General features: G+C 49.5%; 1 long non-coding RNA gene across 2 annotated transcripts; it reads right to left on the reverse strand.

Moving 5' to 3' along the window:
* Window positions 1–32,536: 32,536 nt before the first annotated feature.
* LOC148500954 (uncharacterized) lies at window positions 32,537–103,549 on the reverse strand. Of its 2 annotated transcripts, XR_015870095.1 has the most exons (4): window positions 103,468–103,549; window positions 100,279–100,370; window positions 66,944–67,027; window positions 32,537–32,963 (listed from the first exon to the last, which is right to left on the reverse strand). It is a non-coding gene; the product is annotated as an uncharacterized LOC148500954 (long non-coding RNA). The 2 variants fall into 2 exon arrangements; XR_015870096.1 differs by lacking the exon at window positions 100,279–100,370 and having other exon boundaries at window positions 103,468–103,545.
* Window positions 103,550–144,179: the final 40,630 nt, after the last annotated feature.

The following is a 144,179-nucleotide window of genomic DNA, read 5'->3' on the forward strand; positions in this document are numbered from 1 at the left end:
TATGGAACACAGACAGGACAGACAGACACAGGGTATGAAACACAGGACAGGCAGACAGGGTATGGAACACAGACAGTACAGACAGACACAGGGTATGGAGCACAGACAGGATAGACAGACACGGTATGGAACACAGACAGGACAGACACGGAGTATGGAACACAGACAGGACAGACACACAGGGTATGTAGCACAGACAGGACAGACAGACACAGGGTATGGAGCACAGACAGGAAAGACAGACACAGGTATGGAACACCGACAGGACAGACACGCGGTATGGAACACAGACAGGACAGACAGAGACGGTATGGAACACAGACAGGACAGACAAGGGGTATGGAACACAGACAGGACAGACAGACACGGTATGGAACACAGGACAGACAGACACAGGGTATGGAGCACAGACTGGACAGACAGACACAGGGTATAGAGCACAGACAGGACAGACAGACACAGGGTATGGAACACAGACTGGACAGACACGGTATGGAACACAGACAGGAAAGAGAGACACAGGGTATGGAGCACACAGGACAGAGAGACACAGGGTATGGAGCACAGACAGGACTGACAGACACAGGGTATGGAACACAGGCAGGACAGACAGACACAGGGTATGGAACACAGACAGGACAGACAGACACAGGGTATGGAGAACAGACAGGGCAGACAGAAACAGGGTATGGAGCACAAACAGGACAGACAGACACGGTTTGGAACACAGACAGGACAGACACGGGGTATGGAACAGACAGGACAGACAGACACGGTATAGAACACAGACAGGACAGACAGACACAGGTTATGGAGCACAGACAGGACAGACAGACACAGGGTATGGAGCACAGACAGGACAGGCAGACACAGGGTATGGAGCACAGACAGGACAGACAGACACGGTATGGAACACAGACAGGACAGACACGGGGTATTGAACACAGACAGGACAGACAGACACGGTATGGAACACAGACAGGACAGACAGACACAGGGTATGGAGCACAGACAGACACAGGGTATGGAGCACAGACAGGACAGGCAGACACAGGGCATGGAGCACAGACAGGACAGGCAGACACGGTATGGAGCACAGACAGGACAGGCAGACACAGGGTATGGAACACAGACAGGACAGACAGACACTGGGTATGGAACACAGACAGGACAGACAGACAGGGTATGAAACACAGACAGGACAGGCAGACAGGGTATGGAGCACAGACAGACACAGGGTATGGAGCACAGACAGGATAGACAGACACGGTACGGAACACAGACAGGACAGACAAGGGGTATGGAACAGAGACAGGACAGACAGACACGGTATGGAACACAGGACAGACAGACACAGGGTATGGAGCACAGACTGGACAGACAGACACAGGGTATAGAGCACAGACAGGACAGACAAACACAGGGTATGGAACACAGACAGGACAGACACGGTATGGAACACAGACAGGACAGAAAGACACAGGGTATGGAGCACACAGGACAGAGAGACACAGGGTATGGAGAACAGACAGGACTGAAAGACACAGGGTATGGAACACAGACAGGACAGACAGACACAGGGTATGAAACACAGGACAGGCAGACAGGGTATGGAGCACAGACAGGACAGAGAGACACAGGGTATGGAGCACAGACAGGACTGACAGACACAGGGTATGGAACACAGACAGGACAGACAGACACAGGGTATGAAACACAGGACAGGCAGACAGGGTATGGAACACAGACAGTACAGACAGACACAGGGTATGGAGCACAGACAGGATAGACAGACACGGTATGGAACACAGACAGGACAGACACGGAGTATGGAACACAGACAGGACAGACACACAGGGTATGTAGCACAGACAGGACAGACAGACACAGGGTATGGAGCACAGACAGGAAAGACAGACACAGGTATGGAACACCGACAGGACAGACACGCGGTATGGAACACAGACAGGACAGACAGAGACGGTATGGAACACAGACAGGACAGACAAGGGGTATGGAACACAGACAGGACAGACAGACACGGTATGGAACACAGGACAGACAGACACAGGGTATGGAGCACAGACTGGACAGACAGACACAGGGTATAGAGCACAGACAGGACAGACAGACACAGGGTATGGAACACAGACTGGACAGACACGGTATGGAACACAGACAGGAAAGAGAGACACAGGGTATGGAGCACACAGGACAGAGAGACACAGGGTATGGAGCACAGACAGGACTGACAGACACAGGGTATGGAACACAGGCAGGACAGACAGACACAGGGTATGGAGCACAGACAGACACAGGGTATGGAGCACAGACAGGACAGGCAGACACAGGGTATGGAGCACAGACAGGACAGGCAGACACGGTATGGAGCACAGACAGGACAGAGAGACACAGGGTATGGAACGCAGACAGGACAGAGAGACACAAGGTATGGAACACAGACAGGACAGAGAGACATTGTATGGAACACAGACAGGACAGAGAGACACAGGGTATGGAGCACAGACAGGACAGAGAGACACGCTATGGAACAGACAGGACAGACAGACAGGGTATTGAACACAGAAAGGACAGACAGATACAGGGTATGGAACACAGACAGGACAGACAGACACGCTATGGAACACAGACAGGACAGACAGACACGCTATGGAACACAGACAGGACAGACCGACACAGGGTATGGAGCACAGACAGGACAGACAGACACGGTATGGAACACAGACAGGACAGACACGGGGTATGGAACACAGACAGGACAGACAGACACTATGGAACACAGACAGGACAGACAGACACAGGGTATGGAGCACAGACAGGACAGGCAGACAGGGTATGGAGAACAGACAGGACAGACAGACACAGGGTATGGAGCACAGACAGGATAGACAGACACGGTATGGAGCACAGACAGGACAGACACGGGGTATGGAACAGACAGGACAGACAGACACGGTATGGAACACAGACAGGACAGACACGGGGTATGGAACACAGACAGACACGGTATGGAACACAGACAGGACAGAAAGACAGGGTATAGAGCACAGACAGGATAGACAGACACAGGGTATGGAGCACAAACAGGACAGACAGACACAGGGTATGGAGCACAAACAGAACAGACAGATACGGTATGGAACACAGACAGGACAGACACGGGGTATGGAACACAGACAGGACAGACAGACACGGTATGGAACACAAACAGACACAGGGTATGGAACACAGACAGGACAGACAGACACAGGGTATGAAACACAGGACAGGCAGACAGGGTATGGAGCACAGACAGGACAGAGAGACACAGGGTATGGAGCACAGACAGGACTGAGAGACACAGGGTATGGAACACAGACAGGACAGACAGACACAGGGTATGAAACACAGGACAGGCAGACAGGGTATGGAGCACAGACAGTACAGACAGACACAGGGTATGGAGCACAGACAGGATAGACAGACACGGTATGGAACACAGACAGGACAGACACGGGGTATGGAACACAGACAGGACAGACACACAGGGTATGTAGCACAGACAGGACAGACAGACACAGGGTATGGAGCACAGACAGGAAAGACAGACACAGGTATGGAACACCGACAGGACAGACACGGGGTATGGAACACAGACAGGACAGACAGACACGGTATGGAACACAGACAGGACAGACAAGGGGTATGGAACACAGACAGGACAGACAGACACGGTATGGAACACAGGATAGACAGACACAGGGTATGGAGCACAGACTGGACAGACAGACACCGGGTATAGAGCACAGACAGGACAGACAGACACAGGGTATGGAACACAGACTGGACAGACACGGTATGGAACACAGACAGGACAGAGAGACACAGGGTATGGAGCACACAGGACAGAGAGACACAGGGTATGGAGCACAGACAGGACTGACAGACACAGGGTATGGAACACAGGCAGGACAGACAGACACAGGGTATGGAGCACAGACAGACACGGTATGGAGCACAGACAGGACAGGCAGACACGGTATGGAGCACAGACAGGACAGAGAGACACAGGGTATGGAACGCAGACAGGACAGAGAGACACAGGGTATGGAACACAGACAGGACAGAGAGACACGGTATGGAACACAGACTGGACAGAGAGACACAGGGTATGGAGCACAGACAGGACAGAGAGACACGCTATGGAACAGACAGGACAGACAGACAGGGTATTGAACACAGAAAGGACAGACAGATACAGGGTATGGAACACAGACGTTACAGACAGACACGCTATGGAACACAGACAGGACAGACCGACACAGGGTATGGAGCACAGACAGGACAGACAGACACGGTATGGAACACAGAAAGGACAGACACGGGGTATGGAACACAGACAGGACAGACAGACACTGTATGGAACACAGACAGGACAGACAGACACAGGGTATGGAGCACAGACAGGACAGGCAGACAGGGTATGGAGCACAGACAGGACAGACAGACACAGGGTATGGAGCACAGACAGGATAGACAGACACGGTATGGAGCACAGACAGGACAGACACGGGGTATGGAACAGACAGGACAGACAGACACGGTATGGAACACAGACAGGACAGACACAGGGTATGGAACACAGACAGACACGGTATGGAACACAGACAGGACAGAAAGACATGGTATAGAGCACAGACAGGATAGACAGACACAGGGTATGGAGCACAGACAGGACAGACAGACACAGGGTATGGAGCACAAACAGGACAGACAGATACGGTATGGAACACAGACAGGACAGACACGGGGTATGGAACACAGACAGGACAGACAGACACGGTATGGAACACAGACAGACACAGGGTATGGAGCACAGACAGGACAGACAGACACAGAGTATGGAGCACAGACAGGACAGACAGAAACAGGGTATGGAGTACAAACAGGACAGACAGACACTGTATGGAACACAGACAGGACTGACACGGGGTATGGAACAGACAGGACAGACAGACACGGTATGGAACACAGACAGGACAGACAGACACAGGTTATGGAGCACAGACAGGACAGACAGACACAGGGTATGGAGCACAGACAGGACAGGCAGACACAGGGTATGGAGCACAGACAGGACAGACAGACACGGTATGGAACACAGACAGGACAGACACGGGGTATTGAACACAGACAGGACAGACAGACACGGTATGGAACACAGACAGGACAGACAGACACAGGGTATGGAGCACAGACAGACACAGGGTATGGAGCACAGACAGGACAGGCAGACACAGGGTATAGAGCACAGACAGGACAGCCAGACACGGTATGGAGCACAGACAGGACAGGCAGACACAGGGTATGGAACACAGACAGGACAGACAGACAGGGTATGAAACACAGACTGGACAGGCAGACAGGGTATGGAGCACAGACAGACACAGGGTATGGAGCACAGACAGGAAAGACAGACACGGTATGGAACACAGACAGGACATGCAAGGGGTATGGAACACAGACAGGACAGACAGACACGGTATGGAACACAGGACAGACAGACACAGGGTATGGAGCACAGACTGGACAGCCAGACACAGGGTATGGAGCACAAACAGGACAGACAGATACGGTATGGAACACAGACAGGACAGACACGGGGTATGGAACACAGACAGGACAGACAGACACGGTATGGAACACAGACAGACACAGGGTATGGAGCACAGACAGGACAGACAGACACAGAGTATGGAGCACAGCCAGGACAGACAGAAACAGGGTATGGAGTACAAACAGGACAGACAGACACGGTATGGAACACAGACAGGACAGACACGGGGTATGGAACAGACAGGACAGACAGACACGGTATGGAACACAGACAGGACAGACAGACACAGGTTATGGAGCACAGACAGGACAGACAGACACGGTATGGAGCACAGACAGGACAGGCAGACACAGGATATGGAGCACAGACCGGACAGACAGACACGGTATGGAACACAGACAGGACAGACACTGGGTATGGAACACAGACAGGACAGACAGACACGGTATGGAACACAGACAGGACAGACAGACACAGGGTATGGAGCACAGACAGACACAGGGTATGGAGCACAGACAGGACAGGCAGACACAGGGTATGGAGCACAGACAGGACAGGCAGACACGGTATGGAGCACAGACAGGACAGGCAGACACAGGGTATGGAACACAGACAGGACAGACAGACACAGGGTATGGAAGACAGACAGGACAGGCAGACAGGGTATGGAGCACAGACAGACACAGGGTATGGAGCACAGACAGGATAGACAGACATGGTATGGAACACAGACAGGACAGACAAGGGGTATGGAACACAGACAGGACAGACAGACACGGTATGGAACACAGGACAGACAGACACAGGGTATGGAGCACAGACTGGACATACAGACACAGGGTATAGAGCACAGACAGGACAGACAAACACAGGGTTTGGAACACAGACAGGACAGACACGGTATGGAACACAGACAGGACAGAGAGACACAGGGTATGGAGCACAGACAGGACTGACAGACACAGGGTATGGAACACAGAAAGGACAGACAGACACAGGGTATGAAACACAGGACAGGCAGACAGGGTATGGAGCACAGACAGGACAGAGAGACACAGGGTATGGAGCACAGACAGGACTGACAGACACAGGGTATGGAACACAGACAGGACAGACAGACACAGGGTATGAAACACAGGACAGGCAGACAGGGTATGGAGCACAGACAGGACAGACAGACACAGGGTATGGAGCACAGACAGGAAAGACAGACACAGGTATGGAAAACAGACAGGACAGACACGAGGTATGGAACACAGACAGGACAGACAGAGACGGTATGGAACACAGACAGGACAGACAAGGGGTATGGAACACAGAAAGGACAGACAGACACGGTATGAAACACAGGACAGACAGACACAGTGTATGGAGCACAGACTGGACAGACAGACACAGGGTATAGAGCACAGACAGGACAGACAGACACAGGGTATGGAACACAGACAGGACAGACAGGGTATGGAACACAGACAGGACAGAGAGACACAGGGTATGGAGCACACAGGACAGAGAGACACAGGGTATGGAGCACAGACAGGACTGACAGACACAGGGTATGGAACACAGGCAGGACAGACTGACACAGGGTATGGAGCACAGACAGACACAGGGTATGGAGCACAGACAGGACAGGCAGACACAGGGTATGGAGCACAGACAGGACAGGCAGACAGGGTATGGAGCACAGACAGGACAGAGAGACACAGGGTATGGAACGCAGACAGGACAGAGAGACACAGGGTATGGAACACAGACAGGACAGAGAGACACGGTATGGAACACAGACAGGACAGAGAGACACAGGGTATGGAGCACAGACAGGACAGAGAGACACGCTATGGAACAGACAGCACAGACAGACAGGGTATTGAACACAGACAGGACAGACAGATACAGGGTATGGAACACAGACAGAACAGACAGACACGCTATGGAACACAGACAGAACAGACCGACACAGGGTATGGAGCACAGACAGGACAGACCGACACAGGGTATGGAACACAGACAGGACAGACCGACACAGGGTATGGAACACAGACAGGACAGACCGACACAGGGAATGGAACACAGAAAGGACAGACCGACACAGGGTATGGAACACGGACAGGACACACCGACACAGGGTATGGAACACGGACAGGACAGACCGACACAGGGTATGGAACACGGACAGGACAGACCGACACAGGGAATGGAACTCGGAAAGGACAGACCGACAAAGGGTTTGGAGCACAGACAGGACAGACAGACAAAGGGTATGGAGCACGGACAGGACAGACAGACACGGTATGGAACACGGACAGGACAGACAGACACACGGTATGGAGCACGGACAGGACAGACAGACACAGGGTATGGAACACGGACAGGACAGATAGACACAGGGTATGGAACACGGACATGACAGACAGACACAGGTTATGGAACACAGACAGGACAGATAGACACTGGGTATGGAACACAGACAGGACAGAACACAGACAGGACAGATAGACACAGGGTATGGAACACAGACAGGACAGACAGACACAGGATATGGAACACAGACAGGAAAGGCAGACACAGAGTATGGAAAACAGAAAGAACAGACACAGGGTATGGAACACAGACAGGACAGACAGACACAGGGTATGGAGGACAGACAAACACAGGGTATGGAACACAGACAGGACAGGCAGACACAGGGTATGGAACACAGAAAGGACTGGGAGACACAGGGTATGGAACACAGACAGGACACGCAGACACAGGGTATGGAACACAGACAGGACAGACAGACAGGGTATGGAGCACAGACAGGACAGACAGACACAGGGTATGGAGCACAGACAGGACTGACAGACACAGGGTATGGAACACAGACAGGACAGGCAGACACGGTATGGAACACAGACAGGACAGGCAGACACAGGGTATGGAACACAGTAAGGACAGACAGACAGACACAGGGTATGGAACACAGACAGGACAGACAGACACAGGGTATGGAACACAGACAGGACAGACAGACACAGGGTATGGAACACAGACAGGGCAGGCAGACACAGGGTATGGAACACAGACAGGACAGGCAGACACAGGGTATGGAAAACAGAAAGGACAGACACAGGGTATGGAACACAGACAGGACAGACAGACACAGGGTATGGAGGACAGACAAACACAGGGTATGGAACACAGACAGGACAGGCAGACACAGGGTATGGAACACAGAAAGGACAGGGAGACACAGGGTATGGAACACAGACAGGACACGCAGACACAGGATATGGAACACAGACAGGACAGACAGACAGGGTATGGAGCACAGACAGGACAGACAGACACAGGGTATGGAGCACAGACAGGACAGACAGACACAGGGTATGGAACACAGACAGGACAGACAGACACAGGGTATGGAACACAGACAGGACCGACAGACACAGGGTATGGAACACAGACTGGACCGGCAGACACGGTATGGAACACAGATTGGACAGGCAGACACGGTATGGAACACGGACAGGACAGACACAGGGTATGGAGCACGGACAGGACAGACAGACACGGTATGGAACACGGACAGGACAGACACAGGGTATGGAACACAGACAGACACAGGGTATGGAACACAGACAGACACAGGGTATGGAGCACAGACAGGACAGACAGACACAGAATATGGAGCACAGACAGGACAGACAGAAACAGGGTATGGAGTACAAACAGGACAGACAGACACGGTATGGAACACAGACAGGACAGACACGGGGTATGGAACAGACAGGACAGACAGACACAGGTTATGGAGCACAGACAGGACAGACAGACACAGGGTATGGAGCACAGACAGGACAGGCAGACACAGGGTATGGAGCACAGACAGGACAGACAGACACGGTATGGAACACAGACAGGACAGACACGGGGTATTGAACACAGACAGGACAGACAGACACGGTATGGAACACAGACAGGACATACAGACACAGGGTATGGAGCACAGACAGATACAGGGTATGGAGCACAGACAGGACAGGCAGACACAGGGTATGGAGCACAGACAGGACAGGCAGACACGGTATGGAGCACAGACAGACCAGGCAGACAAAGGGTATGGAACACAGACAGTCAGACAGACACAGGTTATGGAACACAGACAGGACAGACAGACAGGGTATGAAACACAGACAGGACAGGCAGACATTGTATGGAGCACAGACAGACACAGGGTATGGAGCACAGACAGGATAGACAGACACGGTATGGAACACAGACAGGACAGACAAGGGGTATGGAACACAGACAGGACAGACAGACACGGTATGGAACACAGGACAGACAGACACAGGGTATGGAGCACAGACTGGACAGACAGACACAGGGTATAGAGCACAGACAGGACAGACAAACACAGGGTATGGAACACAGACAGGACAGACAAGGTATGGAACACAGACAGGACAGAGAGACACAGGGTATGGAGCACACAGGACAGAGAGACACAGGGTATGGAGAACAGACAGGACTGACAGACACAGGGTATGGAACACAGACAGGACAGACAGACAGGGTATGAAACACAGGACAGGCAGACAGGGTATGGAGCACAGACAGGACAGAGAGGCACAGGGTATGGAGCACAGACAGGACTGACAGACACAGGGTATGGAACACAGACAGGACAGACAGACACAGGGTATGAAACACAGGACAGGCAGACAGGGTATGGAGCACAGACAGGACAGACAGACACAGGGTATGGAGCACAGACAGGACAGAGAGACACAGGGTATGGAACGCAGACAGGACAGAGAGACACAGGGTATGGAACGCAGACAGGACAGAGAGACACGGTATGGAACACAGACAGGACAGAGAGACACAGGGTATGGAGCACAGACAGGACAGAGAGACACGCTATGAAACAGACAGGACAGACAGACAGGGTATTGAACACAGAAAGGACAGACAGATACAGGGTATGGAACACAGACAGGACAGACAGACACGCTATGGAACACAGACAGGACAGACAGACACAGGGTATGGAAAACGGACAGGACAGACCGACACAGGGGATGGAACACGGACAGGACAGACCGACACAGGGTATGGAACACGGACAGGACAGACCGACACAGGGAATGGAACTCGGAAAGGACAGACCGACACAGGGTTTGGAGCACAGACAGGACAGACAGACAAAGGGTATGGAGCACGGACAGGACAGACAGACACGGTATAGAACACGGACAGGACAGACACAGGGTATGGAACACGGACAGGATAGACAGACACAGGGTATGGAGCACGGACAGGACAGACAGACACAGGGTATGGAACACGGACAGGACAGATAGACACAGGGTATGGAACACAGACAGGACAGACAGACATGGTATGGAACACAGACAGGACAGACAGACACAGGGTATGGAACACAGACTGGACAGATAGACACTGGGTATGGAACACAGACAGGACCGAACACAGACAGGACAGATAGACACAGGGTATGGAACACAGACACGACAGACAGACACAGGGTATGAAACACAGACAGGACAGACAGACACAGGGTATGAAACACAGACAGGACAGACAGACACAGGGTATGGAGCACAGACAGGACAGACAGACACAGGGTATGGAACACAGACAGAACAGACAGACACAGGGTATGGAACACAGACAGGGCAGGCAGGCACAGGGTATGGAACACAGACAGGACAGGCAGACACAGGGTATGGAAAACAGAAAGGACAGACACAGGGTATGGAACACAGACAGGACAGACAGACACAGGGTATGGAGGACAGACAAACACAGGGTATGGAACACAGACAGGACAGGCAGACACAGGGTATGGAACACAGAAAGGACAGGGAGACACAGGGTATGGAACCCAGACAGGACAGACAGACATGGTATGGAGCACAGACAGGACAGACAGACACAGGGTATGGAGCACAGACAGGACTGACAGACACGGTATGGAACACAGACAGGACAGGCAGACACGGTATGGAACACAGACAGGACAGGCAGACACGGTATGGAACACAGACAGGACAGACAGACACAGGGTATGGAACACAGACAGGACAGACAGACACAGGGTATGGAACACAGACAGGACAGACAGACACAGGGTATGGAACACAGACAGGGCAGGCAGACACAGGGTATGGAACACAAACAGGACTGGCAGACACAGGGTATGGAAAACAGAAAGGACAGACACAGGGTATGGAACACAGACAGGACAGACAGACACAGGGTATGAAACACAGACAGGACAGGCAGACAGGGTATGGAGCACAGACAGACACAGGGTATGGAGCACAGACAGGATAGACAGACACGGTATGGAACACAGACAGGACAGACAAGGGGTATGGAACACAGACAGGACAGACAGACACGGTATGGAACACAGGACAGACAGACACAGGGTATGTAGCACAGACTGGACAGACAGACACAGGGTATAGAGCACAGACAGGACAGACAAACACAGGGTATGGAACACAGACAGGACAGACACGGTATGGAACACAGACAGGACAGAGAGACACAGGGTATGGAGCACAGACAGGACTGACAGACACAGGGTATGGAACACAGAAAGGACAGACAGACACAGGGTATGAAACACAGGACAGGCAGACAGGGTATGGAGCACAGACAGGACAGAGAGACACAGGGTATAGAGCACAGACAGGACAGACAAACACAGGGTATGGAACACAGACAGGACAGACACGGTATGGAGCACAGACAGGACTGACAGACACAGGGTATGGAACACAGACAGGACAGACAGACACAGGGTATGAAACACAGGACAGACAGACAGGGTATGGAGCACAGACAGGACAGACAGGCACAGGGTATGGAGCACAGACAGGATAGACAGACACGGTATGGAACACAGACAGGACAGACACGGGGTATGGAACACGGACAGACAGACACGGTATGGAACACAGACAGGACAGACACACAGGGTATGGAGCACAGACAGATCAGACAGACACAGGGTATGGAGCACAGACAGGAAAGACAGACACAGGTATGGAACACAGACAGGACAGACACGGGGTATGGAACACAGACAGGACAGACAGACACGGTATGGAACACAGACAGGACAGACAAGGGGTATGGAACACAGAAAGGACAGACAGACACGGTATGGAACACAGGACAGACAGACACAGGGTATGGAGCACAGACTGGATAGACAGACACAGGGTATAGAGCACAGACAGGACAGACAGACACAGGGTATGGAACACAGACAGGACAGACACGGTATGGAACACAGACAGGACAGAGAGACACAGGGTATGGAGCACACAGGACAGAGAGACACAGGGTATGGAGCACAGACAGGACTGACAGACACAGGGTATGGAACACAGGCAGGACAGACAGACACAGGGTATGGAGCACAGACAGACACAGGGTATGGAGCACAGACAGGACAGGCAGACACAGGGTATGGAGCACAGACAGGACAGGCAGACACGGTATGGAGCACAGACAGGACAGAGAGACACAGGGTATGGAACGCAGACAGGACAGAGAGACACAGGGTATGGAACGCAGACAGGACAGAGAGACACGGTATGGAACACAGGCAGGACAGAGAGACACAGGGTATGGAGCACAGACAGGACAGAGAGACACGCTATGGAACAGACAGGACAGACAGACAGGGTATTAAACACAGAAAGGACAGACAGATACAGGGTATGGAACACAGACAGGACAGACAGACACGCTATGGAACACAGACAGGACAGACCGACACAGGGTATGGAGCACAGACAGGACAGACCGACACAGGGTATGGAACACAGACAGGACAGACCGACACAGGGTATGGAACACAGACAGGACAGACCGACACAGGGAATGGAACACAGAAAGGACAGACCAACACAGGGTATGGAACACGGACAGGACAGACCGACACAGGGTATGGAACACGGACAGGACAGACCGACACAGGGAATGGAACTCAGAAAGGACAGACCGACACAGGGTTTGGTGCACGGACAGGACAGACAGACAAAGGGTATGGAGCACGGACAGGACAGACAGACATGGTATGGAACACGGACAGGACAGACAGACACAGGGTATGGAGCACGGACAGGACAGACAGACACAGGGTATGGAACATGGACAGGACAGATAGACACAGGGTATGGAACACAGACAGGACAGACAGATATGGTATGGAACACAGACAGGACAGACAGACACAGGGTATGGAACACAGACAGGACAGATAGACACTGGGTATGGAACACAGACAGGACAGAACACAGACAGGACAGATAGACACAGGGTATGGAACACAGACAGGACAGACAGACACAGGGTATGAAACACAGACAGGACAGACAGACACAGGGTATGAAACACAGACAGGACAGACAGACAGACACAGGGTATGGAGCACAGACAGGACAGGCAGACACAGGGTATGGAACACAGACAGGACAGACAGACACAGGGTATGGAACACAGACAGGGCAGGCAGACACAGGGTATGGAACACAGACAGGACAGGCAGACACAGAGTATGGAAAACAGAAAGGACAGACACAGGGTATGGAACACAGACAGGACAGACAGACACAGGGTATGGAGGACAGACAAACACAGGGTATGGAACACAGACAGGACAGGCAGACACAGGGTATGGAACACAGAAAAGACAGGGAGACACAGGGTATGGAACACAGACAGGACACGCAGACACAGGGTATGGAACACAGACAGGACAGAAAGACAGGGTATGGAGCACAGACAGGACAGACAGACACAGGGTATGGAACACAGACAGGACAGGCAGACACGGTATGGAACACAGACAGGACAGGCAGACACGGTATGGAACACAGACAGGACAGACAGACACAGGGTATGGAACACAGACAGGACAGACAGACACAGGGTATGGAACACAGACAGGACCGACAGACACAGGGTATGGAACACAGACCGGACCGGCAGACACGGTATGGAACACAGATAGGACAGGCAGACACGGTATGGAACACGGACAGGACAGACACAGGGTATGGAGCATGGACAGGACAGACAGACACGGTATGGAACACGGACAGGACAAACACAGGGTATGGAACACAGACAGACACAGGGTATGGAACACAGACATACACAGGGTATGGAGCACAGACAGGACAGACAGACACAGAGTATGGAGCACAGACAGGACAGACAGAAACAGGGTATGGAGTACAAACAGGACTGACAGACACGGTATGGAACACAGACAGGACAGACACGGGGTATGGAACAGACAGGACAGACAGACACGGTATGGAACACAGACAGGACAGACAGACACAGGTTATGGAGCACAGACAGGACAGACAGACACAGGGTATGGAGCACAGACAGGACAGACAGACACAGGGTATGGAGCACAGACAGGACAGGCAGACACAGGGTATGGAGCACAGACAGGACAGACAGACACGGTATGGAACACAGACAGGACAGACACGGGGTATTGAACACAGACAGGACAGACAGACACGGTATGGAACACAGACAGGACATACAGACACAGGGTATGGAGCACAGACAGACACAGGGTATGGAGCACCGACAGGACAGGCAGACACAGGGTATGGAGCACAGACAGGACAGGCAGACACGGTATGGAGCACAGACAGGACAGGCAGACACAGGGTATGGAACACAGACAGGACAGGCAGACAGGGTATGGAGCACAGACAGACACAGGGTATGGAGCACAGACAGGATAGACAGACACGGTATGGAACACAGACAGGACAGACAAGGGGTATGGAACACAGACAGGACAGACAGACATGGTATGGAACACAGGACAGACAGACACAGGGTATGGAGCACAGACTGGACAGACAGACACAGGGTATAGAGCACAGACAGGACAGACAAACACAGGGTATGGAACACAGAAAAGGACAGACACGGTATGGAACACAGACAGGACAGAGAGACACAGGGTATGGAGCACACAGGACAGAGAGACACAGGGTATGGAGCACAGACAGGACTGACAGACACAGGGTATGGAACACAGACAGGACAGACAGACACAGGGTATGAAACACAGGACAGGCAGACAGGGTATGGAGCACAGACAGGACAGAGAGGCACAGGGTATGGAGCACAGACAGGACTGACAGACACAGGGTATGGAACACATACAGGACAGACAGACACAGGGTATGAAACACAGGACAGGCAGACAGGGTATGGAGCACAGACAGGACAGACAGACACAGGGTATGGAGCACAGACAGGACAGAGAGACACAGAGTATGGAACGCAGACAGGACAGAGAGACACAGGGTATGGAACACAGACAGGACAGAGAGACACGGTATGGAACACAGACAGGACAGAGAGACACGCTATGGAACAGACAGGACAGACAGACAGGGTATTGAACACAGAAAGGACAGACAGATACAGGGTATGGAACACAGACAGGACAGACAGACATGCTATGGAACACAGACAGGACAGACCGACACAGGGTATGGAACACAGACAGGACAGACCGACACAGGGTATGGAACACAGACAGGACAGACCGACACAGGGTATGGAACACAGACAGGACAGACCGACACAGGGAATGGAACACAGAAAGGACAGACCGACACAGGGTATGGAGCACAGACAGGACAGACCGACACAGGGTATGGAACACGGACAGGACAGACCGACACAGGGTATGGAACACGGACAGGACAGACCGACACAGGGTATGGAACACGGACAGGACACGGACAGGACAGACCGACACAGGGAATGGAACTCGGAAAGGACAGACCGACACAGGGTTTGGAGCACAGACAGGACAGACAGACAAAGGGTATGGAGCATGGACAGGACAGACAGACACGGTATGGAACACGGACAGGACAGACACAGGGTATGGAACACGGACAGGATAGGCAGACACAGGGTATGGAGCACAGACAGGACAGACAGACACAGGGTATGGAACACGGACAGGACAGATAGACACAGGGTATGGAACACAGACAGGACAGGCAGACATGGTATGGAACACAGACAGGACAGACAGACACAGGGTATGGAACACAGACTGGACAGATAGACACTGGGTATGGAACACAGACAGGACAGAACACAGACAGGAGAGATAGACACAGGGTATGGAACACAGACAGGACAGACAGACACAGGGTATGAAACACAGACAGGACAGACAGACACAGGGTATGAAACACAGACAGGACAGACAGACACAGGGTATGGAGCACAGACAGGACAGGCAGACACAGGGTATGGAACACAGACAGGACAGACAGACACAGGGTATGGAACACAGACAGGGCAGGCAGGCACAGGGTATGGAACACAGACAGGACAGGCAGACACAGGGTATGGAAAACAGAAAGGACAGACACAGGGTATGGAACACAGACAGGACAGACAGACACAGGGTATGGAGGACAGACAAACACAGGGTATGGAACACAGACAGGACAGGCAGACACAGGGTATGGAACACAGAAAGGACAGGGAGACACAGGGTATAGAACACAGACAGGACAGACAGACACAGGGTATGGAACACAGACAGGGCAGGCAGACACAGGGTATGGAACACAGACAGGACAGGCAGACACAGAGTATGGAAAACAGAAAGGACAGACACAGGGTATGGAACACAGACAGGACAGACAGACACAGGGTATGGAGGACAGACAAACACAGGGTATGGAACACAGACAGGACAGGCAGACACAGGGTATGGAACACAGAAAAGACAGGGAGACACAGGGTATGGAACACAGACAGGACACGCAGACACAGGGTATGGAACACAGACAGGACAGACAGACAGGGTATGGAGCACAGACAGGACAGACAGACACAGGGTATGGAACACAGACAGGACAGGCAGACACGGTATGGAACACAGACAGGACAGGCAGACACGGTATGGAACACAGACAGGACAGGCAGACACGGTATGGAACACAGACAGGACAGACAGACACAGGGTATGGAACACAGACAGGACAGACAGACACAGGGTATGGAACACAGACAGGACCGACAGACACAGGGTATGGAACACAGACCGGACCGGCAGACACGGTATGGAACACAGATAGGACAGGCAGACACGGTATGGAACACGGACAGGACAGACACAGGGTATGGAGCACGGACAGGACAGACAGACACGGTATGGAACACGGACAGGACAAACACAGGGTATGGAACACAGACAGACACAGGGTATGGAACACAGACATACACAGGGTATGGAGCACAGACAGGACAGACAGACACAGAGTATGGAGCACAGACAGGACAGACAGAAACAGGGTATGGAGTACAAACAGGACTGACAGACACGGTATGGAACACAGACAGGACAGACACGGGGTATGGAACAGACAGGACAGACAGACACGGTATGGAACACAGACAGGACAGACAGACACAGGTTATGGAGCACAGACAGGACAGACAGACACAGGGTATGGAGCACAGACAGGACAGACAGACACAGGGTATGGAGCACAGACAGGACAGGCAGACACAGGGTATGGAGCACAGACAGGACAGACAGACACGGTATGGAACACAGACAGGACAGACACGGGGTATTGAACACAGACAGGACAGACAGACACGGTATGGAACACAGACAGGACATACAGACACAGGGTATGGAGCACAGACAGACACAGGGTATGGAGCACCGACAGGACAGGCAGACACAGGGTATGGAGCACAGACAGGACAGGCAGACACGGTATGGAGCACAGACAGGACAGGCAGACACAGGGTATGGAACACAGACAGGACAGGCAGACAGGGTATGGAGCACAGACAGACACAGGGTATGGAGCACAGACAGGATAGACAGACACGGTATGGAACACAGACAGGACAGACAAGGGGTATGGAACACAGACAGGACAGACAGACACGGTATGGAACACAGGACAGACAGACACAGGGTATGGAGCACAGACTGGACAGACAGACACAGGGTATAGAGCACAGACAGGACAGACAAACACAGGGTATGGAACACAGACAGGACAGACACGGTATGGAACACAGACAGGACAGAGAGACACAGGGTATGGAGCACACAGGACAGAGAGACACAGGGTATGGAGCACAGACAGGACTGACAGACACAGGGTATGGAACACAGACAGGACAGACAGACACAGGGTATGAAACACAGGACAGGCAGACAGGGTATGGAGCACAGACAGGACAGAGAGGCACAGGGTATGGAGCACAGACAGGACTGACAGACACAGGGTATGGAACACATACAGGACAGACAGACACAGGGTATGAAACACAGGACAGGCAGACAGGGTATGGAGCACAGACAGGACAGACAGACACAGGGTATGGAGCACAGACAGGACAGAGAGACACAGGGTATGGAACGCAGACAGGACAGAGAGACACAGGGTATGGAACACAGACAGGACAGAGAGACACGGTATGGAACACAGACAGGACAGAGAGACACGCTATGGAACAGACAGGACAGACAGACAGGGTATTGAACACAGAAAGGACAGACAGATACAGGGTATGGAACACAGACAGGACAGACAGACATGCTATGGAACACAGACAGGACAGACCGACACAGGGTATGGAACACAGACAGGACAGACCGACACAGGGTATGGAACACAGACAGGACAGACCGACACAGGGTATGGAACACAGACAGGACAGACCGACACAGGGAATGGAACACAGAAAGGACAGACCGACACAGGGTATGGAGCACAGACAGGACAGACCGACACAGGGTATGGAACACGGACAGGACAGACCGACACAGGGTATGGAACACGGACAGGACAGACCGACACAGGGTATGGAACACAGACAGGACACGGACAGGACAGACCGACACAGGGAATGGAACTCGGATTGGACAGACCGACACAGGGTTTGGAGCACAGACAGGACAGACAGACAAAGGGTATGGAGCACGGACAGGACAGACAGACACGGTATGGAACACGGACAGGACAGACACAGGGTATGGAACACGGACAGGATAGGCAGACACAGGGTATGGAGCACAGACAGGACAGACAGACACAGGGTATGGAACACGGACAGGACAGATAGACACAGGGTATGGAACACAGACAGGACAGGCAGACATGGTATGGAACACAGACAGGACAGACAGACACAGGGTATGGAACACAGACTGGACAGATAGACACTGGGTATGGAACACAGACAGGACAGAACACAGACAGGAGAGATAGACACAGGGTATGGAACACAGACAGGACAGACAGACACAGGGTATGAAACACGGACAGGACAGACCGACACAGGGTATGGAACACGGACAGGACAGACCGACACAGGGTATGGAACACGGACAGGACACGGACAGGACAGACCGACACAGGGAATGGAACTCGGAAAGGAAAGACCGACACAGGGTTTGGAGCACAGACAGGACAGACAGACAAAGGGTATGGAGCACGGACAGGACAGACAGACACGGTATGGAACACGGACAGGACAGACACAGGGTATGGAACACAGACAGGATAGGCAGACACAGGGTATGGAGCACAGACAGGACAGACAGACACAGGGTATGGAACACGGACAGGACAGATAGACACAGGGTATGGAACACAGACAGGACAGGCAGACATGGTATGGAACACAGACAGGACAGACAGACACAGGGTATGGAACACAGACTGGACAGATAGACACTGGGTATGGAACACAGACAGGACAGAACACAGACAGGAGAGATAGACACAGGGTATGGAACACAGACAGGACAGACAGACACAGGGTATGAAACACAGACAGGACAGACAGACACAGGGTATGAAACACAGACAGGACAGACAGACACAGGGTATGGAACACAGACAGGACAGACAGACAGGGTATGGAGCACAGACAGGACAGACAGACACAGGGTATGGAGCACAGACAGGACTGACAGACACAGGGTATGGAACACAGACAGGACAGGCAGACACGGTATGGAACACAGACAGGACAGGCAGACACGGTATGGAACACAGACAGGACAGACAGACACAGGGTATGGAACACAGAAAGGACAGACAGACAGACACAGGGTATGGAGCACAGACAGTACAGACAGACACAGGGTATGGAACACAGACAGGACAGACAGACACAGGGTATGGAACACAGACAGGGCAGGCAGACACAGGGTATGGAACACAGACAGGACTGGCAGACACAGGGTATGGAAAACAGAAAGGACAGACACAGGGTATGGAACACAGACAGGACAGACAGACACAGGGTATGGAGGACAGACAAACACAGGGTATGGAACACAGACAGGACAGGCAGACACAGGGTATGGAACACAGAAAGGACAGGGAGACACAGGGTATGGAACACAGACAGGACACGCAGACACAGGGTATGGAACACAGACAGGACAGACAGACAGGGTATGGAGCACAGACAGGACAGACAGACACAGGGTATGGAGCACAGACAGGACAGACAGACACAGGGTATGGAACACAGACAGGACAGGCAGACACGGTATGGAACACAGACAGGACAGACAGACACGGTATAGAACACAGACAAGACAGACAGACACAGGGTATGGAACACAGAAAGGACAGACAGACACAGGGTATGGAACACAGACAGGACAGACAGACACAGGGTATGGAACACAGACAGGACCGACAGACACAGGCTATGGAACACAGACAGGACCGGCAGACACGGTATGGAACACAGACAGGACAGGCAGACACGGTATGGAACACCGACAGGACAGACACAGGGTATGGAGCACGGACAGGACAGACAGACACGGTATGGAAAACGGACAGGACAGACACAGGGTATGGAACACGGACAGGATAGACAGACACAGGGTATGGAGCACGGACAGGACAGACAGACACAGGGTATGGAACACAGACAGGACAGACAGACACAGGGTATGGAACACAGACAGGACAGATAGACACAGGGTATGGAACACAGACAGGACAGACAGATATGGTATGGAACACAGACAGGACAGACAGACTCAGGGTATGGAACACAGACAGGACAGATAGACACTGGGTATGGAACACAGACAGGACAGAACACAGACAGGACAGATAGACACAGGGTATGGAACACAGACAGGACAGACAGACACAGGGTATGAAACACAGATAGGATAGACAGACACAGGGTATGAAACACAGACAGGACAGACAGACACAGGGTATGGAGCACAGACAGGACAGGCAGACACGGGGTATGGAACACAGACAGGACAAACAGACACAGGGTATGGAACACAGACAGGGCAGGCAGACACACGGTATGGAACACAGACAGGACAGGCAGACACAGGGTATGGAACACAGAAAGGACAGGGAGACACAGGGTATGGAGGACAGACAAACACAGGGTATGGAACACAGACAGGACAGGCAGACACAGGGTATGGAACACAGAAAGGACAGGGAGACACAGGGTATGGAACACAGACAGGACACGCAGACACAGGGTATGGAACACAGACAGGACAGACAGACAGGGTATGGAGCACAGACAGGACAGACAGACACAGGGTATGGAGCACAGACAGGACAGACAGACACAGGGTATGGAACACAGACAGGACAGGCAGACACGGTATGGAACACAGACAGGACAGGCAGTCACGGTATGGAACACAGACAGGACAGACAGACAGACACAGGGTATGGAACACAGACAGTACAGACAGACACAGGGTATGGAACACAGAAAGGACAGACAGACAGACACAGGGTATGGAACACAGACAGTACAGACAGACACAGGGTATGGAACACAGACAGGACAGACAGACACAGGTTATGGAACACAGACAGGGTAGGCAGACACAGGGTATGGAACACAGACAGGACAGGCAGACACAGGGTATGGAAAACAGAAAGGACAGACACAGGGTATGGAACACAGACAGGACAGACAGACACAGGGTTTGGAGGACACACAAACACAGGGTATGGAACACAGACAGGACAGGCAGACACAGGGTATGGAACACAGACAGGACAGGCAGACACGGTATGGAACACAGACAGGACAGGCAGACACGGTATGGAACACAGACAGGACAGACAGACACAGGGTATGGAACACAGAAAGGACAGACAGACACAGGGTATGGAACACAGACAGGACAGACAGACACAGGGTATGGAACACAGACAGGACAGACAGACACAGGGTATGGAACACAGACAGGACCGGCAGACACGGTATGGAACACAGACAGGACAGGCAGACACAGGGTATGGAACACAGAAAGGACAGACAGACACAGGGTATGGAACACAGATAGGACAGACAGGGTATGGAGCACAGACAGGACAGACAGACACAGGGTATGGAACACAGATAGGACAGACAGACACAGGGTATGGAGTACAGACAGGACAGACAGACACAGGGTATGGAACACAGACAGGACAGACAAATACAGGGTATGAAACACAGACAGGACAGACAGACATGGTATGGAACACAGAAAGGACAGACAGACACAGGGTATGGAACACAGACAGGACAGACAGACACAGGGTATGGAACACAGATAGGACAGACAGACATGGTATGGAACACAGATATATGACAGACAGACAGACACAGGGTATGGAGCACAGATAGGACAGACAGACACAGGGTATGGAGTACAGACTGGACAGACAGACACAGGGTATGGAACACAGACAGGACAGACAGGGTTTGGAACACAGAAAGGACAGACAGACACAGGGTATGGAACACAGAAAGGACAGACAGACACAGGGTGTGGAGCACAGACGGTACAGACAGACAGGGTATGGAACACAGAAAGGAGAGACAGACACAGGGTATGGAACACAGAAAGGACAGACAGACACAGGGTATGGAACACAGACAGGACAGACAGACACAGGGTATGGAGCACAGACAGGACAGACCACCCACAGCTATAGCGAGCGGCCAGGAAGATGCTCGCGAAGGTCCAGACCATCACGACCATCAGGCTTGCGACGAGACCCATGTGGTAGGGTCTCATTTTCGCAAGCCCGAGAGTGCTTTTTAAAGTGATTGTGTTTTTGGGCTGTGGAACTGCACTTCCCAGCATGCCTTCCCTGAGAAAAAAACATGGCTTTTTAGCAATACTGTTGCAGGCCAGGGTGTGATATGTTGTAACATATTTTTAAAAATTAAAATCATGTTTGAAGAAGGATCAAAACATTTTTTCATTGATAATTACATTTTTTTTTTTTTATTTGGATTTTTTCACATTCCTAATCCATAATAAATAATAACAGTTTGCATAAAAGCATCATTACATATTGCATAACTTTTGGTAAAAAATTAAATTAATCAATTTTTGACGATTTTTAAAAATACATGATTTTCTGGACGAATTTGGTTTAGTATACCCATCACACAATGAAGATGTGGACACACTTGCAGATGTGGTTGAGAGTGAGCCTGTGCCGACACCAGATGTGCCTCCTCCACCTCCTACAAACTCATCACCTCGAAATGAGGCAGGCCCATCACATGGAACGATACAAAATCAAGGTAGACCTTGTGTGCCTTCCAGGGGCACTAACCAGATTTAAATTTTGGACATACATAAGGAAAGTTCTGGGTGAAATAAATTAAAAATCATCAATCGGAAGTTTATTTCTTTGCACCCGACTCCGGGAAGCGGAATTTACGGATCCGGGGGGAACGTCGCTTACCCTGCTGGGAGCTCGGTCCAGCCACAGCAGGGCATTGGTCCCCCTCACCTTCTCTTGGGCCAGTCAGATGTTCTTTCATCTCCCTGACATCTTGGCTTATGGACCTTAAATAGGATGTTTGCTCCAACATGCTGGCCTGGATAGCCTCCATGGCTGCTGCTTGCCTTAACACTGCCACCCCAGTGGCGGAACTCCCGGAGACAGTGAAGTCATTTGCCGCCGGGCGCCAGCCCTGAAGGGGGCACCTGGCTCCATTGTCCCTGGGAGCTGCATCGAGAAGGAGCGCCGCTGATCGGCGCTCCACCTCCATTGGCGTAACTACAGGGGGTGCGGTCGCACCCCCTGCACCCTCCATTTGCCGGGCGTCCGCTGAGTGTTTTACCATTGGGCGCCCGGCTACTATTCAAACCCCTGGCGGCAGCCAGAGGACGGAGCTCAGGAGTGAGCTCCGTCTTCCAGGTCCCGCAGTGCTGGGGGCAATTACAGGGGGCTCACTACTGGGTGAAACTACCGGGGGCTCACTACTGGAGGTACTGCATAGGGGGACCATTACTGGAGAGCACTACATAGGCGGGCACTGCATAGGGGGACCACTACTGGGGGCATTTTATAAAAGGAACTGCATAAGTGGGGCGGCGGCAACTGGGGCCGGCATAGGTGCTGGGGGAGTGGTACATTTTAGTTTGGGGGGGGGCACCAACATTTATCTTGCCTCCGGGCACCTGGGATGAAGTTACGCCACTGTGCCACCCTAAGCCCATCCATGACTTCGGTAAGGGTGGAGGATGGGGAAGGCACAATTGATGGAGCTTGTGCCGTCATCCCGTCCATTTCAACACTTTCAGCCATGTTACTTCCTAAAAAAATGAAGACAAATATTTTATTTTGTGAAACAAAAAAGTCAGAGAGACAGGTGTATGCAAATTATTACCTGACTCAGCATGTGGGTCATCTTGTGGAGGGTTTTGATAGTTGATGTTTGCCTCCTCCACTAACCTCCATTCTAAGGCCCCCACAAGTTGATGTTGCCTTTTGGTTAAAGCCAAGGTGCCAGGGAGACGACCTCCTGGCCCCTGAAAGTGTTTTCTCTGTAAATCCAGCTTCTTGTTTAGTTGGCTGCAAAGGTCACTCCACCTTTAGGACAAATTTGCATCATTAAATTTCCAACAAAAATTATCTGGTTATGAGTTATCTAGATATATTGACCATTTGGCAAATAATTATCATTTTTCATGGTAAACAAGAGTAAATGTTATAAAAAATTACGGTAGTAACCAAAAATGTAACATTCAAAGTAATAGATTTACTTTTTTTCTCATAAATCCTGGGGCCAATTTAGAGTAGTGCTTCCGATTAATGGCCCTCATTCAGAGCCGGACGCTCTGAGCAGAGCGCTCGTTCTGAATGAGGGCCGTCCTCCATAAAAATGGAGCGTCCTCCTGGACGCTCGTATAGCTGTGGGTCACCACGCACAGCTCATACGAGCGTGCAGGATGATGGTCGCAATGGTCTTGACCATCGCGACCATCGCCAGTGCGACCAGAACCTGTGGTCGGGGTTTTCGACCACAAGCCCTGGAGTGGTTTTGGCTCTATCAGAGCCAAAATCACTCCCACTGACATCACTAGTGATGTCAGTGGGGCCGGCTTCTGACGGTAGGCGTTCCCTTGGGAATGCCTCCGTCTGGGAGGCACGCCCACCAAAGGGGGCGTCCTGTCAATCAACATCGACAGCACGCCCCCTTTGATCAGACACAACGAGCGAAGGAAAGTCCTTCGCTCGTCGCGTCTGGCGCATGCGAACGGCGGAGCTCCCTCCGTCATGCGCATGCGCAGTGCACACCATCAACCCACTTGCGAGCGGACAGCCGCTTGCGAGTGGGTCTGAATGAGGCCCAATGATCTTTGATAATTTCACCCAGACTTTCCCTGTCTTTTTCTTAGAGATGTTATGTCCCAATTTAAATCTGGTTAGTGCCACCTGGATGAGTGTATCGGTTAGCAGACAAGGTTTATCTTGATCTGGTACCGTTCCATGTGATGGGCCAGCCACATTTGGAGGTGATGTGTTTGTATTTGCTGGAGGATCGTCCAGTGTGGCCTCAGGCTCAATTCTCTCAAACACATCTGGAAGAGTGTCCAATACTTCTATATCTGTTGCTATTCCCAAACCAAATTTGTCCAGAAAATCATGTATATCTACCATGCAGTCCTCCACATTGGCCTCCTGAGAATCCATGACTGCAAATGTTAACAAACCTGGCGTTGCTATTTATAGCAAAATGCGTATGCGGCAGCAGCGACTATGCGCCACTCCCACGCAATGAACAAGCTACCAACACACCCTTTAAAAACGCACGTCACAATTCCACACTTTAACAAAGAGCTGCGGAGGGTTGGGAGAGTACTACTGGCCGCCCAGGCACATCCTAGCTATGGAATGAGGTGAGTCACATGATGTATGATAGGTGTTGTGTTCTTATAGATGTATTAATACAACAAAAGTCTTGTGTTTATCCACCATTTTGGAATGGCCAACCAATCAGACTGCACTCTAGTTGATATAAAGTTCACACAGTGTAATATTTGTCATTGCCATCATAAGACCAGCCAGTTTCAGTAGGCGGGAGCTCCGCGTGCTTAACGCTGTAATGGACCGGCGCCTGGGGACCGTGGGCCCGCATGTGCCCAACAGCATTAAAATGCATGCGTACGCGGAAGTTCGGAGGAGGCTTCGCCATACGGGGTTTCCCCCGCGCTGTAGTGCAGCAGGAGCGGAGGTGGTCAGATCTCAGGAGGCGAACCCCGGGCCTCCTCGACCAACTGCGTTAGTAAGTTATGCGTTTTATTGGCATTGCGTCGTGTGCTTTGTGTTGTATATGCTTTTCTGTGTGTGTGTGTGTTTGTTTTATTCACTGAATTTTAAGGACTGTTTGTTTGTTTCTTTTTAAGGTTTGCATCCATTTTGGCTTTAATTTAAAATGGCTGCCAACAAGTTTATGTCATGTTTGAACTAATGTTTATGTGAATTTTTCACCACTTTTGCAGTCATTAGGTGTGTGTGTGTGTGTGTGTACTGGTGTCTCTGAATTTGTGTGTATGTGGCAATATTTGTCAAACAACATGGGTAATGACATTTCTTTGTTAAACTATCAGATGTCTGTCAATTTGATAGTCAGGCGACATTTTATGCATTGTCTGGGTATGTAATTCTCTGGCTATTGAATTTTGAAATTTCCACAAAAAAAGGCCACAACCATTTGTTCTGCTAAACCAGGTATATCTGAATATGATGGCTTAATAAACGTGTAATTCTGCAAACCCAGAGTCTGGATTTTGATGGTATTACCTGTAAAAAAAAGCACTGTTGTACTTTTAAAAAATCAAACAAATCAAAATGAGTGAAGCGTGGGCGTATTGGGCAGTGGGCACAGTGTCGACATGTGCAGAATGTTCACCTATGAAATGTCGACTTTCTGCATGGACCGGAGGGGGAGGGTTAGGGTTATGCTGTGGGAGGGGAGATTAGGGTTAGGCACTAGGTGGATGGTTAGAGGTTCTGATTAGATCTGCCGGAAGTCGTCATGACGTCACCGCCGGAACCAGGAAAGTCACCACTAGTGATGTTTTCCAGCAATTATATCATGTCGATAAGATAAATGTCAACATGGTCAGTAAATGTCGACATATCCTATCCCACCCCTTCGAAGGATGCGTTGGTCCAACGATGTGGTTGCTCATCGCTGTCAGGTCAATGGACCACACTCCCATTCAGCCATCATAGAGCACAGCTTTATGAATGGCGAATATGAGGCTGTTATAGCTTTTAATGAACTTCTATAACTCACTCAGAGCTCATAGTAATTCTGGTTAATACAGAGTATTTAAAGATAGGTGTATTGTACAGGTGACCTGGTAATAAAACAGCGAGCAGACACAATCCCGCATGGCATCCTCAGACCAGATATTTATAGCTGTCCATATATAACATTTGAAAGAACACTAGCCCCTACTAATGGGCTTGTCATGAGACTGGTGTGTCCCATAAATCTCCCATCCGCTGACCCTATATCCTGGCACCCTGGAGTATCACTAGAATGCAGGGAACAGCGTTAGGTGTTACCTATTACAGGACCCCCCGAGGACGGAGCACGATCAGAATTAAAAATAATCCACCTGCAGATTTGTAACTAATTAGCATCACTACTTACACATAGACATTAATCGCAACTCTCTACTGATTGTGTAATGTAGATCAAGAGGCTTAAGAGATGCAGGCAGATTGCTGTTCTGACTATTCCGTATACTATGACGATAACATTAGTAGAACTGGCTTTGACTGGGGGCTCTTAGCTGGGAAATAGGTGGGAATATTTGATAGATAGATATCTGTAATTTACGGCCATGTCAGGGTGATTTACGAACGTGCAACAAAATTTGACGCCACATGCTAATTACAGCACAAATTTACTCATTTTTTTTGTATGGATTTCTGGGAAACAAGATGGCCGCCTTTCTTGGGGTGCAATCACCTGATGGGAGGAGTTGGGCAGGTTGGGGGCGATCATTGCTTGGTGTGGATTGTTGCATGACGTCTCCATATTACATCTCCATATGCAAAATCAAAGGATGTTTGAATGAGGTACAGACAACTGCACCTACTCTCCCAGCATTTTGGGTGGGAGAGGGGGGCCTCTGGATTTTTGTGAAGTCCCTCAGACTCCTGGTAAAGTTAATCACCCTCCCATATCCAGCTCAACTTCTTTGTAAAATGAGCAGGACATGGGGCGTGATTATTAAGGTCATGTCATCTTAGCACTGTTCCCTCTCCGCAGACCTGATGGGCGGAGCCAGACAATGAGCTGCGCCTGGCCACACCTCCACGATGATCAGCTGCATCTCTCCTCTGGAACTCTCCCACAAGGGGAATTGGCAAAATGTTCCCCCGTGAAGTGGGCTTTCTGAAGGGGGGGGCTTGAGTGAATAGTGACATTGTGCATTTCCCTCACCTCCCACAATGACCTCCAGCTGGCACTACCCTGATTCAATAATAGGATATTTTGGCCAAAAACACATAGGATCCATCATAAATTCATGGATCTATGTATTTTGCCTTTGTGGCGGTGAAAAAACTGCACTTTTTGGTGATTTTATTTCTAGGGACACATCAGGGCTCGATATAAAAATCCATTATAAGTGCCGGCATCGGGCGGCACTTCAGGACTAATTGGATAGCCCCAGGGGATCCATTAGCATCCGAACAGTGGGCCTGATTCAGAGCCGCTCGTAAGCGGCCGCTCGTTCGCTCCGAGCGATGTTTGCCCAACTGCGCATGCGTACGGATCGTTATATGCATGCGCGAACCAGTCAGTGCGGCCGAAATTCGTTTGTTCGCTAAACAGCGAATGCCTGCTATTTTGAGTGACAGGAGGAGGCGTATGTGGGTGGTAACGGGAAGGTGCTTGAAAATGGGGAGTGGAGATCCGAACGCAGGCGTGCTTAAAGGTCAAAACGGGCGTTTTATGGGTGTGCATAATTAATACAGCAGCGTCATTGAGCACGTCACTGGGTTATTTTATAGCCAGAACTGCTCGCAAGATTGTGGTAGCAAAAACCAACCACAAGAATAGCGAGCAGTTTATACGCTGGTCGATGTACTCGATTAATCTAATAAATAGCGGACATGACGTAGGATGCGAGCGGCCAGGGGGCGTATTTATCCAAAAAACGACCGCAAGTTTTGTTCGCTCGTTCAGACCTAGAGGCGTGAACAGACCGCAAAGAACGAACGGTTCATTTGAATAGCCACCCCTATTTTCTGGACGAGCGATCGCTAATTGCGTCCGGCTCTGAATCAGGCCCCGTGTTTGGGGCCAGGGGCGTATCAACCCATTGGTCAGGTTGGCACTCGCCAGGGGCACCGACCAAAGGGGGGGTGCCGCCCGGCAGTGCCACCAGTAGCCAAGGGGTTGACAAGGCCCCCGGTCGCGTCAGGAGCTGGGATCAGATAAGTTGAATTTTTTTTTGTTCTTTGTGTGTGTGTAAGCCTGGCACGGGGGGGGGGGGCACTGAAATAGGGGGTGTCCGCTACTGGGGGCACTTTATGGGGGGGTGCCCGCTACTGGGGGCAATTTATGGGGGTGGCCACTACTGGGGGCACTGTATAGGAGTGGCCACTACTGGGGCAATTTAGGGGGGTGGCCACTACTGGGGGCACTGTATAGGGGGGTCTACAACTGGGGGCACTGTATAGGGGACTACTACTGGGGGCACTGTATAGGGGGGGACTACTACTGGGGACACTGTATAGGGGGGACTACTACTGGGTACTATTACTGGGGTCACTGTATGGGGAGGACTACTACTGGGTACTATTACTGGGGTCACTGTATGGGGGGGACTACTACTGGGGGCACTGTGTAGGGGGGACTACTACTGGGTACTATTACTGGGGGCAATTTATGGGGGTGGCCACTACTGAGAGCACTGTATAGGGGTGGCCACTACTGGGGGCAATTTATGGGGGTGGCCACTACTGGGGGCACTGTATAGGGGGGTCTACAACTGGGGGCACTGTATATGGGACTACTACTGGGGGCACTGTATAGGGGGGGCTACTACTGGGGGCAATGTATAGGGGGGACTACTACTGGGGACACTGTATAGGGGGGACTACTACTGGGTACTATTACTGGGGTCACTGTATGGGGGGACTACTACTGGGTACTATTACTGGGATCACTGTATGGGGGGGACTACTACTGGGGGCACTGTGTAGGGGGGACTACTACTGGGTACTATTACTGGGGGCACTGTATAGGGGGGACTACTACTGGGTACTATCACTGGGGGCACTGTATAGGGGGGACTACTACTGGGGGCAATGCAGCATAGGGGGGATTACTACTGGGGCACTTATAGGGGGGCTACTACTGGGGGCAATGCAGAATAGGGGGGATTACTACTGGTTGCACTGCATAAGGGGGGTAGGGGGGCGCCAGTACATTACATTGCCAGGGGCACTTGGATCCCTAGATACACCCCTGTTTGGGGCTAATTGGATTGCGCCGTTAGTCTTAGTCCGTGCTTCCTTTCTGCCACCATTAGATCATTTTTTTTTTTATTGAGATTTAAATAAAAGGCTGACCATTTAAATGCCACATCATTGCCTGTGTCGTTATTTTAGCTGTAGAATTTATTTGGTGAGTTGTGAACTGCAATTTTGGGTTTTCAATCAGACATATGCCGATAGGGAGTTTATTGCCTGTTATAGGCTGATTGGACAAAGCCGTGGCTCCAACAGAGGACAGATAAACTTTCCAGCTCTTGTTCCCTGCTACTGGGATTTTTAGAGACCGTGTTGAACAGATGTGGTGTGCCTATAGACACTCAGCCATGCACTGCAGTGCCTGCCATACACATTATTAAAGTTCACTGCATTACCAGAGCAGCACTTTTGATTTGTAATGTCATTTATGACTGCGGAAAAGCTATAAATTTGCTTCCTGTTTCTGTGCTCCCTCCATATGTTCGATCCTGCGGGAGTCCACCTGTAAAGGACTAATTCCTATTTCATTCGACATACATTTAACAATAGTTTCCCTGCTTGGTATCATATGACTGTTCTGTGTCACTTACACAAGAGTTATTGTGCTTTACAGGCAAAGTTTCAGGACATATCATGGATGAGATCGCAGCCTCTCCCCTGGTACAAATACCTTCACATACAGCCCAGTTGTGGGAAGAGGTCCGTAAATATCACATGTTTACCTCGTTGCCTTTTGCGTATATAGGGCCTCACTTAGGACTTGATTCTGGGTTGCAGGCAAGGCCGACGGCGGACGGATCTCGCGTCGGAGCCTGCGTACTCAACGTAGAGCAGTTATCGTCATGTTAATATTAAAATGAACCTCTATATACCCCTGCCTGTACCTTCTAAAATCCTTCCTATAAACCTCTAAGGATGACGCTAATTTGCGTACGCAGTCATACAATAAATAGAGACTCCAGACTCAGAACATGTGGTTCCGAAGCACAAAGTATTATTCAAGTAAAAGTACAGTCAGTTACTCGCTATGATCTGTGTACAATTTAGCGCAAAGGAATTATACAGACCCCAAGTACAGTATACATACACATGCGCCTCTGGACCAGATCCCGGCATTCAGAAAGAAAACCTCCGTCTATCAGCATTCAGCAAGAAGACTAAAGACCCAGTGTTTGAGCACACATGTTTATACCCCCCCAGAATAGACAGGACAATAGAGAAGTTTCTTGCTTATGCCATTGGTTCCCAGGGGAGAAGCATATGTTACAGTGCATTTAACAGGCTAGTTCAAATAGACTCGCCCAGCCTCTAACAACTGAGGGTCTTTTCCTTCCCGTCTCCCCATGCTGCATCCTAACAGTTGTTCCTAAAATATACATTTTGTTGCTTGTAGGCTCTGCGATCCATAACTCGAGAATGCATGATGCGATCTCCACACCGATAGTACCGGAATTCTGTAAAAAGAGTACGCATCAGTACAAGACCAAACACAACTTGTTTAGCATGTATAATACCTTAGTTATCAAATATCTTTATTTCTCAGCATTTAAACTAACTGAACCAACTTAAATCATACACTTTAAAGCTTATTAAACCTTATGTGTGAATATGTAATGTGTGAGTATTCGGGGTTTGATATAAAGACGTATTAATGTGTGTATGAAGATGGGTGCACTTTAGCAGTGTGACATGCTGAGCCAGATAGTTCCACATGCCCTCTGTCAGCAGGCCCCCACCTTTCCTGTGTTCAAAGGAAACTGTGATATCATCTCAAGCTGTGAAGTTGGGGCCATCCTGCCTGTGTGTGGGGCTAAGACCTGTTTAGGATTCAGACAAATCCAATTGTGTAGATCAATGCCTGGATTATATTACAATTGCCACAACTATACTTTGTCCGCATCCAGGGATTCCCAATTTGTATGTAAAAATACCCATTGTCTATTCTATTTACTTTTACTCAGGAAGCTTGTTCTTCCAGTTGCCCTTGGTAGATTAACATTGCCATCTGTTCTTAGCTCCTGAGTTGTAACTTAAAGTGACGCTGGTCACAAAATGGGGTCTTGCAGATTCTTGTTTCTAAAATGGAGTCTAGCTGCCATTTGCAAGATGGCGTCGCGCACGCTTCAATTTTAAACTGATCTGGTCTCAGCCAATAATCCAGTTTTGACAGTCAATTCAGTGTTATACGAATCTTAGTCTTATCTCCACTTGCAGCTGAGCGAGTGTAAACAGGGTGGTATCTGGATGGTTGCACATAGGATAAGTGTGCCATTGTCAGGACTGGGTGTGCTTGTGTTCCCGGACTGGAATTTAGGGTTGGAGTAGGAGGAGATGCAGTGTGCGGAAAGCTAAATTGTCTTCCTGCTCCTGGACTGAGATACTGGTAACACTGAGTAAGTACAAGGAAATACTGAAGGGGTACTTGAAGGCAGATACAATGAGACTGAGCCAAAGAAGCTAGGGGCTAGATGAGCAGCCAGTAAAGACCAGTGAAGTCTTGTCCTGGGACTGGTAGAACACTGAGGGGCCTATTCATTAAACCTAAAAATTCTCTGGAGATAATTAGCTTTAGAACTCGCATGGAGTTCTACCTAATTATAGGTGGAACTCATCATTCCACCTCTCCATAAGTATCTATTCCGAAAAGCTGTCATTTTTGTGATGACAGCTTTTCGGGAAATAGATACTTTTCCCTGCCTACACTACCTTATCGCGTCTGGAAACAGTGCTGCACATGCGCTGTTACATCTGTAAAGCCAGCGCATGCGCAGCACTGCCTACAGATGCGTTAGGTTTGTGTATCCCCCCACCCCTCTCCCCCCTCTGCTCACCTCCCCACCCCGACTTACCTGTCCACGCAGCAGCCTCCGGCTCCATCCTGCTGGTCTGTCATGTGGTTTCCCAGCAGATCACATGACAGATTAGAAAAAGAGAAAAAACTTTTTTTTTTTGTCTAAACTTTCTTGTGCTCTGCTGGGGAGCACACATGACAGACCAGCCTCCGGAGCCTGAGGACGGAGCAGAGCGCCGGAGGGACTCGTCGGGGGACCTGCACACGCGGATACAGGTAAGTTTCACCTGCTATTCGCCACCTCACAGTGGCGAATAGTAACTGCATCAAATTCCGAAAATTGATAATTTTCGGAATTTGATGAATACCACAATTTCCACATCCCCATACTAATGTACTAATGTACCCATACTAATGTACTAATATATGGGGAGTGTGGAAATTAACGCAGGGGAACTTAGCAAGGAGATATCTGTGATATCTCCTGTGCTAAGTGGCTACATGAATACCAAAATAACGTTATTTAAGGAAAATGTCCTTAAAAACGTTATTTTAGTGTTGATGAATAGGCCCCTAAGCTAGGATACGTATGAGGCCTGTTGTGATCTGTAGTATGGAGAACTGAGGGCCTGATTCAGACCCGTTCGCGAGCACATAGCGCTCGCAAGAGGGTCGATGGTCAGCCAGTGCGCACGCGTCCGCGAGCCCCGGAGCGAGTGAGAACTTCACTCGCTCCGGGGCTTGCTAGAAAACAGGGCGGCTGTCAGTGTTGATCGACAGCTCGCCCCGTTTTGTAGGCTTTGGACAAACGGAGGAACACCTGCCATTTGTGGGCGGCCCTACTGACATCATTCGCGATGTCAGTAGTGAACTTCCTGCTCTATTAGAGCAGGAAGTTCACTCTAGCTTGCGGGAACCGAGACCCTATAACAAGGGTTTTATCGCAAGCCCGATGGTCGTGATAATCGCGGCCATCGCCAGGCTGCTCACATAATCTGTGGGTGGTCACCCACAGCTATGTGAGCGGCCTGGAGGCTGATTTTTTTTTTTTTTTTAAATCCGTCCTGATTCAGAGCGAGCGCTTGCAAATAGCAAGCTCCTCTGAATCAGGCCCTGAGTCTTTGGAATTGGGTTACGGATGGAATCCAGGAGTGCTGAGAACCAGGCTGGAACTGACAACTTAGCTGATACTGGTAGAACAGCACACTGGACTGGAACCAGTGGAACTGATGCTGGACACCGGGCTGCCCTGGGGCCATGCACAGGTAAAATAAATAAAATTAAAATAAAGTTAACCCCCATTTTATCATTTTCAATTGAGCAAAAAAAGACTGGAGTATAACACAGAATCGAAAACACTCAAAAAAGTCACAAATCACACACAGCCATATGTCCAGCATGGGAAATGCTTAGTATTTGTTGACGTATTAATGAAAAATAAACATGAATGACTAGTAAAATAAAATAAGAAAGAGGTTATCCTAATCTAGATACCAATTATCCTGTTATTGGTGGGACTGATTGTCGCACCCTAAAATGGGTATAACCCAGTGGCTCCCAAACTGGATACCGTGGGACACATGCAAGGGTGCCACAGGTTGGTGGTCTAGGACAAAATCAAATTATTTATGGTCATTGTGATAGACAAAACCAGTGCTGGAGGGTTCCAATCATAAAATATGTGGACAAACAGAAGCGCAGCCCTTATCCACCACCTGATAACTGACCCGTATCATGACAGGTAAGTACATTTTACTTCATTTAATATTTTTTGCTTATTTTTGTTACAGCCTAGGGCTTACATTGTAGGCCACGTTGATTCAAGAAAGTGGGTGTTGCGTGGGTAGAGGTACTGCAACGAGATTTAGGAGGATTATAGGTAGGGATGTGCGCCAACCCTGTGTTTTGGTTTTGGATCTGTATCTCCTTCAAGGTTTTGGATCTGGATTTGGTTTTGCAAACCACCCTCAAGTGTTTTGGTTTTGGATCTGGATTTCTTAAATAAAAAATAGATAAAAAGTTTTATAAACACACTTATAGGTAGGGATGTGCGCCAACCCTGTGTTTTGGTTTTGGATCTGTATCTCCTTCAAGGTTTTGGATCTGGATTTGGTTTTGCAAACCACCCTCAAGTGTTTTGGTTTTGGATCTGGATTTCTTAAATAAAAAATAGATAAAAAGTTTTATAAACAGCTAAATCATGTAATTTATGCAATCCAAAACCCAAAAATTCGGATGTAAAAATCCGAATTCCGAACCTCAAAAAAGATCAGAACCACGACCCGGATTTACCCGGATCTCTTCAGGAGATTAGAACCGCGACTCAGATTTACCCAGATTCATGAAATTCAGGTGTATTCAATTTTCTGGAGAACCGAACGGCACATCTCTAATTATAAGAAGCCTTATGTTTGCCCTGATTTAGCTTTCTACGATTGTTTTAAAGTATGTTACCTAAGTATACCCAGCGGTATATACCGTATGTACAGTATAATAGAACTTTGATTACAAATGCATAAATGACTGAATACTTTGTGTTTGGAGCCCCGCCCACTTCCTACCTCGCCTCCGTACCTCCCAGTAGCAAAGTACAAAGAGGCCAATATACAATAGGCAGACTATGAAGAAAAGAAAATCTATCAATCTATATTTATTACTATTTACTATACAAGTATTTTATCTCTCCAATCTCCATATTCACAGACTACATATAGAACTCTACAATCTATATTTACTTATTATTACTATATAACTCGGCGATCTCTATTTCTTTTTCTTTTTTTTTTCCAAAATGTTTTTATTTGCGTTTTTCAAACATTTTCATTTTACATATAATAACATTTAGATATTGATACAGTAATGTATTTGTTGTAATACAGAGTATATACATTTCTTTGTATATTTGTTGTCAAACATAATATATTGATTTTATATAAAAATAAAGCAAGAAATATTAATTTAATTGAATTAGCATATAAATTATTATTGATCAGAGATTGTCATAATAAAAAGAAGTAAAAAGAAAGAGAAAAAGTGAAAAAGAGGAGAAAAAAAGGGGGGGGGGAGGGGAGGGGGAAGGGTCATCTGTAGTTCCTCTGCACCACCTGCAGGCTGATATTTCAACTAAGTTGAATAGGAGGGTCTAGCTGAAATATTCTAGTTTTGTACCATAAAGTCATTTGAAAACAGTTATGTATCTGTTGTTTAATTGATGTATTTAAAGTGTCAATAAAGGATTCAAAAACTTCAAAAAATCTTTCTATTCGTTGTTCTTTGTGTAATCATGTTTCCAATCTCTATTTCTGTACATAACCTTATGCTGCAATCTATGTAACAATGCAATCTGATACCTTCGACACTACTCTGTACCTGTATTGTGTAGTTTCAGACGCTGTGTATTTGATGTGCCTTTAATATAGCAAAAAATTAATTAGGGCTCACTAAAGGGGTAATGCCACCTTTCTGCATTTAATAAACAGCGTTAATCTAAGATTACCGCTGTTTTTACAGCATTGCTCTCGCCATCTTTTAGATGGGGAGAGCGACGTAGTCCCCATTGCCGGCAATGGAGACCCGGCTGTACTTTTACGGATTCAGCGAAGCCTTCCAGGCACGGCCAGGTCACCGCGTCATGCACGTGCGAAGACGGACCGTCGTGCATGCGCATAACACCGGAGCCCCGTTGCTTAGCAGCCCAGCGGAGGACCTCGCAGAGGACAAGGACCTCGCCGGAGGGGTAAGTATTAATAGATACTAGTGGCATTTTTGTTTGTATCACAGTGACCTAATCCCAACAGCCGGCTTCCCGACTGTCATATCCCGGCAAGGGTCTAAAGACAGGCCCAGCATCCCGATCGAAGGGACGCAGAGCGCAGATAGCCATGGGGGGGAGGGTTAGGTTTAGGGTTCCCGGGGGGGGGCTTAGGGTTAGGCCCCCCCCCGGGGGACTAGGTCTAGGCAGCGGGGAAGGGGGAATTAGGGTTAGGCACTGTGGGGGAAGGTTAGGGTTAGGCACAACAGACGGAGGGTTAGGGGGTAGAAATAGGTTAGTATATACTTACCTTTAACGATCAGGATTTCATCATCTGCCGGGATGCCGCTGTCGGGATTCCAACCGCCGGGCATGGGTCCGGCGGTAAATCATACCGATTCCCAGGTGACACCATTCACATTTAAAATAAAAGTATACAGCGGTGATTTGCTAGAGGTCAGGAATAAGAAATGCGTCGCTTACTCCCCACCCACTCAGAGAACCCAAGTGACCCTTTAAGTCTTTAGTCTCTTGTTTTCAGGTTTCAGATATGATAGAGGAGACAAAGTCCGTGGGTGAGAGGGATACAAAGGTGGGGATAAAGATTTCTATAAAACATAAAATTGCACTATGGAAACGAGAGTTATCGAATAATTAAGCCAAGATTGAAATAACAAAAAAAGTTTTGAAGTTTGAGACCATCACCTAATAATCTGCCGTCATCTCATTGTCGTCTTACAGGTGTATTGTACTTTGTAAGAAGCTGTAATACATTAATTTTAAAGCTGCACACATAAATTCCCTAAAATAACCACTGTATCCAATCACAATGCTATGAAATATTGTATCAGCGTGGAAGGAAAATGTGTCCACAGGACCATTGCAAATGGGGCAATTTAAAAAATCAATACGACCCCATAGTGCCCAGCTGTAAGTCACTCTATCAAAAACAGGATAGATGGAAAACCGCAACACAATCGATGTAACATTCCTACCTTTACGCTACTGCAAATTTATTCTGGGAAAGTGCAACTTAAGCTGTTTGTAAAAAGGGCAATGGTAGTGGATCTGGGGCATTTCTACAGATAGAGCAAGTTATTGCACCCACTATTGCACCAATATGCATAAAGGATCGTTAATATGGCTTAAAAGGGGTAGAGTGAGAGCTCAGCGCAATTCACCCTACAAAACCACTTGCAGGTCTCGTCCAATGGAATGCATTCAACGGAACATACTTTCATCTTCTACTTCTGCAGAAAAGAGGATTTCTAGGAATAAATTCACTATGGGATGAAAGGACAACAAGTAAAACTTCACACAAGACAAACATCAGGCATCTATTCGGCCAATTTCCCATTTTGCCACTGCAAAACGGTATACAATCGGGAAACCGGCTGCCTTAATACCGACAGCCGGCTTCCCGACTGTCATATCCCTGCGAGGGTGAAATGCCGGGCGTCTATGTGGAAGGCTGTGCTGGGATCACGTGTTTGATCCCAGCATCAGCCGAGGTGCAGGGGCAGGCAGGAGGGATGTGTCCTCTGCGGGACACATCCGTTGCCGGCGCTGGGACAGTAATGTCCCTAGCGTCGGTGCAGATACCGCGGGCACCTGGTGAAGGGACCGCCTGGTCCCTTTCACCAGTGCCGGCGGTACTGTGGCGCCGGGAGAAGCTTGGCTCCGGGCGCAAGCTCAGCGGAGCTTGGCGCCCGGCAGCCAAGAAGCGGCGGGTAGCCGGCGCTGGGAGAGAGTACTTGCTCCCAGCGCCGGTCAGGCGTTGGGCGCGGCGGGCGTTTGGCTCTGGCCGCGAGCCAAATCTGGCTCGCGGGCCAGCAGCCAATCAGAGGCGGACGCGACGAGCCAATCGCGGCTCACCGCGTCATAGCCCCGCCCACTCGCGCCGTCTTGTATTAGACGGCGCAGAGCGGGAAAAGTGAGTTCGGCGGCGGAGAGGGAGGAGAGAAGACCTCCCGAAGAGTGGAAGATCGGCGCGGCAACAGGGGCGGCGGCCGCGGAAGAGGCCAGAAGACGCCGCTGTCAAGAGAGAAGACAGGCGGCGCCGGCTGGAGGAAGAGAAGAAGAGGCGGTGCCGCTGGCCAGGACGGGCCAGCGGCAGAAGAATGCGGCTGAGGACCGGTGAGGTCCTCTTCCAACGTAGCAGGTAGGCCCTCCGTGAGGCCCACCATATACCCCCTCCCTAGACCGCCAGGATTGTCGGGCGTTAGGCCCGTGGAGCGTTGTCGGGCACTAGGCCCGTAGGTAATTAGGCGGGCACAAGGCCCGGGCACTATAGTGGGCATTAGGCCCTATAAAAGGATTGGCCCGTTATAAGGTGTGAGTGGCCTGGGTACTAGGCCCAGGCCACTAAATGATCGAGTAGGCGGGCACTAGGCCCGTGGCCATAAATCAGGCGTAGGCCTGTACCCATACAGGAGGGCACTAGGCCCTATATCTGAGCCCCAATAAAAGTGGTCTGGACATTAGGCCCAGGCCACTACCAGAGCCCACCGTTAGGCAGGCCACTAGGCCTGAGCTGCAAAATAGAGCGGGACTCTTGGCAGTAGGCCCAAGTCCCTTGAGTACCCCGCAGTAGGCAGGCATAAGCCCTGAGCCGCTGGTAAGACCCTGGGCCCATTAGGTAGCCCCCGCATAGATGATTAGAGGTGTGAGCAGTGGTGGAGAGCTGTACGGCTTCCACCCATGAGGTAGTGGTTTCCCCAGTCACCGAGAAGAGGAGCTGGCCAGCTCTGCAGAGGTAGCAGATATTTAAAGGGACAGCACTGTGTTTTGCTCTTGTGTATTTAGTCTGTGTTTGGTGTTCCGTGCAGGGCAAATGTTTAGTTTTTGTTATATCTGTCGCACTACACACACTGTAGGTTGAGGGTGATGCCGTTTTAGTATGTGTAGTTGCTTGACATAGGTTTAGGCCCTGCACGGCTGTGTTGTGTATCTCCTTACAGGGACCTGTAGGTGAGTGAGCGGACGAAGAGCAAGAGTGGACACGGTGAGGAATATCTGTGTGTACTGTCTCTCCCTGTTTGTCACTATCTATCTCATTCCTTCTGGGCGGACGGTGAACCTTGCAACCCGGTGCAAGGACGGATCTTCACCTGGTGCGTGAGTACCGATAGGTGAAAATTCGGGATCTGAGGCCAAAAGTGCCAATGATGATCTTCACTTAAAACCTGATTTTATCCCCCGGTTCAGTAGGGCGCGTCGGTCGACGTGAGGAAGGATGGTACTCACCTTTTCTCCTTCCCCCTAGGTCATCGTGTCTGTGTTCTATTCGGAGGCTCCAGGACCGTCTGCTCAACACACGGCCTGAAGGTGAGAGGGTGCGACGCAAGGTAAGTAACAGACGTACACCTGCACGGCAGCAGGCATTGCACCGCACCCGCCCCTCACATCTACATGTAGACGCCTGACATTTCACCGACGCTAGGGAGACCGGCGCCCAGCATCCCGATCGAAGGGATGCCGGGTGCCGCGAGCAGACAGCCACAGGGGGGAAAGTGAGGTTTAGGTCACCCGGGGGGGACTTAGGGTTAGGCACCCCCCCAGTGGACTTAGGTTTAGGCAGCAGGGAAGGGGGGTTAGGGTTAGGCACTTGGGGGGAGGTTAGGGTTAGGCACCCCTAAGGAGGGTTAGGGGGCTAGGTTAGGTTAGTTTATACTTACCTTAGCGACGATCGGGATTTCCAGCACTGTCGGGCTTCCGCTGCCGGGAACTCTGCTTTTGTCAGCCTGGCGCTGCCGGGAACCATGCGGCCGGCGGTATTTCATACCGATTCCTGCAAAACCCCAAAGCCTTTGGCACCAATTTTTTTTGATGACTCCTCACAAACCACCAGTAACACAACACATTTTAAGCAGCATAATCAGTAAATAAAAGTCTACAAATGGAGAGAAAGACACTATGTACAAAACAAAGAACTAGAGGAGGAACTAAAATTAACCAAAATCGAGAAACACATAAAAGAAGGGTATTTTCAACCTTGGTTACTTCCTTCTGCAAACTCCACACATATCACTATTTAATAAAGGATTGCAGTTCACCTTCAATGGCACATTACATGAATTCAATACTTACATTGACCTCAATAAAATAAAATTAATTCTTAAAAAACATTTTTTGTTCATTTGAGTTATAAACAAAGTCAATCTAAACAGAAAAGAAAACAAATATTAGCCATTGAAAATCCAAGAACAGTTGTGTTCTATTACCCTAAATCCGTAAACACCTAACCGACCTTATCCAGAATTATGCTGCTTCCAACCTGTCTGGGTACACTGACAAATTCCTATAGCTAGTTTTAAAACAAGCCAGATAAGTACAAGACACAACTCAAGTTCTGAGTCTACTAATTCCAGTAGATTGGAAGGATATATTCATACTAGTAATTTATCATGTCAAATCATTACACACATGAACTGACCATCAATAAGGATGTACACGTCTACCACTTCCTACATACCATTATTTAATCAGACACATATAAATGACATATTTTAATGCCTCCACTCTCACACCATTTTTTTTTTCTGATTTATAACCAAGTACAAGGGACAGCCATGGGGCCAAACCTCACACCTAGCTATGTAAACCTATATATGGCCAAGTTGGAAGGGAGCAAAGTCTAACAAATCAACAGCAGACATTTCTCTGGCAATAGAAAAAAAAGGGGATTTTCCCTGCAGCACACTGCAGCAAAAACAAAAATACTTGAATCCTACATGATAATAGAAATTCAGAGGTATTGGTTTACATACATTTGCAAATATATGAATAAGCGCTGGGCCAAACGTCAAGGCTCCTCTATACCAGCGTCCCTAACATTATGGGGTTCACGTCCGAGACGCAGGGAACCCCAAAAGAATCCAGCCAAGGACCATCCCCAGGGCATCACACGAATAATGGAAAAAAGGGTGAAAGTGAAGTGTAAAGTATAGTTGTGAAAAGATAAATCAATAAGTGTTAATGGTAAGGGGTTAAAATGACATAAATAATAGACAAACAAATAGAAAGGTGATAAAAAAATATCTATGTGAATTAAGTGGTGATGCCCTGAAAAAAGGCCCCGCCAGAGCAACTTTGGGGGCCCCACGCCCAAACGCTCACCCCAAAATAATTGTTGCTACCTAATAGTAGCACCCACTCTGGGTAATATAATTACAAATTAATGTACTGCATAATAACAGTACATGTATAAGCTGAGAGCAGACTCACCTAGAAGGTACCCCAGAAACCTCCTAATGGCACTATTCAGACCAACACATCCTCCCAATGCTGGCTCCTTTCATGCCTCACAAAACTGCAAACAAAGAGTATGGTGGTCGCTCACATCAACTTAATGACATTGCACAGGTGCTCGTAAAGGGTGAACCCCATAATGTTAGGGACGCTGGTATAGAGGAGCCTTGACGTTTGGCCCAGCGCTTATTCATATATTTGCAAATGTATGTAAACCAATACCTCTGAATTTCTATTATCATGTAGGATTCAAGTATTTTTGTTTTTGCTGCAGTGTGCTGGAGGGAAAATCCCCTTTTTTTTCTGTAACTCAGTGTAAACCCCACCCTTTACGAGCACCTGTGCAATGTCATTAAGTTGATGTGAGCGACCACCATACTCTTTGTTTGCAGTTTTGTGAGGCATGAAAGGAGCCAGCATTGGGAGGATGTGTTGGTCTGAATAGTGCCATTAGGAGGTTTCTGGGGTACCTTCTAGGTGAGTCTGCTCTCAGCTTATACATGTACTGTTATTATGCAGTACATTAATTTGTAATTATATGACCCAGAGTGGGTGCTACTATTAGGTAGCAACAATTATTTTGGGGTGAGCGTTTGGGCGTGGGGCCCCCAAGGTTGCTCTGGCGGGGCCTTTTTTCAGGGCATCACCACTTAATTCACATAGATATTTTTTTATCACCTTTCTATTTGTTTGTCTATTATTTATGTCATTTTAACCCCTTACCATTAACACTTATTGATTTATCTTTACACAACTATACTTTACACTTCACTTTCACCCTTTTTTCCATTATTCGTGTGATGCCCTGGGGATGGTCCTTGGCTGGATTCTTTTGGGGTTCCCTGCGTCTCGGACGGGAACCCCATAATGTTAGGGACGCAGGTATAGAGGAGCCTTGACGTTTGGCCCAGCGCTTATTCATATATTTGCAAATGTATGTAAACCAATACCTCTGAATTTCTATTATCATGTAGGATTCAAGTATTTTTGTTTTTGCTGCAGTGTGCTGGAGGGAAAATCCCCTTTTTTTTCTGTAACTCAGTGTAAACCCCACCCTTTACGAGCACCTGTGCAATGTCATTAAGTTGATGTGAGTGACCACCATACTTTTTGTTTGTATTTCTCTGGCAATATCAGTTCATTTGGGAAGGTCCAGCTAAAAACTTACTAGACTTTATCAATGACATCAACAGGAATCCTAAATGTAAAAATCACTGCAAACATAAACAAAGACAAAGTCATATTCTTAGATCTTCAAATAACCATAACAACACCGACATGTATTGTAAACCTGTAAACCTGTATTGTAAACCTCTACATTACAATGACCCAAACTGGCTATACAACATTTTAGGTGAACCATTCAAAAGACTAAAAATTAATTGCACTAACCAGTATACTTACACGTAAAAAGACACCTTAAACAAAGTACAACATACTGTACATAAGGACAAAATATAATCTTGCAGGACCTAAAACATCCCAATATCCTTTTCATCGCTAAATATACAAACTCATAAAAATTATTACAAAAAATAGATAACATCAGCCTATACTTCAGTATAGAAAATTCACCGAATTTCCAAAATAATCTAGTTGCAAGATAACCTTTTTTCATAAAAGCCCACATGTGGCTATGCAAATGGAATTACAGTTTATTTCAAAATAACACTCAAACAATGAAATTAGTAATTGCTATAAAAAAAATACATAAGATAAATAATCATTGGTGCGACAGACAGAGTCAACTAGATGTTGGAATATCCATGTTGTCATCAATGCATAGGACAAAAAACTAGAATATCAGGGCTCATCAGATACATAGGGCTCTATTTACTACAATCCGCATATTGAATGCAGATTGTAGTGTGATATTAACGACTGAATTCAGGCAATATCACAGGGATTTACTACAAATCCATTGCAGGGACAGAGCTTGCGATAAAGCTCTGTCCCTGTGAATCCCATCTGCACACTAGTTACGGTATTTTCGGAAAAATTACCGTGACAAAGTGCCCGCGCATGCACCGACCGGCCGTCGCTGCTACCCCCCTGGTGCTAAGCCCCACCCCCCACAATCGCAGACCACCCGCAAACCCCCCTCCCTTAATTACACTTACCTGCATGATCCGGGCCTCCGGTGATGTCCTCCGGTCAGGTGATATCCCATACTGCACTGGGACCCGATCACCTGATGACCGGGCTGCAGTGCAGTATGGGAGACCAGCTGACCGGAGGGAGAACATCACCAGAGCCCCGACCACCGGTCCCTGGGGTCAGGTAAGTTAATTTTTTTTTTTACAATTTTTTTTTTTTTTTTTTACAGTAATCAGCTTGCAGTCTGTTTAGACCACACAGCTGATTACTGGGGCCGACTCCCAGCTCTGCTCTCCCCGTTACAGCAGAGCAGGAGTCCAGTAACCGGGGGAGACCCTGGATAACGCCACCTCCAGGTGGCGTTATTATCACAGGGCGTCCCTTGGTATTTTTTTCCCATTTTATTTTTAGTAACTCTGGTCGGATCACATTTGCCGTTACAATTATGGGAAATGCGATCTGATTACTAAAAATAAGTGATACTTAGGGGTTGGAGTAGAATTTTACGAATTCTACTCCAATTGCCCTGTAATAACTATAGGTGATACTAAAATAATGTGAAAAGGGTGTGAGAACACCCTTTTTCACTTTATTTTAGTCAAAATAATGTTAATAAATAGAGCCCATAATCACATATAACATTAAAATATTTCAATAGTCCTTAACAAAGACACAGGAGAACTCTTTACAGAACATACATTTTGGTGAAGGGGCAACTTGGACGAAATACTGTTGATAAGTCCTACTGGTGTAGAAAAAAAGGGGCATACACACAAGACGATATATTTGAACGATATGAACGATAACAATATCATTCAGAGATGTGGCAGGATGACTTCACTGAAAGATATCTATCATAAATATCTTTCAGTGTGTACACCCAATATCATTTGTCCTGCACTACAGAAAGTTCAAGGGAAATCGTTCAGCGATATCGTTGATGCAGTACATTGTTCTGTACATACACGGCTTAAGAGGTTCGCCCGCAGGGGTTGGGTACAGGATGCCGGCGCTCGGGATCCTGGCCATCAGAATCCTGATGCTGGCATACCGACAGGGTTAGGATATCGACACCTGTTGGTAAGTATCCTAACTTTACCCCTAAGCCTCCCTCCCCACACGCTAAACCTAATCTCCACCCCAGTGCCTAAACCTAACCCTCCTCCCTAGTACCTAACCCTCTCTTCCTAGTGCCTAACCCTCCCCTAGTACCTAACCCTCCCCCTAGTGTCTAACCCTCTCTCCCTAGTGCCTAACTCTCTCTTCCTAGTGCCTAACCCTCCCCCTAGTGTCTAACCCTCTCTCCCTAGTGCCTAACTCTCTCTTCCTGGTGCCTAACTCTCTCTTCCTAGTGCCTAATCCTCCCCCTAGTGCCTAACCCTCTCTTCCTAATGCCTAACCCTCCCCCTAGTGTCTAACCCTCTCTCCCTAGTGCCTAACTCTCTCTCCCTAGTGCCTAACCCTCCCCCTAGTGCCTAACTCTCTCTCCCTAGTGCCTAACTCTCTTCCTAGTGCCTAACCCTCCCCCTAGTGCCTAACCCTCTCTTCCTAATGCCTAACCCTCCCCCTAGTGTCTAACCCTCTCTCCCTAGTGCCTAAATCTCTCTTTATAGTGCATAATCCTCCCCCTAGTGCCTAGACTTAACCCTCTCTCCTTAGTGCCTAACCCTCTCCCTAGTTCTTAACTCTGTCTCCCTAGTGCCTAACCCTCTCTCCCTAGTTCCTAACCCTCTCTCCCTAGTGCCTAACCCTCTCTCCCTAGTTCCTAACTCTCCCTAGTGCTTAACCCTCTCTCACTAGTGCCTAACCCTCTCTTCCTAGTTCCTAACCCTCTCTCCCTAGTTCCTAACCCTCTCTCCCTAGTGCCTAACCCTTTCTCCCTAGTTCCTAACTCTCTCTCCCTAGTGCCTAACCCTCTCTCCCTAGTGCCTAACTCTCTCTCCCTAGTGCCTAACCCTCTCTCCCTAGTGCCTAACCCTCTCTCCCTAGTTCCTAACTCTCTCTCCCTAGTGCCTAACCCTCTCTCCCTAGTTCCTAGCCCTCTCTCCCTAGAGCCTAACCCTCTCTCCCTAGTTCCTAACTCTCTCTCCCTAGTGCCTAACCCTTTCTCCCTAGTGCTTAACCCTCTCTCCCTAGTCCCTAACTCTCTCTCCCTAGTGCCTAACCCTCTCTCCCTAGTGCCTAACCCTCTCTCACTAGTGCCTAACCCTCTCTCCCTAGTTCCTAACTCTCTCTCCCTAGTGCCTAACCCTCTCTACCTAGTTCCTAACCCTCTCTCCTTAGTGCCTAACCCTCCCCCTAGTGCCTAACCCTCTCTTCCTAGTGCCTAACCCTCTCTCCCTAGTTCCTAACTCTCTCCCTAGTGCCTAACCCTCTCTCCCTAGTTCCTAACTCTCTCTCCCTAGTGCCTAACCCTCTCTCCCTAGTTCCTAACTCTCTCTCCCTAGTGCCTAACCATTTCTCCCTAGTGCCTAACCCTCTCTCCCTAGTTCCTAACTCTCTCTCCCTAGTGCCTAACCCTCTCTCCCTAGTTCCTAACCCTCTCTCACTAGTGCCTAACCCTCTCTCCCTAGTTCCTAACTCTCTCTCCCTAGTGCCTAACCCTCTCTACCTAGGCACTAGTGGGCTCGCGCATGCTCAGTAAGGGATTGTGGCAGCCAAAGTAAAGGTGGAGATAAAGGTGTCTACTTGGCTTCAACACAGGAGCAGGAGATAGCACTGGAACCCATTACTCTCTAACAAATACATCGTGAGTAGAGGCAAGATGGATTTATACAAATTGAAGAACTACCACTACAGGGATTAAATGTTGATTTGATCAAGGTTAATTTCAAACATTTTAATGTAAGCACAAAACAGGGAGACTAACAATTCACCCTGTACATCTCTACTTCCTCCAATATATACACATATATTCCAAATAGTGAGGGTCCTGTGCATGAGATCACCTCACTTCTACTAGATGGTGAGATACGGTAACTGCAAAACTATGCTCAGTACTATATCGGGAACAGGAACACTCACCAGAGTGACAGGAAATGTTTATATATTCTTTAAAAAAGTAGTCGGGGAGTCATGGGTTCCTCTGCAGCGTGAGGTGGGGGTCACAGGAGAATATTTGTTTTCAATAATCAGTTACCCTACACTCAGATTGGGTATGAAATACAGACGGCTTAAAATCCGCCGGTTCAAATCCCGACCCTGGAAGCCGGACAGATCAAAATCCCGATGCTGGCTGGTAAGTATACAGTATTTAACTCTTCCCTCCCATCTTTGTGCCTCGCTCCTTACCAAGCGCTCACAAGCGGGTCGATGGTGAGGCCCTGCGCCCGCGCAGCAGCCGCAGTGCGCGTGCGCTAGCCCCGGAGCGTGTGACAAATTCGCTCGCTCCGGAGCTCGCTACAAAAGGAAAGGCTGTCGATGTTGATCGATAGCTTGCCCCGTTTTGTAGGCGGGGAGGGGTGGTGGCCGGACTGAAGGAACACCTGCCATTTGTAGGCGGCCCTACTGCCATCAGCAGTGATGTCAGTAGGTAGCTTCCTGGTCTGTTAGAGCAGGACGCTACCTGGGGCTTGCGAGAGACAAGACCCGACCCTAAGGGTCTCGTCACAAGCTATGGGTGGTCACCCACAGCTTAGCGAGCGGCCAGGAGGCCGGATTTTAAAGAAGAAGCGGCCGCCCTCAAGCAGAGCGAGCGCTCGCATTTTGCGAGCGGCTCTGAATGAGGTCCTCTGTCCCCAGCAGTGGAAGCCATTGGGGTGTATGTGTGTGGAGACGGGATGGGACTCAGACTCCCATTTTGCATGATGGAGCTGGGATAGGCAGAATGCACACAATATGACAGCTGCAGGACTAGAAATGACATTTGGGATAGGCAGCCATGAATATGGGACAGGTGACAAGACCAGCTGAGGTTTGTTTTTTTCCTAGAGACTCTTGAGCCCCTTAGAGCTGGGTTACACTTGCGACTTTCATTGGGAAATAGATGCAATCAGACAGACGGCAGTCTCATGGCCCCTACTGTCAGCTTTGAGCTAGAACCTTGTTACATGCAGTATCCCAATTCAAACAAATGGAAGTCTCTTATTGCACAGTTGCTTCACAGGATTTTGCCTGAAGACATTGGAAGACAAGGAAAGTCTGGCCATGCTTTTCTTATGTGATTCATGGAATGCCAGTGGCCCTGATTCAGAGCCGCTCGCTCTGAAACAGTGCCGGGCTATTTTTTTTTTTTAACGGCCTCCTGGCCGGTCGCATAGCTGTGGGTGACCACCCACAGCTATAGCGAGCGGCCAGGAAGATGGTGGCGATGGTCAAGACCATCGCAACCATCGGGCTTGCGACGAGACCCTTGTGGTAGGGTCTCGTTGCCGCAAGCCCCAGAGAGATTTCGGCTTTAACAGAGCCGAAATCTCTCCCATTGACATCACTCGTGATGTCAGTGGGGCCGCCCCCAAACGGAGGCATTCACATGGGAACACCTCCGTTTGGGCAGCCACTCCCCCGGACCGCCCACCAAAGGGGGCGAGCTGTCACTCAACATCGACAGCTCGCCCCCTTTGTTGCGAGACCCGGAGTGACGGAGTGCCCGTCGCTATCCGGGTCTCACGCATGCGCACGACAGAGCCGGCTCCGTCGCGCGCATGCGCACTGGCCCACCATCGACCCGCTTGCGACCGGGTCTGAATCAGGCCCAGTGTTCCCAACCTGAGGCTGCCAGCTCTCACCAGATACATATAAACAGGGCCGGATTAATAATGGGGCGGGTGGAGCTACAGCTCCAGGCCCACCTTGAAAATAGGCCCACAGCATCCCCTGCAGTGCAGACAGTGTTGATAGGAAAAAAAAAAATTACCTGTCAAGACTGTCTGCGCTGCACTTGAAGGATCCGGAGCACCGATCATTCACCGTCCCCCCTCCCCACATCGTCCTTCCGAAGCTCCACCCCAGACCGTCTGAACTCTGAAGCTCCGTCCCATGGCCATGCATGCAGTCTCTGCATGCAGTCCGAAGCCCCGCCCCCATGCCGATGAAGCCCCGCCCCCATGTAGTGCTAAAGCGTCCCTGTGTGTTCCCTAGAAGCTCTGGTCCCAGGGTCATCCCCCAGTGCCCCTATCTGCCTCCCTCAGCAACTGAGTTCTGGGCACAGACATGATGAGAAAAGTCAGCCCTGCAGGTGGAGCGCAGAGGCTGAGCTGCTGCCACCACCAGCCATAAGAAAAAACCAGCATGCATGCACAACCAAAGTACCTTCCCACAGGTTGGTGTGTAAAGTCTGGCACCTATGTATGTGTGTAGTTGTGTATGTATGTATGTGTGTGTGTATATATATATATATATATATATATATATATAAAATATACTGTATACGTGTGTGTATGTGTACTGTATGTATTAGTTTGTGTGTATATATATATATATACACAGTATATATGTGTGTGTATTTGCATATATATATATATATATATATATATATATATACACACACTGCATATGTGTGTATGTATGTATGTATGTGTGTGTATATGATTATGTATGCATTGCTTGTCCGTAATAACAGGGTGACTCAAAATTTTGGAAACCTAATAAAGGACCATTTTAAATTTATTTGAAAACAACTTGAATGCTTCCTGTTTTTATCTATCTATCCATGTATGTGTGTGTGTCTATATATCTATATATATATATCTATATCTATATATATCTATATCAATATATGGGGATGTAGTCGGCATCCCGGCGTGCGGGATGCCGACGGTCTTAATACTGGCGCCGAAAACCCAAAAGGTGGGGATCCCGGCACCAGTATCCCGACCGTCGGCATCCCAAAGGTAAGTATTGGTGTGCAGTGGGAGGGTTAGGCACTAGGGGGAGGGTTAGGGTTAGGCCCCGGGGAGGGTTAGGATTAGGGTGCGGGGAGGGGGAGGTTAGGTTTAGGCACCGGGGAGGGTGGGTTAGGGTAAGGGATAGAAAACTACTCACTGTTAGCTTTTATGGGTATTGGGATTCTGGCTGTCGGGGTGCTGCTGTCGGTATTCTGACCAGCGGCATGCCGACAGCCAGGATATCATACCCAACACTATGTATGTGTTGGATATGATATCCCGGCTGTTATAATATATATATATATATATATATATACACACCCACACAAAGATCAGTGAAGGGTGGTAATGATCAATAATCATCACTTTTCAGAGGTGTCGCAGACCGTGGACGGCAGCTGTGTCAGCCTCCTAAATCAGCTCTGCTGCACTACAGCACAGCCGCAGGCCCAATGTGTCTGTTGTGACACACTGGCTGCGGTACAAACAGTATGGAGGGAGGCGGGAGTGAAGCATAGTTAGGCGGAGACAGGGCTTTGCTGCATTATACAGATCTGCCAGCAGCTAGCTATCTGATTTAACCCATTTCAGGGACCATAGTGTATGCAGGGGCGCCGAGAGGGGGGGGAGCGGGTACAGTTTACCCGCGCCCGGGCTTCCAAAGGGGCCCGGCAGGGGCCCGGGTCTGGCGCCGCCCCCCCTCACTTCCTCCCTCCCTACCTGTGCTGGGCTGCAGCGGGAGATTGCTTGCAGCTGCTAAGTAGCAGCCACAGCAATCTCCTATGCCTGAAGGGGGGAGCGATCACACTGATCGCGCCCCCCACTGGCTTTGCGCCGGGCTGAGGGGCTCACAGCGCCCCCTCCCTGGCACGCGCGCTGCAAAACACTATTTTTTTGCAAGGGGGCGTGGCCACGCCTTCTGAGATTAGGCCACACCCCCTCTTTACCGGGACCCGGCGTGGCTCTCTACGCCCCTGAGTGTATGGCTATGATGTCCTCTGTATTTTGTGGTGGTCGTTGGTGTGCTCTGTATTATATGGCACTCATGGCAGTGTTCTTTGTAGTGTATGGTGGTCGCTTGGATGCTTAGGGGAATATCCAATTAGCCGCGGGGTTTCACCCGCGTTTAATTGCCGGGCAAAAGTCCCGCGACGCTGGGATTAGCTATTCAATGAAATAGCTTTTTCCCCTCGTCATTAAAACGGGAGTCAAGCGTGAGAACACACTGATTCCGTGAGAACTGTGGAATCAGTGTGTTATACCCTCTCGCACGAGCCCGAATAGGCCGGCTTCACATGGATTTTACCTCGTAGCTACATGAGGTGCGAGGTAAAGTCTGACAGCGAGGACTCGCGTACCAGATCTAGGGGACACCCGCGTGTGGAATCCCCACTAATTGAATCCCGACCAACGCAATAATTAGCCGCGGGTGATACCCCACGGCTAATTGGATATGCCCCTTAGTGTATTATATGATGGGCAATGATGCACTGTATTATATGGCACTCACCGCGATGCTCTCTGTATTATATGGTGGTCTACTGTAATGCTCTGTATTATATGGTGGTCACTGTAATGCTCTGTATTATATGGCACTCACCGCGATGCTCTCTGTATTATATGGTGGTCTACTGTAATGCTCTGTATTATATGGTGGTCACTGTAATGCTCTGTATTATATGGCACTCACCGCGATGCTCTCTGTATTATATGGTGGTCTACTGTAATTCTCTGTATTATATGGTGGTCACTGTGATGCTCTGTATTATATGGCTGTCACTGTGATAGTCTTTGTAACAGAGGCCATGAATTATGAGTTATGACCGATCTGTGTGTAGTTTATATGTCCCCCATTTTCGTTTGTATGGGTTTCGGCCCAGCACTTGTCACCCCCTGCAGCGGCACACAATAGGCCCTTCCTAAATTTCAGCTCCAGGCCCATGTGGACCTTAATCTGGCACTGCATATAAATGGGAGGTACACCAGAAACAATACTATGGGGAAGAGTTATTAATGCTTGGAGAAAGGAAGTGGAGAGAGATAAAGTACCAAGCAATCAGTTCCTAACTGTCATTTTTGAAACACAGGGCCTGATTCAGAGCCGGACGCTATTTGCGCTGGCTCGTTCAGAAAAAGGGGCCGGATATTTAAATTGAGCGCTCTCTCTTTGCGGTCTGTTGACGCCTCTATGTCTGAGCGAGTGAACGAAACATGCGCTCACTATATTGTAAAGATGCCCCCTGGCCGCTCGCATCATACGTCATCTCCGCTATTTATTAGATTAATAGAGTACATCGAAAGGCGTCTGAACTGCTCGCAGTGCTTGTGGTAGGATTTTCCTACCGCAATCATGCGAACAGTTCAGGCTAAGAGACAACCAAGTGACGTGGCCGATGACGCTGCTTTGTTAATTATGTACACCCTTAAAACGCCCTTTTTGACCATTTGGCACGCCTGCGTTCGGATCACCACTCCCCGTTTTCAAGCACCTTCCCCTGTTACCACCCAGAAACGCCTCATCCTGTCACTCAAATTAGCAGGCACTCGCTATTTTGCGAGCGCTCGATTTCCGACCGCACTGACTGGTTGGCGCATGCGCATTACGACCCATACGCATGCACAGTTGAGCGAACATCGCTCGGAGCGAACGAGCGGCCGCTTACGAGCGGCTCTGAATCAGGCCCACAGTTTGTAAAGTGACATTTAGGAGCTGATTGGTTTGTACTTTATCTCTCTCCAAGGCTTGATACAGCTCTGCCTAAAGGTGCATACACACGTAACGATTTTGTAACCAACGATTTTCGTACAGATCATCTGTCAGATTTTCCCTTGAAAAAGTGAACGATTTTTGAAGTGTAATGAACGATTTTTACAATGATGAAAATGTTCCTTCCCGTAATGAAAATCGTTATGTTGGACAATCTGAAATGGACGATGAACTACAAACGGGAGCGCGCTTGAATGATTTTCGGTCATCTTTATAACTCAGAAACTGAACGATCTTTTGAACAATAACGACGTTGTTAACGACAAATTGTTAAAAAAATCGTTACGTGTGTATGCACCTAAAGTCTTTTTGTTACAAGCCCCTCGCACCCGGCAGCCCGAAAGAAGGGAGAATCACAGGCAGGAGGATCTGTTCAGTGGAAAGAAGTGTGCAGCTTGCACCTGTATCTATTTAACAATCAATGATGTCAATGAAATGTATAAATATAGTCTGTAATTAAAGGTCAATGGGGAATAAGGCAGTTTAGATCTGTATGCAGGTTACGTTCTATATACAGTGTGATATAGTCGGGGTAGGGGGTCCCTCTCCTGGGGTAAATGGACACTTCCTTACACACAGCAGCCAGGAAACAGCACACCAGTCCAGGGTCTTCGTGCAAGCAGGTCGGAACCAGTTTTATTGTGCAATATAAACAACAAAATGAACAAAACATAAAAATAAATCCTAGCCCGTCTGGGCACTAGCTAGACAGGTTATTCCCTCTCTACAAGTGGCAGGGCCTACTTCCTTACCACAAACACAGCACTTCCAAATAACACAGGGCCTGATTCAGAGCTGCTCGCTCTGACAGAGCACATGCTCTGAATCAGGGCCGGGCATTTTTTTTTTGGATCGGCCTGATTCAGAGCTGCTCGCTCTGACAGAGCGCTCGCTCTGAATCAGGGCGTTTTTTTTTGTGCGGCCTCCTAGCCGCTCGCTTAGCTGTGGGTGACCACCCACAGCTATTGCGAGCGGCCATTATGATGGTCGCGATGGTCAAGACCATCACGACCATCAGGCTTGTGATGAGACCCTTGTGGTAGGGTCTCGTGGCTGCAATCCCCAGTGAGATTTCGGCTCTAACAGAGCCGAAATCTCTCCACTGACATCACTTGTGATGTCAGTGGGGCCGCCCCCAAACGGCAGGCGTTCTCATGGGAACGCCTCCGTTTGGTCAGCCACCCCCCAGCCCATCCAGGAAAGGGGGCGAGCTGTCACTCAACATCGACAGCTCGCACCCTTTGTTGCGAGACCCGGAGCGATGGATTGCACGTCGCTAGCCGGGTCTCACGCATGTGCACGACGGAGCCGGCTCCATTGTGCGCATGCGCTGTGGGCCACCATCGACCCGGTTGCTCTTGCGACCGGGTCTGAATCAGGCCAACAGTGTCTCTGAACAAACCTCAGTCTCTGTTCTCCCCCAGGGTATGTGAGACACTGAACCAAAACCTAACACAGCTTATCTGAGCCACTTCCAGGTGCAACTACTAATCAGCCTGCTCTCAGACTGAAAGGCCCAACACCTGGAATGGCCTGTGGCTGGAGCCCTCCCTTCTCTTCTCACATCCACATCCCTAGGACCCATTATCCGGCTTTTATCAAAAGCCGACACTTCTGATCTGTTTGGCATAACAGACTTTTCCTGGGGTTTTTAAAACGCATATGATAGGAATCTGGGACACACATATATGCCATAGCAGACTTCTCCAGTGCTTCTATCACACAGTTATGTCACTATAATATGAATCTCAGTGTAAGTAATGCACATTTATATACTTTTTTTTTAGCATCATTTATTAGTTTGACTGATTTTACAGTAATGCAAGAAACAAATAAGGGAGTGGGGATGGAATGGGAGTGGTAGGATGGGGAAGGTGATTTAGGAGGCAGGATAGGAAAATATATTACATTATATTAAATTACTATACAATCCAAATTGTAGTTATGGAAATTTACTTCTAGAAGCCTACAGAGACACAGGGCCTGATTCATGTCTGTAAGGAACTGCATGAATGCTGTGTCATTAAATTTCAACTGCAATAGGAGGTGTCTGTAGGAGATAGGCCTCCTGAAAGACGCCATCGGGTTTACATACAAATATGAATCAGGCCCACAATCGGAGATTGGCCCCCCCTCAGCGTCCGTCATAGTTCTTCGGGCAATGGCACCCTCTGACCGGGCCTGTGCAATGGCAGTTACTGCAGTAATCCATGTGGCAGCGGCACTCCATGGGTGCCCCATCTTGAATTTGCTACCTCCTGCGCACTCATTGGGAGGTCTATTTAATCCATTCAGAACATTTCCTGGTTCTGTATTATTGCAGTGTCTCTCCAGCTCCAGTTTGCACCATTATACTGCTCTTGCAGTGTCTCTCCAGTTTGCTGCATTATACTGCCCTTGCAGTGTCTCTCCAGTTTGCACCATTATACTGCCCCTGCAGTGTCTCTCCAGTTTGCACCATTATACTTCCCTTGCAGTGTCTCTCCAGTTTGCTGCATTATACTGCCCTTGCAGTGTCTCTCCAGTTTGCACCATTATACTGCCCCTGCAGTGTCTCTCCAGTTTGCACCATTATACTGCCCTTGCAGTGTCTCTCCAGTTTGTGGCATTATACTGCCAGTGCAGTGTTTCTCCAGTTTGCGGCATTATACTGCCCCTGCAGTGTCTCTTCAGTTTGCACCATTATACTTCCCTTGCAGTGTCTCTCCAGTTTGCTGCATTATACTGCCCTTGCAGTGTCTCTCCAGTTTGCACCATTATACTGCCCCTGCAGTGTCTCTCCAGTTTGCACCATTATACTGCCCTTGCAGTGTCTCTCCAGTTTGCAGCATTATACTGCCCTTGCAGTGTTTCTCCAGTTTGCGGCATTATACTGCCCCTGCAGTGTCTCTCCATTTTTCAGCATTATACTGCCTCGGCAGTGTTTCTCCAGTTTGCAGCATTATACTGCCTTTGCAGTGTCTCTCCAGTTTGCACCATTATACTGCCCCTGCAGTGTCTCTCCAGTTTGCACCATTATACTGCCCTTGCAGTGTCTCTCCAGTTTGTGGCATTATACTGCCAGTGCAGTGTTTCTCCAGTTTGTGGCATTATACTGCCCTTGCAGTGTCTCTCCATTTTTCAGCATTATACTGCCTCGGCAGTGTTTCTCCAGTTTGCAGCATTATACTGCCCCTGCAGTGTCTCTCCATTTTTCAGCATTATACTGCCTCGGCAGTGTTTCTCCAGTTTGCGGCATTATACTGCCCCTGCAGTGTCTCTCCAGTTTGCAGCATTATACTGCCCCTGCAGTGTCTCTCCAGTTTGCAGCATTATACTGCCCCTGCAGTGTCTCTCCAGTTTGCAGCATTATACTTCCCCCGAAGTGTCTCTCCATTTTTCAGCATTATACTGCCTCGGCAGTGTTTCTCCAGTTTGCAGCATTATACTGCCCCTGCAGTGTCTCTCCAGTTTGCAGCATTATACTGCCCCTGCATTGTCTCTCCAGTTTGCGGCATTATACTGCCTCGGCAGTGTCTCTCCAGATTGCGGTACTATACTGCCCCTGCAGTGTCTCTCCAGTTTGCAGCATTATACTTCCCCCGCAGTGTCTATCCAGTTTGCGGCATTATACTGTCCCTGCAGTGTCTCTCCAGTTTTGCAGTGTCTCTCCAGTTTGCAGCATTATACTGCCCCTGCAGTGTCTCTCCAGTTTGCAGCATTATACTTCCCCCGAAGTGTCTCTCCATTTTTCAGCATTATACTGCCTCGGCAGTGTTTCTCCAGTTTGCAGCATTATACTGCCCCTGCAGTGTCTCTCCAGTTTGCAGCATTATACTGCCCCTGCAGTGTCTCTCCAGTTTGCGGCATTATACTGCCTCGGTAGTGTCTCTCCAGATTGCGGTACTATACTGCCCCTGCAGTGTCTCTCCAGTTTGCAGCATTATACTTCCCCCGCAGTGTCTATCCAGTTTGCGGCATTATACTGTCCCTGCAGTGTCTCTCCAGTTTTCAGCATTATACTGCCCTTGCAGTGTCTCTCCAGTTTGCAGCCTCAATCCCCTTGGATAAGGAAGCATGAATCATTCTTGCTGTCCCAGTCCCTTGTCATGTTCTACAACTGGGTGGGTGACTGTGAAACGAGAGAACCTGGTCAGCAGGGTGGGCAGATTACAGACAGGGCTTCAGGCTCTAGAGTATGGTAAACAGATACAGTAGGCCCATAGATATTGCCTACAACTCTACAGTTGAGATATTAAGGCTCCACTTGCAATAGACCAAATGTATTATTTTGCTGGGATTCTGTATCAAATCATTTTCCTTGGTATATGTAGCTGCTGGTTGGTTTACAGATAAATTATTAATGCTGCCCATGTAGGGGCCACCTGCTCTGTGGATTGGTTAGTAGCCTTACAGAAGGCTGATTCTATGGGCCTGATTCAGAGCGGGACGCAATTAGCGTTCGCTCGTCCTGAAAATAGGGATGGCTATTCAAATGAACCGTTCGCTGTTTGCGGTCTGTGACGCCTCTAGGTCTGAACGAGCGAACAAAACTGGCAGTCGTTTTTTGGGAAACTATGCCCCCTGGCCGCTCGCATCCTACATCATGTCCGCTATTTATTAGATTAATCGAGTACATCGACCAGGGTATGAACTGCTCGCTATTCTTGGGGTTGGTTTTTGCTACCACAATTTTGCGAGCAGTTCTGGCTATAAAATAACCCAGTGACGTGGTCAATGACGCTGTTGTTTTAATTATGCACACCCATAAAACGCCCGTTTTGACCTTTAAGCACGCCTGCGATCGGATCTCCACTCCCCGTTTTCAAGCACCTTCCCCTGTTACCACCCACATACGCCTCATTCTGTCACTCAAATTATCAGGCATTCGCTATTTTGCGAGCACATGAATTTCGACCGCACTGACTGGTTCACGCATGCGTATAACGATCCGTACGCATGCGCAGTTGGGCAAACATCGCTCGGAGCGAACGAGCGGCCGCTTACGAGTGGCTCTGAATCAGGCCCAATATTTGTATGTAGAGATCTTGGCCGTTTCTAGGGGTAGATGAGCTGTGCAATCGCACGGGGTACCCCGCCCCCAACCCCTGCTGGCTAGGACCGGGAGGACTACACTAACCTCCTGAGTTTCACCTCCCCTGCTGCCTCTACTCGCACAGCGTGACGTGACAACATCATGTCGCACGCAAGCACACTCTGAGAGCAGAGGACCGGTTACAGCTAGATCCCCTTCTGTAGATGCACCCTGACGTCATCAGTTACTGTCCAACATCATTCCCTACCATCCACGTGGCCATAGTGGGGGGAATATAATCTTGTGGCGAGCCACCGAGCCCGAAGTGTAGCGAGCTTAGTGATCCTGTGTGGGGACAACTTTCTTCTTTTGGTGGACAGTATGGGCAGAAAACTTCACTTCCGCCCTCACTTACGTCACTTTCAGGTACAAAATCCGAAGGGGAAATATACCTTACCGCAGAGGACCAACACGCTGCACAAAAGAGCCTAAGAAGAAGCTCAGAGGAAGGGACTGGAAGCACACGGAGCAGCACTGTAGGAAGAGAAGCCAAGCAGCAAGAAAGCAAGCAGGAGGAGGTAAGTGTGCATTGCGCTGGTGGCTGGGGAGACAGAGGATGATGCAGAGAGACATGGGGAGTCTGGCTGATTGACAAACAGGAAGAGGTTGGCTGATTGACACACAGCGATAGGCTGGTTGATTGACACAGGGGGAGGCTGAGGGGGTGGCTGAGGGGCACAGGGGAGGGATTGAGGCTGAGAGACACAGGAGACTAGAAAGACAGGAGGCTTGAGTGATGGGACAGGGGGCAGGAAGGTGGAGAGATGGGGCAGGAGGCTGTAAAGAAAGGAGGCTGGAGAGACACAAGGGGCAGGAGGCAAGAGGGGATACAGGGGGCAGTAAATTCCTACATAAACAGGCATCTTCTGGACCATGTGATCTCCTACATGAATAGTGAATACCGACTGAAGACACTGACTGCACGGGGAGGGTCAGTTTCCTCAGAGGTGTGATTATATGTGCTGCAGCCAGGTGAGGTTCATTATATAATAATTACTGGGGGATGGCTGGAGGGACACTAGGGGCTGGCTGGATTTCCTGCTAGACCACACCCCTTGCTGTGAGGCCACACCCCTATTTTGGTGCGCACAAGAATATTATTGATCTTGTAAATTCCCGTGGGGAGGAGGGGGGAGGCATTTTGACTGTCTAGAAACCGCCCTGGTACAGAGGAGGCTTTTGTGATCCTTATTTGTGGTCGGTGGGCTCTTGCAAGGTTGACCTTGCTCTGTGACATCTGCCACAGGAATGCCAATGTCCTGCATTAACACGGTGGATAAGCCTAGGAGCATAGATCTCTTCAGAGGCAGCTAGGGTCCCCAACTTGAGGCAGTTGAAGGGAGCTTGAACAAAAATCATGATAGACATGTCGACATCTGCTGCTTGTAAGGGCAATAGGTTCCTGCGCAGCTCCACCTTTATTCTTCAGTTACTTATACAAATAGAACAACAGAATATACACCAAGAAAACATTATAATATTGTAACACAACAAAAAGGACTTTAGTCTCTCATACCCCTTTTCCACTAGCCCCAAAATCCAGAGTTATTGCACGTAAGCGCGCATCAACTTGGGATTTTTGTCAGTGGAAATGGGCCAACCTGGGTCCAGTGTCCTGGGAATCCAAACCTGATAGCTTGCAGGGTTTTACCCGGTAAGGACCCGGCTAGGGTTCAGTGGAAACAGGTAAACCTACAAGCGCCACCAGAAGGGTTCCACTGCATGTCAGTGACGTTTCTCCCATAGTACCGAGCGGGAGGACAGAGGAGTGGGCAGCATCGGGCAAGGCAGGAACCGGGATTCAGGTAAGTGACTGGGGGCACTGCATAGGGGGAAATACTACTGGGGACACTGCATATGGGGGGACCACTACTGGGGGGCACTGTATAAGGGGCACTATTGGGGGCACTGTATCAGGGGCACTGCATAGGGGAGACTGTATAATGGGCACTACTGGGGGCACTGTATCAGTGGCACTGCAAAAGGGGGACCACTACTGGGGACACTGCATAGGGGGGATTGTATAAGGGGCACTTCTGGGGGCACTGTTACAAAGGGCTCTACTGGGGGCACAAGTACATGGGGCACTGCTACTGGGGACATTGCATAAGGAGCACTACTACAGTGGGCTTTGCAAGAGGGGCACTACTACTGGGGGCATTAAGGTGCATATGGAATGGAAAGGAATATTCCCAGAGTGACGAGAAACGGGGGTTGTCATGTTGACATGCCCCCATTTTCAGTGTCCAGACCCCTTGTGGCATGTGGCTATGCCCACTTTTCGGCACGCGCAGATGGGGAGGGGCTCCGTTTTTCATCTTGCCCTGGGCTCCAAATACACTAGTTATGCCACTGTCCCGGAACAACTCGGGTAGGCGCCACAGTGTGAAAGGGGCTGTCCCGGTTCTGAACCAGTTTGGAACCATGTCCCTGTTTCAGAGCCGCTCGCTGCCGCTGCCCACTCACAGGGATTGTGGCCATTATTTTTGTTTTTTGTTCTCCGGCTGCTCGCAAAGCTGTGGGAGACCTCCCACAGCTTGTGCGAGTGGCCTGGAGACCATCACGATAATCGCGACCATCAGCCTTGCGACGAGACCCTACGGTAGGGTCTAGGCTGCCGCAAGGCCGAGTGGACTCCCTGCTCTAACAGAGCAGGAAGGCCACTACTGACATCAGTAGTGATGTCAGTAAGACCTCCCTACAAACGCCAGGCGTTCCTAAGGGAACGCCTGCGTTTGTCCAGCCACCCCCCCTACCCGCCCACAAAACGGGGCTAGCTGTCACTCACCATCGACAGCCGCCCCATCTTGTTGCGAGCCCCGTAGCGACTGAACTTCAGTCACTCGGTGGGGCTTGCGCACGCCATTCGCGGCGCATGTGCAGTGCATAAACATCGGGCTGCTTGCGAGCGGCTCTGAATCAGGGCCCACGTTCCAAATCCCGAGTCAGACTCGAGACAAATGTAAAAGAGGTATTAGTCATTTGCAAACCATGCAGACGCTCTAGTGACTGCTTGTATACAGAATCTGGGGTTATTACCTGGGGAGAATTCAGGGTGCTGTAAAACTGGTTAAAGCAATTGATTGTATTCTGAGATATTTAAAAAAATCGATGTGAAGTCCTGCCGAGATCAGTGATGTAATAAGTGGAAGAAAATTTGCCTGTGCTGAAGGTGCAATCCAATGTAATATTTGCAACAGTAAAATGGACAAATGTTTCCCTAGGGACCACCCATGACTTATCCATGTGGACTTCGCAATAAAGTGCGCAGTTCTGTGTCTGCAACATGCTCGCTAATCATCAGAATGCTCTTAATTGCTATTACAAAACATATGAAAAGAAAAGATGGCTGTAGAATTCAGTGAAGCCAACACTTTAGTGACTTTCGGGGTGGACACTCTCAGCAATGTGGCATCATCCGGCAGCATGAAAATAAAAACGGAAATGATTTCATTAACGTACATTTTTCTTAGCGTTAAGCCTATTTTAATGAGCCTACACTCTTACTGCAAAGCGAACCAGCGGTGCGACAAAAACTATACCAGCAAGCACAGGGTTATAGCTTCCTCCATCATCTCCATACCAGACTTGTATATTTATGTGACTATTGTTAGTAATCGCTAATTGGGTTTGATTAGCTCCGTCATTAATATTCTGTCCATAATTTAACATGCTTCAATAAAATACCATAAAGTTGTATAGTGATTAGATTTCAGGAATATGTGTTTTGCAATTAAGTTGCTCTTGATTTTGATATGCAGATTAGGAAATGGTGGTCTCATTTAAGGGGAAAAAAATTGCCCTTATTAACTCTGCAGCATACTCTGAAGATTAGTGGAAAAAAAACACATTTTCCTTTCTGTATGTGCTAGTTAAATGTATTTCAATCAAGTCTATGTGGGCAAATCAGATGTGATTAGTTTAAGTTCACAGTCATCCTATCTAAATGAATAATGTGTCACCTAACATTGCAAAAATGTGATTAATAGTTTATCAGTTAATTAAAAATGATGTTTCGGGGATTTTTTTTTTCTTTCCTATTTTGCTTTTTTATAGAGAATTGCAATGTAGGTATTATACGTGTTAATCATAAATGCTAATTTATTTTTCTGCTTAAATTATTTTATTTTTTTTGCTGTGCATCCAAGGAATTAGAATTTATATATTTTAGTAGTTTGATCTGTGAGGTTAAAATAGATTATATTTTCAGGGATGGAGTTTTTTTTTTCTTTTAAAAACATGCTAATTTATTAATAATATATAAATATTTTTTTTTTTATTATTTTTTTATTTTTTTATTAATACTGCTTTTTAGACCTAAATTCCGGGTCTGACTCGGAGGTTGGAACAGGGTTCCAATCCGGCTCAGACCCGGAATTTCCCCGGCGTCGACCCAGGATATTCCTGAGCCGGAGCCATTCACACCGGAGCCGGGTCTGCAGAGACCCGGCTTCTCTGGCGTTGAAGTGGCCGCTCGGAGATGACGTCATCTCCAAGCGCCACTGAAGCCGGCCAATCGGCAGGCATGCGGCACAATCCAGGTCACCGTGGCCCGGATCGCGCCGTCTACACTGCAGGGTTTCACGGGATATTCCTGCGTTTAACCCTGCAAATTACCTTCCCCCTTTTACACCAAGGAGCTACCCGGGTTAACCCTACAATAACTCGGGTTTTAGCTCTGGTGTAAAAGAGGTATAACTATATATACATGTAATTTGCCATGTAAAACATATGTAGATACTAGATAGTAGTGCTTAGAGCTCATTTGTACAAACGTATGACTCTCCCGACGGTCAGGTTTGGATAAGGTCAGACCGGAGCAATTTGCTACAAAAATACGGATCTCTGGGTCGCAAAGGTCTCAAACTCCAGGAACTGTTTTGACTTTCTGGAGCTGATCCTGAGTCACACACCACACAGAAAATGGCTGTAATTGTGGGCACCGGCGGAAGCCCGATTTACCGTTTTATGCCAATGCGATATTTTGTAGGGCTAATGCGGGGGTTTGTGCATCTGCAAGCGTAAACCCACCAGCGCCGCAACCGTCAGTATTTTAGTATCAGCACTTGCACCAGCCCCATGGCAGGGGCAAGTGATCGGCCATACAGTCTTCCCTTCCCTGTACGCACCACTCGAATAGCACTGAGATTTAGATACGTGCCACAACACTACCACAAGACAGGGTGGTTCTGTGCCCGCTCTTTGCTGCCTCCCAAAACGGACAATATAACGGAAAGACGGATCCTCCAAGTTCCAAGTGACTCAAAATAGGATGTGTCCATGTGCCAATTTGCAGCTGCGCACTTGCGTTCTTGTACAGAGATCCGTTAAATGGAATTCATTATGAAAGTAATGCATCGTCTAATTCAGAGGTTCTCAAACTCGGTCCTCAGGACCCCACACAGGTCACGTTTTCCAGGTCACCCAGCAGGTGCACAGGTGTAGTCATTACTCACTGACATATTTTAAAAGATCCACAGGTGGAGCTAATTATTTCTAGAGATGAGCGGTTCGGATTCTGTGGAATCCGAACCGCTCCGAACATTGGGGATCCGAGTCCACCCGAACCCTGTTCGGGTGTTCACCGCCTGACTCGGATCCCCGTTCGGGGCCGAACGGCGGCCGTCTGAGGCCGGATTCTCACTAGAGAATCCGACATCAGGTCTCCTCGCGTGTAGGGCAGAGCGCAGTGATAGCGCTCTGCCCTACACAGACACAGACACACAGCCGCCAGCGGCAGCTGTGTGTTTGTTACAGCAGCCAATGAGAGTCACACAGACTCTCATTGGCTGCTGCACGGAGGGAGCCGGCTGGAGCTCACACATGAGCTCCGTCTTCCGGCTCCCTCCTCAGCGTGTGACAGAGCGGACGGCGCGGGAGCGGGGATACAGGTAAGTTTTATTTTTTTTATTTTTTTACTTGTCAAAGGTCCGGGGGCGCTACTGGGGGGGGGGGTCTGCACTACTGGGGGGGTCTGCTACTGGGGGGGGGGCTATACTACTGGGGGGGCCATACTACAGAGGGGCCTGCTACTGGGGGGGCTATACTACTGGGGGGGGGTCTGCACTACTGGGGGGGGTCTGCTACTGGGGGAGGCAATACTACTGGGGGGGCCATACTACAGAGGGGCCTGCTACTGGGGGGGGCTATACTACTGGGGGGGGTCTGCTACTGGGGGGGCCATACTACTGGGGGGGATCTGCACTATTGGGGGGCCATACTACAGAGGGGCCTGCTACTGGGGGGGGCTATACTACTGGGGGGGTCTGCACTACTGGGGGGGGTCTGCTACTGGGCAGGGCTATACTACTGGGGGGGCCATACTACAGAGGGGCCTGCTACTGGGGGGGCTATACTACTGGGGGGGGTCTGCTACTGGGGGGGCCATACTACTGAGGGGCCTGCTACTGGGGGGGCCATACTACTGGGGGGGCCTACTACAGGGGGGGCCATACTACAGGGGGGGGGCCATACTACAGGGGGGGCTACTACTGGAGCAGCCTACTACTGGGGGGGCCTGCTACTGGGGCAGCCTACTACTGGGGGAGCCATACTACTGGGGGGGCATACTACTGGGTGGCATGCTAATGGGGGGCATACTACTGGGGGGGCCTGCTAATGGGGGACATACTACTGGGGGGGCCTGCTAATGGGGGGCATACTACTGGGGAGCATTCAACTGGGGGCACTGCATAGTGGACCGTACTACTAAGGGGACTGCATAGGGGGCACCACTGCTGGGGGACATTGTGTAAGGGACACCGCTACTGTGGGCATTGTGTAAAAGGGTCACTACTGTGGGCATTGTGTAAAAGGGGCACTACTGTGTGTCGTAACATAAATAAGAGACACTACTTTATGGTGTAATGTGAATCAGGCCCTATGTGCGGTGTAATGCTAATAAGATTGTGCACTGTGACTCCTAGGGCCGTAGCCCACTTTGTAAACAAGTACTGTGACTCTGCTGGCCGTACCCCACTGGGTGGGTGCACTACTTTTCATTTCTGCCACTGCTGTGTGGCAATGTGTCATAGATGTGCTTTATACTGTGGTGTCTGTGTCGTTGTGCCGCTGCTTTGTCGCTTAGTAACCAGTCAGCTCACTGCAACCTTTGGCCAATAATGTTGAAAACAATATTATAAGCTGTGATATGGTCTAAATTGACTGGAAATTAATGTTATTGAGGTTAATAATACTCTAGGAAGAAAAAAAAGACCAATTTATGTGATTTTAGCTTTTTTTGTCAATTTTTGTAAAAAAATCCAAATCCAAATCCAAATCCAAAGCCAGTCACCGCAGTTTGGCAAATCCAAATCCAAATCCAAAACCGGACGACGAATTAGAACCAAATCCAAATCCAAATCCGGCAAAAATGGTCCGGCGCACATCCCTAATTATTTCACTTGTGATTCTGTGAGGAGACCTGGAAAAAATGCACTGTTTGGGGTCCTGAGGACCGAGTTTGAGAACCTGTGGTCTAATTTATCTGTACTGCAGTCTATACATATGCTAAGAGCCAATGACATCACAGAGGTATATTAGGGGCACATGTAATGAAGTCTGCCATTTTGAGGGTTTTAAAATGCAATAGAAACCAGTGAGGGCGGGCGAGACAGGTCCCCCCCTCTCTGACAAAGTGTAGCCTCATTGGAGATTTCAGTTCTGGAATAACAATTGAAGCTACGCAATCGGGGAGGTTGCGAAATTTCCTGAAATGTTCTCATAAATGTGTGTTTTATTGATATTTACTTAATTGGAAGAGTTTATTTATATATATATATATATATACCACATTTACTAAAAGTTATTTAAATACAATTTAAATACAAAGGTGTCAGTTGTGATATCAATAGATCCCATTTTAAAGATGGCAGCGTACCTGAGTTTGCCGTCTGTGTGGCACATCATCACTTCTGTTACGGCAGAGCGGACTGAATGCAGGCAGCAGACTCGTTCACCCAAGCTACAGAAAGGGCATATATTAGCCATCATTTTATGTAAATATCAATTCTATTACTGGATTGACCTTCAGTCACATCACATTTGAAGCCCAAACTTGAGTAAGTACAACGCAGTTGCCCCAGCTGAAGTCTCTCCCTTTTAACCTCACATTTTGATAATATATGTTAATCCGCCCATGAGAATGTTGTGATAATTGTAGGATCTCTTTCTCCTGAACGGGCGAAGCTCAGATGGAGGTTTCGCCACATGCGCCAGTCTGCGTCTGACAATTGTTAAAGACCTCACCACATACAGATAAAGATTAAGGGTAGTGTTAGCATTTACACAAATAATCTGAGATTACTGAATATTGAGCAGCGTCATGTAAAGAATATTCTCGGAGCATTGTCTGGAAATTAGCAGGTGCCAGTGTCACAGTAAGATCCGGGTGGTGTATTTTGGTCGACAGACATCACCACTTGTGTGAATCGCAGCTGACCGCCAACTATCATTCTGCCAGCCTGGAAATCCCACCCTGGTGACAATTTCATTAGTGCATTTATCCATATTCCTGATAATGATCTGATCATTTTTGCTGAGTTTAGGAGAAATCCAGCAGAATAAACCATGAAACAGCTTGGATGCATAAACTTTCTTCCCTATGAAAATGCATTGACCAGGAGTTCCAAGGGGACCCTAGTGCCAAGAAGCCACGCCCCCAAGATGGTACGTGCAGCTTCCACAGTTGTTCCCCTGCACTGAACGCGGCTACCGGAACGGGCATGAAATACCGCCGGTTCGTTCGATTCCCGTCAGCGGCAGCCCGACAGGAGCAGAGTGCGACGCAGCGGAAGCCCGACAGCGCTGGAAATCCCGATCGTGGCAAGGTAAGTATCCACTAACCTAACCCCCCTAACCCTAACCCTCCCTAGGGGTGCCTAACCCTAACTTCCCCCCAAGTGCCTAACCCTAACCACCCCCTTCCCCGCTACCTAAGCCTAAGTCCCCCGGGGGGTGCCTAACCCTAACCCTCGCTCCCCCTAGCCTAACCCTAACCCTCCCGGGGGGGGTACCTAACCATAAGTCCCCCCCGGGAGCCCTAAACCTGACCCTCCCCCCCGCGGCTTTCCCCACTACGATCGTGATGCCGGGCGTCGGGGAAATGCAGGGCGTCTACATCTAGACGCCCGGCATTTCACCCTTGCCGGGATAAGACAGTCGGGAAGCCGGCTGCCGGTATATAGGCAGTCGGTTTCCCGATTGCTTCCCCGGCTAACACCCCCCCTAGTACTGCGCTGGCCGACCTCTTGGCAGTCCTGGTGATAATAACGCCACAATCTTCCTGCCGCAGGGTTATAGGAGCTTCTTATTACACTAATCTTCACTCGGGGGTATCTATAATGGGTGGCAGCGTGTGCGGGGCACACGGGCCCGAGTCCAGGGGGGCCCCACACCGCACACCCTGCACCCATAGTATTACTTACCTCTCCGGAGACCCACATCGGCGGGGGTCCGGCGCTATAAAAACGACTGAAAAGTGGCCGCCACTGCCATTTTCCCGTCGTTTGCGCATGCGCAGAACAGGAAAATGGCCGCCGCAATTTTCCTGGTGGCCTCTGCATACTCTATAGACTCTGGGTGCACTCTAGTGCTCAGAGTCTATAACTCCGGCGCTGACCGCGCACAGCTCAGTGCGCTGCCGGCCACCGGGGAGAGAAAGGAGGGGGCCCGTGTCGGAGACTGCACACGGGTCCCCTCCTCTCTAGAAACGCCCCTGCCTTCACTGTAATGTATAAATCATTGCCGGGCCGCATGCAGCCTTCCTAGACGTCACCTGGTGCGCCCAAACTCCAGATTTGTTTATTATAGCTTATAACACTTGTTTAAAATGCCTGCTGATATATTATAGTCAGGTGTTTCCTTTATTAAAATTATACTTTTCATTTATGTGCTGCAATTTGAAGGTTAGAGGGCCGCACAATGTGGCCCCTGAAGTGTATCAGGTTGCCTATCACTGATTAATATGCTCTGATTGGCTAGATGATGGTCTAGCCCCTCCTACTTCCGCTGCGCACCTCTTTGTTGTTGGCTGCGATGTGCCTTGCAGAACAACACATGGCGGACATCGCGTTGAACTTAACTGCCGCCTGTGTGCTGCTGTGAATCATCTGGCTGGCCGCAGATTCTTCTAAACGTTACTATATATGCGGAAAAATAAAATGCGTCTACATAAAAACCGCAAAGTAAGAATAAAAAAACACAGCAGAGCGCAAAAAAAAATAAGGCACCCATCCGTCCCTTATTATCAACTTTAATTCTGGGCGCTTCTTCTGATGAGTAAAACGGAAAAGGCGCATTTTAAAAAAAAAGAAAAAAAGAAAAAAACACCTGCGTGGAAATAATCCGTTTACTCCTTCTGCAATTTGTTTTTCTGCTCATTTGTCTTTCTTTACAGACTTCGCCTCTAATTGCACGCTAGACACAATTTTTAATCTCACGTTGACAAAATGAGAAGATTTTGTTTTTGTCACTCAAAATCTAATCAGTTCAAATGTTATTTACAAAGAACAGACACAATGCATCAACCAGGTATTGTGATACAATTTGTATTATTTTCAGGTTCTGGAGTGATAATACTACATTAGGTTTTTAATAACCTTGGACGGTGCAGCATTAACCAACCATATCCTGTTCACAAACATTAATAATTTCTCTCTTCGTGTCTGGGAAGCAAAGCTCTGCAGAGGCTGCGCGGTCTGTCCGCACTTACATAGAAAGATTATGGTGAAAACATTGTCTTTCAGAGCTGTACGTTTTATTAGGTAGGGATTAGAAGGGTAATGAAGGTAATTCAAATACGTTTTGAAATGGATAAGTTAGAAAATGATGTTTAGAATTTTATTTTACAAGTTCGCCAAGCGCACGACCCCAATCTCCCGTCCTGCGTGACGCATTTTTGCAGGACTTACAATTGCTTATCAATTTGGAGGCCGTGACCAGCCCTGATTAGGGGCAGTTGCCTGCTTTCCAGGAATTTCTGGAAGACTCACAAACTTTGGGGGTTTCTCCCAGATCCTGTGAAATGCGTGGGGCACAAGACTTGATGACATGATTCATTATGAATTGCATCATCGAGACCCCTCCCCCAGCAATGCAGGGGAAGGGAGGGGCTGTTATAATGGCTACACCCCCCCTTTACCGTGATAGGACCACTCCCTTGGACCACCTGTGGAACGGTGGATAATAGTTGGTATTTTACATTTAGTATTCAGCTCAATAACACGCAGCCTTTGATATATCAATGTGTCGAATGTAGATTTGGACCTATAATAGTCTTGTGGCTCCTTATTCCCAGACAGTTGGACAGAGGGAGGGGAGGAATAAGATGAGTATGGAAAGGGGGTGCAGCATGCCCTGGGGGGACGTTTAGGAGGCATATTGTTCGCTGGTGTAAAAATGATGCAGATGATACTAGCTGTACTACATAACCGCTTCTGATTGGCTGTTTACTTATTGATGATTATATCAAGTTGCGTCCATCTATTCCCATCACTTACAGACACTATTCTCCTATGTACATAGGCAAATGCAGGGGGGGGGGTTTCCGTATGCCTTGAAACCCCCCTCCCCAGTAAACACCATGATCACAATAGAAATAGTAATATAATAGAATTTTACTAGTGCTGCATGTTCTTCTCAGTATCACAAATGAAATAATTAGCACCACCTGTGGATCGTTTAACATGTATCAGCCAGTATTAAATAACCTGTGCACCAACTAGGAGATCTGGAAAACATGCACTGTTAGGGATGCACTGCTATAGAGCCCAATATGTACATATATGTCCAGGGTAATGCTAGGTTCTTCTGCTGCTCCTCCAGGCTCCCGGACATGCTCCAATAGTCTGGAATGGTGCCCACATCTAAAATAAAAACATTCAGCTCAGGCAGGATGGCCCTACTGCTGCATTTAATAGCTTACTGTGATCGCTGGTCCTCTATATGCTGGGATTATGACACATAATACACTTTGTATGGCGTATATTAAAGCTGGTTAAGTACTAAGGGGTCTATTTACTAAGCAGTGTTAGGAGACAGAGTGAAAAGTGATAAGAAAGTGATAAGGTGCCAGCCAATCAGCTTCCAACTGTCATTTTTCAAACACAGCATGTGAGATGACAGTTGGGAGCTGATTGGCTGGCACCTTATCACTTTCTTATCACTTTTCACTCTGTCTCCTAACACTGCTTAGTAAATAGACCCCTAATTATGCCCTCTTCATGGACTGGCCAAATCCTGCATTTGCCACTGATGTATATGATGCTAATTAGACTAAACTGTGCACGAAAATTGCAATGAAATTCTGACATTTATTGCAAACACTGCATTGTAAGGGGTACATTTACTAAGAATCTTGTTTGACTTCCCAACGTAATCGATGGACATCACCGGAATGTTTTACGATCAAAAACCCAAATTTAATAATCAGTGTATTTGACTATTTACATGTGATGGTTATACTCAGGGATTCCTGCCGTCTGTGAGATCAGTAGATTTCCCCCTTTTCAATAGACTCTGCTGACAAATCAAAGCATGAATCCGCTGGCAGTCGGCAGCGGATTCCAAGCACTGCACAGGTCAGTATAATATGTGCATGCTTTGGTGTTTAAAGATTTAAATAAAGACTAAAGAGTGCATTTATTTATTTAAAAAGTGCGTGGGGTCCCCTCCCAAACGCACAACCAGCCCCAGACCTCTCAGCCTGGTCTAGTACTGGAATATTGGGGGGAAAAAAGCGTGGAGTTTCCCCGATTTACCAGTAACTAGCAGCGGACTGAAACAGCAGGTGGGCTTACACTATAGCAGGGCTGAGAATCCTCGGAAGGTGAGGGCTCCAAAGCTAAAATGGGGACCCCCATCTTGCGGATCAACTAGCCCAAGGCTGAAAGCACAGGACTCTTCCTTGCACCCCTGAAGGCGGTGGATGTGGGAAGAATGGTGTAAAAGATTTAATATTGTACTTTACAGTGGAACTACAGGTCCCAGCAAGCCTGTCTCGGCATCCCGGCACTTGGAGAACCAGAAGTGCCAACCCACCCGGACAAAAAGGGCCAGCTGGCACCTATCGTTCCACTGTAAAAAAAATATTACAAAAACCATGGGGGACACACACCGAATGTTGAAACACGTTATTACACACACTGACACTCACACTTCATACTTACCTACACCTTGGATGGGGATCAGAGAGTACTTTCCTACGGTGTGAGCCTCCGCACTGTGGGAGGCCTTGTTACCATGGGTGTATCTATCATTTGTGCAGGTGCTGTGTACACTCTGCTCCCATTCCAAATACTTACCTCTCAGTTGGTATTACTGGTAATAGGGCACAAGAGCCACGTTTCTGGATATCTGCCCAAGTGCACTGCAGAAAGCACTGTGAAAATGGCACCCACTTTATTTTTTCTCAGAGACAAGTGCATGCACAGTAGCAGGGCCGGCTCTAGGGGTGTTCGACCAGTGCAGTCGCACAAGGGCGCCACCCCTAGAGGGCGGCACCCTTCCCCAGCATCCCGATTTCAGCCGGAGTGGCCCGCGGGTGGTCTAATTGGGAGGTTGGGGACCCCCACCGCCGCAGCTGTGCGGCGGTGCCGGACCCCCGGAGTGTGAATGGATGCCGCGCGCATGCGCGCGGCATCCATTCACTGACGGAAGAGGGCTGGGGGAAGCCCAGCCAGTGACGGATTGCTGGGCTTTACCCCCAGCCTGACGTTATTTGGGGGCGCGCGATGAGAGGGCGCCCATTCACTGACGGAAGAGGGCTGGGGGAAGCCCAGCCAGTGACGGATTGCTGGGCTTTACCCCCAGCCTGACGTTATTTGGGGCGCGCGCGATGAGAGGGCGCCATGTGAAGGGCCAGCACAGGGTGCTCTGACCCCTGGAGCCGGCCCTGCACAGTAGAATCTGGCAAGTGCTAGAATCTACTGTGGAAATCAGCGGGTGAGAGAGGGGGGCGCTTCCTGCCCGGAGGATGCACACAGGCCACTCCCTCTATTGAACCTAAACTCCTAGTTACTCCTCCTCTGCGCTCCTGGGCTCCTAGGCATGCCCAGGCACTTTGCACCCACTGCACCCCCATCTGTGCCCTCCAAACTCTAATGGTGCATACACACGGTCAGATAAAAATAACGATATAAATGATAATGATATAGTTTATATCGTTCTTTTTTTTAACCCCTCAAAAGACCAAACGATGGACGATATCGTCCATCGCCTGTGCATCATACTTACCTACATTGCTGGGCAGCTTTCCGGGAGCAGCAGGAGGGGACCTGCTGCAATCCTCTTCGGGGGGCGGGGCCAGACGATAGACGACATTAGGCCCCGCCCCCTTTACAGTAAACCCCCGCGATTGGCGGGTCCGTGAGGAGGGGGCGTGGCTAAATGACGCAATTTGCCTAATTTAGCCCCGCCCCTTCCCGACGGACCCGATAATTTCAGGTAAAATCTCCTCATCCTGCCCACTTCACTAGGAAGTGGGCGGGATGCGGGAGATATGCCTACTCTTCCAGGATCGCGGGGAGTTACCCGAAAAATCGTGAGCCTCCCGCGATTCCCGGGAGAGTAGGCATGTATGCGGTGCATGCAGGCCAACCTGGTCGATATCGACCAGGTTAGCCTGTTTGCTATAGGGACCCGCGATCATCAAATCACAGGTAGTTACGTCGTTTGTGGGTTGGTGCATGTTACTGGATGTTTGATATCGAACATCCAGGACGATCAGACAATGATATCTGATTGTTGTCTGATCGTCCCGTATGTACGAGCCATTATACAACCTGTTTCTCAGGAACAAAGGGAACCCCCACAATGTGAGAGCACATCTGCTATTCAGCAGGAACAAACATGCTATTTTGTATTTGAGAAAGTTGCCTGTATAATATCCCTTTAAGACCACTCTCCGCACTCCCCTCCTCTGTGCTGCAGAGCTCCGTTATTACTAAGCAATGCTCTCTTGGTCCATGTTTAATGTGCCATTTATGCATTTAAAATGGGGACGCGGGACAGTAAAAATGACACATGCAGCAAATTAACGTGCTCATTTTATGATGAAATGTCCCACTGTAGCTGTTTGGATCTGTGACCCTAGGCGGGAACCTCGGTGGGGCGCACAGCATTACTGAGGGAAAACAACGGCTCGCAGGCTATATTTTGCATTTTTCCAATTAAAATTTTGGTTGGAAAATAACAGCAGCATTATCATAATCAATGAGTGGCTGGGACACCACATTACCTCTGATTACACTGGGGCACAAGCCTCCATTATCTGATTGTGTAACTCATGTACACTTTCTGCACAATTACAGCACATGCACTGTGGACATGTACAGATAGTATAGGTAGGCAGGGTCTCCGCTATATTTTACAGTTATTGAAGAGTGATCGCCAAATTTACAACCCACAGACTGCAATCCACAATCTGCTGGAAAGATTTGTAGAACAAATAAAGGACATTACTGTATATACAGCAGGAAGTTTGTTATATATAGATATATATAAATATACATAATATATAGATCCACCACGGCCATAACTGTGTGGAGTTTGTATATTCTCCTTGTGCTTGCGTGGGTTTCCTTCGGGTGCTCCGGTTTCCTCCCACACTCCTAAAATATACTGATAGGTTAATTGACTCCCAACACAAATTAATCCTAGTGTGTGTGCATGTGATAGGGAATATAGATTGTAAGCTCCACTGGGGCAGGGACTGATGTGAATGGCCAAATATTCTCTGTAAAGCGCTGCGGAATATGTGTGCGCTATATAAAATAACTGGTAATAAATAATAATAGATATATATATTTATATATCTCTCTCTCTATATACATATATTGTGATAGAAGCACTGGAGAAGTATGGAATGGCTTCTATATCTGTCCCATGTCTTTTAAAACTCCCAGGAGAAGTCTGTTGGACAAAGCAGACTAGAAATATCGGCTTTTGTGAAAAGCCGGAATGGGTCCTGGGGGTGTGGCTGTGAGGAGAGGGAGGGCTCCATCCACAGGCCACTCTGGGTGTTGGGCCTTTCAGCCTGGTAGCAGGTCATTAGGCCTTGCACCTGGAAATGGCTGTGATAGGCTAGGTTTGGTTGTGGCTGAGTGTCTCATACCTGGGAGAGCAGGCCCGCAGGTTAGCTTGCTCTAAGATATTGGACCTCATTCAGAGTCGGTCGTAAGCGGCCGCTCGGTCGTATGCATCCGATGTTTCCAAACCAGCATGTGTACGGTTAGTTGTGCGCATGTGCGTACGAGACCTTGCGATCCAAAATCCTGTCGATCGTACGGCTTACGAGCAGTAAGTGGCTTCCAAAAGTTGATTGACATGAAAGGCCGTTTGTGGGTGGTGACGGGGGTGGTGGTCTGAAAACGCAGGCGTTCCTCACCGATTTCAGGGCGTTTTAGGGGCGTACATAAATTACCTGCTACGACCGACATAGAAGGCCGGAAGTAGTAAAACGTCACTCTGCGAGCAGGTTAGAGGCCTGGCTGATCGTACAGCTTAAGGTTGGGTACGTGCTCTCTCAAGCAGAGAGCAGAGTACAATCGATACTATTGAATGTTACTGATGTTCGGAGTGATGTTTCTATTTTGAGCCACACAATGCAAGCAGCTAATAATCGTTTGTTGTAGCTAATAACACTGCTAATTGGCTTGTAATTGGTTCAGCTGCGTTTGCATTAGCGAATAATAAGAATAAATAAATTTCAGGGGGATGGCTTATTCTATGCGGTATTTTGGTAATTTTTGGAGTAATTTGCACACAACACAAGCGGCCGCAACCATCAGAAGAAAATGAACAAACAGCGACTGACTGACTGACTCGATCGCTAGCTGCTATCACTCGTTAGCTAGAGGAGGTGCATTGTTCACGTATGGGCGTCACTTTGGTTACGACCGACCGGCCGTGCGATCGCTTCATTTTTCAGTTTTGCGGTCGTTAGGCTACGACCGAGCGGCCGCTTACGACAGACTCTGAATGAGGTCTACTGTTTGCTACAAAACTAGAAGAACATGGACTTATTTAGTGTTCTGCTAGTGAGGGAACTTACTGGCTGTCACACCTCCCCCTCTTCCCCAGCCCCTCTGTCTGTCACACCTCCCCCTATTCCCAAGCCCATCTGTCTGTCACACCGCCCCCTCTTCCCCAGCCTCTATGTCTGTCACACCTCGCCCTCTTCCCCAGCCCCTGTGTCTGTCACACCTCCCCCTCTTCCCCAGCCTCTATGTCTGTCACACCCCCCCTCTTCCCCAGCCCCTGTGTCTGTCTCAACTCCCCTCTTCCCCAGCCCCTGTGTCTGTCACACCTCCCCCTCTTCCCCAGCCCCTGTGTCTTTCACACCTACCCCTCTTCCCCAGCCCCTGTGTCTTTCACACCTACCCCTTTTCCCAGCCCCTGTGTCTGTCACACCTCCCCCTCTTCCCCAGCCCCTGTCTGTCACATCCCCCCTCTTCCCCAGCCCCTCTGTCTGTCACACCTCCCCCTCTTCCCCAGCCCCTGTGTCTGTCACACCTCCCCCTCTTCCCCAGCCTCTGTCTGTCACACCTCCCCCTCTTTCCCTGCCCCTCTGTCTCACACCTCCCCCTCTTCCCCAGCCTCTATGTCTATCATACCTCTCCCTCTTCCCCAGCCTCTATGTCTGTCACACCTCCCCCTCTTCCCCAGCCTCTATGTCTGTCACACCTCCCCCTCTTCCCCAGCCTCTATGTCTGTCACACATCCCCCTCTTTCCCAGCCCGTATCTGTCACACCTCCCCCTCTTCCCCAGCCTCGGTGTCTGTCACACCTCCCCCTCTTCCCCAGCCTCTATGTCTGTCACACCTCTCCCTCTTTTCCAGCCCCTGTATATGTCTGTCACACCTCCCCCTCTTCCCCAGCCCCCCTGTCTGTCACATCTCCCCCTCTTCCCCAGCCTCTATGTCTGTCACATCTCCCCCTCTTTCCCATCCTCTATGTCTGTCACACCTCCCCCTCTTCCCCAGCCTCTGTCTGTCACACCTCCCCCTCTTTCCCATCCTCTATGTCTGTCACACCTCCCCCTCTTCCCCAGCCTCTGTCTGTCACACCTCCCCCTCTTCCCCAGCCCCTCTGTGTCTGTCACACCTCCCCCTCTTCTGCAGCCCCTGTGTCTGTCACACCTCCCCCTCTTCTGCAGCCCCTGTGTCTGTCACACCTCCCCCTCTTCAACAGCCTCTATGTCTGTCACACCTCCCCCTCTTCCCCAGCCCCTGTGTCTATCACACCTCCCCCTCTTCCCCAGCCCCTGTGTCTGTCACACCCCCCCTCTTCCCCAGCCCCTCTGTCTGTCACACCTCCCCCTCTTCCCCAGCCCCTCTGTCTGTCACACCTCCCCCTATTCCCCAGCCCATCTGTCTGTCACACCTCCCCCTCTTTCCCAGCCCCTCTGTCTGTCACACCTCCCCCTCTTCCCCAACCCCTGTGTCTGTCACATGCCCCCCTCTTCACCAGCCCATGTCAGTCAAATCCCCCTCTTCCCCAGCCCCTGTGTCTGTCACATCTCCCCCTCTTCCCCAGCCCCCATGTCTGTCACACACCCCCCTCTTCCCCAGCCCCTGTGTCTGTCATACCTCCCCCTCTTCCCCAGCCCCTGTGTCTGTCACCCCTCCCCCTCTTCCCCAGCCCCTGTGTCTGTCACACCTCCCCCTCTTCCCCAGCCCCCTGTGTCTGTCACACCTCCCCCTCTTCCCCAGCCCCTGTGTCTGACACACCTCCCCCTCTTCTCCAGCCCCTGTGTCTGACACACCTCCCCCTCTTCTCCAGCCCCTGTGTCTGTCACACCTCCCCCTTTTCCCCAGCCTCTGTGTCTGTCACACCTCCCCCTCTTCCCCAGCCCCTGTGTCTGACACACCTCCCCCTCTTCTCCAGCCCCTGTGTCTGTCATACCTCCCCCTCTTCCCCAGCCTCTGTGTCTGTCACACCTCCGCCTCTTCCCCAGCCTGTATGTCTGTCACACCTCCCCCTCTTCCCCAGCTCCTGTGTCTGTCACACCTCCCCCTCTTCCCCAGCCCCCTGTGTCTGTCACACACCCCCCTCTTCCCCAGCCCCTGTGTCTGTCACACCTCCCCCTATTCCCCAGCCTCTGTGTCTGTCACCCCCTTCATCTGCAGCTCCCCACCACTCACCCCGTGACTCTCTTAACCAGCCCAGGCCCCGGCCAACACTTACCTGCTGCACTGCCTGTGTTCCTCAGTCTTTCCTGGTGGGCGGTTTAAACGCGGCAGCTCCTTGCTGATTCAGTGGCGTGACATCACGACGTCATGCACACTGCACCGACCAGGCCTCCTTGTCACTGCCGGGACTTGGGAAGATCTAGCCGCAATCGTCGTGCCGGGCATGCCACAGTAGGTGGCAGAGGGACACGTGAACTGGGCTCCCGAAATTCCTGAGTGTTCGGGGCCCTTCGGAATCTAAAGGCGCATATCCACTACACAATTAAAATGAACGATTGAATGATAACGACATTGTTATTGTTCAATAATCGTGCAGTAATTATGCCGGTAACGACCAGCGGTGCGTATTCCCACTGGTCATTGCTAGAACATGCAGGCCAACCTGACGATATCGTCAGGTTATGTATGTTCGGGGTTGAGGAAAGGTGTCTGCACTGAACGACATATTGTTCATTGTGGGCACATTATCCAGAGCACAGTATGATGAACGATTGCACGATTATGATGTTGTAATCGTACAGTCGTTCTACACTCGTGTAGTGGATATGCGCCGTAAGGGCACGGTACAAGTGTCCCCTATGTACTTACCCTGTCACCGGGCCTGGACTCATGAACGCCCAGCCCAAACCCCTGGACCTAGAAACCCCAAGTGCTGCCAAACATCACTGGCAGTTGGTGTGGCTCCCATATTTGTATAGTGAGGGAAGGGAATGTTTTACTACGCAGGTGAGGGAGGGGAATGTTTTTAATTCACAACTCATATATCAATCAAGAACAATTCACCCTAAACGTGACAGGAATTATCCAGCCAAAGCGGTACATATGACTGGGTGTTCCCAACGGCCGTAATCCTTCCTAGATGAGTGTGGTCTTGAAAGACAAAGAGCAGAAACCGCCAACGAGTTTAGCTTGAACCAAATTACCTCAGGGGGCAGCAAAGACACATGTCCCCTGGGCCCTGCGCCTTGTGCGACTGCACCAGACTAACACCACTCGTTACGGCCATCAAATTTTGGGCCTCACTAAGAAAGGGGGCGTGGCATGTTGGGGGTGCGGCTTCACTTTTTTTTTTTTTTTCAGTCAGCCCCGAGCACCCGGGCAGGACAGTGTTCAGGCACTTTGTACCCACCCCTTTTAGATTCCCTGGTCATGCCTAAAATCAGATGGGACCAGAACCCACAGTCTTCTAGCTATCAAAATTTGATACTTACCTATAGTTCGGACTGTTGGTTAGTGACCGAAATGGGTTTGGCCTGCCCAAAATTGGGTGTGATCTTTTTTTCCGCAATGAGAGTGGTGAGGGCAGGTCACATGGGGTTTGGGAGGATCTGAGATCTGGGCATGGTCTAAATTCTCTATATGAATAATTAGCAGGAGTCCCATATATCATTGGGATTGATGCTCTTCTGTCCCTTCTTTTTGCACTCTTCTTAAATAACTGAGGACCTCATTCAGAGTCGGTCGTAAGCGGCCGCTCGGTCGTACCCAGCGACGTTCGCAAAACAGCGCATGTGTAAGTTTCGCAATGCGCAAACTAGCTGTTGCGATCGGAAATTTCTCTCTCCTTCAACTCAGCCAGGTCGCTAGTTTGAGTGACAGGATGAGGCGTTTGTGGGTGGTAACAGGGGAAGGTACTTGTGAACGGGGGAGTGGAGATCCGAACGCAGGCGTGCCTGACTATGCAAACTGCGTTTTATGGGAGTGCATAATTAACTAAGTAGTGTCATGGCACTGACTTGATCGCAGTGCTTAAGAGAGGGTATAAAATATATAAAATAATATGCACGTCATCCGTTTATTTTAGGGGTGAGCGGGTTCGGATTTCTGAAATCCGAACCCCCCCGAGCACCCCCGATCCGAGTCCGATCTGAGTCAGGCTCGATTTTTCCCGCCTGACTCGGATCTGAAATCGAGGCAAAACGTCATCATCCCGCCTTCCGAGTCTCGCGGGATTTGGATCCTATATAAGGTACCCGCGTCGGCGCCATTTTCTCACTCGGCTGTGGACAGTGAAGAGGGAGGGTGGGAGTTAGGGCTGGCAGGGCTGTGTAGTGTAGTGTAGTGTAGTGCTGCTGTTGTCCACTACTTCAAAGTCCATAGGGGCTGGCTGTGTTGTGCTGTGCTGCTGTTGTTAATAGGGGCTGTTTCCACTACTTCAAAGTCCATAGGGGCTGGCTGGACCGTGTTGTGCAGTCAGTTCTCCATAGGGGCTGTGTCCACTCCAAAGTCCTGTGCAGTGTCCCAGTCCTAAAGGGGTGCTGTAGTGTTGTCCAGGGGGTGCTCTGTCCATCAGGGGTGCTCCCCCCAAGTGCTAAAAAAATAATATATTTTCTGTGTTTGTGAATTGTGTGCGCAGTAGCCGCACGTGCATCAACAAAGTAGTGCCAAGCGTGCGCCTGTGTCATAAGTAAAGGGCCGGCTGGCTTGACCGTTAAAGGGTGCTGTAACCCCCAAAGTACACTCCAGTCCAAACCAAAAAAAAAATAATTTTCTGTGTTTGTGAATTGTGTGCACAGTAGCCGCACGTGCATCAACAAAGTAGTGCCAAGCGTGCGCCTGTGTCATAAGTAAAGGGCCGGCTGGCTTGACCGTTAAAGGGTGCTGTAACCCCGAAAGTACACTCCAGTCCAAACCAAAAAAAAATTATTTTCTGTGTTTGTGAATTGTGTGCGCAGTAGCCGCACGTGCATCAACAAAGTAGTGCCAAGCGTGCGCCTGTGTCATAAGTAAAGGGCCGGCTGGCTTGACCGTTAAAGGGTGCTGTAACCCCCAAAGTACACTCCAGTCCAAACCAAAAAAAAAATTATTTTCTGTGTTTGTGAATTGTGTGCGCAGTAGCCGCACGTGCATCAACAAAGTAGTGCCAAGCGTGCGCCTGTGTCATAAGTAAAGGGCCGGCTGGCTTGACCGTTAAAGGGTGCTGTAACCCCCAAAGTACACTCCAGTCCAAACCAAAAAAATATATATTTTCTGTGTTTGTGAATTGTGTGCACTGTGGCTGCACGTGCATCAACAAAGTAGTGCCAAGCGTGCGCCTGTGTCATAAGTAAAGGGCCGGCTGGCTTGACCGTTAAAGGGTGCTGTAACCCCCAAAGTACACTCCAGTCCAAACCAAAAAAAAAATAATTTTCTGTGTTTGTGAATTGTGTGCACAGTAGCCGCACGTGCATCAACAAAGTAGTGCCAAGCGTGCGCCTGTGTCATAAGTAAAGGGCCGGCTGGCTTGACCGTTAAAGGGTGCTGTAACCCCGAAAGTACACTCCAGTCCAAACCAAAAAAAAATTATTTTCTGTGTTTGTGAATTGTGTGCGCAGTAGCCGCACGTGCATCAACAAAGTAGTGCCAAGCGTGCGCCTGTGTCATAAGTAAAGGGCCGGCTGGCTTGACCGTTAAAGGGTGCTGTAACCCCCAAAGTACACTCCAGTCCAAACCAAAAAAAAAATTATTTTCTGTGTTTGTGAATTGTGTGCGCAGTAGCCGCACGTGCATCAACAAAGTAGTGCCAAGCGTGCGCCTGTGTCATAAGTAAAGGGCCGGCTGGCTTGACCGTTAAAGGGTGCTGTAACCCCCAAAGTACACTCCAGTCCAAACCAAAAAAATATATATTTTCTGTGTTTGTGAATTGTGTGCACTGTGGCTGCACGTGCATCAACAAAGGAGCAGCGCCAAGCGTGCGCCTGTGTCCCATAAGTAAAGAGCTGGCTGGCTCATTTCTTAAAGGGTGGTGTAACCCACAAAGTGCACTACTCTCCAGCAAAAATAAAAAAATATTTTCTGTGTTTGTGTGCGCTTTAGCCGCACGTATATATATCAATATAACATAAATGGAGGACCAAACTTTCTCCGATAAAAATAAAATAGGGAAAGATCAAGAACCACTTCCTCCTAGTGCTGTTGCTGCTGCTGGGAGTTGTTCATCATCCCAGAGAGGAAGTAGGAACATCACTACTTTTACTAAACAATTGACCCTCCAACAGTCCCAAGCGATGAGGATGAAGTACGACAGCAGTCATCCTGAAGCAAAACTGAGGCCTTGACTGCTATGTTGGTGTTAGATGTGCGTCCGGTATACGCCATTAGTGCAGTGGGATTTAGACAATTGATGGAGGTAGTGTGTCCCCGGTTCCAAATCCCGTCTAGATTCCACCTGCATCCTCAAAGCAGCAGCGACAAGCGTGCGTCTGTCTGTTAAAGGGTGGTGACACCCTCAAAGTGTGCTACACAAACAATAAAAATATTGTTCTTTTTTTTCTGTCTTTGTGAAATGTGTGGGCTGTAGCCGCACCTGCATCCTTAAAGCAGCAGCGACAAGCGTGCGTCTGTCTGTTAAAGGGTGGTGACACCCTCAAAGTGTGCTACACAAGCACTAAAAATATTGTTCTTTTTTTTCCGTCTTTGTGAAATGTGTGGGCTGTAGCCGCACCTGCATCCTTACAGCAGCAGCGACAAGCGTGCGTCTGTCTGTTAAAGGGTGGTGACACCCTCAAAGTGTGCTACACAAACAATAAAAATATTGTTCTTTTTTTTCTGTCTTTGTGAAATGTGTGGACTGTAGCCGCACCTGCATCCTTAAAGGAGCAGCGACAAGCGTGCATCTGTCTGTTAAAGGGTGGTGACACCCTCAAAGTGTGCTACACAAACAATAAAAATATTCTTCTTTTTTCTGTCTTTGTGAATTGTGTGGGCTGTAACCGCACTTGCACCCTCAAAGCAGCAGCGACAAGCGTGCGTCTGTCTGTTAAAGGGTGGTCTAACTCTCAAAGTGCTCCAAAAAATAAAAAACTATTTTTTTAATGTGTTTGTGACTTGTGTGCGATGTAGCCACACTTGCATCCTCAAAGCAGCAGCGACAAGCGTGTGTCTGTCTGTTAAAGGGTGGTGACACCCTCAAAGTGTGCTACACAAACAATAAAAATATTCTTCTTTTTTCTGTCTTTGTGAATTGTGTGGGCTGTAGCCGCACTTGCATCCTCAAAGCAGCAGCGACAAGCGTGCGTCTGTCTGTTAAAGGGTGGTGACACCCTCAAAGTGTGCTACACAAACAATAAAAATATTCTTCTTCTTTTTTCTGTCTTTGTGAATTGTGTGGGCTGTAGCCGCACTTGCATCCTCAAAGCAGCAGCGACCAGCGTGCGTCTGTCTGTTAAAGGGTGGTGTAACCCTCAAAGTGCGCTCCACAAACAATAAAAATATTCTTCTTTTTTTTTCTGTCTTTTTGAATTGTGTGGGCTGTAGCCGCACTTGCATCCTCAAAGCAGCAGCGACAAGCGTGCGTCTGTCTGTTAAAGGATTACATCGGTGACAGCATCCAAGTAGGCATGTCAGACAGTCCGTACCTGTACTGGCAGGAAAAAGAAGCAATTTGGAGGTCCCTGTACAAACTGGCTCTATTTTACCTGAGTTGCCCCCCCTCCAGTGTGTACTCCGAAAGAGTGTTTAGTGCAGCCGGGAACCTTGTCAGCGAAAGGCGTAGGAGGTTGCTTCCACAAAATGTGGAGAAGATGATGTTCATAAAATGAATTATCAACTCTTCCAGGGAGACCAGCCTCCAGAATGTACAGAGGGACCTGTGGTTGTGGATTCCAGCGGGCCGAATTAATACTCTGTGAGGATGAGGATGTACACACTGAAGAGGGTGAGGAATCGGTGGATGAGGAGGATGAGGACGACATCTTGCCTCCGTAGAGCCAGTTTGTGCAGGGACAGATTAATTGCTTGTTTTGTGGGGGCCCAAACGAACCAATCATTTCAGCCACAGTTGTGTGGCAGACCCTGGCGCTGAAATGATTGGTTTGTTAAAGTGTGCATGTCCTGTTTATACAATATAAGGGTGGGAGGGAGGGCCCAAGGACAATTCCATCTTGCACCTCTTTTTTTTCTTTGCATTATTTACAGTTTGGGGCCTAGTTTTTCAAACTGCCATCCTGTCTGCCACTGCAGTATCACTCCTAGATGGGCCACGTGTTTGTGCCACCCACTCGTGTCGCTTAGCATAGTCATCCAGCTACCTCGGTGCAACCTTTTGGACATAAAAACACTATTGTGAGGTGTGAGGTGTTCAGAATAGACTGGAAATGAGTGGAAATTAAGGTTATTGAGGTTAATAATAGCATAGGAGCAGAAAAACCTACAAATTCTGTGATTTTAGCTGTTTTTATGCTTTTTTTAAAAAAAATACAGATCCAAAACACAAAACCCAGAACCCAAAACACGGAAGGGTGGTTTTGGCAAAACCAATCCAGATCCAAAACACGAAGAAAGATCCAGATCCAAAACCAAAACACGAAAAGTGGCCGGTGCACACCCCTAGTTTATTTGCGGTTTTTGTATATGTGTTTTTGTCAGCTGTGTTTCATGATCTTTTGTATCCAAAGTTTTTCCAAGGAAACTGCTGCGAGGATAAACTGTGTCATATTATAAAACAATTTGTCCTTCTTTAGCCATTTAAAAGGTTGGAGAGTTTGTATAGTGGTCGCAGATGCATGTGCCCAGAAAAGTACAATTGCTGGCAGTCTGCGCCTCTCTTACGGTTTCTTGCTGGGGGCGAGAGTGGGTGAGTTGAAGAGCAATACATCGGCAAGCAAAAAACAAGTCATGGCCATTTGTAATTACTCTCAGAGGGGCTGATTCAGCTCGGACGCAGATCAGGTTTGTAAGCCGATTCCCGATGATCGGGGAGTGATGATGTTTTCCTGACCTCTTTCCAGCATCTGCGCTGGCTGGCTTCCGTGACCTTAGGGCATACCTGCCGGCTTTCAGCTCCCTACTTCCGGGAGGGAGCTGTCAGGCTTCCATGGCGGGACGTGTCACGGCAGAAAGAGGGCGTGGCACTATGATGATGCAGCATTGGGGGTGGAGCATGGGAGCGACAGTGCAATTGCGCCATTGTGGCCCTGCCCCTCTTTACAATGTCGTTAATTAACGGCATTGTGAAGCAGGGGGCGGGGTCACAATGATGCCGATTCAGCATGAATTGCCTTACCCCCCCTTCCCTGCACTGCGGGGGTTTCTATTGTTAATGCGGGGATTAGGGTGGGTCGGCAGCCCCGGGAGGCTTGTCTGCCTTTCCGGGGGGCCGGGAGTGGCACCTGATTTTCACGAGGCTCCCGGTCGAATCGATAGGGTAGGCAAGTACGCCTTAGGGGGTCACTTAGCCGGCCGATGGCATCGCAGATAATCCGATGTTGCATTTTTTAACGCAATTTGATGCATGCAGGAGGCATGATGCCCTCTGTCGCATTGCCATATTAGAGTTATCGCAGCTGCTACACAGAGCACATGGCTATTGGTGATTTGTTATGTGGAGATAATGCATGCTTGCCGACAATCAGCTCCAGCCTACCGGGAGGGAGCTGATTGTCGGGTAACAGCGGGGGGGCGGGTGCGGTCATTGGGGGCGGAGCCGGGGGCAGGCCAGCCAGTTGGTGGTACATTCGGGGTGGAGCCGCACGATCGCGTCATCGTGGCTCCGCCCCTCTTCACAATGACGTTATTTTCGGCAGTGTGAAGCAGGGGCCGTGGCCGCGATGACGCGATTCAGCGCGAATCGCATCACCGGCTCCCCCGCTGCGGAGGTTTCTAATCTTTTCAGGGTGGAGGACGGGAGGGTCAGAGGCTTCCGGGCCGGGAGCGGCACCCGAAAATCGGGAGGCTCCCGGCCAAATCGGGAGGGTAGGCAAGCCTGAGATAATGGCCCTCATTCAGAGTCGATCGCAAGAAGCGATCGCTCACTCTGAATACCACCCACAGCTTAGCTTGCGATCAGGGTGATGGTCGCGATGGTCATCACCATCGCGACCATCGGGACCTACGAGCAGACCCTAAGGTTGGGTCTGAGCTCTCGTAAGCCCCTGGGAACTTCCTGCTCTGTTTGAGTAGGAAGTTCCCCACTGACATCATCAATGATGTCAATGGGGCCGCCCCCAAACGGCAAGCGTTCCGACTGGAACGCCTCCGTTTGGCCGGGCACGCCCCCGGCCCGCCCAGCAAGCGGGGCGAGCTGTCACTCAACATCGACAGCTCGCCCCGTCTGCTACGAGACCCCTATCGATGGAGCGCCCGTCGCTAACCGGGTCTCGCGCATGCGCACGATGGAGCCGACTCCGTCGTGCGCATGCTCTGTGGAGACCATCGACCTGGTTGCGAGCGCATCAGCGCTTGCGACCGGGTCTGAATGAGACCCAATGTGAGCTCCAAGCTCCGACATTAAAGGTTTTACACCGAGCCAGACTCCTAGTATCCATTAGAATAAAAAAAAAAATAGACTGTGTATAATCGGTACGGAATAATTCAAGACCAGAGGGGAATTAGAGGCACTGGTGGAAATATAAGTATGCTCTTGAATTAATGAAATGAAAGTAATCTTGATTGGCCTCATTTGCTGTAGTTCAAAAGCTGCCCATCACTGCAAGGACTGTAATGAGGGATCAGCGGGCAGCTCTGGCTATAAAAGGTCTCTGTACTTACCTAAAACACCCCGAGTCAAGTGTTTCCCCTTGTCTTGGAGTAGCCGTGCAGCCGAGGAAGAGGGGGGCTTGTCAGGCTGGACAGGCCGTTATTAGAGGCTGCGCTCAGGCAGACGGATGCACTGGAACTGAAAGCAGAAAAAAGTGCTCAAGTTCCTGTCTGCTTTCACCGTGTGTGGAGGAGAACACCCACAACGACCCCCCTCCATCTAGGCGGAAAGGACCAGGTCATTGTTTCTGTGCCAATGTTACGTATATATCCCCCATGCACTAGGCCTAAGCACCTCCGATCCCATATTCATGCTGTGGCTGATGCCTCCATCCTCTCCCGGCCCCCATATTTTTTCTGTAACAAGGGCGCATTCTGCCCCCATCAGTTTAAAAATTTGGCTCCTGTGCCCCACACCGCCCGCTCCCTACTGTCATTCCTTGTTCTACACTCTACACAAGCATACCTCCCAACATGAGGACCTCATTCAAAGTCAGTCGTAAGCGGCCGCTCGGTCGTATGCATCCGATGTTTACAAACCACGCATGCATACGGTTAGTTGTGCGCAAGTGCGTATGAGACCTTGCGATCCAAAATGCTGTCGATCGTACGGCTTACGAGCAGGAAGTGGCTTCCGAGAGTTGATTGACATGAAAGGCCGTTTGTGGGTGGTGACGGGGGTGGTGGTCTGAAAACGCAGGCGTTCCTCACCGTTTTCAGGGCGTTTTAGGGGCGTACATAAATTACCTGCTACGACCGACATAGAAGGCCGGAAGTAGTAAAACGTCACTCTGCGAGCAGGTTAGAGGCCTGGCTGATCGTACAGCTTAAGGTTGGGTACGTGCTCTCTCAAGCCCCAGAGTATAATCGATACTATCGAAAGTTACTGATGTTAGGATTGATGTTTCTATTTTCAGCCACACAATGGGCCTGATTCAGAGCCGCTCGTAAGCGGCCGCTCGTTCGTTCCGACCGATGTTCGCACAACTGCGCATGCGTACGGATTTTAATACGCATGCGCGAACCACTCAGTGCGGCCAAAAATCGTGTGCTCGCTAAATAGCGAATGCCTGCTAATTTGAGTGACAGGATGAGGCGTTTGTGGGTGGTAACAGGGGAAGGTGCTTGAAAACGGGGAGTGGAGATCCGATCGCGGGCGTGCTTAAAGGTCAAAACGGGCGTTTTATGGGTGTGCATAATTAATAAAGCAGTGTCATCAACCACGTCACTTGGTTGTTTTATAGTCAGAACTACTCGCAAAATAGCAGTAGGAAAAACCAACCACAAGAATAGCGAGCAGTTCATAGGCCATCCGATGTACTCGATTAATCTAATAAATAGCGGACATGACGTATGATGCGAGCGGCCAGGGGGCTTTTTTTTCAAAATTACGTTCGCATATTTTGTTCACTCGTTCAGACATAAAGGCATGAACAGACCGCAAAGAGCGAACGGTTAATTTAAATAGCCAGCCCCTTTTTCTGGACGAGCGAGCGCAAATAGCGTCCGGCTCTGAATCAGGCCCAATGCAAGCAGCTAATAATCGTTTGTTGTAGCTAATAACACTGCTAATCGGCATGTAATTGATTCAGTTGCGTTTGCATTAGCGAATAATAAGAATAAATAAATATCAGGGCGATGGCTTATTCTATGCGTTTTTTTGGTAATTTTTGGAGTAATTTGCACCCAACACAAGTGGCCGCAGCCATCAGAAGAAAATTAACATACAGCGACTGACAACGACTGACTCGATCGCTAGCTGCTATCACTCGTTAGCTAGAGGAGGTGCATTGTTCACGTATGGGCGTCACTTTGGTTACGACCGACCGGCCGTGCGATCGCTTCCTTTTCAGTTTTGCGGTCGTTCGGCGTACGACCGAGTGGCCGCTTACGACGGACTCTGAATGAGGTCCACAGTGCTCTGGTCCTGGACTTCCCTGGTAAGAGGCGGGGCTGCAGCGCAGTTCAAAATTCAAATAGGGGAGTCACACCAACTGTCATTTCACACTCTGCCAAACATCACTGGCTGGGACTCACTGGCAGTTGGTGTGACTCCCCTATTTGAATCTTGGACTGTGCTGTAGCCCCGCCTCTGGAGCCTCCACCAATCATAAATTACCAGGGAAGTCCAGGACCAGAGCATTGTGTCCCTCCTGGAGAGGGTCATGTTGGGAGGTACCAGGGACATGACGCGGGACTCATCACCAAGCTCCGCCCATTACAGTGAACGAAGTCTCTGGTGTGTCGTCAGCAGGGTTTACTGAGGTGGGTGGGGCTTGGTGATGTGTCCGCTCCGACTACTTGATGATGTGAATAGCGTCATAAAGCCCTGCCCACCTGAATGTCTCCTACCATGGTATGCACACCTCCAGGAAGTGAAGTACATTTACTGTATCATGATAAAAGATTAATATTTTAACCCCCCCCCCCAAAACTGCCCCAGCTGGAGTGCCTCACGTGGCACACGCCTGGTCTAGGTCATGAGATAACTTCGAAGACAAAAGCGTGGGAATTACAGGTTCCCGAAATACCCCTATACCAGACATATGGATTTAAATGAGATGTTCCAATTGTTTTATTTTTTGTTTTTTCTAAGCACGTGGAAAAAGAAAATACTGGGCCCGATTCATCAAGGAACGCAGTTGCTAATAAGCACGCAATCGGACGATAGTTGCGTACTGCGCAATGGTATGCATCGCAGTGCGCAAACTGGCTATTGCGATCGGGACTGCGATCACCGCGGCTATGCAGACCTGTCGCAGAGTGATTGACAGGAAGTGACGTTTGCGGGTGGTGACTGGGGGGGGGTGGGTCGGGTGAACGCAGGCGTGCCAGTGCGTTTCAACACCGTTGCAGGGGCGTGCATAAATTATCCACTGCGATGCCATATGCAGCCTCATAGCATGCGTGGCGGTTAGCAATTCCTGAGTAAGGTCTGACCTTGTGTAAGTGTGCGTGAGGCTGCCATGGTACTCCATTGTACAGATGGTTTCGCAGTCTTGCTAAACATTGCGGATGTGTGTAAGGTAAGGGGGCGTCCTTATGTTGTGCTGAGAGGGAATAGCGATCGCAATGAATTAGCATACTATCGCAGTTGAACTGTGTGCGCAATCGCTATTGCATACCTAGTTGCGTACGGTAGTGAATTATGCCCAGTATTAACATGAACAGATTTAAAATTAAATGTATAATACATTTATTTCATTTCATCACTAATTCATATTTTTTTAAGCTTTTGATCAAATTACGTTTGCAATTAAAATAATACTACAGAATGTTTTCCTGTCCCTTTGTTTTTCCCACCTATATATGTAACAACTGGCTTATCCTGGTAGAGAGATCAGCCTGTTCCATCTCTGTAGGTCAGATCACATAACTCTACATGGATACGACCGACAAACAGTGAGGATCTTTTTGTGGCTGTCAGATTATTATACCCGTCCAGTACCTCCCTATTACCCTGTATACAGTATGTAAGTGCAGGGCTTGGACAATACCATTATAATTTTTTACACTTCAATAAGGACAACAATACCCACAAGATGGCAGTAGAATGATTAGAATTTAGAAACTGTTAAAGTCATACAGAAAAACAATAGACGATGGTAACACAACACGCTGTATTTTCTCCTAATAATAATTTTCAGCATCACACAGGAACCTTGGTGTGAAGCCGATTTCGCTCGTTGCCTGTGGTCCCCATAGCTGTTACCGTTCTGGCCATTTTTTGGGAGAGAATAATTGAACTGTTACTCATTTGGGGCTGAAGAAGGTGGACGTGGAATACTCATGGGGTAGGGGGTTTGGACTGTGCCCGCTTACCCAACGCATTGTTCCTATGGTCCCAGTGTTGGCACGATAGTGAAAGCAGATGAGATGCGTAAGAGAGACAATGGCGCGATACGCATAACGTCAGTGGGACCGGAGCAGTATTTACCGTTTAAGAAACCTGTCGTGTTTTATGGACGACGCTGTTTAGGGGTAACAGAAACAGATGTATATTTATTTGGCTTAAATTATTTTCTGTCGCTGCTGTTCCTTTTCCAAACACCTACATTTGCCATATATACCGGCTCCAAAACTAGCAGGGAAGATAATTAAGAAGTGGGCAGCCGGGATCTGACCATGTCACTTACCGATACGCCCAGACCTATCCAGGTTTTGCCAATACCATGCCACTGGAACATTGGGCCCTGCCCTCTCCAGTGCCGCAATATCTAGTGACCTCATCCTAACCCCCCCCTGCAGCCTAACCACCTTTCCTGCAGCCTAACCCTCCCCCCGCAGCCCAACCCACCTTTCCCGCAGCCTAACCCTCCCCCCCGCAGCCTAACCCACCTTTCACGCAGCCTAACCCTAACCCTCCCCCATCGCAGCCTAACCCACCTTTCCCGCAGCCTAACCCTAACCCTCCCCCCTCGCAGCCTAACCCACCTTTCCCGCAGCCTAACCCTAACCCTCCCCCCTCGCAGCCTAACCCACCTTTCCCGCAGCCTAACCCTAACCCTCCCCCCCCGCAGCCTAACCCACCTTTCCCGCAGCCTAACCCTCCCCCCCGCAGCCTAACCCACCTTTCCCACAGCCTAACCCTAACCCTCCCCCCCCGCAGCCTAACCCACCTTTCTACTTCAGGGTCCATAGGGTATCCACAGGATACCTTGGGTATAGGTGTGACGTCAGTCGCAGGGCACCAAAGAGTTAAGCTTTCAGCCTCCCAGGATGCACTAGGTCCCCCTCCTATACCCCGCCCCCGGGCCAAGGCACCTCAGTTTAGTTTGGTGCCCGGCCGGAGTCGGGTGCACCTGTTGGAGTGGGGGCTAGAAGAGCCCCTGAAGCTTTTTCTTCATGCAGCTGTGGCTGCACATCTGGATGAACAGCATGGACAGTCAGTCCTGACGTCCATGCTGTCTTCCCTACACCCCGCCGGTACCAGAACGCCGGTACTGATCCGGGGATGCTGGTGGGCGTCTGGGGTCACAGCTAGCGGTGACCCCAGATGCTCCGGACCATGGCCGGATTCAAGGGGGACAGAGGTAAGCAGCGGGGTCCCGCGGTGGGTCCCCGCTGATCACATGGTCCTAAGTCCCCAGGCAGGGGGCTCCCTGGGGACTGGCTGCAGCGTGGAGCCAGGCGACCAACCTGCGCTTCCACTACCCCCTGGGACAGCGGACCGCAGCAGAGTGGTAGCGCTGCGGCGTCCCAGGGGTTAAATGCATGCCAGGGGAGCGCGCCTTCCCTGTCTCACAGCCGGCGCCTCCCCCGCTGCACACAGCCCTCTCTGCACTGTGCTGACTGGTCCTGTGTCAGCGCTCCTCCCCCAGGCCAGCTTCTCTCTGCTCCTCGGCGGCCATCTTCTCTGCAACGCATGGTGAACGCTGCTGGAAGTCTGGAAGGAAGCATCGTGGTCTGGGTCCCCCCGCATACCTCTCCTCCGCTGTGGCTCAGGTCTGTGTATGCAGCGCTGTGTCCTACCAGGCCCTGTGTCTGTGTAGTTGAGTGATCAGCGCTGTTAGTGCAGGAATTGTTATTTCTCTGCATTGTATGTGACTGTGCTAGCGCTGCCTGTAACTTTTCTTCTCTAAACTGTCAGCTTTATTACTGTCCCTGTTCTTTCTGCTAAAGCCCTTGCGGTGCGGTGCTGCAGGGTGGTCTCTCGCCTATTTAATACTTAATTGGTGAGAGAGGTCACATACGTGGTGCCATCATGTCTGAAAGTGATTTTCCCCTCCGGCTACAGTGTACCACGTGCAAAGTACCGTTAGCGGAGGGGGAGGGTAGCGCGGAGGGCCTTTGCCGGCAGTGTTTGTCCATGGCGCGGCCTATTACGGTTACAGCACCGGTACAGGAGCCGCCCTGGGCTTGTTTCGCTCAGGCGTTAACAGCTTTAGTGGGCCAGTTAGCTCCGCAGCCCGCGTTTACTCCGATGGGTTTGTCCCAGCAGTCTGTGGTGTCGTCACCCATGCAGGGGTTCCCACGACAATTGGTGGTACCCCACAGTCTCCCTATTTCCCCGCTCCCGGGTTCTCAGGAGCCAGCGTGGGTTAACTCCCTGACGAGTTCTGTACAGCACTTGTCGGATGTGTTGCAAGGGGAGTCTGTGATGCGGCCTCATAAAAGGCCGGTGGCGTCTCTGTCCGCTCCTTATGAGGATGACGAAGGGACGTCTGATGATGGGGAGATTCTGGATCCTTACGATCAGGAACCTTTCCATACTAAGGACGCTGATGCTAAGTCCAAAGTATATATTCCTGGACTTATTCGGGCGGTCCGCACAGCCTTGGTGATTGAGGACGAAGTTCCCCCAGCGGCTAAATCTAAGTATGCCTTTTTCAAAGATGTGAAGGGCGATGCCACAGTCTTTCCTCTTTCGGGTCAGTTGGTGGACCATTTAGAGGAGGCGTGGAAACAACCTGGCAAAAGATACCAGCCGCAGAGACGCCTGGCGGTGGCTTATCCGTTCGCGGATAATTATTTTGCTAAGTGTGAATCCCCTCCACAGGTGGATTCTCACGTGACCCGTCTTGTCCGTAGTGCCACATTGCCGATGCCATCCATGTCCTCCCTTAGGGATGCTACGGACCGCAAGGTAGAAATCTGCCTGAAGTCCGCTTATTCCCTTGCAGGGGGGGCAGCACGGCCGGCTATGGCCATTTGCTGGGTTGCCAGAGCGATGGAGCGCTGGGCGGATTCATTAGAGGCTTCTTTTGAATCCGACTGTCCGGCCGAACAGGCGGAGTTGATTGGCAATCTCCGTGATTCGGCCACCTACATCAACGAGGCGGCTCTAGACATTAGTACTCTGGTGTCTAGAATTTCTTCAGCAGCGGTAGCTGCTCGTCGCACCTTGTGGCTGCGATCCTGGAAGGCGGACGCAGATCCAAGAAAGGTCTGGAAGCGTTGCCGTTTACCGGAGAAGTTCTCTTCGGTCCGGATCTGGATAAGATTGTGGCCACGCTGGCGGCAGCCAAATCTGCTTGTCTCCCGTCGGCCGCTGCTCCTTCTGGTTCTGGACCATCGTCCTTTCGGTCATCTAGGGCCCAGGGCAGGCCCAAACCACAGTCGTTTCCTCGACAGGCTGGCCCTAAGAAATCGGTCAAGCCCCGGAAACAGGCATGGAGTACCAGACGTCCGGCCCCCAAGCCAGATGACAAGCCTGCGGCCTGACGGTCCGGGTCTCCCCTTGGGGGATCCCAGGGTGGGAGGCCGCCTGCTGCAGTTCTCCCGGTGTTGGTCGTTCACTACGACAGACACTCCTTCCGGCACAGACCCCCGGCTCGATTCTTCACCACGGGTCTACCATCAGACCGGAACAAGGCTACGGAGCTGCGGAAGGTATTGCACACTATGCTCCAGGCTGGAGTTATAGTGCCTGTTCCATTCTCCCAGAGGGGCCAGGGTTTCTATTCAAATCTATTTTTGGTACAGAAACCCAATGGGTCATATCGTCCGATTCTCAACCTCAAAGCACTCAACAAGTCTTTGCGGGTCCCGAAGTTTCGGATGGAGACCCTACGGTCCATCATTCTGGCGCTGGAACCTGGGGACTACATGGTGTCATTGGACATACAGGACGCTATGGCGGTCATGGCGGCTTCTCTGCGGCTGCAAGGAGTCCGCATGTTGCCGTACTTGGACGACCTGTTATTGGTGGCAGGATCTCCAGAGCTCCTGTTACACCACTTGGACCTGACCATTGCACTGCTGCAACGGCACGGCTGGCTAATCAACTGGCAGAAGTCCACTCTAATCCCGTCTCGGAGGATTCTGCATCTTGGAGCCTTATTGGACTCGGGACAGCAAAGGATCTTCGTGACGGAGGACAAGATCTCTGCTTTACAGTCAAGGGTGCGCAGTTGTCTGCACAGCCGCCGGGTGTCCTTACACTCGGCGATGAGGTTACTGGGCTCCATGGTGTCGGTGTTCGACATGGTGGAATACGCCCAGTTTCACTCCTGACCTCTGCAGCACCTGATCCTGTCCAAGTGGAACGGGCTGCCTCAGTCTCTGAATTCCAGACGATTGTGCTCACCCCGGAGGTTCGCCTGTCCCTTGCGTGGTGGTTAAAGACGACCCACCTCAACAAGGGACGTCCGTTCTGGGTTCCAAATTGGGTCCTGTTGACAACGGACGCCAGTCTTCGGGGCTGGGGAGCAGTTTCGGGTCCACACTTGTTCCAGGGCAGGTGGACACCGACAGAAGCGGAGCTTCCAATAAATATCTTGGAACTCCGTGCGGTCTTCAATGCTCTCCTGCAGGCACAGCGGTTTCTCCAGGGTCACCCGGTGCAGGTCCAGTCGGACAATGCTACCACCGTGGCCTACATAAACAGGCAAGGAGGAACTCGCAGTCGGGCGGCTCTCGTAGAGGTCTCTCGGATCCTGGTTTGGGCGGAGCGCAATCTTCCGGCCATATCAGCGGTCTTCATCCCGGGAGTGCTAAATTGGGAGGCGGACTTTCTAAGTCGCCACGACGTTCATCCAGGGGAATGGTCCCTGCACCCGGACGTTTTTCAACTACTGGTGGACAGGTGGGGTCTTCCAGAAATCGACCTCATGGCGTCCCGGCACAACAACAAGTTGCCGGTGTACGGGTCTCGCACAAGAGACGAAGGGGCGTCTCTGGTGGATGCTCTGTCCGTCCGGTGGACGTTCCGGTTCGCATACCTGTTCCCTCCGGTCTCCCTTCTTCCACGGGTAATCCGGAAATTCAAACAGGAAGGAGGGACGCTCCTGTTGATAGCTCCCGCGTGACCCAGACGGCACTGGTTCTCAGACCTTCAGGGTCTGTCCGTGGACAGTCCTCTGCGGTTGCCGCTACGACCGGACCTTCTGTCTCAGGGTCCTTGTCTTCACCCGGACCTGACTCGGCTGTCTTTGGCGGCGTGGCTGTTGAGACGGCCATGCTGAGGTCCTGGGGGTTTTCCAGCTCTGTGGTGCGTACCATGTTACGAGCTCGGAAACCGTCTTCCGCGAGGATATATCATCGCGTGTGGCATACGTTCTTCCAGTGGTGTCGACCGAGAGGTTATGCACCGCGGGAGTTTCGTCTGTCTCGGATTCTCGCCTTCCTGCAAGCGGGACTAGATCATGGGCTTCGCCTTGCTTCTTTGAAGGTACAGGTTTCGGCCCTATCTGTCTGGTTTCACCGTAGGATTGCTACAATCCCGGATGTGCGCACCTTTATGCAAGGTGTTCTCCGTATTCAGCCGCCCTTTGTTCCACCTGTGGCGCCTTGGGATTTGGCTGTGGTCCTGAGGGCTCTCCAAGGACCGCCGTTTGAACCACTGGGCTCAGTGGATATTAAATGGCTAACAGCTAAGACTGTTTTCCTTCTGGCCGTTGCTTCAGCCAGACGTGTTTCTGAGTTAGGGGCTCTTTCTTGTAGACCCCCTTTCTTGGTTTTTCATGGGAACAGGGCAGTGCTCCGCACTCGGCCCGAGTTTCTTCCCAAAGTTGTTTCCCAGTTTCATGTTAACGAGGAAATAGTTGTTCCGGCCTTTAACTCACCGGGTCTTTCCGTGGGTGAGGCCTCTTTGGATGTTGTGCGGGCCTTAAGGACTTATGTTGACCGCACTTCTTTGTTTAGGAAGTCGGACGCTTTGTTGTCCTCTATGGCTTCTGTAAAAAGGGTTGGCCTGCTTCAAAGCAAACTTTGGCAGCCTGGATCCGTATGGCTATTTCTGAAGCTTATCTTCATGAAGGCCTACCGGTCCCTCCTTCTCTGAAGGCTCATTCCACTAGGTCTGTGGGTCCTTCGTGGGCAGCTCGACGTGGTGCCTCGGCAGTTCAGATCTGCAAGGCTGCTACGTGGTCTTCTGTCCATACCTTCGTGAGGTATTACAGGTTTGACACCTTCGCCTCTCAGGATGCTTCCTTCGGGCGGCGGATTCTCCTTTCTGCACAGGAGCGTCCCCACCCTTAAAGGATACTGCTTTGGGACATCCCCAAGGTATCCTGTGGATACCCTATGGACCCTGAAGTAGAAAATATGAGATATGGTAAGAACTTACCCTTGTTATCTCTATTTCTACGAAGTCCATAGGGTTCCACAGGACTCCCGCCCTGTCGCACCTGTGCTGCAGATGGGCTTTGCTCTGGTCACCGGTTTTCCGTCTCCCTCTGGTGAGAATGTGATTCTTGTATGTGTCCAGATCTTTGTTCTCTCTCTTCCTTCTCCTCCTCCGGCCTATGGCTTGGTAACTAACTGAGGTGCCTTGGCCCGGGGGCGGGGTATAGGAGGGGGACCTAGTGCATCCTGGGAGGCTGAAAGCTTAACTCTTTGGTGCCCTGCGACTGACGTCACACCTATACCCAAGGTATCCTGTGGAACCCTATGGACTTCGTAGAAATAGAGATAACAAGGGTAAGTTCTTACCATATCTCATATTTTCCTGCAGCCTAACCCTAACCCACCTTTCCCGCAGCCTAACCCTCCCCCCCGGCAGCCTAACCCACCTTTCCCGCAGCCTAACCCTATCCCCCCCCTGCAGCCTAACCCACCTTTCCCGCAGCCTAACCCTCCCCCCCACAGCCTAACCCACCTTTCCCGCAGCCTAACCCTCCCCTCCCACAGCCTAACCCACCTTTCCCACAGCCTAACCCTAACCCTCCCCCCCGCAGCCTAACCCACCTTTCCCGCAGCCTAACCCTAACCCTCCCCCCCGGCAGCCTAACCCACCTTTCCCGCAGCCTAACCCTATCCCCCCCCTGCAGCCTAACCCACCTTTCCCGCAGCCTAACCCTCCCCCCCACAGCCTAACCCACCTTTCCCGCAGCCTAACCCTCCCCTCCCACAGCCTAACCCACCTTTCCCACAGCCTAACCCTAACCCTCCCCCCCGCAGCCTAACCCACCTTTCCCGCAGCCTAACCCTCCCCCCCGCAGCCTAACCCACCTTTCCCGCAGCCTAACCCTAACACTCCCCCCCGCAGCCTAACCCACCTTTCCTGCAGCCTAACCCTCCCCCCCACAGCCTAACCCACCTTTCCCACAGCCTAACCCTCCCCCCTCGCAGCCTAACCCACCTTTCCCACAGTCTAACCCTCCCCCCCGCAGCCTAACCCACCTTTCCCACAGCCTAACCCTCCGCCCCGCAGCCTAACCCACCTTTCCCGCAGCCTAACCCTCCCCCCCGCAGCCTAATCCACCTGTCCCACAGCCTAACCCTCCCCCCCCGCAGCCTAACCCACCTTTCCCACAGCCTAACCCTCCCCTCCGCAGCCTAACCCACCTTTCCCGCAGCCTAACCCTAACCCACCTTTCCCGCAGCCTAACCCTAACCCTCCCCCCCGCGGCCTAACCCACCTTTCCCACAGCCTAACCCTCCCCCCCGCAGCCTAACCCACCTATCCCGCAGCCTAACCCTAACCCCCCCCGCAGCCTAACCCACCTTTCCCGCAGCCTAACCCTAACCCTCCCCCCTGCAGCCTAACCCACCTTTCCCGCAGCCTAACCCTCCCTGTCACGCTTGGCGCTGGGGGAGAGGAAACTCTGGGTCCGGGTTGCGGGAGGAAACGAAGGCGAGGGGCCTGGATATATGTTCTCCTCATCCACAGCTCTCGAGTGTTGACGAGACCTGGGCAATGGTGTGGAGTCTAACCCACAGGATGGTGTTTGCCAGTGACCCCTCCAATCGGGATTTGGGCTTAGCTGCACCCTGTGAGCAGGTCGTGGTCCTTTGACCAGGTACCCGAGCTCAGTGGGAATTGGAGACACAAATAACCGTGGCCCTAATAAGAGATGCCTAAGGTTTAAGGCACTGTGGAGTGATCCACAAACAACGTAAAGAAGTCTGGCAATACTGTAGCACAAAGTTCACTAGTGACACGTTTAACACACAGGCAGATATGGTAATTCACTGTTGTATGAAGTTCACTAGAGGCTCGTATAGCACACAGGCAGCTGGTAATTAACTGTTGCACCTGGTTCACTAGAGACTTGTTTAGCACACAGGCAGATGGTAATACACTGTTGCAAGAAGTTCACTAGAGACACGTTTAGCACACAGGCAGATGGTAACTCACTGTTGCAAGAAGTTCACTAGAGACACGTTTAGCACACAGGCAGATGGTAACTCACTGTTGCAAGAAGTTCACTAGAGACACGTTTAGCACACAGGCAGATGGTAACTCACTGTTGCACAGGGATCACAGTAACGTCTTGGCACACAGGCAGAGATGGAACACACTGTAGAGGAAATAGAACGCCAGGAACCTGGACCGGAACTCAACTAGGGACTAGGAGACAACCGTTGTTCAGGCAGTTTGCAGAAAGGTGGAAGCAGGCTATATACCCCACAGAACCCTTTGATAGGTGCACAGCGATCAGCTGACGCTCACCTATCCCAGGCCAGAAGTACAGTCACATGGGCCGACTGACATGGCGGCGCCCATGCCGGGAACCCCGAGACCAGACACCGGACCGCCCGCAGTCCCCTACGCACGGGGAGAATGCTCAGCGTCCTCTCAGCCGCCGCACCAGCTGCCCGACCGCCTGGGAGATCAAAGGAAGCCGGCGAGGAGGTAAGGCTGCGCTGATCCCCGGCAGAGCCCTGACACTCCCCCCCCGCAGCCTAACCCACCTTTCCCACAGCCTAACCCTAACCCTCCCCCCCGCAGCCTAACCCATCTTTACCGCAGCCTAACCCTAACCCTCCCCCCCCGCAGCCTAACCCACCCCCCCTCGCAGCCTAACCCACCTTTCCCGCAGCCTAACCCTAACCCTCCCCCCTGCAGCCTAACCCACCTTTCCCGCAGCCTAACCCTCCCCCCCACAGCCTAACCCACCTTTCCCGCAGCCTAACCCTAACCCTCCCCCCCCCGCAGCCTAACCCACCTTTCCCGCAGCCTAACCCTCCCCCCGCAGCCTAACCCACCTTTCCCGCAGCCTAACCCTAACCCCCCTGCAGCCTAACCCACCTTTCCCGCAGCCTAACCCTAACCCCCCCACAGCCTAACCCACCTTTCCCGCAGCCTAACCCTAACCCTCCCCCCCCGCAGCCTAACCCACCTTTCCCGCAGCCTAACCCACCTTTCCCGCAGCCTAACCCTAACCCTCCCCCCCACAGCCTAACCCACCTTTCCCGCAGCCTAACTCTAACCCTCCCCCACCCCGCAGCCTAACCCACCTTTCCCGCAGCCTAACCCTAACCCTCCCCCACCCCGCAGCCTAACCCTAACCCTCCCCCACCCCGAAGCCTAACCCACCTTTCCCGCAGCCTAACCCTCCCCCACCCCGCAGCCTAACCCAACTTTCCCGCAGCCTAACCCTCCCCCACCCCGCAGCCTAACCCACCTTTCCCGCAGCCTAACCCTCCCCCCCACAGCCTAACCCACCGTTCCCGCATGCCTAACCCTAACCCCCCCCGCAGCCTAACCCACCTTTCCCGCAGCATAACCCTCCCCCCCGCAGCCTAACCCACCTTTCCCGCAGCTTAACCTTAAACCTCACCTCCCGCAGCCTAACCCTGACCCTCCCCCCTGCAGCCTAACCCTGACCCTCCCCCCTGCAGCCTATCCCTAACCCTCCCCCTAGTGCCTAACCATCACCCTTCCCCTAACCCTAATGCTTACCTTTGGGATGTCTGGATTCAGGATTTTGACTGCTGTCAGCGCCAATATTCTGAGCGCCGGCCTCCCGCCCTCCAGGATGGTGCCTACATCTCCTATAGGAATGCACCCATTTAACAAAATTACAATTTATTACACTAGTGTTGTGAATTTCATGTTATTTTATTTTTTTAAAACATGTCAAACTTAACCTTCATGACCCTATTTATTATTGCCGTTAGTAGACCCCTTACAAGGCCTCCAGGATACAGTATTTCTCTTGACCATCGCATCAGCGTTTCTTACGGAGGAACCCGATTACTCACACAGGAGAATCCATTTCATTTGCTATTAGGGATTCCTGTTACAGCAGCATCTGCGGTTCACTAGTCATTGGGCGCAGTGAATCGCAGGTGTTCCGCTCACTGCTAGTTATCAGGAGGCAGATTAAAACCAGGTCAGCCGCACTTTCACTTGGGGACCTTCTGCTGTCTCGTTAATGATCTTATAATCTCTAAACAAGGCTGACAACTCTATTAGCGGAAATGTTAATGTCTCTGGCTGTGACAGTGAGTGCAGTAGGCGACAGCGGGGGCTCCAGGCATATAAATCCCCCCGCAGGCTTACCCTTCTGTTGATTAAAGCTCTACAGATAGAACAATTATTCCATAAGGGAATTAGGCTGTCCTCTGAGTACACGGCTGCCTCCGCTCCTAGTACACCAGCACTGGCCAGTATTCCATGCACTGTACATAAATGCCTCTAGACCACTCTTTCCCAAACTCGGTCCTCAAAGGTCCCTAACAGTCCTGGGAGCTCATTCAGACCCGCTCGCAAGATGCGATCGCTCGCTGCAAAAAGGGGCCGGATATTTAAATTAAACACTCACACTGCGTCGCGTAAGGACGCCCGCTATGTTTTAGCGAGCTACAGCAAAGTGCGCTCGCAAATGTCTGAAGACGCCCCCTTGCCACTCGCGACACACGTCATCTCTGGGAAATGAAGGATTAATCGGGACCATCGAGAGCCATCAGAGCTGCTCGCAGCCCTTGGGGTTGCTTTAGCCTGCCGCAAGCACAGCGATCAGCGCTGGCTGAAATACATGCAGGTGACGTGTACAATGACGATATTTTGCTAATTATGCATACCCTTTAAAATGCGTTTTGGCGTCCAGACACGCCTGCGTTCGCACATCCACTCCCCTGTTCACAAGCACCTTCCCCTGTTACCTCCCACAAACGGCGCAATCTGTCACTCAAAGCAGTGACCTGATAGTGGCTTACGAGCTACCAAAATCAGATTGCAACGAATGGGTTGCGCACGCGCACTGCGAATTATACGCATGCGCAGATGGACGAAAATCGCTCAGAGCAAGCGATCGCGTCTTAGCGAGCGGAATCTGAATCAGGTCCCTGGTTTTCAGGACATGCATGCCTGAGCACAGGTGACTTGATCAGTACCTCAGTCATATGTATTTATAAATCTGTGATCAAGGCAGCATGGATAGCCTTAAAGCCTGGACTGTATTGGAGCTTTGAGGATGGAGCTTGGGAAACACTGCTCTAGACAACATTTTAATGCTGATTCACACTATGGCCCGTATTCAGGGCCTGATTCAGAGCCGCTTGCTCTGAATCAGGGCCGGGCTCTTTTTTTTTGGGGAGCGGCCTCCTGGCCGCTCGCATAGCTGTGGGTAACCACCCACAGCTATAGCGAGCGGCCATGATGATGGTCACGATGGTCAAGACCATCGCGACCATCGGGCTTGCGACGAGACCCTTGTGGTAGGGTCTCGTGGCCGCAAGCCCCAGAGAGCTTTCGGCTCAAATAGAGCCGGAAGCTCTCCATTGACATCACTTGTGATGTCAGTGGGGCCGCCCCCAAACGGCAGGCGTTCTCATGGGAATGCCTCCGTTTGGGCAGCCACCCCCCCGGCCCGCCCACCAAAGGGGACGAGCCGTCACTCAACATCGACAGATCGCCCCCCTTGGTGCGAGACCCGGAGCGACGGATTGCCCGTCGCTAGCCGGGTCTCGCGCATGCGCACGACGTAGCCGGCTCTGTCGTGCGCATGCGCTGTGGGCCACCATCGACCCGGTGGCGAGCACTCAGCGCTTGCGACCGGTCTGAATCAGGCCCTCAGTTTGAAGTGAAAAGCCGAGATCCGCAAAAAAGTATCGCCTATTGCGACTTTTCGCCAGTCAGAACTTATCTCCGTATTCAATTACAAATACTTTGCGCGCACGCACATTTTAAATGTGGAGAAACCGCTCAGAACCCTTGGGACAGCCCCCCAAAGGATACCTGCGTAAAAAAAAAACTTAAAAGTGAGGAACACCTCTAAAAAATAGTGTGAATTTGGGGGCGAAAAAGTACAAAGTGGGGGTACAAACATAAAAAGTAGCGAAATAGACTTTTTGGGGGTCTGCAAGTATGGGGGAGGTGTTTTTTTGATTGCAGGTGCTTGCTTCAGGTGTGTGTTTTAAAACTTTACTTTAGTGACTTTAAACCATGCTTGCACCCATTTTCAAGTACCCCAAATTTGCCAGTACTACTTATTTTCTCCCAAAAAACTGCTTAATGCTATTCTTCACCACTTGTGCAAAGACACTAATTAGAAGCAAATTACACAACTTACAGTAAGTACCCCAAATAGCTTTATTAGGGCTATTCGGGCACATCTATATTGATCCCCAATGTTACTGCATCTTTTTGGGGGTGACAGGCTGGTTTCCCCAATTCTGTCAGCACTTTTCGCCTGTTTCACATTCGCAGGGACGCGCTTTCACGTCTTTTGGAATTGAATACGGCAAATAGCGGGGACGCACACGACAAGTTTCCGCGGCTAGGTGAAAAGTCCGGCAGGCGAAACTTTATCATGTACGCGAAACTAATTGAATACCGCCCTATATATTAATACAGATCTATTTCAGTTTGCTTGCATAAAGCAACAAAGCATAGGAACTGCAATGGGGTTTGTTACTACACGTACAGTTAAATAAAAGTCTAGGTGCGTTTATATTTTAGGTACTAGGTAAGCCCTCCCCCCCCTCCACCCCCGCCAAGTGGCAGAATCACTGGTGGCCCTATGTCGGAGACCCCACCAGTACCCGAATAATTCACATCTGGGCACGACACCCTTGAGAAATGTAAATAATAACTCAAGTGAGTACTAATAAATGTAACAAAACATAAAAATTCCATTGTACTGACTGTGGATGAACGGCCTGATGGATCTGCAGGGATCTTCGCCCGCTGTAACAGTTAGGAGCTGCCATACTTTCACCTGTTATTGCTCGTCCTGTTTGAAACAAAAAGTTCAGGGAGGAGGGGCGCTGACAGCTGTTTGGGGATTGGCTAACCGGTGTACCAACAATATGTACCATTCTGTTTATAGCAATCAATTCATTGCACTCCACCAAAACTGGAAAATGGAGATTTCTGTGGCGTTCTTCTTTCACATAAAGACAGATCCCAAGCCGCATTATCTGATCATTGCTCTATTTACACTTGGAAAGGAGCGGGGATTCATTCCCCAAATAACATGTCTTTATATAGAAAAGAGAAGTAACAGATTAAGAGCCGCTCGCAAAAAGCGAGCGCTCGCTCGGAATGAGGGTCGGCCGCTTTTGCTTTGAAAGGCGGCCTCCTGGCTGCTCGTTAAGCTGTGGGTTACCACCCACAGCTTTAGCGAGTGACCAGGTGATGGTGGCGATGGTCGAGATCATCGCGACCATCGGGGCTTGCGACGAGACCCTTGGGGTAGGGTCTCGTCTGCCGCAAGCCCCAGGTAGCATCCTGCTCTAACAGAGCAGGAAGCTACCTACTGACCTCACTGCCTCCGTTTGTCCGGCCACCACCCTCACCCCGCCTACAAAACAGGGCAAGCTGTCGATCAACATCGACAGCCAGCCCGTTTGTAGCGAGCCCCGGAGCGAGTGAATTTGTCACTCGCCCCGGGGCTTGCGCACGCGCAGTGCGAGCGCTGCGCATGCACAGGCCCTCACCATCGACCTACTTGCGAGTGCATAGCGTGGTCTGAATGAGGGCCTAAGATCACCACATTCTCAAATATAATACTAAGGGCCTAATTTACTACGGATCGCAATGCTGCGTACTCACTCAGTTCAACCGCGATAGCAAGCGAAACCACTGCGATCGCAATGCAATCTCAGCACCACATAAGGACGCCCACTTTACCATACGCACATCCGTAATGCTTAGCAGAATAGCGAAACATCACTTCCTGTCAATCACCTCTGTGATGGGTCCGCGAAGTAACTGCGATCGCAGATCCGATTGCAGTGCCCGGTTCGCGCACGGCACTGCGATGCATACGCATGCTCAGTGCGTAACAATCGCCCAATTGCGTGCGTATTAGCAACTGCGTTCCTTGCTGAATCAGGCCCTATATTTTAACACACGCCACAACCGTTAAAGGCGCAGTACAGCACCGCAAATACAACATAAGGAATACAATTGTAAAGTCGAGGTGATAAATGACTATAGCGCACAAAGCCCCCTGCAAAGGCAGAAGGTAGCATGAAATGAACGCAAAGGTCACATTGCGGAGGTTACAATGTGGAACTTACACCTTCCACGCGTCTATCAGCAAACAGAATTGTACTTATTGCTGCATAAAATTAAATACTCTGCATTCCTGAGTCAGGTATCTGGTGGGCATCTCCCACTATTACCAGCCTTACATGGCGCAAAGAAGCCTGCCACTACCAGTCACATATGCATTCACCATCCCGGCGACCTGGATGCCGATGCTCTTATTACCGGTGCCGAAATCCTGACGCCGGTCAGAAGCCCGTCGCCGGCATCCCGACCACCGGGATACCGAAGGTAAGTATCGGGGTGATAGGTGTAGGATTAGGCACTAGAGGTAGAGTTAGGGGGGAGGGTCAGAGTTAGGCACTAAGGGGGAAGGGTTAGGCACTAAGGGGGAGGTTAGGGTTTGGCACTAAATGGGGAGGTTAGGGTTAGGCACTTAGGGGAGGTGAGGGATAGGCACTTAGGGGAGGTGAGGGTTAGGCACTTAGGGGGGGTTAGGGTTAGGCATTAAGGGGGGAGGGTTAGAGTTAGGAACTAAGGGAGGGGGGAGGGTTAGAGTTAGGTACTAAGGGAGGGGGGAGGTTTAGAGTTAGGCACTAAGGGGGGAGGGTTAGAGTTAGGCACTAAGGGGGGAGGGTTAGAGTTACCCACTAAGGGGGGAGGGTTAGAGTTAGGCACTAAGGGGGAGGGTTAGGGTTAGGCACTAAGGGGGGGAGGGTTACAGTTAGGCACTAAGGGAGGGGGGAGGGTTAGAGTTAGGAACTAAGGGAGGGGGGAGGGATAGAGTTTGCACTAAGAGGGGAGGGTTAGAGTTAGGCACTAAGGGGGGAGGGTTAGAGTTAGGCACTAAGGGGGGAGGGTTAGAGTTAGGCACTAAGGGGGATGGTTAGGCACTAAGGGGGGAGGGTTGGGGTTAGGCACTAAGGGGGAGTGTTAGGCACTAAGGAGGGAGGGTTAGAGTTAGGCACTAAGGGAGGGGGGAGGGTTAGAGTTAGGAACTAAGGGAGGGGGGAGGGTTAGAGTTAGGCACTAAGGGGGGAGGGTTAGAGTTAGGCACTAAGGGGGAGGGTTAGGGTTAGGCACTAAGGGGGAGTGTTAGGCACTAAGGAGGGAGGGTTAGGGTTAGGCACTAAGGAGGGAAGGTTAGGGTTAGGCACTAAGGGGGGAGGTTTAGAGTTAGGCACTAAGGGGGGAGGGTTAGAGTTAGGCACTAAGGGGGAGGGTTAGAGTTACCCACTAAGGGGGGAGGGTTAGAGTTAGGCACTAAGGGGGAGGGTTAGGCACTAAGGGGGGGAGGGTTACAGTTAGGCACTAAGGGAGGGGGGAGGGTTAGAGTTAGGAACTAAGGGAGGGGGGAGGGTTAGAGTTAGGCACTAAGAGGGGAGGGTTAGAGTTAGGCACTAAGGGGGGAGGGTTAGAGTTAGGCACTAAGGGGGGAGGGTTAGAGTTAGGCACTAAGGGGGAGGGTTAGGCACTAAGGGGGGAGGGTTAGGCACTAATGGGGAGGGTTAGGGTTAGGCACTAAGGGGGGAGGGTTAGGCACTAAGGGGGAGGGTTAGGGTTAGGCCCTAATGGGGAGGGTTAGAGTTAGGCACTAAGGGGGAGGGTTAGAGTTAGGCACTAAGGGGGAGGGTTAGAGTTAGGCACTAAGAGGGGAGGTTAGGGTTAGGCACTAAGGGGGGATGGTTAGGCACTAAGGGGGGAGGGTTAGGCACTAAGGGGGGGGTTAGGGTTAGGCACTAAGGAGGAGGGTTAGGGTTAGGCACTAAGGGGGGATGGTTAGGCACTAAGGGGGGAGGGTTAGGCACTAAGGGGGGGTTAGGGTTAGGCACTAAGGAGGGAGGATTAGGGTTAGGCACTAAGGGGAGGGTTAGGGTTAGGCACTAAGGGGGGAGGGTTAGAGTTAGGCACTAAGGGGGGAGGGTTAGGGATAGGCACTAAAGGGGGAGGGTTAGGGTTTGGCACTAAGGGGGAGGGTTAGGGTTAGGCACTAAGGGGGAGGGTTAGAGTTAGGCACTAAGGGGGAGGGTTAGGGTTAGGCACTAAGGGGGAGGGTTAGAGTTAGGCACTAGGGGAGGGTCAGAGTTAGGCACTAAGGGGGGAGGGTTAGAGTTAGGCACTAAGGGGGGAGGGTTAGGGTTAGGCACTAAGGGGGGAGGGTTAGAGTTAGGCACTAAGGGAGGAGGTTAGGGTTAGGCACTAAGGGGGAGGGTTAGGCACTAAGGGGGGAGGGTTAGGCTTAGGCACTAAAGGGGGAGGGTTAGGCACTAGGGGGGAGGGTTAGGCACTAAGGGGGGAGGGTTAGCGTAAGGCACTAAGGGGGAAGAGTTAGGGTTAGGCACTAAAGGGGAAGGGTTAGGCACTAGGGGGGTGGGTTAGGCACTAAGGGGGGAGGGTTAGCGTTAGGCACTAAGGGGGAGGGTTAGGGTTAGGCACTAAAGGGGAGGGTTAGGCATTAAGGGAGGAGGGTTAGGGTTAGGCACTAAGGGGGGAGGGTTAGGCACTAAGGGGGGAGGGTTAGGGTTAGGCACTAAGGGGGGGTTAGGGTTAAGCACTAAGAAGGGAGGGTTAGGGTTAGACACTAGGGGGGAGGGTTAGCGTCAGGCACTAAGGGGGGACGGTTAGCGTTCGGCACTAAGGGGAGGGTTAGGGTTAGGCACTAATGGGGGACGGTTAGGCATTAAGGGGGGAGGGTTAGGCACTAAGGGGGGAGGGTTAGGCATTAAGGGGGAGGGTTAGGGTTAGGCACTAAGGGGGAGGGTTAGGCACTAAGGGGGGAGGGTTAGGGTTAGGCACTAAGGGGGGAGGGTTAGGCACTAAGGGAGTGGGGAGGGTTAGGATTAGGCACTAAGGGGGGAGGGTTAGGCACTAAGGGGGGGAGAGTTAGGCACTAAGGGAGGGGGAAGGGTTAGGGTTAGGCATTAAGGGGGGAGGGTTAGGGCTTGGCACTAAGGGGGGGAGGGTCAGGCACTAAGGGAGGGGGGAGGTTTAAGGTTAGGCACTAAGGGGGAGGGTTAGAGTTAGGCACTAAGGGGGGGGATTAGGTTTAGGCACTAAGGGAGGGGGAGGGTTAGGGTTAGGCACCGGGGAGGGGGGTTAAGAGAGGGTTAGCATACTGACCAACAAGTGTCGGTATGTTAACCCTTTCGGGATGCCGGCGTCGAGATTCTAACCGCTGTGATCTTGAGCGCCGGCCTCTTATACCGATATACCAGACATACACGGATTTTATTGCACGTGGACTCACAATTCATACAAACAGGATTTCTCCTCTGTAAATTAATAACTGACAAATGTGTGCAAGGGATGTAAATGTTGAATTAGCTTCAGATAGTGATTCTGAGCTGGATGGCCATGGTGGGGTTATCCATCGATGGTCATCACTGATGTTACCGTCGGTGGTTAACATTGATGGTGTGTAACCATCAGCACGAAACCATGAATGGTTTCGCCCAGCAATGGTTAGTCCTGCTCTAGTAATCCCTGAGGAGTGGGCTAATCAAATTTGGGGGTGGGGCTTCACAGGCCATGCCAGCTGGTAGAGGTATGATCTGTGTCCCAGCACCAAGGGAAAAAAAAAAAAAAACATTGTCTGGGCTCTGAGCCTTTGATGGCAGAGAACCATTGGATCCCCACCATTAAAGGCAAACAGCATCAGCCAGCGGTGGTAACCATCGATGGTTGGTAATCATCGATGGTCGATGGCCATCCCTACTCTGCACAAACGGATGAATCCTGCAATTCTACGCTTCCGGTGCATGCGGAAAAAAATGCAAACGTGGTCTGCGCATGAATCTATAGCAGCTCTGAGTTGCATCTTAAGATGATGGAGATTAACGCAAAAAAAGGCATTTCTGGGCGGTGACTATACGGACAGTTGGACACATGGCATGTAGCCCGACCTGTGTGCTCATTTCAGGCATCAGATGCAGCTGGTACGCCTGTTTCAGATGGATCTATTGTACTCAGCATGTGGTAGGTACAAGTGATAACGGCTGTCACTGGAAAAAAGTAGAGATGTCCGGGTTCGGTTTTATTCGGTTCTTAACGCCAAATTATCGCAAGTTCGGATTTCTCTTATTGGCTATCCAAAACACATGACAGCCGGATAGCCAATGTGATGCCGTTTTTGAGATCCGAACATATCCGAGTAATTCCGAACCGTACATCTCTAGAATAAAGTGGATGGAGCATCTTGGATGCATGCAGGCGCACTCATAATCGCATAGATGGGTGGGTACTGGCATAAGCATGAGGTCGTAAGTAGGCTGCAAAAACAGAAAATCAGCTAGCAAAGCACACCGCAGAGCTTACAATCATTATCGCTAACTGGTTTTTGTAGAATCGTTTTTTGTTTTTTTTACATTGACACCACCTAATATAAATATTTGCTTAATTAATTAAATATTGATCTGAAATATATATATATATAAATATATACACAATTGGAAAGTTTAAACTTTTGACTTGTGACTGTGTCGGCTTTGAGAATCGTGGAGGGAGAATCAGCTCTTTATCGCCATCTACTGTTCACATAGTAGATTAAAAAAAAAAAAAGATTTTCCATGAGGTGAGAATTTGTTGCAGTTCCCCAAAATAAAACCGGTACAGCAGTGGTTCTCAAACTCGGTCCTCAGGACCCCGCACAGTTCACGTTTCCCAGGTCACCTAGCAGTTGCACAGAGGCATTCAATACTCACTGACACATTTTAAAAGATCCATAGGTGGAGCTAAGGGAATCTGGAAAACATGCACTATTTGGGGTCCTGATGACAGTGCGAGAAGGTGGGTGGTGAAGAAAACTGACGGAATCATGTAACGCCAAATGCCTTTAATAGCTCGCCATGGCGTTAGCTAAACAGAATATAAACCAAAGATGGCAACCAACTAACTTATGTTGTAGCAAATACAAAAGCAGGACGGTAACATCCAGCGCTCTAGGCTTGATCAGAATATCAATTTACACTTTACGACTGTCCTGTTATGGAGAGCCCAGCCCCTGCGGGAATGTGGGCAGGACACAGCATTGAGCAAGGGCCATGCGCTCTTGTCATAATGTAAGGGTGCATTGTGGGGAGGGGAATGGGGTTTGGGAACCTTAGAAGCACTAGGCTCGGCCCTGTGTGGGTCATTATTGTATAACGATGCCCCTGTAGTGGTACAGGGGGGAGATATATCAAGGCTTGGAGAGAGTCACATACAGTACCAAAGCGTCTGGGGTCTAATGCCTATGCCGTGTTTCGTACCAGGGATCAGCAACAACTGTTGCACTAAAGGCTCAATAACGCTTAAAGGGAAAACTGGCAACTAGGAGGCTGCAGGGCCGTGAAAGGCTGCAGGGCACCAGTGAAACTACTGTTCCAGAAGCTCTTCCCTCTACAGTCATCTCTGCACTTATCAAATTAAACCTTCAACACTTATTAAGAGTGGTCAGGGGTATGTTTGAGATGCCCCCCACGGGCACGGAGAGGGGTAGGAGTTGGTAATGATTACCCGGGTCCGCCCCCACCCCCCACCCACAAAAAGGCTGCTGCCACAGAACACAGTGGCAGTCTCCTCTGCCTGCACCAGATAGGAAGGGGGACAGCGATGGCACTGATCGTGCCCCCTCACCTGGATCTGCCCCTGGCTAATGGGCAGAAAGGCGCCTCCCTGCGGAGCGCCTCCTTACATTAGGCCACGCTCCTTGTCATTGCCCGGGCCCGGTCAGGCTCTCTGCAGCCCCCCTCCTAATTTATTTCCCACTTTACTTTTAACCTCTCCTTTTCCCAGTTTTTATCTGTACGTTTTGCATCCTCTGTTTCCTTTTCACTGACTCCCAACGGCAGCGGTGAATGTGACTGAGCCTTTTATTATTGCATATTATATTTTTTTATTTCACGGAGCGAAACGTGATACCTCATTAGGCAGAACAGATCCAATGTAGGTGAAGTCTGGGGTGAGCAAAAAAAAAAACATTAGGGGGAATTCCGCATAGATCATTTACGCCCAAATTACACCCAGGAAGCACGCAAAATTCCCCATCCACATTCACTCCTCTTTAGCCTAAGTTATTAATAAATCACCTCCCTGCCGATTAATAAACAAGCATTAATCCCCGGCATCACTAGATCTAGGCTTCTGTCGAGGTCTCCTTAATTTTTAAGAACCACCCAAATACACGTTATTTCCACAGACTCACCTGGATCATCCAATTGTTCTAAATTCTATTCTACAGGCCAAAAAAGAAAAAGAAAAAAGATTCTTGTAATAAATTTGTGTCTCTGAAGGCAATTTGGCTTCTTTGTATGTCAGCCTTCCTTCCTAATGATTCAATCTTCCCCATGTATATTTTAAGAGAACTAATTAACCTTGTGAGATTTGCTGTGAAAATTAAAGTGGTTTTCATCTGAATGAAGATGTATGTCTGAGGTTCATTCCCTAACATATGGCTTCCGAAAAAAAGAAAAGGAATTGAAATAACATGTATTTTCTTGGCAGAGGGGAGGACAGAGGTGAAGGTTGGCGTGAGATGGATGACAAGTCATTGGTGCCCAGGTACACTGGCATCTAAAGGCCTGGCTGGAACATAACGGCCCCTCCAGCAGCCTAACCCTCCCCTCCTGTAGCCTAACTCTAATCTCCCCTCCTGCACGCTAACCCTAACCCTCCTAGTGCCTAACCCTCCCCTCCCGCACGCTAACCCTCCTAGTGCCTAACCCTCCCCTCCTGCACGCTAACCCTAACCTCGCCTCCTGCATGCTAACCCTCCTAGTGCCTAACCCTCCCCTCCTGCACGCTAACCCTCCTAGTGCCTAACCCTCCCCTCCTGCACGCTAACCCTAACCATCCTAGTGCCTAACCCTGCCCTCCTGAAGCCTAACTCTAACCTCCCCTCCTGCACGCTAACCCTCCTAGTGCCTAACCCTCCCCTCCTGCATTCTAACCCTCCTAGTGCCTAACCCTCCCCTCCTGCACGCTAACCCTAACCCTCCTAGTGCCTAACCCTCCCCTCCTGCACGCTAACCCTAACCTCCCCTCCTGCACGCTAACCCTAACCCTCCTAGTGCCTAACCCTCCCCTCCCGCATGCTAACCCTCCTAGTGCCTACCCCTCCTCTCCTGCACGCTAACCCTAACCCTCCTAGTGCCTAACCCTCCCCTCCTGCACGCTAACCCTAACCCTCCTAGTGCCTAACCCTCCATTCCTGCACACTAACCCTCACCCTCCTAGTGCCTAACCCTCCCCTCCTGCACGCTAACCCTAACCTCCCCTCCTGCACGCTAACCCTAACTCTCCTAGTGCCTAACCCTCCCCTCCTGCACGCTAACCCTAACCCTCCTAGTGCCTAACCCTCCATTCCTGCACACTAACCCTAACCCTCCTAGTGCCTAACCCTCCCCTCCTGCACACTAACCCTAACCCTCCTAGTGCCGAACCCTCCCCTCCTGCACACTAACCCTAACCCTCCTAGTGCCTAACCCTCCCCTCCTGCACACTAACCCTAACCCTCCTAGTGCCTAACCCTCCTCTACTGCAGCCTAACTCTAACCTCCCCTCCTGCACGCTAACCATAACCCTCTGCTCCCTGCAGAATGTTGACATTTCACATGTCTACATTCTGCAGATGTCGACATGTTCTCAGCCAGCAATTGAACAATGATGATATCATACCTGTCAACATTGTGCTGTCAACATTTTTGGTCATTCAAACACACGATGATTATAGTACGGAGCAAAATATTATATTACAGAATTGGAATGTTGGCGTAATCCCTAATTTGTAAAGGAATCTTGTGTAATAACATGAATCGGGGTGTATGATGGCGGTGGGTTGTTTTCCTCGTTCCATCGTACCTACTCTTGTACAGGTATAAACTTATTACATCCCTAATTACGTCATATAGGTTCACTGGACGCTGTCCCCCAGGAAACATACAAGTAGAATTTCAGACTTGGTTTTAAATCATAATATAGTTTTATGTAGGAATGATAGGTCCACGCTAATTAATAGTCCAATTAGCACATTGAAGGCACTGCTAACTTCAAGTAAAGGAAATTAAAGATGAATATTTGGCATCAGCAAATAACAATCTTAGCTCTATGCATAAGTCATTATCTGTGGTTTAACCGTGAAGAAGAGGTAAAGCCGAACGGCACAACTCTACTGTTTAAATTAGACGATAATTGAGTACTCACGGCGCAGTTTACACTCAGAGCTGCTCCACCAGTTTAATGAGCAGTAATTTACACCTCCCATATGGAGGACTTGGGGGGATTTAAACATAATGGGCGATTTTGCTTTATTTAGTGCTGTGTTCTTGGGTGCAAGTTTTGATCGTAGCAGTCAGGACATTAAAACGATATATACAAATTACATATTAATTATGAAAGGCGTTTACGGGGTTAAGATCCAGGCCCCACCTACAATAGTTGCTTTTCGTTAGACAGATAGATTTATTTCCCTGGTGCTGGATCAATGGGTCTAGGTAATATATTGTGATTCAACCCACACTATACAAACTCTAGTGTGATTGCAGGCTCTGATCATGGATATTGAGATTGAAAGAGACTGCAGATCGGATCATTTACTCACTAAATAATGAGAAATCAATATTTATTAAAGATCAATCAGATGGTGTAGAATACAAAACATTTATTAATTCGGATAGAAGAAAAATGCAAATACCTGGGGTGTACAATACTTTATTCCCAGGCATACACATGGGTCAAGGTTTGAAACAAATATTGTTATAGGTTAAGGAGTGTAAGTCATATGTATAGAAACCCTGTTCATTTAAACCTCAAAACTTTTTACAAAAAGATGCTACTGAACCAATACTATTTATTTGTATATATATATATATTTTATTATTTTTTATTTATTTATTTATTTTTTTTGTGATAGAAGCACTGGTAAAGTGGTCAATGGCAGGTACGTTTGTCCTAGGTTTTTGGCCTATGTGTTCTAAAACCCCCCAGGAGAAGTCTGTTTTGTAAGCAGACCAGAGTATCGGCTTTTGGAAAAGCCGGTTTGGGTCCTGGGGATGTGGATGTGAGGAGAAGGAGGGCTCCATCCACAGGCCACTCCAGGTTTTGGGCCTTTCAGCCTGGTAACAGGCTCATTAGGGCTTTCAGATGGAAATGGCTGATATAAGCATGGTTTGTTTGTGGCTGAGTGTCTCACACCTGGGAGAGCAGGCAGACTAGCCTGTTCAGAGACACTTGGTGATAATCCTTGTAAGTACTGTGCATGTGTTTTGCTGATGGTGAGGGCAATAGGCCCTACCATTATTATAGAGAGGGAATCTGCTGTGTAGCTAGTGCCCAGCAGGGCTAGGACTTATGTTTATGTTTTGTTTATGTTTATATTCATTTGGCACAATAAAGACTGGTGCCGACCAGTTTGTACGAGAACCCCTGACTTGTATTCTGCTTCTACGGCTGCTGTATGTGTAAAGAGGGAGCCCATCTACCCCAGAAGAGGGACCCCTATCCCAACTGTGTCACTATATATATATATACACATATATATAAACGCACCCCCCAGCAAATTCATCTGGGGTCAATCTCTGTCAAAAGCAGGGATAAGCATAAAAAGAGCAAGTAAAGCCACTAATTATCATCACTATGTATCACAAAGCCGAATAACAGAAATGGAATAACAGCAGTATTTATACTTAAATATATCCACCAGTCTCTAGTTCACACCTCGGCAGCTGATTGCCATGGCATTGACTGAGACACCCGCTTTTAGTGCCCATGCACACTGTAATACCAATTGGTGTGTCCTTAAATGCCACCATCGGTCACATTATTGAAAGTTGCATCAGCTCCTATGGAAGGTGCAGTGCCTCTGTGTGACCACGCACGGCCACCTATGCCTGCGGCTGTTGTCTGGAAACGCAGCCGCTTGCACTACCGCGCGCGACACTCTCTTAATACGCCCAAATAATGAACCATTTTTGCATGCACAACTAGCCACCTCCCAGGAACACTCAACACCTTTCCAGGACTCTTCCGATACCGCCTGTCCCGATCACAACAGCGCCATTGTGCGTACACTCAGAGTAACGCATGCACTGTAGATTTCAGAATCTTTCACGCATGCAGTTGAAAATAATCGCTCAGCTATGTGAATATCGGCATTCAGTGCGAATTGCGTGCATCTCTAAATTAGGCCCTTAGCCTCATTTATTACTAAGTGTCACTATTTTACATTTGAATGCTTTTAGTATATCATTAGCCATCCACCCAGCAATGCGCTTTCCATTATAAAGGGAATCGGTATGTAATATCGCCGGATGTAATTTCGGCAGACTAAATCCTGATAGTGGAAGCCCGAACTGTCAGGATCCCAATTGGGGCTAGTAAGTACCCTAACCCTCCCCTCTCCCCCCCCCCCCTAACTCTCCCTTAGTGGTGCCTAACCCTAACCTCTCCCCGGTGGCACCTAACCCTAGCCCCCCCCTCCCCCTAAACCTCCCAGGGTGGTGCCTAACCCTAAGTCCCCCCGGGGGCTCCCTAACCTAACCCTCCCCGCCCCTATGGCTAAGTGCTAACACTGCCCGGCTTACCTTCGTTCAGGAAGCCGTCTGTCTAGATTCCAGCGTCGGGATCTTGACAGGAATCAGGATTTCGCCGCTTGTCTTCAGTCCCACGTCGGGATTTAGACAGACGGCTTCCCGGCCGTCGGCATTTTGACCGCATCCCATTATAAAGTGATTCCAGAAGATGCAAAAAGCCACCCATTGAAATTATAAGTCGAGGCCCAACCTCCACCACCTCCAATTACAAGAGAAAACAATAATGGCTGTGTGGCCTCTCACCAACCACTGACCCAGCATAAATGCCCCTTCTTTACCCATTAACTCCCATTTACGTATCTTGGCCTGCAAAGCAAATGCTCTTTTATTGCACGTGAGTGTAAAATGAAGTTCACCAAACCCAGGCGGAGATGGAAAATCCCCCCGATCCGGTCGCACCCTTCTCTCAGAAACACTGCATTCTGCACCATGCAATTACCGCCATGTACAAACTCTTTGCCCATTACAAATTAGAAGCATCCTGAATAAATTGAGGTGCTTACACACAAAAACAGACCATTTGCGCTGTGCGTCCAGAGAGTAACACTTTCATAAACATACCTTAGTAACAATGTGGAGATAAAGGGGCTTATTCACAGTCGGAAGCATCCGCTGCCTACTTACTAGTTTATGCTAATGCGACTATCCACATGTCTACATGAGAAAGATTTACATCGCCCACCGTATTTCCGTCCACAGCCGTCATCGCTAGTATCAGCACTTATCATGGTAGTTTGTATTAGGGAAAAGAAGACGCCATTTTGTTGGGTGCCTGAGGCAGCCCCTAGGGAAGGGTTAACTCAAGTGCAGGGTTTGTGTCTGGTAAATAAATCGACCTCGATCAATGAGGCCTCTATAGAAAGATCTTAGTTCTATGCAGAAATGTTAATAAATCAATCCCGCCCTCGGCATTAACTAATACCTTTGAACTGCGTTATAAGTGTTAAACAAATTCCCCTGGATTCCCCTGCAGCCTCATCGCTCACCGACCAGCTAACCCTTGTGGAAACCAGCTTTGCTATTACAATATATTTTCCTTCCGCGCTGAAGGGCCAATTCTAAGCTAAAGCGCACAGTGTTTTGTGCAAGTAAGCATATTGAATCCAGCAATACATATTTACATTGTCCAATAAAACAGGATTTACAGCCCCAGAATGAAAACACTTATCTTGGCCGTTGCAGGGAATATGACCGAAACAGCTCCTTAAAACATGCTGAAACAGAGGAGCCGTTTATCCAGACACCCACCACGAATGTATTTCACATTAGCAGCTTAAGTTCTTTCCAACGACAGCTAGTGAGCATTCCATGCAAGGGGGAAAATATTACTTTATGTAGCATTTGCAATGTAATGTGTGTGTAAATAATTCTATATCTGCAGTACAAAAGGTGAGAAGAAGCGCCATATAGTGTAGTATAGTTAGTAATATTACGGCACACTGCTGGTACTACTGTGAGCGGTGGATCAGACGGAGTAAAAACTGCCCAAAAGCAACAGTCTGCAAAACACACAGAGATACTGTAAGATTGGAGTAAAGTGCCACTTCAACAGTGAGGTGGCTCTGAGTGGATTAAAGACCTGACATTACATGCCTATATATTAGGTTGATATGGTACGCATTTATTTATTTGTGCGGTGTGCCGTAACTTTACTAACTATACAACACTATATGGCGCTTGTTCTACTCTTTTCTATTGCATAAATATTTTGGACAGTACAGCAAAGGACCATTTGGAGAACATTGAGCGGCCACCGTAGATACCGGGATTATCGTTGACTAAATTTGTCATATAAAAAAGTACTCTCACTGTGCTTAGCGCTGTCACCAGTACCATTTGTTGTAAATATATATATTTGAGAAGTGATCAGACTTATTTATGCCAATCTGCAAGCTCTCTCATCACTCTATGACAGGGGTGAGGAACCTTTTTACTGCTGAGGGCCATTTTGATATATATAACATTATTCGCGTGCCTGGTGCAGGCCACACCCCCTCTGTGTGATGTCACAGAGTCACAATCGCCAGTGATTACAGTAATGCCCAGAGCATCCTGAGGAGTGGTAAGGGCAGCAGTGTGACCGTCTGAGGCGTCCTAAGGGCTCTCCAGGTGGCACTGCTGCATAGATTCTGGCTGCAGGGTGCCATTCTAGGCACCCTGCTATCCAGATGAGGCTAGCAGATAAAAGCTCTGAGGGCCAGACCAAATGATTGCGGGGGCCTTACACGGCCCCCGGACCTGATGTTTCCCATCCCTGCTCTATGAGAAGTGCCATACCTAATGAGAGTAATCATTAGGCCGTGGGCATACAAAGGATGTTGCAGTCACGAAGGGTCACCTAGTTCCAGAGCAGTGTGTTGGGGAGATTGGGTTGTCACAGTCCAGATATACAAACACCCTTGTAACAAATAATCTGAAACAGGAACCTGCACTTACTCCTGTACTGTATATGTAACAGCTTAGCTGCTAATGATCTAATCTCCTGTAATAAGGATGAAATGGTCACAATGTGTCTGCGCTCAGCCCAAGTGGACCCCCCCCTCTTTTTTTAAATAATAACAGACTATGGGCCTGATTCAGAGCCGCTCATAAGCGGCCGCTCGTTCGCTCCGAGCGATGTTTGCCCAACTGCGCATGCGTACGGATCGTAATACGCATGCGCGAACCAGTCAGTGCGGCCGAAAATCGTTTGTTCGCTAAATAGCGAATGCCTGCTATTTTGAGTGACAGAATGAGGCGTATGTGGGTGGTAACAGGAGAAGGTGCTTGAAAACGGGGAGTGGAGATCAGAACGGAGGCGTGCTTAAAGGTCAAAACGGGCGTTTTATGGGTGTGCATAATTAATACAGCAGCGTCACTGACCACGTCACTGGGTTATTTTATAGCCAGAACTGCTCGCAAGATTGTGGTAGCAAAAACCAACCCCAAGAATAGCGAGCAGTTCATATGCTGGTCAATGTACTCGATTAATCTAATAAATAGCGGACATGACGTAGGATGCGAGCGGCCAGGGGGCGTAGTTTTTCAAAAAACGACCGCAAGTTTTGTTCGCTCGTTCAGACATAGAGGCGTGAACAGACCGCAAAGAGCGAACGGTTCATTTGAATAGCCACCCCTATTTTCTGGACAAACGACCGCAAATAGCGTCCGGCTCTGAATCAGGCCCTTTGGCCTGTATTCAATTTGAAGCGAAAAGTCCGTTGCCGGACTTTTCGCCGTCATCGCTGGTTTCAGTTGTGAAAAAGTATCGCGCGCGTCCCCCCGTATTCAATTTTAAATTGGTGAAAACGGGACCGGGCGAAATGCAAACAGGCGAAAAGTCCTGTCGTTTTTGGGGAAATCAGTCTAACACTCCCCAAAAGATGCTCTGACATGGGGGTTCAGTATGGGTACCCCTGATTAGCCCCACTGAAGGTATTTGGGGTCTTTGAATGGTCTCAATAGGCGCTATTTAGCGTCTTTGGGACAGGGGTGAAGAAGAGCATTTTGCTATTTTTTGGGGGGAAAATAAGTATTCTCATCAAATTTGGGGTACATGAAAATGGGTGCAAGCATATTTTAAAGTTGCTAAAGTAAAGCATTAAAAAGCGCCAAAAACGCACCTACAGCAAACACCTGCAATCCAAAATACACCTCCCCCATACTTCCAGACCCCCCCAAAGGATATTTCGCTAGTTTTTGCATTTGTACCCCCACATTGATTTTTTACGCCCATTTTTTCAAAGTGCTTTTTTGGGCTGTCCTATGTGTTTTTTTGTTTGTTTGTTTTTTGATGCAGTTAGCATCAGGGGGTGTGTACAAAGGGTGCAGGGTGGTTCCCAAAACGTTGCACCCCAAAACCCCACTTCTGCACTTATTTCCGCCGTGTATTCATAGGCAAAACTTTTTCGCCTATTACATTGCATTGCGTTATCGCGCCGGCGAAAAGACGCTGAAATTGAATACGGGGATAAATGAAATCAGTGAAAATGACGTCATTGGCGAAAAAGTTTAGTTGAAAACAACTTTTTGCTTCTAATTGTATACGGCCCTATGTGGCAATACTATAAATAGTATGAGGATACACTTTTTTCATAATCTCACTCAATTCTGTATAGTTAGTAAATAATGTGTATTTATTTAAAACATTGATGGAGTGGCAGTGCTAATGAAAATGAATTTATATTCAATGAATCTTAATGGGTGCCTCTCTCCTAATAATAAAGCAGGTCTGGGATAACTTCATCAGTACTGAGATAGCTCCACTTATGAAAAATGGTAAAAAAAAAATGTATCAAAAAAAGTGAAAAGGAAAACAAAGGTAAAAATGTAATATAAGGTCCAAAAATACAGTATGGGGTGTAATGCTCTGTAGGGGCAGCGTCCCGTTCCCTCCGGTCCGTTAAGTTACACTGTAATGTCTTTAGGCGCTTGAGTCAGAGGACCTCATTCAGAGTCTCTCGCAAGATGCGATCGTTCGCTTGCAAAAAGGGGCCGGGTATGTAAATCAAGCGATCGCTCTTTGCGCTGTAAGGACGCCCTCTATGTCTTAGTGAACAACGGCAGTTAGCGTACGCTGGACTATAAAACCTCCCACCTGTCACTCACAGCACACGTCATCTCCGGGAAGAGTCTGATTAATCGTGAACATCGTGGGCCATCGGAGCTGCTCGCAGCGCATGGGGTTTACCTAACCTACCCCAAGCACTGCGAGCAGTTCAGGCTAAAAAACAACCAAGTCACGTGTGCAATGACGCTACTTTGCTAATTGTGCACACCCATTAAACGCCGTTCTGATGGTCAGACACACCTGCATTCGCACATCCACACCCCCGTTCACACCCACAAATGGCGCTATCTGTCACTCAAAGCAGCGACCTGAAAGTGGCTTGCGAGCTAGCAAAATCAGATTGCAACGAATGACTTGCGCACGCGCACTGCGAATTATACGCATGCACAGATGTGCGATTATCGCTCCCAGCGAACGAGCGTGCCCTAACAAGAGACTCTGAATGAGGTCCAGAGTCTTTATAATGGGGTTCGCTGTCCTGTGCTGCTGTAGTTCACTGTATGCTGGGGACTGTGTGCCTAGTTACACACTCCTGGGTATCACTGTTGTTAATCCCCAGACGCAGCGGGACAGACCGGTTCACACGCTCTCTCACGATCACCGGTCGTCTACCCAGGGGCAGAACTATGGGAGACAATGGAGGCGCCTGCCGCCAGCTCCAGCTCTGAAGGGGCACCTCCACCATTGTCCACAACATATTCACCCCACTTAGGGCTGTAACTATGTACCAGTCACGGCCGCCCAATACATGGCACCCCTTCCCGGCACCTGAGAAGCCACCATACACTAGTGGAGAGCTCCATGTCAGACCATCAGCTGCTGCCTTTGTCTATCTATAGCCTGTCTCTGCATGCAAATTGCTACATTAGTGTCAGCGGCTGTGACGGGGGGGGGGGGGGGTACCAAATTATAACTTGCCTCTGGGCGTCTGGGATGAACTTACGCCACTGCGTCTACCGCCGCGGCCGGTCACTCCGATCAACAAGATGGTGAAGAGTGTGCGTACTCTACCCTGTGGATTGTAGGCCGAATGTGTGCCTAGTTACACACCCGCTGCTGATGTCGGGCTTGCACACGTGACGTCTGTCACTTTCGGGTATAGCAGTATCATGAGACGTTAATTAATTTTCAGGAGCACTGTGACTCCATCAATGTTTTCAATAAATACACATTATTTACTAACTATACAGAACTGAGTGAGATTATTAAAAGGTGTATCCTCATACCATTTATAGTATTGCCACATAGTCTGTTATTTAAAAAAAAGGGGGGTCTACTCGAGCTGAGCGCAGACACATTGTAACCATTTAATCCTTGTAACAAAACCTTTCTGAAAATAAACATTTGATAGTGGTTACTCGATCTGTTATGTTTCGGTCTGATTATGAACATTAGAAGCAGGCCCCATTTTTACTAGTCAGGCTGGTGCCAAACATCGCCGACCGGGACTCACTTGCAGTTGGTGTGATGCTAGTGAGGATGGCAGTTGGTGTGATGCTAGTGAGGATGGCAGTTGGTGTGATGCTAGTGAGGATGGCAGTTGGTGTGATGCTAGTGAGGATGGCAGTTGGTGTGGTTCCCCTATTTGATTTTTGGACTGCGTTGCAGCCCCACCCCAGGAGCCGCCACTGTACAATCTCCACTAAGAGGCAGCCTCGACTCAGTGCCTTATCCGCGCCTTCTCCACCAAGTTGAAGGTAAAGTATTGCGAAGTATACTAAAATGGCTGGCGCCCAATTCTTTGAGTGACAATTTCCATCTACACTTATTAGTAAGCTCTCTTTAATGCAAAAAAAAGAAACTAACTGTATCCACAAGATCACTGTCAGCAACATTCTGTGGTGCCCCAGTAACATGAAAACCAGGTATAACAAATTCTCTAGAGACTGTGGAGCCTGAGAGAAGATAGTAGAGGTGACTCTCCAAAATAGATCTTTGGTAACATCCCATTGTGTTGAGCCCCCTTCATGCAATTCTACAGGTCCCAATTACTATTAATGATATCCTGAAGATTGGGTTCCACTACATGTCCTTAATAGGTTCTAGATATACTTATATATTTTGAGAATGCTCAAGAGCAATCAGACTAGTAACAACTTTCCAGCTGCCCACCTCGCATGGTGCCTTACCAGACAATGTAGATGTGTCCACTCCCAGAGAGAGTGAGTATGTTCTCAGTATTCCACAGTTAGAGCTGGAAGTTCATAAACCCAGGGCATCATTTCATTATATTATAAACCCTTTTGTTTTGAAGGATGAGTCTTTTTGATATTTCCATTTGGAATGAAAGGATTTGAGTATAATTCAAAAACACTTTTGTAGACCCTTGGGGTAAATTGTATTCTGGATACCAGAAGTGCATCAGTAACACAGTCAGACTATGGTATTCCATCTCTTACATCTGAGCATCTGAGAAATGAGGTGTTTAAAGTTGCCCTGGAATAAGAGGTTGTCTGTCAGAGCAAGAAGTCAAAATCCTACTCTGAACAAATTAACTTTGGAAACCGGTGCGGAAGAATCACAAAGTCCCTTGCCTTGTCTTTCCCGGTCTTCTTCAGCACTTTCCATATCATTAAAGACTTATACAAAAGGCAAATTCCAGCTCAAAGTCATCCCAAAGAGGGAGCAAACGTTGGTCAATCTTGTATTCCTCCTTGTGACCATAAAGGTCTTTGCTGGTCATCTAATGATTGATTGCAAGGAAAAACAAAAAGGATTTCATCTTAATGTGATCACCTAGGAACTGTCAGTTTTGAGCTTTGACCTGATTTATGGCTAGTGTAGAGATTTGTTGTCTGCTATAGGTGCATGGATCCTGAATGAAGGGGGATTGCTTCGATTCGGAGTGTCTCCAACCATCTGTTTTGCTGACCTTGTTCTGCTCTCCACCAGTGCTGGATCTTCTCATCTGGATTTTACCACTGAATCCTGGCTCAGAGCTTTTTCCTGGATAAATCCCCTTAACCTGCCCCAGTCCTGTCTGTGATCCTGTGGATCACCTTCTCCAGCTAGGCAGCTTAGAGCAAGTTTAAGAACTTTCTTCTGCTTGTGTTCCAGAGCTTGCTGATCCCAGTCTCGTCTCCCCAACCTTCTTGTGCTTGCAGATATGTGCCCAAGACGGTGCGCAGAAGTCCTTGTTGCAGAGGAGTATCAGCGACTGCCGTCATCGTTAAGGAAAATAAGGGCTACAAAAGAGCACAAGTAGCCTGGTTTTTGTGTTTATCCTAGGATCAGTGTTTTGACATCACACAAACCCTGTTGGCCTCTTAGTGAATCTTGGGCCCGATTCAGACCTGCTTGCTAGGCTGCGTTCGCACGTAGTATATGGAAAAGATTTCTGGGCTGCACAACCTGACTATATATATGATGGGGGGTGCTACCTGATGAGACTAATTGCAGGCACAGAAACAGACAAAATCTCAGGTGCACAACTCCAAATTATTAATAATATATATAAATGCAATAAAATTTTGCAATCAATAGAGGTTTTTAGCATAATCATGGCCAAGGTTATGGGCCTACCCACCATATCCAGGTAACCTCTTTTGGGTAGGTCCCTAACATACTAAGGTTCAAATCCAGAGCGCAGGACCCCCCAAAACCGGCCCAGCTAAGCCGCCCCAGGGCACCACCATAGTAAGAAAAGTGCAGTGTAAAGAGATAGTTAGGAGCAGCTGCAGCTGCATATAAAGAATGAAAATAAAAAAATGAAGTACATATATATTAGACACACAGTGAAGGGTTAAAATGTGTTATAAAGGAAAATGTGTTATAATGCGGTGCCCTGGGACAGATTAACCAACGCAATCCAAGGGGACCCACGCCCCAAAAATGAACCAAAGTTGCACTACAGTATATAACTTGTAGGACTTACCTAGAATTGTGCCTAATACAGTGTGCATATACATTACCATACTACATGCTTTTAAACCAATAAGGAAGGGTGCTAGTCCAGAATGAGGGCGTCTCATTTCCCTCAGAAGTGCAATAAAGCACATTAAATGGAGCATATGGGAAAGATTTCTGGGCTGCATAACCTGACTATATATATAATGGGAGGTGCTACCTGATGAGACTAATTGCAGGCACAGAAACAGACAAAATCTCAGGCGTTCGCACGTAGTAGCCTGTTTGCAATGTGCGCATGCCTATAAGACACAGTGTGCGTGCGCAAACCCGTCCATACGATCGCGAAGCGATCGCCCCTTGTACATAGACGCCTCGCCAGATTGAGTGACAGAACGAGCCGTTTGTGGGTGGTGACGGGTTGGTCAAAGGAAACGGGGGAGTGGTGGTGCGAACAAAGGCATGTCTGTGCGTCTTAACGCCGTTTCAGAGGTGTGCATTATTAAGACGCAGCATCAGCATACACGTCACATGGCTGAATTATACACTGAAGCATTCGCAGTGCTTGCGGTAGGGTATTGTCAGCCACAAGTGCTGCGTATGGGTCCGATGTTACCGATTGTTGAATACACTTCCTGGAGATGACGTGTATTGCTAAGGGAAAGTGGGCGTCTTAAGACAGGCTGGTGGACGCGATCGCACGCCAGGACATAGTGGGCGTGCTAATGCCTTGCCTTACTTTGGCAGCTGACGGCTGGAGATGCATGCATCTATATATGTCAGCGAGATAAATACGGGACTGATACAGAGTTATAGGTTATACTGATGTCACGCAGTTGAGCAATTTTTTGCTACTGCGCACGTGCAAAAACGTCACGGGAAATTCTCACTGTGCAAACACGATCTATAGTTCCAGAGCAGAACACTGTGATCCATGGGTCGTTCCTGGGTGGAGTCGGGGAGGTGGGCGAACGTGTTTGTAAAAGTGGGCCGGGCCATGGCCGTGTTATGGGAGTTCCAAGGGCGTGTCTGCAATGGCGGCTGCGTTCCCAATCGCAGAACCACAGGATCAGAGGCCACTTTTAGAGAGAAAGCTGACCCAGAATTTGCACAGCCCAGGACTTACTCCAGGAGCCAATGTGTGGCTGATGTTGCATCGATTCTGGTGTGTCCTCAACCCCCGCACGGGATCTGCGCAGAACGCAGATAGGGGAAGTAGGTGTAGCAGCAGTTGCACTCTCTCAGGCACAGAGGTCTGTGATTAGGTCTTTCAGGTCTGTGATTAGACTTTAGCGTATTTTCCCACATACATGTGAGCGCTATCGCAGCTGCAAATGCAATAGCGTGCAACTCTGAATCATTCTTAATATCCAGTCTCTGCGTCAGCACATTACCATGTATTGTAAGTTGAATACTAGAGGAGCTGGTGCTTTTACTCCCTTGTCCTTCACACAAGGGACAGTGTGATCTGCCTATAGCACATTCATGGTTCTCTAATGTATTATTCTGATGTGTCCAGTCACTGCCATCAATCTTATGCCTGGAGTATTATTGGCCTGATTTCCACATGTTTCGTTCCATCCCGAAAATGGTCTCACGCGAATAAACCCTAGTGCTCAACTACTCTGCATGGAACTTTTACCATCTCCCTATATACCGAGCCTTTCATTGGCCCTCTGTCCTGTAAAGGACGATAGGCCAGGCACAGCCGGTACAAAGCCCTAAGTCCCTCTACCATTATCTAGCAATGGGCACGTGCTCTCAAGTCTTTTTGTATTAAATTGACTTTTATCAAGGCATGACTCCATTCTTTATCAAATAAATTCTTAATGACTTTAATGATCGTTTATGGGGTCTCTCCCCAAAAAGTGATCTTCCTGAGCATCATAAGCAATGGGAACGTCGTGAATCCTCATAGTCTTATGGATATGGCTAATGGAGCTTTCCACATTCTCAGGGTTAAACACAGTAAATTTCCGCTCAACTTCCCCTTCCTCACGTTGTGAAGACCCGTCATCAGAATTCAGAGACACTCGGGGAGATTTTAAGTGTTCTCCTTCAATTTCTAAACCAAATGAAGACCTAGGCCTCTTTACTCCCTGACTGGCTGGAAAATCCTCCTTAGAGACAAAGGACCTCATTCAGAGGCGGTCGTTAGTTGCAAGCGGTCGCACTGAATCAGGGCGGCCGCTTGCATCCTGAACGACCGCCTCCTTGTCAATCGCTAAGCTGTGCGTTAACACCCACAGCTCTAGCGACCGACATGGGTGATGGTCGCGATGGTCAAGACCATAGCGACCATCAGGGCTTACGACAGACCCTAAGGTTGGGTCTTGGCACTTGTAAGCCCCGAGCTTCCTGCTCTGATCGAGCAGGAAGCTCCCCACTGACATCAGCAATGATGTCAGTGGGGCCGCCCCCAAACTGCAAGCGTTCCGGCGGGAACTCCTCCGTTTGGGCAGGCACGCCCCCTGCCCGCCTCCCAAACGGGGCGAGCTGTCACTCACCATCGACAGCTCGCCCCGTCTGCTGCGAGACCCCTAGCGACGGAGCGTCCGTCGCTAGCCGGGTCTCGCGCATGCGCACGACGGAGCCGGCTCTGTCGTGCGCATGCCCAGTGGGGCAACATCGAGTCGGTGGCGAGCGCTCAGCGCTTGTGACCGACTAAGAATGACCCCCTAAGTACCTCTTATCATACAGTTGAAACTGTTCGGGAGGTTGATCCCACTAATCTCATAAATGCTCCTTATGACCATCTGGCATATCACAGGTAACACGCAATATGGGCCTGATTCAGACCCGTTCACTAGGATGCATTCGCACGCAGCCGTCAGCAGCCAAAGTATGCAAATCCTGTGATCGTTAGCAAGACATTAGCACGCCCACTATGTCTTGCCGTGAGATTGCGGTATATATTTAGACGCCCACCAGCCTGACACAAGACGCCCACTTTCCCTTAGTAACATACGTCATCTCCAGGAAGTGTATCAAACAATCGGTAACATCGAGTAACATCGGACCCATACGCAGCACTTGTGGCTGACCACACCCTACCGCAAGCACTGTGAGTGCTTCAGTGTGTAATACAGCCATGTGACGTGTACTATGACGCAGCGTCTTAATTATGTACGCCTCTGAAATGGCGTTAAGACGCACAGACATGCCTGCGTTCGCACCACCACTCCCCCATTTCCATCGACCAACCCGTCACCACCCACAAACGGCTCGTTCCATCACTCAATCTGGCGAGACGTCTATGTAAAAGGGGCGATCGCTTCGCGATCGTATGGACTGGTTTGCGCATGCACACTGGCCCTGATTCAGAGCGCTCGCTCTGAATCAGGGCCGTCCTCTTTTTTTAGAGCAGCCTCCTGGTCGCTCGCATAGCTGTGGGTGACCACCCACAGCTATAGCGAGCGGCCAGGAAGATGGTCGCGATGGTCAAGACCATCGCGACCATCGGGCTTGTGACGAGACCCTTGTGGTAGGGTCTCGTTGCCGCAAGCCCAAGAATGCTTTCGGCTCTGACAGAGCCAAAAGCACTCCCACTGACAGTGCTGCTGTGTGTAATTCAGCCATGTGACGTGTATGCTGACGCTGCGCCTTAACTATGCACGCTCCTGAAACAGCATTTAGACGCACAGATATGCCTGCCTTCGCACCACCACACCCCCGTTACCATCGACCACCCCCTGTCACCACCCACAAACGGCACATCCTGTCACTCATGCTTGCAGAGCGCCTGTGTACAGGGTGCAACCGCTTCCTGATCGTATGGACTAGTTAGTGCACGCGCACTGCGCCTTGTACGCATGCGCAGATTGCAAACATCGGCAGGCTACGTGCGAACGCAGCCTTGCGAACGGGTCTGAATCACGCATTAACACAGCTGGCGACACCAGAAGCTGTCTGAACACTCCACTGCGCCGCCATCATTTATCTACCTAGAAGAGGACAAAAAACAAGGACGGTAAAGAGGTGTCCAAGGATACACCTTCCAGGGGTGTGAATATTTTTTCCTATCTATCTCAGTAGAGGAGGATTTAACCCATTAATCAGGGCTGGAAATGAAACAATAACTGTGGATAGACTTTTGCAAAGGATACCGACTACTATCTTTCCATATTTGCATGTCAGCTGAAATCTTCAGCTCATAAGTAGATGGGTTAGAACGAAGTAACTTTAATGAATATATTTTCTTTGAAAGGCATTGAAATTGTGAATTTTCCTGTTTTAACTTTGGTGATGGGGCTTTTTCGTGTGCAGAGTTCCCTTTTAATCTCTGGTTCCCTCGGATAAGAGATGGCACAGGGAGATCACACAGTCACAAGTCATGCTCTATGACAGCAGACGCACTGTTGCACTTTGTGTAAGAATGTGGGTAATATCGCTCTCGATGTCTCTCCACGCGGATTATGACGGCTGCAGGGAAATGTACAGAGTTTGGAACGGGCCATAAAGGTAATGGAGCAGACCAAGTTTATATTTCCACATTCAAAACCAATTGCAATCTACAATAAAGCTCTTGAACATTAATTATCAACACTCTCATCACTCTGCTGCCTAATTGCTTGGCTCAGATAAGCTGCTGTTCAGTTCTATCATTGCAGCAAAGAGACAAGTAAATGATTCAGAGAGGAGGCGACAGGGAGAGGGCAATGCACCTTACAAGTGAGATGAATGGCCTAGGTGAAAGCTTTCATTATCGCTGGAGAGCCATACATAAGGGATGAATTACTGCTGGAAGGGGACATGGGCACACCACATCAGCATAAAGTCTGATTTCCTCTCTTACATGTGCCTCACTGCCAAGCTGCAGAGTCTTAAAGGACATGTTCTCCTAAATGTGTTCTTCTTTTCAGAAAACTCTCTCCCCTATAACTAGCAGAACTGTGTGGTTACCAAGGCTGGGGCCCGCAAGGCCCCTGAGTCACAGCCCCTGAATGATAGTGTCACGTCCGGCCTATGAAGATCCTCTATTGAGGGATTGGAAGTCGGGGTCCCAGGTTGGGGAAGGAACCGGAGGCGAGGGGCCTGGATATGTGCCTACCTCATCCACAAGTACCGGATGTTGGGCGAGACCTGACCAAAGGCGCGGAGTCTAACTTACTCGGAGGTGTTCACCGGTGACCCCTCTAATTGGGATTTAGGTTTAAGCTACACCCAGTAAACAGGTCGCCCCCCCTTTGGTCAGGTATCCGGCACAAGTGGGTGACGAAAGGACACAATCGCAGGGGAGGCATATGGAAATAATACTGAGTTTGTACTTGGGTGATGTACAGCACACACACTGTGGATCCAGACGTAGAACTGGCACAGGTGAATGACATTTAGGAGATGGTACTCGGATGATATACTGGGTACACACACACTGTGGATCCAGTCGCAGAACTGGCACAGAAGAATGACACTTAGGAGATGGTACTCGGATGACGTACTTGGTACACACACACTGCGGATCCAGACGCAGAACTGGCACAGGAGATGGTACTCGGATGACGTACTTGGTACACACACACTGTGGATCCAGACGCAGAACTGGCACAGGTGAATGACACTTAGGAGATGGTACTCGGATGATATACTGGGTACACATACACTGTGGATCTAGACGCAGAACTGGCACAGGTGAATGACATTTAGGAGATGGTACTCGGATGATATACTGGGTACACACACACTGTGGATCCAGACGCAGAACTGGCACAGGAGAATGACACTTAGGAGATGGTACTCGGATGACGTACTTGGTACACACACACTGCAGATCCAGATGCAGAACTGGCACAGGAGATGGTACTCGGATGACGTACTTGGTACATACACACTATGGATCCAGACCGCAGAACTGGCACAGGAGAATGACACTTAGGAGATGGTACTCGGATGCCATACTGAGTACACACACACTGTGGATCCAGACGCAGAACTGGCACAGGAGAATGACACTTAGGAGATTGTACTCGGATGATATACTGGGTACACACACTGTGGATCCAGACGCAGAACTGGCACAGGTGAATGACACTTAGGAGATGTACTCGGATGATATACTGGGTACACACACACTGTGGATCCAGATGCAGAACTGGCACAGGAGAATGACACTTAGAAGATGGTACTCGGATGACGTACTTGATACACACACACTGTGGATCCAGACGCAGAACTGGCACAGGAGATGGCACTCGGATGATATACTGGGTACACACACACTGTGGATCCAGACGCAGAACTGGCACAGGAGAATGACACTTAGGAGATGGTACTCGGATGCCGTACTGAGTACACACACACTGTGGATCCAGAGGCAGAACTGGCACAGGAGAATGACACTTAGGAGATGGTACTCGGATGACGTACTGAGTACACACACTGTGGCTAAACACTAGGAATATCTTGTTAGATGATAGGAGCTTGGAACCCGGAACGCTGCAACAGCAAGTCTTCACTGGAAGTAACAACGTAATACAGGCAACGTCCTGTTGTCCAGAGCCCGGCTAAATGCAATAAGGTAGCAGTCCATTGGAGGACAGTGTCAGCTGACCGCAACCAATGCTACCATTGGGTAAAGGGCTAATCAGGTGGTGTAGAATATCATGGCTGCGTCCATGACAGTAACCGCAGGAACCAAGCAAGCACATCGATGTCCTAGCAGAACCCAGGCATAATCCTCAGCGCGTCACTCGCCGCTGCACCTGGGGTCTGACCGCTAGAGAGGTCAGGGGAAGGCGGCGCTGAGGTGAGTAATGGCCAATCATAGGCCGCAACCTGACAAATAGTGTGATATATCAGTACAAGGCTGGGGCCCACACGGCCCCTGAATCACAGCCCCTGAATAATAGTGTGATATATCAGCACAAGCCTGGGGCCCCCGAGGTTCCCGCTATGGAGTACCTGGATATTAGTGACATTGGTCATCGCAAACCTGGGTCCTGCCCTGTAAGTGGATGTGATCTGTCAGCAACTAAAAGAAGAATTCCACAGCCTGGTCAACAGTGATGTCAAGAGGGCCAGATTAAGAGCCACATGAGTCTGTGGCAGTAAATTATTAAAATGATTAAGTAAATTTTGCTGACCTGTCATCCTTGTGTTTAGTTATGTGGTGGTGGACAGGGTTGTGCTTATGTTTGTCCACATATTTTGTGATTGGCAGATGAGCCATTAATAATTTAATCACCAACCCGTGGGACTCATGCAAGTGCTCCGAGGCACCCTAGGGTGCCACGGCATCCAGTTTGGGAACCACTGGACTACTGTGAGAAGCAAAGGAGGTGTGGCCAGTGCCATGTGGGCGTGTACAGCCCCTAAACTAATAGTAGCTCCAAAGTCTCCCTAAATATGTAGCAGTAAAAAAAATTGCATAAGTTTGTGAGGAAAATACCAATACAATTTGAACACTTATGATTTATGGGTTGGATTTAGAGTCTTTGCGTGCAGCTGTGCAACATGCGAATGCAGCAGATGTATGACACCTCCCTGCTGCACTTGCGATCAGGGCACTGCAATGGAGGTCGCAGGCTGGGATAGGACGGCGCCGGCCAGCTGGGTAAGCCTCAGCTTATGCAGGTTAACTGGCGTGCGAGGCCAGAAAACTGCATCCATGGACGCAGACCCTGGGCCTTGCCCCTAACGACCCACCCCCGCTTCATGGAACGCTGGCAGCCCCTGTCCGTTAGATGTCTCTGCCTGTCAATCAGGCAAAGGCATAGCAGGGGCGGCGTATGATCACATTGACAGAACGGGTCCTGCGCACAAAGAAATTCCCAATAATCAAGAATCTGCGTTCAGCATTGCACTTATGAGCAATGCAGAATAAGCCCCTTTGTACGCTGTGCAATAATACGCTAATGCCACAGGAGTGGTGTTATGTAAATAGATCCCACCTGCCAGCTCCTGTGATCAGCAGCATCAGATCAGTCTGCGAGACCATCGCTAACTGAGGATGGCCGGTGGTTTCACGCAGCTGCAGTACTGCAAGCAAGCAGGAGATCCCGCGCATGCCCAGTACAGATCCCGCGCATGCCCAGGTCTTCTAACTTCAAAGTTGTACGCAAACCATCAGGTTGCCCCTTTGGTCCACTGACGCAGCACCTGGCATCTTCCTTCCTGGAAAATGGGGGCGACGTACCCGTTTCTGGGAACGGTGGCCAGCCATCCTCCAAACGCCGCAGCATGACTTGGGAGGGTCTGTGGGCGAGATGTGCAGACCCTAAACCAAAGGAGATGCACCAATCGGGTTAGCATACGTCTTTAAATCAGGTGCTTAGTCTTTTATGAAATCGGTGTTATCGGCAACTGGGCCGTTACCGTCCAGATGCATTGAACAGATGTGTCTTGTGGGAGTGTCATAGGAAAGGATGGACATCGACCATCGATAGTTATCAAACATCGATGGATAACTATCGATGGTTGATGGTTTTGCCATCAATGGCAGAGTAGGACCCGATGCTCTTTTTTGCTTTAATCTTCAGCATGGAGCCAGGATGGGGTGGGTGCAAGTGGGCGCGATGATATGCATGTAGCTGCAAGGATACTCTCAGACTGAGGGATAGTTGCATTAGAATATGGTAGTTAATGTGGCTACCGCAGACTTCAGCACTTGCATCTGACTTCACATTATATGGATCCAAACTAGGGGTGAGCGGGTTCGGATTTCTGAAATCCGAACCCCCCCGATCCGAGTCAGGCTCGACTTTTCCCGCCTGACTCGGATCTGAAATCGAGGCAAAACGTCATCATCCCACCTTCCGAGTCTCGCGGGTTTTGGATCCTATATAAGGTACCCGCGTCGGCGCCATTTTCTCACTCGGCTGTGGACAGTGAAGAGGGAGGGTGGGAGTTAGGGCTGGCTGGGCTGTGTAGTGCAGAGTAGTGTTGTGCTGCGCTGTGCTGCTGTTGTCCACTACTTCAAAGTCCATAGGGGCTGGCTGTGTTGTGCTGTGCTGCTGTTGTTAATAGGGGCTGTGTCCACTACTTCAAAGTCCATAGGGGCTGGCTGGACTGTGTTGTGCAGTCAGTTCTCCATAGGGGCTGTGTCCACTCCAAAGTCCTGTGCAGTGTCCCAGTCCTAAAGGGGTGCTGTAGTGTTGTCCAGGGGGTGCTCTGTCCATCAGGGGTGCTCCCCCCAAGTGCTAAAAAAATAATATTTTTTGTGTTTGTGAATTGTGTGCGCAGTAGCCGCACGTGCATCAACAAAGTAGTGCCAAGCGTGCGCCTGTGTCATAAGTAAAGGGCCGGCTGGCTTGACCGTTAAAGGCTGCTGTAACCCCCGAAAGTACACTCCAGTCCAAACCAAAAAAAAAATGATTTTCTGTGTTTGTGAATTGTGTGCGAAGTAGCCGCACGTGCATCAACAAAGTAGTGCCAAGCGTGCGCCTGTGTCATAAGTAAAGGGCCGGCTGGCTTGACCGTTAAAGGGTGCTGTAACCCCCAAAGTACACTCCAGTCCAAACCAAAAAAAAAATTATTTTCTGTGTTTGTGAATTGTGTGCGCAGTAGCCGCACTTGCATCAACAAAGTAGTGCCAAGCGTGCGCCTGTGTCATAAGTAAAGGGCCGGCTGGCTTGACCATTAAAGGGTGCTGTAACCCCCAAAGTACACTCCAGTCCAAACCAAAAAAAAAATTACTTTCTGTGTTTGTGAATTGTGTGCGCAGTAGCCGCACGTGCATCAACAAAGTAGTGCCAAGCGTGCGCCTGTGTCATAAGTAAAGGGCCAGCTGGCTTGACTGTTAAAGGGTGCTGTAACCCCCAAAGTACACTCCAAACCAAAAAAAAATATATTTTCTGTGTTTGTGTGCGCTTTAGCCGCACGTATATATCAATATAACATAAATGGAGGACCAAACTTTCTCCGATAAAAATAAAATAGGGAAAGATCAAGAACCACTTCCTCCTAGTGCTATTGCTGCTGCTGGGAGTTGTTCATCATCCCAGAGAGGAAGTAGGAACATCACTACTTTTACTAAACAATTGACCCTCCAACAGTCCCTAGCGATGAGGATGAAGTACGACAGCAGTCATCCTGAAGCAAAACATATAACTGAGGCCTTGACTGCTATGTTGGTGTTAGACGTGCGTCCGGTATCCGCCATTAGTGCAGTGGGATTTAGACAATTGATGGAGGTAGTGTGTCCCCGGTTCCAAATCCCGTCTAGATTCCACCTGCATCCTCAAAGCAGCAGCGACAAGCGTGCGTCTGTCTGTTAAAGGGTGGTGACACCCTCAAAGTGTGCTACACAAACAATAAAAATATTGTTCTTTTTTTTTCTGTCTTTGTGAATTGTGTGGGCTGTAGCCGCACTTGCATCCTCAAAGCAGCAGCGACAAGCGTGCATCTGTCTGTTAAAGGGTGGTGTAACCCTCAAAGTGCTCCAAAAAAGAAAAAACTATTTTTTAATGTGTTTGTGACTTGTGTGCGATGTAGCCGCATGTGCATCAACATAGTAGCAGCGCCAAGCGTGCGCCTGTGTCATAAGTCAAGGGCTGGTTTGGACATCTGGTCCGGACTAAAGGACTTGCCAACAATTTCTGACAAGTCTACTGTCACTGCATATGATACTGTCCTCAAAGCAGCAGCGACAAGCGTGCGTCTGTCTGTTAAAGGGTGGTGACACCCTCAAAGTGTGCTACACAAACAATAAAAATATTGTTCTTTTTTTTTCTGTCTTTGTGAATTGTGTGGGCTGTAGCCGTACTTGCATCCTCAAAGCAGCAGCGACAAGCGTGCGTCTGTCTGTTAAAGGGTGGTGTAACTCTCAAAGTGCTCCAAAAAATAAAAAACTATTTTTTAATGCGTTTGTGACTTGTGTGCGATGTAGCCGCACTTGCATCCTCAAAGCAGCAGCGACAAGCGTGCGTCTGTCTGTTAAAGGGTGGTGACACCCTCAAAGTCTGCTACACAAACAATATAAATATTCTTCTTTTTTCTGTCTTTGTGAATTGTGTGGGCTGTAGCCGCACCTGCATCCTTAAAGCAGCAGCGACAAGCGTGCGTCTGTCTGTTAAAGTGTGGTGACACCCTCAAAGTGTGCTACACAAACAATTAAAATATTCTTCTTCTTTTTTCTGTCTTTGTGAATTGTGTGGGCTGTAGCCACACTTGCATCCTCAAAGCAGCAGCGACAAGCGTGCGTCTGTCTGTTAAAGGATTACATCAGTGACAGCATCCAAGTAGGCATGTCAGACAGTCCGTACCTGTACTGGCAGGAAAAAGAAGCAATTTGGAGGTCCCTGTACAAACTGGCTCTATTTTACCTGAGTTGCCCCCCCTCCAGTGTGTACTCCGAAAGAGTGTTTAGTGCAGCCGGGAACCTTGTCAGCGAAAGGCGTAGGAGGTTGCTTCCACAAAATGTGGAGAAGATGATGTTCATAAAATGAATTATCAACTCTTCCAGGGAGACCAGCCTCCAGAACGTACAGAGGGACCTGTGGTTCCAGCGGGGACGAATTAATACTCTGTGAGGATGAGGATGTACACACTGAAGAGGGTGAGGAATCGGTGGATGAGGAGGATGAGGATGACATCTTGCCTCCGTAGAGCCAGTTTGTGCAAGGACAGATTAATTGCCAGCTTGTTTTGTGGGGGCCCAAACGAACCAATCATTTCAGCCACAGTTGTGTGGCAGACCCTGGCGCTGAAATGATTGGTTTGTTAAAGTGTGCATGTCCTGTTTATACAACATAAGGGTGGGTGGGAGGGCCCAAGGACAATTCCATCTTGCACCTCTTTTTTTTCTTTGCATTATGTTCAGTTTGGGGCCTAGTTTTTCAAACTGCCATCCTGTCTGCCACTGCAGTTTCACGCCTAGATGGGTCACGTGTTTGTGCCGCCCACTCGTGTCGCTTAGCATAGTCATCCAGCTACCTCGGTGCAACCTTTTGGACATAAAAACACTATTGTGAGGTGTTCAGAATAGACTGGAAATGAGTGGAAATTAAGGTTATTGAGGTTAATAATAGCATAGGAGCAGAAAAACCTACAAATTCTGTGATTTTAGCTGTTTTTATGCTTTTTTTCAAAAAAATACAGATCCAAAACACAAAACCCAGAACCCAAAACACGGAAGGGTGGTTTTGGCAAAACCAATCCAGATCCAAAACACGAAGAAAGATCCAGATCCAAAACCAAAACACGAAAAGTGGCCGGTGCACACCCCTAATCCAAACGTATTAACCCAAAGACCTCCTACTGTAGATGATTTTATTGTATGGTACAATACACAGTATGTGCGCTACTGTAATTATATTCTTTGTAGTGCTCCGGTGTAACTGGATTTACCCCTCACAGCACAGTGCATTACCCTCCTGAGCAGCAGGTAACTCTGGCCGGTCACAGAAGTATAAAGTTTCGCCTATGCTGGAACTTCCACATGTGAAAAAGAACAGGGGAAAAATTACTTCTAGAGAGTACTGCTGTAATGACATTAAGATTTATTTATGCTGAAAGCATATTAGCTGGGATGCCCGGAATTGCCCGGGTTGAAGACTGGATCCTGAAGTACACCTGCAGCCTTGATTTTTTTTTACATTGTCCTTATCTATAACCTGGATAACTATGCACATTAGGAGTAAGTGACAGTGCAGGCAGTGTATTCTCTATGCACACTAGGGGTAACTGACAGTGCAGGCAGCGTATTCTCATACTTTTTGGAATGGGATATATAGGGAGCAGACTGACTTACAGAACAGAGGGCCTGATTCAAAGCCGCTCGTAAGCGGCCGCTCGCTCCGAGCGATGTTCGCACATCTGCGCATGGGTCGTAATGCGCATGCGCCAACCAGTCATTGCGGTCGGAAATCGTACGCTCGCAAAACAGCGAGGGCCTGCTAATTTGAGTGACAGAATGAGGCGTTTGTGGGTGGTAACAGGGGAAGGTGCTTGAAAACGGGGGAGTGGAGATCCGAACGCAGGCGTGCCTAACGGTCAAAACGGGCGTTTAATGGGTGTGCATAATTAACAAAGCAGCGTCATCGACCACGTCACTTAGTTGTCTTTTAGCCTGAACTGTTCGCAGTGATTGCGGGAAGTAAATCCTACCACAAGTACTGCGAGCAGTTCAGACGCCTTTCGATGTACTCGATTAATCTAATAAATAGCGGAGATGACGTATGATGCTAACGGCCAGGGGGCGTCTTTACAAAATAGCGAGCGCAGGTTTCGTTTGCTCGCTCGCTCAGACATAGAGGCGTCAACAGACCGCAAAGAGCGAGCGCTCAATTTAAATAGCCGGCCCCTTTTTCTGAACGAACGTTCGCAAATAGCGTCCGGCTCTGAATCAGGCCCAGAAATCAGTATAGCTTCCAAACTCAGTGATTCAGCTGCGGATGGATATGCTGTCGCAGCTGCTAACATGTTACCAGCTGCAATAACTGTAATACGGTACTGATCCGAGCTGCATCAAAAGACGCTGCATCAGGATCACCTGCAATCCTTTTGGCCGGCTGCGTTACCATGGCAACCACAGACGAGTAAAAGAGGCCTGGAAATCTCCATCAGCCGACGGAGATCCTGTCCTCACTCCCCCCCAACAGCGGCGACATGCCGTCACCCCCAGCTCCCTGGCCGGAAACAGACTGTCACTGAAATTTGTGCTGGTTCCTGTAGTGCAATTTGAAGGATTTTGGAGTTCCTCCAGCAAAATCATCCTTGAAAAAGTGCTATTTGGGCACGAAACATGTTGGACGCAAGCTAGGAGGAAACCGTTGGGACTATTACAAACACAGCAAAGAGCAGCAATCATCCTGACCACATCTTAGCATAGGAATTACCCGGTCACCAGACATCAGGTACGGCAATTTAGGGACAGTTCTCTCCACCTAGTGTAGACTACGGAATCACTGCTCATTATTCCTGCACCCGGCTCTCGCAACCAAAAAGTCTTTAAAAGACTATAATAGGGATGGCCATCGATGATTCAGAATCATCGATGGTTTATGGCTGATGTCGAATGCGTATGACATCGATGGGGGAGAACCAGATAGTTCTCGCCCATCGATGTCAAAGCATAACCGAATGTTTTTTGTTTTTTTTCAAGGTGCCGAGACTCTCCGCCCCCCGGCACCCGCTAAGCCTCACCCCCACGGGACAGTCATTCCAATAACAGGGATGACCATCGGTTGGTGTTACCATCGATGATCATCCACTGAATAGTTTGTAGCCATCGATGGCTACTTGCTATTTTACAATCGATGGTAACCAGCGATGGTAACACCACCGATGGCCATCCCTAGACTATAAACATTTTTACAATCACTAACACCTTTCTTTCACAGGTGCCATGCCACAATCATAAGCGCCCAAGATTAATGAACCACAAAAGTGTAAACTCTATTTTGTGATGTTCTGCTCCTACTTTAGTGCATCTACATCAGTTTAAAAGCAATGAGCTGGATTTGAGAGTCACGAAGGCAGTGCCTGCAGGGGTGCACTAGGGATCTCCCTGCTAGCTGTGCTTACTGGTACATGCAGTGGAAAAATTATATTTTAACTACTTGGGTGGGATTATCTAAATGTGGTAGAGGGGGCACAATTATTGGGACAAAGACCATTTTGCGGCATGGTGTTGCAGGGGAGACCTTTTCTGAAGGACTCTGTGGATCTGGAATTGGCGTCTTCTCCCTAATGACAGAATGTATTTGGCAATTCTTCAGAAAGCACATTTTTAGGTGCATTGCCACAAGGAATAACACAATATGACACATCTAATAAAGACAGATCAGATAGGGCCTCACGCTCAGGAGTGAGACCGAAACAGGACAAGGATTGTAGTATGAAAACAGTAAATATTAGAGGGGCAAAGTAAGTGGTCGTGAAGGGTTAGCCGGTTGGACTGTCATGCAATGTTTTTATAGGTTATACCAGATCAGCTGCCAACCAACAAAAATACATAAGGGTTGGATGTCCAAGGGCGGTTCTACCAACCATGAGGTTAGCACGCACCTTGAAATTAGCCTGATGTTCCAGATGATGCTCTTATGTTAAGAAAGCAGAACTTCAGATCTAAGTGTATTACTGGCAGAGGTGCTCACCCACTTTTTATGCAGGACCATGGTTTGTAATAAGCCCAGGTTGGACGTCAATGAATATGGAGATGATCTCAGGGTCACCCAGAGCCGCCCAATCTTGTCTTTCCCAAACTCCTTGTCATGACCATCATGATTCCTTGTATGTATTGTATCTCCAGGCAGCTGGTGAAACCTTCATTTTAGTAAACCCTTATACTTCTGGGGATGGTCATTGAAAGCAATTGGCAACTATTGATATGCCCGATCCGATGGTAATGCTTTTTCCATTCAATGATGCATTGCAACGGTCGCCACCCTCAAGTGCTTCTTGATAATGTCCATTCTGCTGTGGACACCGGGAAGGAGAAACTCAATGTGCCCACAGCAGAGGTCCTTTGCGTAGGGTCCATTAACCAACCATCGATGGCGGCCACAACTCCATTATTCAAGGACCATCTTTATTTACTTCTAACCCCGAAAACATGAAGCAGACACTCCAATCCCCCTGTGCGACTTTTAGTCTTAGCATTAAATTGAAGTTTATCTTAGGCAATAAACTAATATCCTTATGATAAATGCTATGCAAGACAGCGTATCCCAACTCCAATCCTCGGTTACCCACAACCGCTCATATTTTGAGAAGTTCTGTAAATGGTAACAGGTGGGATAATTACTGACGGAGAAATAGATATAACTCATCTGTGCAGGATTAAAGAAATATTTAAAAAAAGCACGTAGGCGTTACGTCAACCATTAAAATACATATACAGGTACTGCATGCAGTCTCTATGCAGCCGAGCTTTACACGGACTACAGGTGCCGTTTGAAATTTTCACCTGCAACCCGCAGTGAAGTAGCCATGTACAAATGCTGCTGCTGCTTTGTAAATAAAGCCCTAGATGTATTAATAGAATCGATCCAAAAATCACCATGTGGAAGCAATGTTTTAACCTTTTCCCCGGCATCCCCCCCCCCTTTTTTATTTTTAACTGCGCATTCGCAGTCTTTACCTGACTCGCTAACGGCGCACGCGTCAAAATAATATTGATCTCAACGATCGATATTATTTTGATTATTATTTACTGCATTGAATGCAGACATGGCGATCCCCTATCGATCAAAAAGATCGACAGAGGGCCGCTGATCGGCCATCCCTAGTTTATGCACGCCCTCCTGCAACTTTTACTAAACACTTTTTTATTTTTTCCTAACAAGTTTCCTTCTGGGATTTATACTCACACGAAACAAGTTTTTTATTTTTGCCGATACCTAGAAAACACCCGTGTACATCTTAGAGCGACAGATAGACATGATCCTGCCTGGCTAACACACACACACTGGGCCTGGCGCACATCCCGACGCTCGCGGATTTTGAACGGTATGCGAATGCAAAGCTCCGCCCAGATCACTGCGACGACCTCGGACCTCAAGAGCAGCCGTCATCATCACTAACATCGGCACCTGCACCGACGCCATGCTACGTGCATGAGACCTGCCTGAAATAGGCGTCTCCGCAACATATGCCCAACTAGGGATAGGACGCAGCACTGGCAACACTCCGGCAAGATGGTTCCTTTCCATGCGTTCGCGTAAATAACGCCAGGGAACGGCCATTACACAAAGAGAAACATACGAGATGCGTCCACCTCAGAGATACGCAATGATGTCGCAGCACACGCGCAGTCTGCTAAAACTCAGGCATTCGGACCTGCGTGCGACTCGGAACCAGACGCACTGCAAGAGAACGCAGGCACGAAAAAATTATTATGGAACAAGTAAAAGTTGTCAGAGGGCGCATATAAAGCAGAAAACAAGTAATCTGAAGGTACAAAACTGTTCTATGTTGTATTTATTTTTTCCCCCCTAACGCTGACAACTCCTAAGGGCACTTACTATGGTCCCCCATTGCTGTCCGATGCCCCAAACCGGGGCATCTCTGAGAAAAATTTGTATAATCAACCCGCCCGATCAGCTTTTAGTGCGCGCCCAGTGTTGGAAAACAGAAAAATGACTCGCCCTGCGCATTGCCGCCCTCACCCAGCAACCTGCATCGTCGGAAGCGCTGACGCAGGCGGCGGCACGGGTTTATATAGCTAACCACAGCATGCCGCGCCCCCCTTAGACGCGACGTCACTCGGCTGGTGGGCGTGGTTCCCGCAGCACGCTGTCAGCAGCTGTCAGTGAGGGGGCGGGTGGTCACGTGAGTAAACAGAAGCACGTGGCCACCCCCCGGCGCACGTGGAGACGCGTCCATGCCCCGGGGAGGAGTTGGACGAGCCAATCAAAGAGCAGAGAAGTAGAACCAGCCAATCATAGAGCAAGAAAGTGTGACAGCCAGTCAGAGAGAAGGAATGTGTGACAGCTGCTCATTGCATTTGCTAGATAGTAATAGGACTCAGTGCATGATTGTGTTTCTTTATTACTCTCTAATATTATATTAGATATTATTATATTGAAGTATATTATATTATAGTACTGTATTATAGTATATTATTATATATTATTATAGTATATTCTATCATTTTAGATTATTACATTATTATAGTATCTATTATTTTAAATGATATTATTTTAGGTTATTATGTTATTCTATGGTATTATATTGTTTTGGATTATTATATTACTGCACTCTGGGCAATGTGTGTGAGCCTGCAGCTTACAACCAAGGGATCGCAACAGCACGGATCGCAACAGTGATTACGCACACTGGGCCTGATTCAGAGCCGCTCGCTCTGACAGAGTGCTCGCTCTGAATCAGGGCCGGGATTGTTTTTTTTTGGAGCGGCCTCCTGGCCGCTCGCATAGCTGTGGGTTACCACCCACAGCTAATGCGAGTGGCCATGATAATGGTCGCGATGGTCAAGACCATCGCGACCATCGGGCTTGTGGTAGGGTCTCGTGGCCGCAAGCCCCAGAAAGCTTTCGGCTCAAACAGAGCCGAAAGCTCTCCCACTGACATCACTTGTAATGTCAGTGGGGCCGCCCCCAAACAGTAGGTGTTCTCATGGGAACGCCTCCGTTTGGGCAGCCACCCCCCCCGGCCCGCCCACCAAAGGGGGCGAGCTGTCACTCAATATCGACAGCACGCCCCCTTTGGTGCGAGACCCGGAGCGACGGATTGCCCGTCGCTAGCCGGGTCTCGCGCATGCGCACGACGGAGCCGGCTCCGTCGTGCGCATGCGCTGTGGGCCACCATCCACCCGGTTGCGAGCGCTCAGTGCTTGCGACCGGGTCTGAATCAGGCCCACAGTCTCACTGCGAAGATATGCTAATGATTGCAATCGCAATACCACACGCAGCCTAACATAAGCATACCTTACCTTACACACATCCGTAATACTTAGCAAGACTGCAAAACCATTGGTAACATGGAGCACCATCGCAGCCTCACGCACACTTGCACAAGCTCTGACCTTACTCAGGAATTGCCAACCTCATCGCACGCAGTGAAAGCCCAAGCTGTGTATGGCATCGCAGTGCCTAATTTATGCACTCCCCTGCAACGGCGTTCAAACGCACTGCCACGCCTGCGTTTCGCCGACCACCCGCCCGTCACCACCCACAAATGGTACTTCCTGTCAATCACTTTGCGATGAGTCTGCGTAGTCACTGCGATCACAGTCCTGAACGCAGTGCAATCGTCGTGCACGCACACTGCAATGCATGCGCATGCTCAGAACGCAACAATTGGCCGATTGCGTGCTTCATCGCAGTTGCGATTGCTGCTGGATCAGGCCCCAAGTTTGTGTTTATGGAGAGTACAATACACTATAGGCACATACATTAGCCTCTTTTTTTTTTCTCAGATCAGGGGTACTAAGGCCAGGGCCATAGCTAGGGTAGTGCGGCTGGTGCCATCGCACAGGGCACCACAGGTCAGGGGGCGCTGTTTGGGCCTGTCTCACTTCTGTTTATTAGTATTCTTGCTTGTAGCTTCCTCTTATTTCATCCCCAGCATCTCCTGGCCTCTCCTATCTCTTCCCTGGCCCTTCCCCATGAGGCCATGGCCCTCTCTCAGGTGCACTATATTATGTCCCTATTTATCCCCAGCATCTCCTGGCCTCCCCTATCTCTTCCCTGGCCCTTCCCCATGAGGCCATGGCCCTCTCTCAGGTGCACTATATTATGTCCCTATTCATCCCCAGCATCTCCTGGCCTCTCCTATCTCTTCCCTGGCCCTTCCCCATGAGGCCATGGCCCTTTTTTGGGTGCATTATGGAGCTTATCCAGACCCGGTCGTTAGCTCTACGAGCTCGCGACCGGGTCGATGATGCTCCAGTGCGCATGCGCATGATGGAGCCGGCTCCGTCGTGCGCATGCGCAAGACCCGGCTAATGACGGGTGATCCGTCGTTAGGGGTCTCGTTGCAGACGGGGCGAGCTGTCGATGTTGAGTGACAGCTCGTCCCGTTTGCTGCGCGGGCCGGGGGCGTGCCCGGCCAAACGGAGGCGTTCCTGTCGGAACGCATGCCGTTTGGGGGCGGCCCCACTGACATCATCAGTGATGTCAGTGGGGAGCTTCCTGCTCAAACAGAGCAGGAAGCTCCCTGGGGCTTAAGGTTGACGAGACCCTACCTTAGGGTCTCGTCGTAAGCCCGATGGTCGCGATGGTCTTGACCATCGCGACCATCTCCCTTAGCGGTCGTTAGAGCTGTGGATGTTAACCCACAGCCTAACGGCCACCATGAAGGCGGCCTTTCAGGATGCAAGCGGCCGCCCTGTTTCAGAACGACCGCTTGCATCCTACGACCACCTCTGAATGAGGCCCTCTGTCCCTTTGAAAAATGAGGGGGCGCCAATGCGCTTTCTGGCACAGGGCACCAAAAAGTCTAGTTACGGCTCTGCTAAAAGCCAACTGCACTTACTAATTTGTTGTCTGTGAACCATTTGTCTAATATAATAATAATAATAATAATAATAATAATAATAACCTACCGTCTTCACTATTTGATGGATAGCGCTGCAAAGTTAAAATATAGTCTTGGGGTAAATTTACTAAAGTGAGAGTTTTTAGAAGTGAGTTTTAGAAGAGATGTTGCCCATAGCAACCAATCAGATTCTAGTTATTATATTCTAGAAGGTGCCAGTTAAATGTTAAGTAGAATCTGATTGGTTGCTATGGGCAACATCTCTTCTAAAACTCACTTCTAAAAACTCTCACTTTAGTAAATTAACCCCTAATAGTCTGCGGGTAGAATACAGAACAGAATAGAAATGAAATGCACATTTACCATACAGGTGCTGCTCATCGGATTCCACGGGCTGAGCCCCTCTTCCGTCAGCGTCCCAGTGACATGGGTAGGGGGCTGTGCGCTGTTGGACCGTCACAACAATAAGGAGCTGAAGCAGAGCTGGTGAGCGGCACCAGCAGGGTAATTATGGCGTCACGTTTTGTATT

Source organism: Taudactylus pleione, unplaced genomic scaffold, assembly GCF_031769625.1.
Source record: "Taudactylus pleione unplaced genomic scaffold, aTauple2 ptg000537l, whole genome shotgun sequence".
Taxonomy (NCBI): Eukaryota; Metazoa; Chordata; class Amphibia; order Anura; family Myobatrachidae; genus Taudactylus; species Taudactylus pleione.